Consider the following 106,672-nt stretch of genomic DNA (forward strand, 5'->3'; position numbering starts at 1 on the left):
AAAAATTTGCTGACTCAGCGATTTATGTTGCTGTGTTCTTTGGTTCATATCTCGGTGATGCTTTGCAGCAGAGCGATTTGGTGAATAGATTTGGAATCTGTGTGGAATTGTCTTGCTTTTTGCTATTTGTCTTTTTCTGATAGCACCAAGCTACGGGCTGCTAGTTCCGGAAACATGCAGAGTGGGCAGTTGTGTTTGAGTTGTGTTGAAATGGCTGACTAATTATTGTAGCCCAGGTTCTCTTGTTTAATTTGATGTGTAGCATCAATATATTTGTTCATGATTATTGTGAGAAAAATGAGACTCTACCTTGGTATGAAAGGGTCGGATGAGCTAAATGCCTGGAAATATGAAAATAAAAGTGTCGTTATGTGGGTTTTGTGTGGGTAAAAGCCAAAGAAAGGCAGGAAAATTTACACAGAAAACATATTGAAACACTTGCATCTCCAAACTATCTTTTACACATACAGCCTGGTGTTTAGCTTGACAACCGTGTTTCTGATAAAATCCTGTTGATTTTAAAAGTGATGCATGAGTGAAATTAAGTTATTCTGACTGCAAGGGATTTTTAACGAACAGCTCAAAAATGCACAGACACAGGATTTTTTCTCCTGGAGGATTGTGATGCACCGTCATGAACATACCTATAGAGAGCAGTGGAGTGCTGTGTTCTGTGTGTGTGTGTGTGTGTGTGTGTGTGTGTGTGTGTGTGTGTGTGTGTGTGTGTGTGTGTGTGTGTGTGTGTGTGTGTGTGTGTGTGTGTGTGTGTGTGTGTGTGTGTGTGTGAGAGAGCGTGTGCGTCAGTGCAGCCTCTTCTGCAGCTCAATGTAAGGATGAAAACCTGAAGAAGGCGGTGGGATGGAGTGGTAACAAGTCACATTACAACAAGAGAGAGAGTGAAAAAAAAGAACAAGACTTAATTGATTCTGTTATTATTACAGTTTTATGGTACATGAAATTGAATACAATTATGCATAAATGTGCTTGGAGGAACCAGCATGATTCCCACAGAGGGAATGCCAGGTTGTTTGGCACATGTGAAGGATTGCGAGGAAAACTCTGCTTCTCTTTGCACCAAGCGAGAGATGAGTAAAAGATTTGGCAGCTGATGAGCGTTCCCATATCATAGATGGTGTGGCATTATTGTAAATGAGAGAAGAAACAGCTTGCAATTGATGGCAGGCTGGAGGATAAAATAAGAAGAGATATTTAACACTTCCTGCCTGACTGCAATGTAGGAGGGAAATAGAGAAAGCGAGAGAAGATAAAACAGCTGAAGGCCCGATACATCCCTCCAGCCCTCATTAGAAAAAGAGAGAAGCAGCAGGGTTTTGTTGTTAATGGAGGGCTAAGCCTGAGAGCCAACTTGGGCCAAACTCAACGCCTCTGGAGGTTGACACACACACACACACACACACACACACACACACACACACACACACACACACACACACACACACGCATGCACGCACACACACACACACACGCACACACACACACACACACACACACACACACACACACACACACACAAAGCAAGAGCTCGATATTCTGGGAAACACACGTATGCGCTCTCTTGCTGAGTTAGATTAGAGGGTTGATGCCACTCATGTTTGTCCATTGAATATGAAGCTACAGCCAGTTAGCTTAACTTAGCTTAGCACTAACACTGGAAACAGATAGCATGGCTCTGGCCGAAGACAAGAAAGTGCACCTACCAGCATTTAGCTCACTAATTAACATTTGTATCGAATGACCTGTGGTTTTATGTGTGGTTAGGTGACAGACTATACTCAACTATGAGCTAGATAGTCAGTATATATACATCTGGCATGTAACTCTCTGTGAAACCATACCATGAAGTTAATACTCCTCAGTTTTTGTATGGATTAAATACATATAGGACAATACTGTTTAATACTGCTGTTACTTTGAGCTTAAGAGGTGCAGGCCTGTGGGTTTATTGTCCTTTGGCTAGCTGCATCCTCCTTCTATAACCAGCTAACTGGCCGCTGGCAGTAGCTTCATATTTACTATACAGGCATCACAGTTATAGTAATCTTCTCAATAACAGCAAGAAAGTGATGAGGGTATTTTCCAAAATATCAAATCCTAGATCCTGCTCCTGCGGCTTGGAATTTGCTGCAGACTGATTTGGGTCTACGGGAGCCGGTCTCTTTAGGTGTTTTTAAAAATAGATTGAAAGAGTTGGAGGAAGGTTCATCTGGTTGTAGATGTTTTTGACTGAGGTATGTGCATCTGTGTGAACTAGGATATGATTACTTGAATCTTAGTTTTGGTTTTTACTCATGCTGTGAATCTAAAAATGTTCTAAAAATGTTCTGTCACTGTTTTATGTTGTATGTCTGAAACTTTGTTTATGCTACTGCTGTCTTGGGACACTTGTGTAAAGGAGGCGCGGCCGGGATTACATTTCACCCAGATACAACAGATACGTTTTTCTGATTGGCTATTCGTGTAGCCCATTTCTTTTTATTGATTGGCTGACGAGTGGCACCTCACGGCAGAACTCCAGGGGATTCGGGGAGACGTGTTTGATTCCTCCATGGGGAGGGCAGTGCGACCAGGTCATGTTTGCGCGCTGCGGCACATTAAATAGCCTAGAGTTTTTTTTCAGCGTGAGAAATACGATGTGTGGCGGGAGGGCGTGACTTAAGACCGAAATGCGTGACAGTCACGCTCAATGCGTGACACTTGAGAGCCCTGCACATTCATGCACCGTATACGCACAGCTATGGGAGCAATTTTGGGGTTAAGTGTCTTGCCCAAGGACACATTAACATGGACTAGAGGAGGGATTGAACCGCCGATCCCCTAAATGAAGGACGACCCTGCTCACCACTGAGCCACAGTCGTCACTTTTGCAGATACATGGATCAATTACTGCCGGCGGTTGCTCCCTTGGATGGATTAATTAATGCAAAAAAGACATATTTATATTCTTGGTTTGTGTCAACAAAACGTATACTATATTATGATTATAAATCAACTTGCATTGCATGATTTTTTGCTTGTAATAATTTGAAATACACTACAACAAGGAAACCTGCCCAGATAGCAAGAGGTCAGCGGCTCATCACGGGGAGACACCGTCATAGAGGGTCCTGTTCAGCCCGGTATCAGCATGCTGCTTGAAAAGCAAACATGAGGACTTAATGTAGATGAATTTAATTAATTTCATGTTACAGAGACTCGGGGGTTTGATTTGGGGTTTTGCAGGGGAATGTAGTCTATTCAAAATGTACTTATTTTTTCAAATGTATTTCCATGACCATATTTTCAATATGTACAAATGTCAGAATTTTTAGCCAAAGTTTGAAAATGTCAACCATTACAGTGTTACAGATTTACCAGTGTGATGCCACCAAAGTAATAGCGGCATGTTTACTTCTGCCCTCAACCCAGATTCCTTATTCCTTTTAGGCTGATTCCAATCCTGAAACCACAGGTCGGCCTTGCTCCAAAAAAGCAATACGCAAAGGAAAAAGTAATCGGTTTGAATCAATTATTTTTCTTTCTGGTGAAAGGCTTTTGGAAAGATTTTTAAAGGAATGTGAAACAAATAACCTCCATTCAAAGCTGCATGGACTACTTCTTCAAATCATATCAGATGTGTGTTAAGTGCAAGGGTCCAAACTAACTCTGAGACATCTCCTCAGGTTGAATTCACCAACTCAAGGTCAGATTCTGAAAAGCATGACTCACTGAAAGCCTTTTAGTGATAAAAGCACAAATCACAATTTTAGAAAACGAGCGGAGCCAAGTTTCAGTGGAAATAAAAGTACTCCAGTGGCACAGAAGATGGCTGCTGCAGGCTTGACATGCGTAGCATTTCAGGTAGTCATGACCCTTGTTACTCCAACACCTCAGCGAGATGTGACTACAGAGTGGTGCCTCCAATGTTCACAAATTGGTATTATTACGGAAAACACCCTCAGTGCACTGAAATATAGATGAGAGAGAGGAGCATTTGGGCTCTCAGAGCCGGGTCAAGCAGCACCAGCCAAGCAGCCTCTGTAATGTTCAACCACAAAGACACACAAGGTATTTATTTGTTTACGTAACGGTTGGAGCTGATTACTACAAGCAAAGAGACCTTTTTTCAGGGCTGCAATTTGCATATATTATAAGTGACAAAAAAGGGATAAACATTAAATCAGTGAAGAAAAAACACTCTCATGGTCAAACGCAGCATGCAAAAGAAGCAGAAGGAATACAAAGGGAGAAAAAATATCTATTAAAGCAAATGTATGGCTTTAGTAAAATGCATGAACCAGGCTCGCTGCTGTCACATCCACTTCAGCAAATCACTGTGACAGCAGATGCCAATAAACGGGAGGGGAATGTGGCATTTGTGAGAAAAGATGAGAAGGAGGAACAGAGGAAAAAACAATAACAGGAAGTGCAGGAGTGAGACGCGTAGAGACAGAAAAACAAATTCTTCTTGCCTGTAATGTTTGGCGAACCAGCACAACGGCTGGCTTTGTCAAATAGGCATATTAGATGAATAATTCAAGTCGGCTGGCAGACTGGAGGTTTCGAGGATGGTGTGGGGAGGTGACAGGGGAGACACGTTACAGGCTGGACTGGATGTCAGTGACGCATTAGAGGGGATGGCTGCTACGTGTGTTTGTGTGACAATGTTTGGTGGGAATATGAGAAACGGAGACAGAGCGCAGAAAGGATCGTGTGTTTGTGAGAAAGCAGGCACTAACAGAGAAATATCCACACTGCCGAGGGACTCACACACAGAGTTTTCAGGAACCATTAGCATATCTCACTCAGTCCCTCTGATGAGCGATCATGGGAAAGCTGCAAACTGTTCTCATGCTATTTCTCCTCAGCACAGACCAAAGCTCTCTGTTTGATGTTACGGACACGCAGTTCCTCTGTCTATAAACCAATAAACCAATAAACCACAAATCCGGACAGGATCCGAGGCCCGTTATCGACCGGCGGACCTCAAATCTACAATGCTGCACTTCCTGGACCAGAGATAGCGAAGCAAGGAAGAACAAGAGGGAACCAAAGGAGAAAAGCAGAGATCAAGGCAGCTCAAAGGCTGATTTGATCTCTACTAGCGATGTCCCGGTGAGGAGAACCTCTACGCTATCTGTGGCGGTAGAAAAGGAAGTGTGAGGCTGAGAGTGCGCTCATATTGAATTTGAAACCTTTGTATCGCCGTTTTCTCACATTAACAGCATCTTAACATTGAGGGCTACAATATTGAACTTCTTGCCTTGAAGCAGGTGACTGTATCACCCTCCTCCACCTCAGTTGAAAACTCTGATATTGCTGTCTCGAGAGGATTGAAACGTTTCAAAACTGCAATACAATTTCTGAAGAATTGTGACCAAGATATGTATAGAGTGTTACATTTTATGGTCAAGGCTAACTCATGCAACTAATTACACTTCTGCAATGACATGTCAAAATGTCTGCTGGGAAAAAGTCGAGGAGTCTGGTGATTTCACACAATTCACACAGTATATATGAATAGTGAGAACCATCAGGAGTCAGCAATGAAAAACAAAACATTTTGTTTCATACCTAGTCTTTGTCTTTCAATGTTGACCACGTAACTACCTCAGAAGTTGCTAATTGACATATGAGCTAATACATTAGCGTATATGCCTGCAGTATATGGCTTATGTTTTATGTGATTAAGACCCAAGGGAGATGAAAGACAGAGTCAAAGTTTACATAGAAAATATCTTAAGGATCCTTTGCTCTCATTTTCATCTCAGCTAAGGAGTACGAAAAGAAGGGTAGCCTTGCGATATGCGAGGTCTGGATGACGCCAGTGCACCCAGTGAAGGCGCTAGCTAGCACGTAGTGGAGGTTTAGCTTGCATGTCTGTGCGGCGTAAACACTCATTCAGATGCACGCACACACAAAGCAACACACACACCTGTCCTTATAAAAGCCAGATAGCTCTCAAGCGTCTGATGCAGTAAGTCAAAGGCAAAGGAGGATTTCAAACATTAGCATTCCTCCATAATTCCTCTTAATCCAAACACTAACATAACAGTAGGAAGTTCAGTCTAATTGAGGAGGGGATGAAAGCCAAGGATATCCTGTGTGGGAAAAGATATCTGGATTAATTAGTATTGTTGTGGCTGGCTGTGCGTGTGTGTGTTCGGTTGTACAGCCATTTTGTAAGTGTGTGCCAGAATCTCTGTGAATGTGCGTGGACGTGTGTTTGTGCATTTGACAGTACGTGATAGGGTAATTGTTGCTGTATTATATCTTATATGTGGAGCCGCCACCTCATCAGTGAATGTTCACTGACATAAGAAGCATGTGTGATTGGATTTCATGTTTTAATCACTCTGCCTCTATTTTTGCTTATGTTGTTGGGGCCTGTCTAATTACAAGGACGGATTAAATTTCAATGTCAACATGGTAAAGGCATGCAATCACGGCGGTAAACACAAGGAGGGGAGTCTGGAAGCATCATTCTAAACCAATCAACCACGTGTGAGTGCTTGAGTGTGTATTGTATCCTTGTGAGGACCTTGTTCATATGAGTGCATGCATATCAACATGTGCTTCTGAAGGACCCAAAACAAAACTTTGAGGAAAGCCTCATTGAACTGGACTCAAATGTTCCGTTTGTACAAGTTCCTGCTGAGTAATGTCCCGCCCCACAAAAGGGGAGGAGTCTGATTGACCGAGGTGTATATGTACATTAAGCCAGGGATTTTCTCCCCCTCTTTTCCTCCTTCTCTGGGAAACTAAAGGCGATTAATATTAAGAACCATTGTTGCATTGCCTCGGCCCGGAGGCGCTTTCAGCGATGCGCAGCACGTCGGCACCCGTCACTTTAGTGCGTTGTTAGGCTGCATCTTGGATGCTAATGTTCCCCTACAGTTTATTGCTCGGTAAAATGGCTCCATTAGCGTCGAAAGCTCACAGTAATGGCATGCAATGGACTGCCATGCGCTAAAAAGCAACTTAAGAGTTGTGTGAGGGAATGTCGACTGACACGCAGGGAGGCAAAATGTCTACCTGCCTTTACACCTTGTGTTGTGTGTTGTGTGTCTGTGTGTTTATGGAGAAAATGTACCACCATTGCCAGCCTCTGTATGTGCAAGTATGTATGTGCAGCCATCACACAGGTCTCACAGGTGAGTATGTGTGTGCACATGCATTAGAGCAGTGGTTATCAAATGGGGGTACGTGAAGGCACTGTAGGGGTACGTGAGTTAAAAAAAATATATTTATGATGAGCGTCCATGAAAAAGTCCTTTAAAAATTAATTTTCTCCTCCATGATGTTTAGAGAACTTGCCTCGTGTTGGGAAATTACCGACGTAATTATCTCTCACTAGAAATTATCACGATTTTGTGATCAAACCCTTCTAATTCCTCATCTTAGTTTCCGGTTTTATGCACTCGCTCCCCGCTAACTAGTTATCTGCTCTGCTCTCCTGATTGTGAGCCGTATCAACGTTTGACTGTACAGCGGGAAGAGGGACTACAAATACATTATTCACCGCTGACATTCTCATCATATTTTGGGGGGGATGTCATTCCCCCTGGAATATCAAAGTTTACACAAAACATGTTTGGTAACTGTCAAGCTTGAAATGACAACTAACGGTAAGGCAATTTAAATCGACCTGTTATTTTAAGTGCGCACTGATATGGAACGCTCTAAATGTAAACAGGCTGTACAGTACCTTATGGCTGAATAAAGTACTCAACCAATCAGAATGCTTGATTTGATCTACCTGTATTATAAACTATATTAAATCAGACACTGATGGCAGAGTGCTGTGTATTACATTTTTTTTTTTCACCAAAAATTCTTTGCGCTGGTCAGGGGGTACTACTTACGGTAACATTTCACATGGGGTACATTACTGAAAAAAGGTTGAGAAGCACTGCACTAGAGAGAGAATAAGTGTGTGTTTATGTGTGTCCTGTCTCCTCTCACGGGATAGCAGGTGCCTAAGAGACTTCTTCACTTCTATTCAGCTGCTACACTCTGCTGCTCCTCGGGGGTCTTATAGAAGCAACGCAACAGTGAGGGGAGAGTGTTGTGATGACAGTGGGAAATGGCCGCTATGCCACACTACAAATACTGCTCTGCTGGCTAAAAGCAACTTCTGAGTTGGATCGCGTTGGCCTGCAGGAACTCCGAACTTTCAAACTCAGTGGGCATTTTCCAACGACCACGATGTGAAAGATGACCGCTGTGGCTGCATTGCTGATAAAAGGAGACAGAAAGAAAACACTCACAAGTTTCTGGCTAATGATGCCACACCTGTAGGGACACATCTGGATATGGTTTTATAAGAGAGCATAGCATGAACTGATTGGAGAATATTGCAATGTCTGTCCCATGGATGTTTAAATGTGTCGATAATCACAGATCCTTGTTGTAGATATGTGATTGTAAAGATTACTATTTTTACTACTTCAATTCACATTACTCTAAATAAGTAATTTGGGATGACTTCAATTGTGTCTTACATCCATATTTACAAAAAACAAATACATTTTCATACTTTAGATAAAGATTTGGACAGAATCCAAAAATGACTTACAAATCAAATGTGCTTAGAGCCAATAGGCATAAGTGAAAACTGCTGGACGACTCCAAATTGAGAAATATAATAATTGTTGCATATTACGGGCTGTACTGAACTATCTTTTTTTCTTCTTCTTTCAATTTGAACACCAGAAATCAACACCTTTTCTGAAAGTCTGGAGGCTTTTTTTCTTTTTTTTACTCAGTGAACGTTATGTTGCGCCAGTATACAACCGTTTTGCGTAATTTGCATTCATCTGATGTGTAAAGTTGACATCGCCTCCTGCGATTCCTGTGATCACAACACCACCGTTATATGTTAAAGTTAGATCATTTGTCAGGAAGGCCACCTACTTAAGAGCTATCGGAGGCATGTTAAAGATGTCAGTATTTTCACACAAAACCGTGTTTGATATAACATGAACCAAGGAAGCTTTCTGTGGGTTATTTCTGCAAACAGCAACTGCAGGTGGGCGCAGGTGCTCCTTGTTGTCCTGATGAACCACTCCTCTCTCTCTCTCCGTCTCTCAGCCACTACATTCATATCCTGTGTGCGGATAAATAATTCGGCCATTTTTAGTCCAGCAGGTGGCTGGTTGATGGGGAGGTTGTGTTCTACGTCCAAACAAACTGTTGAAACAATCTTCCATCTTCACTTTGAGAGAGTGGGAGTCCAGTTGGTGGTGGTGTGAAGAACAGTATTGTGGGTAAATGTCACAGAGAGCCTTCTGTTCCATATTTGACTAAGTGAACAAGGGACAAAAAAAAGAATCCATAGGCAGATCCACCACTTTGTCTGCTCTAACAACACACAGTAAGAACAAGACTAAAGAACAGTAGGATCCATGTCATCTGATTTCAGTAATGACTGTCTCTGACATCCTTTTAGTACAAAGACACATTATGCAACTGCTGTGCAACTATTACAATTATTATTCATGGTAAAAAAAATAAAAATAGACACATTTATCAGAAAAATGACTTTGGCTTCTTACCCAGATTTTGGGTTATTATACACTGTACAGTATATCGCTCTATTTAAACGACACATAGGCACATTAAAGATCTTCCTCACCCCCTGTTTCTACATACAGTATATTGCGTCATATGGGATCTTTCTTAGAAATGGAAACATTCCCATGTCTAAATTTACAAGCGTTCACTTTAGATGCTTGATAATTAAAGGTTAGTAGTTTAACCTTTGAAATACCAATTAAGCGATATGTTAATTACATCTGGGTTTGATCCCATTTAAAGCGGACTTTGCCGAGTAAATTGGAGCTTCACTAAAGCAAAGTATAAGTTGGAAACAGGTGATTACAGTAATTCTGATGACACAAATTAGAATCAGAACCATTTATTGCCACGTATGTTTTCACGTACAAGGAATTTGTCTTGGCAGGTGGTGCATAAAATTAAACAATAAACACCTTGCAAAAAGAAATAGGAGCATGACATTTACAATTTAAATTTACAATAGAATATAATGTAAAATTAAAATAAAGTGTACAGACACAGATAACAGTACTTTAGACAAGTGAAATGTAAGTGTAATGTGAAAGTGGCAAGTGTATTTAAATATATGTATTTAAATGAGTCAGTTACTGAGCAACATGTGACAATGTTTGATAAAACTCATAAACGTGGTTGAGGAAAATAATACATACTACATATAGTCAGAACGGTGCTTTGAGGTAAATGCTCCAAGTAGCACTAAAAACTAAATGGGTCCGAAGCTGAGTGTCAGCAGGCTGTTCTCCTGCAGGTCAGGTGTTGGCCACAGAAACGGCACCCTTGGATGTCTCCAACAGAGGGGCAGCATGATGTCGTAAATGTTTAAACACCGTTCCTCTTTGGGGTTGCTCTGCTCTCAGCTTTAAGTGGGACATTTGAGCTCAAAACTTTTCTCTGCGATTGAGATGAGAAAAAGAAAAGAAAAGAAGAAGCTTCTACTTGAAGCAGAAAGACAATGATCATTAACATTTCCTCATTACACCCGGTCTCCACCTCTCGATTATTATCCAGTGAACTCACTAAGTTATGTGCTGGTACTTTTGTCAACCATGATTAACCTAACAGCCGAAGGGGCAGTTGAACTCTCTGTCGTGTCTCATCGCTATCGTTGCTGCCTCCAACAAATCATGACTATTTCATATCATCTGGTAGGCGGTGAACAAAAAGAGTTACATATTGATATGAAAATATGACGGATTATTTACGGCCTTATTGCAACAGTTGGGACACATCTGTTGTGACCAGTCAGACTACGAGGCTGAAACCAATCCGTCACATTAAATAAAATTACTCATGCACAATTTTGACCCCGCTGAATGGCAGAATCATCAAAACATGCTCCATCTTGGCAAGCGAGCGCCGATCCCCGCCAGCTCTTCCAGTCTGTCTTGCTGGCTGCAGGCCGAGAGGGCGGGTAGGGCGCAGCGATGGATGGGCCTGTCGCCGGCTCTCTGTTGCCCAGATGGCTCGTTCTGTCAGCGGGCTCACCACCAGGAGGGGTGGCACCGTGACGTCAGACCACGATGGGATATGCCAACTTTCGTTCGTCCCAACCACCCACCTGTGGACTGCATGGGGAAATGAAGGGGTGGTGGTACTGGAGCCTGGCTGAGTGTGTGTGCATGTTCTTGTACTTCTATCTTTTTGTGAGCCGATTTAAGTTTAATCAAAAAATTCATTGCATACCGATTTTTGACCTTGAGAACAGAAGTTGACAAAACAATATCACCAAAAAGTCCATTTAGTAGCATTTCTTGAGATTATCATATCACATCCGTTTGCTCAGTTGTCATCCAGTTTGTTTTAGCGTCTTTCCACTCAGGGTTTTGGTTTGACACCAACAACTGTTGTGGAGAGCGGATGAAGAGAACTGGTTGCCTCATGCAGCATTTTAGGGGGAAAAGCTAAAAAAAACTATAAACCATAGCTGCAGCACCAAATGGCAAACCGACAAAGTTAGGGAGGAAGAAAGAAAGAAAGAAATTATCCTTTATTAATCCCTTTGGGGAAATTCTTCTCTGCATTTGACCCATCCTTGGTTGGGGGGCAGTGGGCTGCCCTGTGGGGCGCCCAGGGAGCAGTTGGGGATTCAGTGTCTTGCTCAGGGACACTTTGTCATGTGAGTTATGGGGGGACTGGGGATCGAACTGGCTACCTTTAGGTCACTGGACGACCACTCATCCCCCTGAGCTACAGCCAATGGTGGACACCTGCCTCGTTTGATTCGAACATAAATGACAGGTATGAAACCTCCTGAGATCATGGGACCAACGGCAAAAAAAGGTGTTCTCAGTCAGGATCAAACCGAAGCCCGGTTCGTTTTGAGTGTGTTCTAGTGTTAGGACTTTTGGACCAATTACGAACAGAGCTTCAGCAATGTCATCGAAATTGCACTGTATTTAGGCGGCCTATAGATGTTTAGACACTAGGTCGACAAGAGCAAATCAACAGAAACAGGCTTGCAGTAAATGAGAGATTTGTGCTGTAAAGAGTGAGAACTTAATCAAAATGTATACCCGAACATAGAATTGCTTTCAAAACAGATTTGTGCATTTATGGCATAATTTCCTGATAATTCTGCAATATGATTATCAGCTTATGTAGAGGGGTTTAGTTGAATTGAATGTCTGCTCTGGTTACAAACAGGGAAAGAGCTATTTGTTAGACCCTATATATATATATATATATATATATATATATATATATATATATATATATATATATATATATATACATACATACATACATACATACATACATACATATATATATATATATATATATATACATACATACATACATACATACATACATACATATATATATATATATATATATATATATATATATATATATATATATATATATACACTGTATATAGCAATATTTGCTTTTAAAACCTATCGTGTGTCTTGTAAGTTTCCACAGACACCTGCTCACACGCCGAACAGCATGTAGCCAAAGATATCAGACGGCCTTTGGATTCCATTAGGAACCAAAACACTCAGACGATGATGAAACAAGCTCCGTTTTGGGTCTCCGGTGGAAACATTCCCTCAAGCTATCATTCTAAGCCTCTGAAGTACGTTCAAAAGCAGGTGACCTTTGACCGAGTCCCCTACATGTACTGATGAAAAAACACTGTATTATGGACTCTAGACCCTGGCAGCTGATGAAAAGTGTTGAGAGATGCATGTGTCTTTTACATGTGCGTATAGTGTGTCCATGTGTATGTCTGAATTTCTTTTTGTATGGGTGCGAGCACTGGTGAACAGCGCTTCAGATCAATAAACAGGGACTAGCTTTTATCTGTCACAGTGGAATAAATCTCCTGCAGGAGCAGGACTGAGAGCCAAGGCCACTCCGCTGACCTCGCGTCTGTCCAGAAAGCTGCAGTCTTATGAGGACCTTTTTTTCGACTTCATTTCTTGCAGTATCAACCATTTGCCCAAAATGTTCTGTCGAAGAAATGACAGAGGTATGGGTTTTTAAAGGAGGAAAGTAACAGACTAAACCTCGATTTCAGAGCATAACAGCTCTAAATATGTATGTATACCGTGCTGTGTTTGAATTAATTACTGTCCTGTAAGCAGCCGGTTGCACATTCAATCTCTTCTGTAGTGTCCAATAACAGTCATTTGTTCGACTGTAGAGTCCTCTAGCAAACAATCCCCACCTGCGCTGGAGTTAGCTAATCTCTGCTTTAACGCAGATGGAGTGGAAAAATATGAATACAATATACAGCGGGCGAGTTGAATTCAGTTGAAGATGAAGGTGTTGATACTCTTATGTTAAACTGCCGCATCTTATCAGCGGCCTCGGTGTATTTTGCACCTCCTGATTTGGCTGTTTGATTCACAAAGCTGGCTGTATGTCTCTTACAGATTTGAAATGACGGATGCATGTAAGAACCATCATCATACATGAAGGACGCAGAATCGAGGCCATGCGTGTTTCTGCTTTCTGAGGAGGAAACACAGACTTTCTCACATGAATAATAAAATGGAGAGAAAGACACACACTCCTTTTGAAATATAGTAAGGGTACATTTGATCCCCAAAGAACACGGATTGATTGCGGATCATCCTGAGGGGTGTTTCATAAAGGTAGCAGGGCTTGGGCTGTGCAATAAAGGCAAAAATGCCAGAAATAATCCAGCAAATAAAAGAAAAGCAGGGCCTATCATGACAACCCTGGGTTGAATGAGACCAAGGAGGCTTTTTATTGTGTCCAGCATATGAAACACTCCATATTTAGTTATCTCAAAGATATGAGCCCATTGATTTCACTTAAGCGTCAAAACGTGAGGAGTTTGACATACTGCAGATTTACTGTTCACTGTGCAGAAACACTCGTTTCCGTCTGGTCGACTGATTGGAACATTGATAAAGTCTGAAGTTACTGTGGAACATAGGTCTGACTCATTCAAACCTCCTTTATGAAACAGAACTTCTTGAAAATAAGCCGGATATACTGAAGAAATGTAATATAATAGTAATATGTATGTTTTCTATAGTTTATGATCACCTGAAAATAAGAAATGTTTTGGTGAGCTTAGATTGAGCCGTTTATCTACATATTGAGCTGGTCCTCTTCAGGGAGCCGGCTGCCATGTTTCTATGGTGGCCCAGAACGGATAAACCAAACACTCTCGATATAGCCCTTCGCGTTCATAACGTCGGCCACCATAGTCCTCCTACGCGCTCAGCACATGGTAGAAGTTTCAGATGGATGCAAACTGCAGCCTCACCACTGGATGCCGCCAAGTCCTACACAATGTACCTTTAAGTTAAAAAAAGACATGACAGAGCAACAAGTTGTCAAACATAAGCATTTCCAGTGCGCACTAAATGTTGTAATTTCTGAGTTGTGAAGTTCAGCGCGTATCCAGACAATAGGGGTTATGTCTCACACGTGCCTCAAAAGTCCAGCTTTTAAAGAACTGATATTGGCTAACACAACAAACACGTTAACACTCTGCAATCATTAGATAAAATCATTTATTTATCATAAAAAAATACAACCAATCATGTCACAGTCATGGTATCCAGTAGGGTCATTCATTAGAATTCAACAAGGGAACAAGTCAAAGCGTGTGATGTTCCCCGATTCACAGAGCAAATGTGCTCAAAACAAAATTCACACACAAAAACAGATAAAGAACAATGTGATTGAGCTCGGCTACCATGAAGATATGAAAATAGATAAGGACATAAGGTTCCTTCTCATACAGGAAATGAAGGAGATGGACTGAGTCGTCTTTCACACTTCATACTCATTATTCATTCCTTTCAGACGCCCTCCCTTCCTCCCTCCTGCGCATTGTGACTTTTTGGAGGAGATACAGAATCTGTCGGTGTAAAATGAGGTCAGCGATGGCGTCGCCGACGGTAAATCACCGACAGTGACCTCCAGACCACGGACGGACTGAAGCACGCACACACAGCCGGGGAGTAGATCCTCTTTCTCTCCTGCACGCTCACACACAGATGTGTTGCTCAAGGGTTGCCATGACAACTCTTAAATTCTGAGTCGGTCAGAGCAAGCGTGCGCGTCTGTGTGTGTGTGTGTGTGTGTGTGTGTATGTGTGTGTATGTATGTGTATGTATGTGTGTGTGTGTGTGTGTAGGGTAATTGAGTAGAGTAATTGAGGGCTCACAGACAAAGTCATTTGGTTGCAGAAATTTCCATTTTAAAGACAATTTCAAAACGGTGAGCTTCTGAATCAGCCTGCGGCGAGCAGGCCGCACCACTGTGAGGTTGTCTCAGCCACGACTCAACAGTCAGGAAGTACTGTGCTCTTCCTCCCACTAACCACTCACTATCGCTACGTATAGCATCAGCCTGACACCAGTCCTTCGGCTAGCCATTTAACGACACAATCGCACCGTATTCATTGTATTTACGGAGTTCACCGCAGCTCTTCCAAACAGATTAAAGTGGTGAGGTGCGACGTAAACGTTACATCATAGATATGGTTTGGGGCACAAATAAAGTCTGCTGTCCAACAAAGGATCAGACATGCAAGAGAGAGGTTCTCCGTACATACAATTCCATTTTCTTCTTCTTATTTTTTTCATTATATAATGTTTTTTTCCTCGTTAGTGTCGGGGTCCGCTTCTAACAAGTGCTGGCTTTGATTTCCCTTCACCCGCACAGGGGATTTACATGAAATCAAGTTATGTAATCCGGCCTCACTGTTTTATCTGATTGATGTCAGCCCCGCTGTTTACTGCCCTCACTTTGTATTTGTAATGTGGCAAAAGATGGGGCGGATTGTATTTTAAAATAGTCAGGAAAGGCAAGACTGAATTCAAATTTAAAAATCTCAGACATTTCTGTTATATTTGATATGGATTAAGAATAACCTCAACATGGATTAAGAATAATCTCAACATCTATTATAAAAAACAAATAACCCCAAAAAACCTTCTCAGTTACTATCCGTTACCTGCAAAGGCAGTGTAAAACAGCTCAATCTGATCAGAGGTCAGTTCCATATGTTTAACACCGTACCACATTAAAACGTTTCCACACATATTGCATAGGATAGCCAAAGCGGCATTAAACTACAACAACAGCAAACAAACAGTAGAAATGGCTACAACAGCTGGATATTTTAGGATCATTAAAAGGGAAACTCTACCCTTTAATACTCACACTGTTAGATATGAACCTGTAGCATATAGTTTTGACCAGTGGTCATTGATATACCTTAGTGATTTCCTACATTTCCCATTGGACCATTGGTCAACTTCAACACTATTGATGAGACTGGCGTGGTTGATCATATATAGCTTATCATATACTAGGAATGGAGGATGGTTTTAATATCTCAATCCTACCTGCGGACATGACCACTGCTATAGTCTACAAAGACCTTCTTGTGCGTCTCTAAGAACGGGGAATCAGAAAAACAAAAAAAACTATTTACATAAAAACAACTTTTCTTTCTGATGTTCCCTCCTTCGGCCTTCAGACCTGCAGCAGCTTCCTGAGGTCCGCGTCCATGCCCTCCGCACTCAGCTGCTCGAGGCTGTGGTAGCGGTGGATGATGTTGTCGGCGGTCACTACCACCACCCTGAGGCCGTGGGTGTCCTCGCCGAGCTGGCACCCAATGGCCGAGCTCACGACCATGTCCAGGCCGTCGTGGCAACCGCCGGCGTTCCGGTGGTAATGGCCGGAGAACACCGCTTTCACCCCTGTGGCAACGAGACGAGTTTCATCAATGAAGAAAACCAAGCATTAAATGGTGGAACACAAAAAGGTTTTTTTTTCTTTTCTTTTTTTTAACTTTGTCTCAGTGTTGACGTCACCGCACTAAACTGGGAGGTTACTATGAATAGGCATCATGCTCTTTAGAGTGCCGTGTAATTCACACCACGTCTGACCCTCATGTAGCCCACATAAGAGGTGCAGTACCGGCAATTATTATCACCTTGAACATGATCAACGTTTGCTCCACCAGGAGATTTCTGGCTCTCAATGAACTCACTTCACAGCCCGAACAACAACCTGCTGCTGAATATCTTGATTTATGACAGATGAATGTCAATTTTAGTTACACAGTCGCATAACATCATCATACAAGTGTGCAGTGTAATCAAGAAGAATTCCCTCTCCATTAACAGAAAACCATACCCAAAGAATTGGAGTAGAACGGACATCGAACTGTTCGCCGTGGTCAAACAGACTTGACTCGGTCAAAAGAAAATGGAGATTGCTGCGAGTTGTTATGGCGAAAACAGGCACCAGTGAGTTCGTAAAGAGCTTCACATTCAGTAGTTTGAGAACTCGGTTTTGGTCTACTGTCCACGTCAAGCCAGCGTTTGTCTTTTTATCTGTCTCTTGTTGATGCTCAACATATGTATCAGCCCTCAAGTCCTCTCTAGCAGCGAGGCCACAGATAGGGTACGACCCTCTCCATGCTGCACACTACTCCACTGCTTCAAAGCCTCCCCTCAGTTGGATTACACGGAGGTTAAGCCGCTGCAAAGGAAACGTTGCATGCAAAGAAAGGCTGCTGCTCTGACCACCCTCTGAAAAACTGAGAAAATATAAATAAAAGAGATGAGGGGAAGGAAAGCAAGGAAGAGAGAGAGAGAGAAAGAAAGAAAGAAGGGGGGGGACATGAACAAATTAATTAGTAAGGAGAAAAATGGCAGGAAAAAAAGAGAAGGAAGAAAGGAAGGGGGGAAGACCTATAGAAAGAAAGAAGTGGGAGGGAGACGAACAAATTGGAAATGAGGAAGGAAGGAAGGAAGGAAGGAAGGAAGGAAGGAAGGAAGGAAGGAAGGAAGAAAGGACGGACGGATGGACGGATGTGAAGGACATAAAGTGAGGGAGATACTCCGGAGCCCTCCACTTGTAGCATACTTTGAAAACCTTTGGGAACTTTCATTAAGGGAGCCACGATTTTCAATTTATTTTCAATTACACACAGCATCATTAATAGAATGGGTCTACCTCAGCCCTGCGGCAGCGATGCCGAGTCACTACAGTGGAAATGACTGCACACTTAACGCATCACTGTGATGGAGGGGCAGGAAATGAGTTATTTTGCTGCGTGTGAAGGTAGTTCCTATCCGACGGTTGGAGAACACCAATTTGACTTTCTGGCAAGTTGGTAAATTTTAGCCAATTTTCACTTGACCGAGGGGTAAACATGTTGGGATTAGAGAAAAAGATCGAGTCGGGGGTTTTATGCTTTCGGATTAGAATAGATGAATGTTAGAAGGACATGATAAAGGTCACAGTTAATTGTGTAATGTCCCCTGAAGTATTATGATACGATACATGGATGTATTCTAACTACGTGGGAGCACGCATGCTCACATGTGCATGCATGTGTAGGTGATGGGTCTGCAGATGGCTTTGAGCAGAGAAAATGAGCTGCTCTATTTAACAGCAAGTGTTTCCACGAAGGGGAGTCATGCTGCTCGCTGCCTCTTCTCCAGAAAGACACTCAGCCCAAAAAAAAGTCATGGAAAACTGGTGACAAAAGAGGATTAATTGCAGTTTGTCCATGAGAAAGTCATCGGTCTGAGGAGGATCCCCCTCAAAAGAATCTATGTCCCCACTGCTGATACTACTTTAATGTCAGCGTCGTGAAATTGCCCTGAATCATCAAGTCTGCCACGCTGCAAAATCAAACAGCACTGGAATACAAATGTGACCTAAATTTGTATTCATATTCGGAGCTATGTGAGGACAACGGATGCACACGCCGTACCATTAAATAATTAATCCGCCAATGATGGAAATTGATGGTTTAGGCCTGTATGTGTGTACGTCTGAACTAAATTAATTTAAAATCAAAACCTGGGGCGGCACACTGTGTGAAGCGCACACACACCCTCCTGTCATGTGTGGATGGGCCTGCAGCTGTATCATTACGGACACATTTCACGAGTCGGTTTTGTGTATAGTGCGTGTGTGTGGCCAGGAATGCTAGCCTTTCATGTAACCTTGCCACTGCTCTTGGTGACTGAATAACTTGCCTGGCTTAACACTGTCTGGTCACAAATGCGTGTCCTTGATGTTATTTCTAGATGAGGGCCACAATTGCCCTCTAGGACAAAACATGTACTCATTATTCTGTATGACTGCCTGTGTGTGTGTGTGTGTGTGTGTGTGTGCGCTTCTCTTAGTCCCCCTATGATGATCCACACTTGAGTGTTTGCATCTCTCCTAGGAGGGATCACACAGCTCATCTGCACTTATTCAAACCCTGTGAACGTTGGATGGGATCACCTGATGACTCAGATAGCGGCGCCGAATGTTGGATTTTCTGCGCGTGAGGGTTGTGACTTTTTTCCCACCTTCGGAGAGATGAGGTGGCGGGATGAAGACTGTAAAACAGCAATAGTAAAGAAGCGATAGACAGGAATTAATATGAATTAATCCTGTAATAATGATGACTAAAGCGGCAAAAGAAAAACCTTTTTGAAGCAGGAAATGTGTGTGTGTTTTTTTTTACCTCCTCTAAAACTCCAAAAGATGCCCATGATTAATCATGCCGCCGAATAAAGTGTGTGGGAGCATGTAAGTGTGCATATGTATACATGTGTCGGTGCGTCTGAGTTCTGTCGCCACGTCTGTGATGATCCACGTCCCACGCAAACACTGCATGACACCACCACGCAGCAGCAGTGAGCTTCCCTTATATGTATGTGACACGTTTGTGAGGCATCCATGGGGCTGTATGTTTGTTGCTTGTAGCCTTCAAAAAAGAAAAAAAAGAAAAAAGGAGAAATAAGTCAGAAGAGGTCCCACTGTGCAGCACATTTAGAACCGTCACAGATGGAGGCGCTGTTCGAAATTAAAGGAATCGTTCAACTTTTTGGGGAAAACGGGGTTGAGATGAGAAGATCGATGGCTCTCTGAACCATGAATTAAAATGAATTGGTAAAATCTGCTCTTCTGCTCGGTGGACTTCGTTAGCTTTTGGACAGTTCTCCAGTCATGTTTAATGTTAACGATATCTTCTCATCTATCTCTCCACAAGCAAAGTTTTGTACTATTCCATCAATAAAACTGCTGCAGAAACATGATTTAAATTAATCTGCATTTACTTCACTTGCACTTACTGCAAAATAAGTATAGTATAACATTAAGTGTAAGTGGTTCATTCAGATTTTGAAAAGTCCCTGAACATCGCTTAGCCCCCTTTTTCCCCTTCCAAAACTACTATTTGCATAAACAATAACAGATTCCCCTCTTGGTTTTCTCCTCCGATGCACAAAGGTCCTTGGAGAGTTGGCTAACCGGTCTAATGTCCATCAGACAGAACAGGACCCCGTTAGGTCGTCACAGCGCACTGCAAGCTTTCCTCCAAGTCCTTCAGAATAGCTGACAACTGAAGTGGACTGAACCAATAGACAATTTGTATGTTGTGGGAATGAATCGGCTCCCTCCGCTGGCTCTTACTGAGCAAAACCGTTTTCATAGAAACAATTTAGCAGAAGCCCAGAGATAACACCCTGACCTGAATTCATTAGAGCGCGTCCCTTTTCAGAGCGCCGTCATTACGCAGGCTTCGGAAGTCAAGCTACTCCACCTGGGCTCTTGTGTGCTTTAAAAAACAAACAAAAATACAGAGAAAAGATGGCCTGTCGGAGAAAGAAAAACGTTTTCAATCTCCAAAAGATTTTCGATATGAATAAAAGATAAACAATTGAAAAAAAAGAAAGAAAATTGAATGAAGAAGTTGAAAAAGCGGCCCCCCTTTTGCAATGCAGTCAGAAGATGAAGCTGACCTCTGAAATTGTCTGCCAGAAAATAAATGTGGGGAAAGCACTCTTTCAAAGTGAAAAGTAGAGGCTGAGATTGCCTGCATGGAACAGAAAAATACACAAAATAAAAAGCCCCCAAAAAACATTTAAAACCCCCAACAATACCTCAGCATTGTTGCAAAGACTTGACAAAGCATATCACTGTTGATTGGCAGCGATCCCTTTCAGAACACAGCGGTTAAGGGACGAAGCCACATTGGAAACCCTGCTTGCTGCAGTAGGAGCAAGCTCAAATCGCGGCACCTGCCACGGCAGCTCGGGAGTAGGGTTGGGTACCGAGAACCGGTGTCAATAAAGCAATGCAGATTTCGGTGCTTCCTTCCGGTGCCTGAGCCGATTTAAACATATTTTTTTTTACACTACTATGTAAAGTTGCACGGTATATAGATACTAAAAAGGTAGCGCGGTGCCTGCACGCTAAAAACGATTATTAAAATAGCGGATCAGAGCACACTCGCTGCTCTGCTCTCTGTCTGCCTGCTTGCAGAGCGGGGCTCGAGGGGGCGGGGCTTCCAGCGCTCACACACACACACACAGCGCGCGCACACACAGAGATCGCTGGAGACACGAGCTTTTGAACGTCCGTCCTCAGCTTGCTGGAACAAATCTCTCCAGTTGATATTAATGATGACGTGTAGTCCAGTAAAGCAGCAGTTTGTAGAATCCAACAGTCTCTGAGTTCTGTTGCACACGGTCCCATCAGGCCACCTGACTGTTCTTTTTTTAAATATATATTTTTATAGTTTGAAGTTAAAAGGTTTGAAGCTGCAGTTTGAAGTCAAGTGTTTTGTATGTACTTATTTATTTATATATATAGCATACTTTAAACAGTTCATAATAGTGTTTAATTTGAAAAAAAAAAAAATAGCGTGGAATTAAGAAAACCAGAAAAAATAAAATCCTCAGATAACTTTCAAATCTCCAAGGCGATTCTTGTTCAATGGCAGTTTGCGGTCCTTTTCATTTAAAAAGGTGCATAGTACCTTCACTGCCGGAAGGACAACTTGAGAGCTTGTGGACTTCCCGCACACGACCATGATAATCACGACTAGCAATGACGAAATACGGAAAACAACTCATTTCCCTTTGCTTCGATCCAATCAAAGTAGCACTCTTCACATCTGTACATTTATTATCCAAAGTGCAATCAGCGTGGGTGGCCCTTGGTGCCGTGGCTATCCCAAAAAAAAAAAACCTGGTCCTTCTTCTGACAATATTATACTGAACCCATTCAGCCCAATAGAGAAGGGTACATATAACCATGCCGAGTGTGAGTGTCTCGTCTCGGTCTCTGCGGGAATTCCATTTACTCGTCAGCCTTGGAACAGCGCTGTCTCTTTTGTGCTTTTCTTTGTGATAAAGATTCCCGTCTGGGGACTGGCCTTTGCTGTGACAGACAGGGATGGGGAGGAGCGGGGTAAGCAATTAGAGTGATGAAAACATATTGAACGCTTACGGAGGAAAATTACCCCGAGTCAAATTGAATTCTGGTCAGAGTTGCAGGAAAATGCACAGAAAGGAGACGGAAGTCCCCTCCAATATGCCAACGCGTTTTGTTATTACTGTGATTTTCATACGCTGCGGCAATTCGAGCCATGTTCGTCTTTATTGCCGGATGCGTTTGAATATTCTAAAAAAAAACGCCTTCGCCATTTAAATGCTAATCACGGCCGCTGATGCAGGGCCACGAAATAAAGGAATAATTAAGAAACGTCTGTCCCCATCTAAATGGTGTTTGATGTTAGTGCTCCTTTCTTCAATCTCCTCTCCTTTCCACTTTCCATCATCTACCTTTCATCTCGTGGTCACTGATTCTGCAGGCCACGAGATTCCCTCCAGACCTCTCCTCCCATTCCTTCCAGGACACAAACGCCTAATGCAGATCAGAACAAGGCTGTCACCTGCACATCTGTGTGAGCTGACTGTGTGTATGAGTCGACATGTGACGCGTGCACTCGCGTCGAAGGGAGCGATTGTCATTAAAGTGCAGGTCTGGGAAATAATTCATCATGAAATGGTGGCTGTTGATAATTTGCATGACAGAAGGATACAGAATGATGTAGCGCGGTGAGGCATCTTGCAGCCACGGCTCCCCATAAATCACTCTCAGCTATCAGTCACCGTGCAGCATCTCCTTCCTGTGTCCTCCAGTTACACACGCACACACGTGTATATGTAAATAGCACGCACACAATTACAAAGCGAGCTGGGAAATGAAAGTAGTCAGCATGTAATATATCCCTCTGAGACAGTACATGCCTTTTGGCCATTTGGTAGCCAACATGGTTCCTAATCATCTTGACTTCTGCAAGCTACAAGCCATATGTTTCTCAAAGGACAACAGGGGCCTAAAAGTGAGGAGAACAGTGGAACTAAACACCCAGGGGCCCAACATGGCGAGGGCCCTCAAAAAGCTTGAAGTTTAAAGCTTATTTTTATCTGCAAATTGGACAGCATTAGCATAACAAGTAAACTATTAAAGCGCTCCTGCAGTGCATGCTCATGTCCCTTACTTAATGACAGTATCGTGGACCCGCTCTACTCTAGAGCGTTGAACGCTGGAGGTGGCGCAGGAGCATCGTGTCAGCCGAGCAGCAGCTTCGCTCCTCAGACAGCGTCTACAAAGGAGGCGTTCAGGAACAGTGGTGAGCGTAGGTCAACCACGTTTTGGCACCGCTCATAACATAATTGCTGTAGATATGCGAGTAAAAGACCTTGGGGGGGCCACGGCTTAAACCGCAGCATGTGCCAGGCATGGTGGAGACCTTTTGAGGGATTCTGGGAAGTTGCATCAGCTCAGAAATAAAACTAAAACTTACAGGCAAAATTTAATAAATGGCACTATTCAACCTTTTAAACAGTAAGCCAGTGAATACCTCATACTTAAGTACTAAGGTACTTGTAGTGCTGACACTTTAAATGGTAAATGGATTCGTACTTGTTAAGCGCTTTAACACTACATGATTATTCCCTCATTCATACACTGATGGCAGGGGCTGCATGCAAGGTGCCACCTGCCCATCACGACCATCTACCCATTCATACCCACGGCAAATCAGGGTTAAGTGTCTTGCCCAAAGAGACAACAACATGGACTAGCGGAACTGGGAATCGAACCACCGATCCTTTGACTGAAGGACGACTCTGTAACACTGAGCCACAGTCGCCTCTTTAGATCAGGGGTCACTAATAGGCGGACTGTGGTACGGTTCCAGACGCAAGTGTCGATGTATACGGACCTGGATTTATAATCAGATAATAATTAATTGATAATTATTACATTTTCACGTAGCGCTTCTATTTGAAACGCCGCAGCTTCTCCAGCCTTTACAGCACTCGTCCAGCGGTTCAGGAAACACACCGACAAACTACGTGTTGTAAACTGCGTTGTAAACCTCACGTGATGCTAATCATGCCAATCAAATACATATATTCTGATAAGCGTTGCAACTCCACACTCACTCACTTCTGAGAAGTATGTGAGTCAGATAAGTTATTTCCGATGGCGTTCTCCAAGAAATGTGGACGAGACCAGAGCCTTTAATTAAACAAGAATGGACTCGTATACCTTCATTCTTCCCGCGGGCATTTCAAAGCCAGTGTGTCTCGTGCTCAGAGACCGTGACGATTATTGAAAGCGGCAGTGTGAAGCACCACTACGAGTCTTTTGAGCAAACGCACCCTCTCGAATCAGAAATGAAGCCACAAAAAATAAACAATCTCAGGGACCAATATGATCAGAATCCTAATAGAGTAATTCACTGCCCAACAATGATGGAAACAGAGAGGGGCATAGAGATGAAACAAGTGGTTTCCATAACCACTGATATGGTCCCTGCTCACAAATTTCTCTCTTTAGAAGATGAGAATAATATGGATATCGTGCCTTTTTTTGATTGACCACTTCACACCTGGATGAACTAAATTTAAAGCTGCAGGGCAATTCAGTTAAATGTGTTTTTCAAAAATTAAGTACTTTCTTTTTTAAGTGCCACATTTTTCAAAAGCTTTCTGTGATGTACTCTATTTTTTAAATCCAGCCAATATTTTACTTGAAATAAGAGAAGAATTTATTTATTATTATTATTCATAATTCACCCAGTTTATGGCATTAAATCATAGCGCAAATTGGACATTTTTTGATTTTCCAGATATTCACATGAGGAAATTCTCTCAAACTGGACCTCGCTGAATTTGATTTTGCATTGAATACCCTGCTTAAGATTAACCTCTTGATTTATAACATTATATGCAGTTATACATTTGGCTAGCCAACAAACATATATTATAGAGCAGTTAAAATTAGCTCCCTTTTCCAACAGCCTCCCAGTTACATGTTATAGTTACAACTACGACGACAGGGGAGAACGACATCTTTAGTTTACATGGCATAACATTTGCAGTCTTCTACGTTGTTGTATTCCGATAAATAAATTAAGCTACGGTAGACGCCTTCCAAGTTTGCTCACTTTGCATAAGTCTTAAGTGATAACTTGCGTGCCATTTTTTGGTCATATGTATGTGTGTCTAACTTTAATCATTTAGGAATGGCATCGTTGGGCCAGGTTGAGATGCCACAGGATTTCCTAAATGCTTTGACGGAGTCGTCAACACTTGTCATATAGGAGAACCCTGATCTAACTCCTCGTCAGGTGCCAGTGTAAAAAAAAGAGAGAAATGGGACGGCCAAAATAAGTTGTGTCTCCTCAGGACCTATATAGCCTAATCTACAGTCTCCTCACTGATGAACAACTAGACAATTTGGTGAGGTCAGTGAAAGCCAGGACACCACACGTAGGATACAGAATGATGAAAGGAATCCTGCAGGCCATAGGCCACCGTGTCCAATGGAACAGAGTGTCTTAATCCGGGCATTGCATAGGTTTACTCTCAGGAATGACACGGACGAGGTGTGTTGCACGAAGGACATATACCATTCAGGGTTCCCTGCACTTGCTACATATCGACACAAATCCAAGTCCTCAGGTAGGCCATACATGTTATGTTTACATGCTATTTAGATGTACAGTACTTTGGCTAAATACAGAATGATGCACTAAAAATGAAGAAAAAAAACAATCCGAAAGGGGAAAAAAATTATCTGAAACTGAACAAAGAATTGAAAGTCAGAAAACATCAAATCTGCGACTAAATTTATTGGATAGTGAAAAGTAAAAAATGAAATGTTTATTTTATTTGTTTATGTTGACCCACCCCCCCAAAAAAATGTTTTTCCACCACTTATTTTTAGTTCCAAGAACAAAGTAAAAAATTTTTTTTTTCTAATTATCAAAACTAATGCCTTGGATTTAGCTCAAAAATGGTATCTCTTATCCGCTCTTTTGTTTGTTCAGTACAATTTTTTTTATTTGCATTGAACTTGATCTGTAAACACAATAATAATAAAAAAATCTTTCCCGCTGAAGAGCTTCAAAATTATATTGTAACTTTAATTTGAACAGATGAGAGATAATAATTCAATAACAAAAACGCTGATAAGGGTCTTTCTGCAGCATAGTAAGAAGTGAAACAAGAGCAATGTAATCACATGCATCTATGGTCCCCCATTACATCTTAATGACTTTCAACTTGTTGCGGAGGAGAAAAGTGCCACAATCAAGCAGAAACCAGGCAAAACTTTCGTCAACAGTTCAATCGAATAACAGCAAATTAACATAAACTGTTGAGGATTGCTCCACGGATGTCGTGCACTCCAACAGTCCTGCTTGTTTCAAGCGTGGAGGCGTGATGGATGGGTACACAAAGGCTGTGCTTAGAGACTTTAAACGTGTGGAAGAGAATGAGATAAAGACAAGCGCATAGTAAGAGAAAGCATTATTCATCCTCATCATTAAAACAATGGGGTTAAAGGCTTAACCGTGGCCTCTTATCAAATCCCCAGTCGGTGATAAATGTGTCCTCGCTTTTGAGCGGAGTAGGACCCTTGCTGATAAAGACAATCAGCGGCAAGAGAGAGAGAAAGAGTGAGAGACGAAGAGGCTTATCTTCGCCGCTAATTAGCTACTGTATGTACAACTCTACAGCCGCTAGCCATTTTGGGAATCCCAAAGAGTTTCTCAGCTGCACTCTTGTTTTGTTTTTCTCTGTACATACACAGGGTTTGGAGGCAGAGTGGAAGTGTGTATCTTTCATGTAGATCTGCGTGCGCGTTCATTCGGCCATGTTTGTGTGTGCTGAAGGTATCCTGAATGTAGAAAATGAACATCAGAGTAGGAGGAGGAGGAACTAAATCTAATTACAGTACTCCATCTATGAGGAGAGGAGAGGCTGAGAGCACTGCTGGGATTTCTGGTACTCTACTCGCCTCTCGGAAAGGAGACACTAGTCTCCAGCGATGGGAATTCAATCTTCTCCGAGGAGATTCTGGGTGTGCGTAAAACATTCCCTCTCTGAATTCAACATCCATAACGAGCAGGCGACCTGCATGTCTTTCTTCCTCTGCTTTCAGTAACTAACTGCCGGCTGCAGTGAAAGATTGGCGTAGGTAGTAGGGGCAAGGAGAGCGTTATTTACTATGATTACGAGTATGACAGTGATGAGGTAGCGCAGATTTATCCATAATAAGAGCAAAGAACATCCTCCAGGCTGTTTAGGGCTTTGTGTGATCGTTACCAACAAACTGTGTTGTACTGACTGAAAGGTCTTCTACCAAATAAGAAAATAGTAGAAATAAAGCCAGGAACAAGTTGCCTCGTTATTCTGTTGTACTGGGTGTCATAACAGCTCAAAGACTTACGCTATTTGAGCGTTAGAAACGAGTCCTTCCCTAATCAGGTGCATGGTTTCAACTTAAAAAGATAGTAAACCCTTATTTAATATCAAGCGCATCACTGTCAGATTAGAAACCGTAGTAATTGCTTGTGCAATAAAAAAAATTAAAAAGGGAAAGCACAATACTTTAGTTGCCCGAGAGGGCTGTGATCACGCGGAGACAGTGTGCTATTTATACGAGCTAGAAGGCAGTCAACGGTTCCCTGGGTGGAACCGCTCGCTCTGATGAGCCACAAGAAGAGTAATTGGTGTCGCACCTTTCCCATCTGCGGCTGTGCTGCTGAGATAACATATAGATACTTACTGCGGAATATATTACGCATAAAAAAAATATAAAAAATGCACCAATGCGCAGTGATTTATATGCAAAATGCATACGCACACAAAAAACATGTACAAAATAAACACATTTACTCAAACATCTCTCGACACATTTCCTATGAGAAGAAAGAGTAGGGAGAGGAATGGAAATATACCTTAGTGAGGAAAATAAATCAATTAACTATATTTCTTTGTCTGCAGGGGACTATATACTCTATTTTCATTATACTGTCTGTCCCTGGAGTAGTAGTGGGGGGGAAGCAGCCATAACAACCTCGCAAACGCTGAGCCAAATCCCCGCTGCTGCAAGTCAACTACACCACAAGAAGACACCTTTGGAGTGGTCGGAGCACGCACGCACGCACGCACGCACGCACGAGGGATTGATTTAATGCCAGAGACACCCAGCGATTCCATTTCAAGGCCGCTTTCTGTTGAATTTTGGAAAAGCAGACAAAGAATGAGGAAAGCTGTCCAATTTCACATCTTTGTCCTTGCCAGTCTGCCGTTTTGCTTTTGCTCGAATAAGAACCGTAAGAACTTTGAGGCAGCCAACTAAAAAGAATATCCTTGAAGAGTTTTTTTTTTAAACAGTGTCCATGTGTTGGGAGAAAGACAAACACTGTTAAAGTATCATAAAGAGCTTCCCAGCGTTCCTTTAAAGGGATGTTTAAACAATTTTTTTTTTAATTTCTTTTTTTACACACTAAAACACATAATCCTTCATATGTTGATTTAACTGCATTTGTCTTCCAAGGGAAGCTGGCAGCACAAACATAGCTAGAGACTTATCCCTGTCAACGGCCTAATGAAAATCTCAGCAGAAAAATGACATTCAGGCTTTATCTGTGCCAATGCTGAACTGTTCCGGTGTAAACTTTAATCTTTTTGAGAGCAAGACTGGAAACAAGAGTGTGTGTGTGTGTGTGTGTGTGTGTGTGTGTGTGTGTGTGTGTGTGTGTGTGTGTGTGTGTGCGTGTGTGTGTGTGTGTGGGGTTAATTATGCTGCTCTTTGCTGTAATGACAGTAGTGATCACTAGAGCACATCTGGAGGCCTTGAATCACACGGTACAGCGGTGCGGACAGACCAACGATGGAGGGAGATGATGCATTAATAACGCAATGCAAAGAGGGGGACATTTTTTTTCCCCCATAGTATGTCCAGAAGAGACAGGATTTACCACGGATGACAGGAAACTCAGCCCCTCAATGCACAGACAGAAAGACAAACAATACACTTGACCTAGTGCTTATTTTTTTCTTCAATACGCAGTAAATTACATGTTTCTCTTCAATTTCCTCCTCGTTTCAATTGCTTTCTCCTGAAAAAAAAAACACTCTACAGCCTCTCTGTTGGCGTCTGTTTACCCTGAAGGGAGAGAGAGACACAGACAGACAGACAGCCTGTGTCTTGCTTTCCACCTGCTGATAGCGTGAAAGGGGGGAGCCCAAACATTCAGCTAAGGTCCAGCGTGGCTAAAAATCCCTGATTGTTTCCTGACCAATATCTGGTCCGAATGTACAGTAGCAGCTCTATCATAAACTGACAAAGAGCACACTAATGATTACAGTGGAGCGTGCCTCCAGGACTACTGAAGTAGATTCAGAGTACAGACGTTACAGCATCAGACACTTCAAGGGAGAGGAAGGAGAGAGCAGAAGGGGCATGAAAGGGAAACCGCGGGATCAGTGCAGAGCAGAAAGAACAAAGAGACAAAGGCTATATAATTCAACAATTACTGGTTTGATTCTTATTGTCAAGTCATCACTTTTTAGTTTTTTTTACATTTAGCTACTTACATGACAAAGGCGCGCTCCTTTTCATTCGTTGTTATTCTCATACGGAACCTTGAATTTCCTAGAATTTTAAATCGCTACAAATCGTTATAAAACGCGCCAAAGTGGAGGATAACTTTACGGTGGCATTGACATTCTCCATCCGAGCAGGAGACATTTCCAGATAAATTCAAGAGACGGAGCCTGACATTTCCCTCAGCACATTGTTACGTATGGGGCAGGAGCTGGACATAGGGGGGCGCAGGGATTCTAATGAGCAAAACATGACACGACGAGACAAATCGCAGGCCGCACCGAATCACAGACCTTCTCACACAGAAGTAGCACAATTTGTTCATATGAACATGTGAAAGTTATGCAGTGAGCACAGTTTTACAGCGAGCAGCCGCATGTCCGTCACCAATTATTAACAACCAAGTACATATGTACTTCATACAGTACATGCCTGGTATGTAGTCTGAATGTATAATTACCAGCTGGACATGTGAGAACACAAGTGTGTGGATGAGAAAGGACACTTGTTCGCATGTTCTGCACATATATATGCACCTCCGTTCCCGCATGTACAGGCTGCCCTTTAAATCTTCAACCGGTGCTCCCTGAGAGGAGGAATCAATTATAAAGGCTTGAGGGGTCCTCAAACTAGCATGGTTAAATACATGCTGGAATAATGGTGGTATTAATAAATTAATACCACTCCAAGACAGTCACCTTGATGCATGACCGAGTAGTATGACACGTATCCGTAAGAGTGGTCCTGTCAATCAGTGGTGCAGAAGTGGCCGGATGGTGTAATGTGAGTGTGTTCTTACAGACGTATTGTCCTTGTGAGAGTGTCCCAACCAGATAACCTTGTATCAGACGCTTATAAGCCGATGACAATGGATTTGATTATGGAATTATTATTCTTAAAAGGGAGGGAATGCATTAATTAATTCAATTACGCCCGTTGCGTGTGTGCGCGCCAGGAGCTCCTCCTGTGATTCCGGCTAATGGCCTATAAATCCTCTGGGCTGGGATCTTAACTGTGCTTCAGTTAGATATGCTCGAAAGGAACAGGTTTAACGGGAATATCAGCTCCAAGGTATTAAGAAAAGAAATTTAAGACCACTTCAGAGTGACTCAAATCCACCATTATGGAAAACACTGCTGATATACAAGCGTTTCGGAAGCTGCTTGACTTTCTGAACAATACGGCTATGCTTGATCTCTTTTGTCACTGCCAACTCAAAAAGTTGAGGGATAAATGATGTACACAAATCTGGACAGACAAGGCTGAGTATTTAGAAGAGCCAGGCATGCTGTCTGTTATGTCAAAGTGCCCTTGAGCAAAATGCTGGACATGAACTTGAGTCGGTCTGCATAAAAGCCAAGTAACTGGAGGAAATAAGGGGAAAACGAGCCCTGCTGTCTTACCTGCCTTCTTGAACCTGTCCAGCAGGTTTTGCCGGACGACCCTCTGCAGGTTGAAGTAGTCGTCCTCCTCATCGGGGCTCTTTAGGTACAGAGGAATGTGCTGGAACACCAGTACGTGTTTGGGTCTGGGTTCCTGAACAGAGACACGTGAGGGGATGGGTTCATCACCGGTCTCCAGAGACTAAATTCAATTGTTGTGTCAAATGGCTGCAGACGGCGGCAATTATCCAAACGCCCAGAAGCGGCAAAGGAGGACATTATCTAGCTAAACGTCTCTGTGAATCGGACCGGAATAGAATAATGTCAGTGATGCCGTTCTACCTTTGAGGAGGAGGCTCTGCTCAGCTGCTCCTCCAGCCATGTCTCCTGGGCCTCCTTCAGCTGAGGGCAAGCCGAGGCGTCATAGAACAACTGGGAGTTCAGCACCAGGCAGAGGACTCCACCCACCTGAGATAACAGGAGAAAGACGAGAGGTTACCGACAGCTCAATCATTTTTATAACAATAACAACAAGTTCTTTACAAAGGTCTACTTTTGGACTGCATTTTCTACTACCTATACCAATATGTCTATTCCTGCAGTCGCTTTGTTCCCTGTACTCATTTGTAACAGATCAATGACAAATCATCTTATTTGAAAATACTAAGGTTTCTACACAAAGGACAACATCGACAAAATGAGCATGTGAGCAGGGCCCTTCAGTCAAGGATGACCTAAAAGATGTGTTCACATGGTTAGAAATATGTAAAAAGACTCTTGTTCGAACATAAATCATGCCAGTCAAGTGTCAACCGTGATTTCAACATGAAACTAGAATTAACGCATCGCGTGGTATCCCTCCAGCATGTTGCAGTTAAATCCATGTCTGTCCAAAACAAAGTCACTTCCTGATTTCATCCTATTCAACATTTGTGTGAAATTGTGATTATAACCAAATTCATTCTTGAGTTCGGGCCAAAAATGTAATTTGCGAGGTCACGGTGACCTTTGGCCACAAATTCTAAATCAGTACAAGCGGATTTAAAGAAATTCGCTCAAGGCCTCCCCGAGATATCTCGTTCATGAGAATGCGACAGACACATGTTCGGAGTGACTTTGACCTTTGACCACCAAAATCGAATCAGTTCATCCGCGAGTCCGGGTGGACGTTTGTGCCAAATTTGAAGAAATTCCTCACCAGTCCCCCAAGCTTTAAGAAAGTGCATTAATAAGTAGCTAAAGTGCCCCTTTAGATATCAATTACATATTGCATGCTGTCAAGGCAAAACATGTATGCATGTGTAGCTTAATCCCTGAATATGTATCTGTGCCCAGGGCCCTAATGAGCCACTCAAGCCCCTCCTACTGGCTATACTAACACCACTACTACTGCTACTAACTAAACATATTTAGGTCTCAGCTTACCCAGAAGCTGAAATAGTCGTTCCCCCAAGCACTACAATACTGCTCCAGTGTCCTGGGGGTGGGGGTGTTGCCCAGGTCGTGGTTCCCACTGACAAACACCAGCGGGATTGAGGGATCCATCCCCTTCAAGGCTGCCTTCAGGTCTCGCTCCTGGCCTTCTCTGAATGGGGTGTCTGAGGGGGAACGAAGAACGCATTGTCACAAGGTGAAAGACGGCTCGATGTCAACAAAAACAAAAACAGCTTCGACTTGGATCGAAAAAAATCGATGCTTGATTATTAATATTGTTAACAACATATGACCTAGACAAGATCACATGAGTCAGAGGGAGAGAAATTTATATGGATGTCGAGGCAAACTGTCAGATGGGAGTTTGAAGGGTGAGACGGGTGAGAGTAGCCTCGGGGAAGGGGGATTATTTGGATGATAACGATGACAGCTCCGAGAATGATCCAATAGTCTTGTGAGATTCACTGGTTCAAGATACGTGAGGCGATTGGTTTCACAAGATCTTTACAATGCGTTTGTTTGTTTGTTTGTTTGTTTGGGTAAAAGGAGGCTAAAAGAGGGGCGTACAAACCTCAGTCCCAGCGTAGGTAGAGAACTGTGGGTGGGTGAGAATCAAGCTCATTTATAATTTATAAAGAATATCAAACAAACCTATCAGCCATTTATCTTAAGTATTCCTTCGTCTCTCTCTTCTCCTCTCTTATTCCTTTCTATTCATCCGAGTAATTATTGTACTGGCCTACTTTTTTGGAGTTTCCTTGGATGTTTGAATAGGACGCTTGTGCATGACAGAGCAAGAGAATGCAGAGTTTAAAACACATCAATATAAAAAGGTAAAAAGTTGTTTCTAACCCGCCTCTTTTTTATAATTAAGCCGGCCTGTCAGACTTCAAATTGTCAATACGACACACACACGTGTAACGCAAAAGACAAAAGGAGACATGAAGGCCTTTTTTGTTTTGTAAAAATGACTGTGTCACACCTTGTGCAGGTTTGGAGAGCAACGGCTTCTGTGTAATCTTATACAGTAAGTGAATTTCCTTCCTCACATGTAATAGGCTGTTTTTCAAGATGAACAACATTTTTTGTGATTTAAAAAAAAAAATTCTATTTCATCCTTACTGACCGCCAGAGGCAGTGTTTCACACTGGATATATTCAGTATCGTGTTTGCGCAGTTCGAGTATTTATAACAACAAAGTCACGTGTGACCTCGGGTGACTCCCAGCCGGGTATAACTTCCGGCGTCATCCCGAGATCGGTTCTTATTCATCTTCTCACTGCACAGGCTAACTAGTGTGTTAGCATCAGCTTTGGCTGAACTTGTGTAGAAGAAAGCTCGTCGCCTGTAGCCATGTGACCTCTGGTCGGAGCTGCAGGTCTCTCGTCCTCCAAAGGCTGCGACAGCTAGAACCTCCTAGGAGGAGACGGTGCGCTTCTATGTCCAGAGCATCGAGCCGGACGGCGTACCGGGTGAGATCGATTAATATTGTTTCTGCAACAGCAGATTCCACGGGCGCTAAGTGGAGCGCTGACGGAAGCTCGCCACTCGGCATGGCTACATCGCTACTGTAGCGGCCGGCTTTCCGTGAGCAGCGTCCCGTTCAGGCTGACTGAGGCGACGCTAACGAGAGCGACGTCGGTAAACATTTCGGCTGTTATAGGTAGCGTAGTGTTGCCACTCAGGCTAACTGAGACCATGCTAATTCCCACCAGGCTGTGAGGGCCCGTCCATCGCCCCAGTGTGTGGACGACACCTCTGCATCCTTCCCTTCTTCCAAGTGGACGGGCAGTTGCCCTATATCCTCTTTCTTTGCCTATTGGGAAAATTGACAAAAGGCCTTAGCTGTCGTTCCTTTGGGCTTGCTGTCGCTGCGCCCCTTTGCAGAAGTGGCTGAACAGCCTCGGCCTGTGCCACAGCCATAGGTCAGTAGAGGCTAGTGATGTGTCCTTTCGTGTCGAGGCTTCGATGCGCGTGTCGAGTAATCCAGGTAGATTTTGGTGAAGCGCGTATCGAGGCTTGTGTCGATGACGTATGTGGTGACGTTCGAAGCCTCGCGAGCCGGCCGTACCACGTGATTGATTCAGAAAATGGTTTGTGGGTTTGCTGTGCGATTTGAAATATAAGGGGCAGCGAAACTCAATGAATTCCCCCCTTCCTCTCTGTACCCAGCTTCATGTGTGTCTGTGAAAGGGTATTTTATAAAGCAGGCGAAATAGTCTCAAAAAGCCCAGCACTGTGGAAAAGTTCTTATTTTTACTTTAAAACAATTGGACACATCAACATGGACTAACGGAGCTGAGGCTCGAAACACCGATCCTCTGACTGAAAGACGGATACTCTAACCACTGACCCACAGTCACATCACAACCCTCTCCCAATTGGTTTCGAGTTTTGATTTTGACCCCGCCATTAAAACATAAAGATAGACACAATATTAATAAGTTAATAATTGATGCATTGGCGTCACAAACATAATTTATTCAATTTAAAGCTTCACACACCAAAGCCATGGTGTCCTTATGATCACTCTGCTTGTTTTACATGTATTGTCCACTTGGTGGCGCAGTAGAGCAAACGAAGCTCCGTGAAGCGTCGGGACATGAGCGAACCAATTGGATGGAAAGCTTCAATGCTTCAGGAAGCTTCATCTCGCCATCACTAGTAGAGGCATCACAGCATTTGCCTTATCGCTCTATCCCCGTGAGCGGGGAGAGAGCATACCTGTCAAGGTCACAACAGACGCCTGCCCTTCGGGGCAGTGTGGCAGAACAGGGTCCATTCAGGACCTCATTGAGCAGGTCAATGTCACCTAGCCCTCAAACATTGCCTGCCATACTTGAGAGGAAAACATGTACTTCGGTCGGACAACACCTCGACCGTGTTCCACTGGTTCTCCTTAAGGGAGAGGACCAGTCCTCTGGGTCAAGCTGCCCTTGGCTCACATGTGGACAGAGGGCCTTCTTTATGCTTCCCTCCCCCCCATTTCCTCTGATCTGCTAAAGCTCCTCAGTGTTATTCAACGGGGCCACAGCCTGGTGCTTGTTGCCCCCATAGGCCCAGCCAAGACTTTGTTTCCCCTGTTGCACAGACTCTGCTGCGGGACGCCATAGTGCCTTCCTCATAGGAGAAATCTCCTATGAGGAAGGTGGTCGGATCTAGCATTCCGATCCCAGCCGCCGTCAACTAGGGGCCCGAGCGGCCACCGAGCGGCTGCCCAGAGCCTGTCAGGAGGACTGTTCTGAAGGCCAGAGCGCCATCTACCGGTCTACAGAACGAGGACTCAGTACAGTGCCCTGTGCCTACTGTACTAGAGTTTCTGCAGTCCCTCCTAGAGGAGGGCCATTCTCCCTCTACCCTGAGGAGGTATATAGCTGCTATTTCAGGGCAGCATGCTAAGGTCGACAATGACAGGGTATTGAGCCACAGGCTGGTGTCCCTCTCCTTAGACGGGGCTCAACTTGTCCGTGGTAATGGATGCCCTATCTTCGCCTCTTGAAACCTTGGCAGAGGCTGAGATGTCTGTCGGCAAGGACTGTTTTTCTCTCTCCTCCTTGCCATCACTTCGGCAGGCGAGTAAGCGAGCTACACGCCCTGTTGGTGAGTGAATCCTGTCTGAGGTGGAACTCAGCCTAATGTGGCCTAGATGTGGCGTAATGCAGCGTTTTCCCCCAGGGGTGTGGGAACGCTTGTATCATAACCAGCCTATCCAGCTAGCACAGTCAGAGCTTCTGTGCCCGGTGCGGGTCCTCAAAACCTAGGTTAAGGACACTGCATGTATACGGCAGTCGGGCCAGTTTTGTTGTCTCAGGACGGACCAAAGAAGGGCTGTGCCCTTTCTAAACAGCGCCCGTCCCACTGGATAGTGGAGACCGGGGCCTGTGCATACAGAGCGAACGGCCGTGCTCTGACATCCGGGGTAGGGTGCCATTCTACCAGGATTGTCTCCATATCAGCGGCAACCTTGAGAGGTGTCCCCGTGCAGGATACATGTGCTGCAGCCTCAGGGGCATTACCCAGCACTTTCAACAGAGACTACAGAGTGAACGTTGCCACCCCTCACCCACTGGGAGTGGTTCTTGGCCCAAATTCCTCTGCTTGAGCCATATGAGGTAGTTCCGGTGGGATTCCTCGTGACTTTGTTGGTACAAGTCATCCAGTGTGAAACACTGTCTCTGGCGGTCAGTAAGGATGAAATAGAACGAAAGTTACAAAGGCAACTACGGTTCTATGAATCCTGGATGACCGGCAGAGTTCTTGGTCACTCGGAATCTCGTGATTTCGCGAGAAGATTCCGCAGAACCGATCTCGGGATGACGCCGGAAGTTATACCCGGCTGGGAGTCACCCGAGGTCACACATAACTTTGTTGTTATAAATACTCAAACTGCGGAAGCGCGATACTGAACATATCCAGTGTGAAACACTGCCTCTGGCGGTCATCCAGGATTCATAGAACCGTAGTTACCTTTACAAGTAGGGAAATAAATATGTAAAGAGAGTAGGACTGCAATATATTGAAAAAAAACTGACATTGCAATATATTTGGTTTTCTGTAATATATATATATATATATATATATATATATATATATATAGCATCCAGTCCTGTGCCATGAAAAGTAAAACTGTCACACTATACACATCTTCTATGTTGTTTATACATTAGGAAGACCCCTTATCAATTCAAACAGATACGTGATCAGAGCAATGGTTTCCAGCGGGTGATGTGCAGTGCAGCTTGAGAACAACTAAACATGTAGTTTAGTCTCTGGGGAGTAGATGAAAACGATGGCAGCTGAGGCCACAACAATGTGGAGTCATTATTCCACAAACACGATATCTAACCCCTGCCACAATGATATACAGTACAAACAAAGGCAGCCGCACTAATGAAGCTGGAATGGATAGTCGGGGCCGCAAAAGGTTGTCATTTGAAATGCTTAGGCACTGCAGCTGCCAGCTCTCAACTAACCCAGCTGTTCGACTGGACCGCAACAAATTTTCTTCATTTATTCACAAGAGGAGACTTTGTCTTGTTTTTATATTAGTTTCTCCGAGTACTCAACAAGCTTGGATGACTCCAGAAGGGACCTTGTCACCTGCTCCAGTGGAGCTGGTTGGTAGCGAGACACAGAAAAAAAACAGAAATATGTTACACGCTCGACACCATCCAAGTGTGAATGTGTGTAATCGAGTGAGTGGGAAGCGGGGTGGGGCTCAACGAGCCCGTGTGGCCATATTTTACTTTCTTTGGATACATAAATGAGAAGGAAAAAAAAAAAAACAGCACTGGCGGACGCAGAGAGCGACAAGGACGCTGCTCTGCCTTCTGCTCCCTCACACCTCCGACTGCCTGCCCTTAACGGCGAAGTCCATGAGCATCTTTTTTTTTAAGTTTCGGATTAATTGATCAGGATTGTCTTGTGTGAATATTTTGACTTTTTTGACTTTTTGGCTTGGTTCACTCAGCCAATACCGAAACAGCGGTTGGACAGTTCTCAAGGACCCCCCCACCTCAGCTTGCATCCCACCACTACATTCTCAAATGACCAAGATACATCCACCGTGGCTCTGGACGGAACTTTCAATACACTCAACACAACAGCAACACAAACATCCGCTCCTTCTGGTCCACAGGGCCCCCCCCCCCGCCCCCCACACACACTGCCAGTCCTGTTAATCACAGTGTACTGTTCCCCCTGCTCAAAGCAACCACCTACTCGCCACTCACCTGTCTGAAACTTTGTCTGTTGAATAGCAGATCCCTCAGTAACAAAGCTCTGCTGATTGCTGACTTTATTGTTGACTATAAGATAGACATTCTATGCCTCACTGAGACCTGGCAACAGCCAAATGACTTCTCCCAGCTTAATGAGGCTGTCCCACCGGGTTTTTCTTTTATTAGTAAATCCCGTGCTACTGGGAGGGGGGGTGGTCTCGCTCTCCTTCACCGTGATAACATCAAAGTCACTGCTGTCACAACCCCCCATCACTCCTCTTTTGAATGTTTAGCTGTAAAACTCACAGGCCCCAAACCCGCTATCATTGTAACCATCTACAGACCACCAAAACCCTCTGCTGTTTTCCTCAATGAATTCTCATCACTACTAACATCTGTATGTGCAATGTCCCCCACGGTTATCCTCCTCGGCGATTTCAACATCCACATTGATAACCCATCTAGTATATTTGCTAAAGACTTCACATCACTCCTGGACTGTCTCGGTATTATACAATATGTCAACCTCCTAACCCATAACAAAGGTCATATACTCGACTGTTGTACTGACATCACTCCCACTAACATTGATGTCACTGATTTCCCCATTTCAGACCACAAAGCTGTACTTTTTGACATTCATACCCAACTACACAAAGCCAAAGAACAACGGACCATCTCCTTCAGAAACATCAAACATATCGACACCACAGATCTCTCCACCCTTATCAGCTCAACACCATCTCGGAACTCATCCATAAAGCCAAAACCACCACCTGTCAGCTCGATCCTCTTCCCACCTCCCTTGTCAAAGCCTGTCTGCCATCCATTTCCCCCATGATCACCAACATTATTAACTCCTCTCTCACCACTGGTACTGTACCCCCCCACTCTCAAACTGGCTGCCATCACACCTATCCTGAAAAAACCCGGTGCTGACCCAGCTGTCCTCAACAATTACCGGCCCATCTCCAACCTCTCCTTCATCTCTAAAACACTTGAAAGGGTGGTTGCCGCACAATTACAGTCCCACCTTGACATAAACAACCTCCATGAACCATTCCAATCTGGCATCCGTCCAAAACATAGCACTGAAACAGCCCATGTCAAAATCACCAACGACCTCCTCCATGCAGCAGACTCCAGACTCCTTACAATTCTCATCCTCCTCGACCTCAGCGCAGCATTTGACACCATCTCGCACCCTCTGCTTCTGGACCGCCTGGCTGGCATTGGAATCACTGGCGCTGCACTTTCTTGGTTCAAATCATACCTCACTGACCGCTAACAATTCGTGCAACTAAGAAACCACAAGTCTGGGTGTTTGGGTGTTTCACTGGGAGTGCCCCAGGGGTCAGTCTTGGGTCCCCTTCTTTTCACCATTTACCTCCTCCCTCTGGGCACACTCCTCTGTTACCATGGGATCCATTTTCACTGCTACGCCAATGACACACAGGTCTACATCTCCTCTAAACCGACAGCTGCCATCCCTCCTACCTCCCTCATCACCTGCCTTGATGACATCCAGAGCTGGATGAGCAGGAACTTCCTAAAGATAAACGGCAATAAAACTGAGGCCCTGCTCATCGGCTCCAAATCCATCATCACCAAATCCCTACACACCACAGCTAAACCCATCATCATCGACGGATTCCCTGTACCCTTCTCCCCCCCAAGTCAAGAGCCTCGGCGTCATTCTGGACAGCACCCTTTCATTTGCACCCCATATTCAAAACATCACCCGGACTGCATTTTTCCACCTCCGCAACATCTCCAGACTCCGCCCATCGCTGACCCAGTCCAGCACCGAAATCCTGGTCTACTCATTTGTCACATCCCGCATCGACTACTGCAATGCCCTCCTCACCAGACTCCCCATCAAACTCATCAACAGACTGCAAATCATTCAGAACTCAGCCGCCCGGATCATCACCTGTACCAAATCATCGGACCACATCACTCCTGTACTCATCCAACTTCACTGGCTCCCTGTACAATACCGCATCGACTACAAAAACCTTCTCCTCACCTATAAAGCTCTCCACAGTCTAGCCCCCACTTACCTTTACGACCTCCTTCAGGAATACACTCCCTCCCGCACTCTCCGCTCATCTTCTTCTGGACTGCTATCCATCCCCACGCCACGCCTCAGTACCATGGGTGCCCGAGCCTTCAGCTGCTCAGCACCCAGGCTCTGGAACTCCCTCTCCCCACACATAAGACAATCAGACTCCATCACATTATTCAAATCTCAACTCAAAACTCATCTGTTCAAACTGGCATACACACTATAACTGGTCCCTGTGCACCTCACTTGTTTTTATGTTGATGCTCTGTTTTACTGTTGTTTATATCTTTTATGCTTATCTTTTACCCTGTATTATTTTATTATAATTGTAAGGTGACCTTGGGTGCCTTGAAAGGCGCCTCCAAATTTAATGTATTATTATCATTATTATTATTAGCATCCCTTCAGCGCTACACAGCATCGACCAATCCTCAAACATCGCCAGCCCATCAATCTGAATTTAAGACACCTTGTTTAGATTAATGGTGAATGGCATCATGTCAGTTTAATACTTGTCGGTTGTTTTGATAATTATATGTCCTGCTACAGTTGAACAGTCCAATTCAGTTTATTTTGTATAGCCCTAAATCACAATATTGCCTCGGAGGGCTTTACAATCTGTACACATAAGACATCCCTGTCCTGGGACCTCACATTGGATCAGGAAAAACTCCCCCCCCCCAAAAAAAATACCCGTTCACAGGGAAAAGAAGGAAGAAACCTTCGGGAGCGAAACAGAGAAGGATCCCTCTCCCAGGATGGACAGAAGCAATAGACGTCATGTGTACAGAATGAACAATGTAACAGAGTTACAGCACATTCAATGAATAGGACAGAAATTATTCATATAATGAGAAGTAGGCATGGACCACGATCCAGACTGCCTATTCTATACAACTTATTCGGTTACATTTGTCAGTTGGCATGTTCTCCTTCACTTCCCCTTCATAATAGTTGCCATACAACATTGTGCAAATTAACACTTGTTTGGCAAGGGGTACAATGCAAAGCCCCCCCCCCCCCCCCGCATTGTATGGATTTATAATGAGAACCCATTTCCTGAAGTGTGCCCAGGGAATAATGAAGGTTCATGAAGTATTTTCTGGAAGAGTTATTTTTAGCGCACACGTTTTCTTGCCCTGCTTTAACCTTTTGGAATAAGCAATACATGTACCGAGCCAGGTGTACGGAAATATAAACATCTCTCTCTCTGAAGCTCTGACTGAAAGGCCTTGTTCAGTTAATTTGATTGCAACACTGCGAGTGTCAAACCTTGACAGAAGCCTTTGCCAAGTCCTCGTTGAGCCCGTCCAACACTGTAAGCACTTGAGATTGCCTCGGTGTGTGTGTGTGTGTGTGTGTGTGTGTGTGTGTGTGTGTGTGTGTGTGTGTGTGTGTGTGTGTGTGTGTGTGTGTGTGCGGTCTTGCTGTCACATACATTTTCTTCACTGAAACAACTGTGTTTTCAAGGTGTGTATTTGTGACTAACTCAAGTGTGTATCAACGCTGACAGGTTGTACTGATGTGGCACTGGCCTGCAGCTTATGACGAGGTGGTAGGTAGCAAGGAAGGGAGCGTATTAAATGTATCCCACGACCTTTCAATCTTGTGAATGATCAAATTCACCACAAGCACTGTAAACCCTGATGTCCTAAGGAGAACTGTCACCATAGAACTAGAGATGTTGCCACCTGATCCTAGGGATCGGTACCTGAACCTGATTTTATGGACATTTTATATTTCCTTTCCACCTTAAACTGTCTAAAGCCTCTACAGCACAACATTTTGCAGCCAGTGAAAAATACAATGTGTGAATCTGAATGCATCTGAACAGGGCCGGAGTGGGGCCACTTTTCAGCCCGGGAATTTCAGGCTCAAGACCGGCCCACTTTTTCCATGGTAATGGAAATTGGATAAATGAAGCAACAGTTCAGCTCTTACTATCCTGTAGTTTTGTTTTATTAATGCCATGGTCCATCCAATAATGTAAAGGTTAAATACAACAATAATAATCCATTTAAGATGAGAAGTTAATAAAAAATATTCCACTATTCCACAAGGATAGGTTGATAAATTAACAAAAGCAGAAATAAATAAATAAAACATTTGAAACGTATCCCACTCTTCAACAAAGAGAGGCATATTGAACTAATGTTTACAGTTCAACTCACAGTACAGTATACAGTTACATTGTGAATAGCACCAACAGCATCTACAGCATCAGTAACCGCCTAAGCAGTGCACTGGTTTCAGCCACTGTATCTATAACTGTGTCGTTGCTTATAGACATGAGGATTTCCTTCTCTGTGCACATTAACATGAATTAGGCAGTAGGCCAGATTTGTTGGAGTGAGACCTCATGGGGGCCGTCATTGTCATGGTCATTATCATTTTTCTGCATGAGTATTATATAGTGGTGATTTACTCCTTTACTACCCCCACTTCTGAGCAAATAATGCATATTGGTTCATCAAGTACTGTCATATACTACTCTTTCTTACAATATATAACTTTAATTCATATTGTTTCCTCTGTTATCCTCTCTACCTGTCCCTGTAGTCATGGCCTCCTCATTGCAAATGTCGGGCTCATCATTTTCAGCAGGAGACTTATCTGCTGCTCCGAAGCTACAAAGAAAAATTAAGAGTCATATTACTGCATACTTCAATATGAATATTATATATCAATATTTGCAAAGTCTATGGATCGCCATATTTTGGGTGATATAAAAAGGCTAATATTTAATAATTCAATTTAATATTTTGCTTGGGAATAAGTTGACAACGTTACAACGATATTAATCAAGGCTACAACGTTAGCCGAATAGCTACTTTGCTAATCATTAGGCCTTTGTCTCTCTTTTCCAGTTGCCACTTGTGTTTGTCCTCTTGAAAATAAATCGGTAAGCTTGGCACATTTGGCAGCATCCTCCTCTAACGCCTTTCTTTTTTTCAACCTGGCTTGTTCAGCCCCTGCTGCCCTCTTCCTCCCGTCCATCCTCCCTGACGCGTATCGTTGCGGTCGGGCCGGCCCAGCTATCGGTAGCCTATCTGAGAAAACTTTTTGGAAAAGACGAGCTATGGACCGAACCAACTCAATTTGGGAGGGGAGAACTTCCTCGCATGGTACAACCCATGCAGAGGCTGCGGTGTCAGAATGCGGAATGTGTGTAGCCCACTTTAAGAGAGGATGGACTAACGTGACAAATGTCAACAAATAAAATTCTCGACCAGCCCAGAAGTTAAGCAGCCCACCGGGAACTCTCCCGATTCTCCCGATTACCCACCCCGCCTGCATCTGAAGTAGCTTGTGAAAAATATAGTTTGGTATTTTAAAGGTGTCTGATAAATATTTCATTAAAATGTAGATACATATAAGTATCAAATCAGACCCAGAATTGGCAGAAACCAAATGTTACAGGACTTGGATTGGGTAAAAATAAATGAAAAATCCCTACGTAAAAACCTCATAAAAATCAGCCATGCTCCTACTCTTTTTCACCGTGAAGATTCCGGCATGAACAAGCATGTGTTCATGCCGTGTTTAGATTTGCTGTGGACGTAGTTGTGTAAAGAATGAAGAAAAAAAGAAAAGAAAAGAGGATTTAAGGGAGAAGTTTAAACCCTGTCAGGTTTCTCACCTCCATGGACCCATTCAGTGAAGTGGACGTTAATGTCGTCTGTTTTCGGAACATTACAGACATTGTCATTCGAAAGGTGTGGGGAGAGGGTGTGTCTGTCTTGGAGGACGTGTCTGTGGAGGCGGGTGTCTGGGCTACCTTATTTAGCTTGTTGCCAGTGTGACTCAGATACGCCGTCACAAACGGATGGGTGGAGGACAACCCTGATATTTACCACAGTGGTCTTAGAGGATCTTAGACTACGTAAATGGCAAAAGTGAGACATTTCTAAACTTCTACACCCCTTGGCAATCCCAAACTCCATTAAAAAAGCTATTACTGCCCAAGCCTCTGGACGATCCTATTAGATAAACACACAGAACATCCCTGATCACATCACACACCCCTCCAAAAAAAATGAAAAGATTCCAAAAGGCTTGACCCTAAAGCAAATTCAAACCCTTCCCTGCTTTAGAATATTTCCACAGTTACAGGGAGGGGACAGGGAAGTCCCAAGGTGACCTCTACTTCACCTTTATGAGTTTGACTCACATGCAGATGCACACACATATTGGAGCACTTTCCCCCGCTGTATCATGCGCAATATCCCTCACAAAACCCCAGAGACAAAGCTGGGATCCTTTGTAGTGCTCATTAGGAGGGTGTTAAGTCCAGCATGTTTCTCTAATCTAATCAGCCCTCTATCTCACCCACCCTCCCTCTGCCGCCGCTGCTGCCCGGCCCCCCGCTCTTTATGCTCTTCATTTGTCAGCTTTGAAAATAAGTGAGGAAAGACATGGGAGAGGGAAAGTGAGTGAGGGAAAGGCAAGATTGAAGGAAGTCCTTGAGATGAGAAAGCATCTCTTAGTGGGGTTCGCTTAGATAGGAGAGGAGACGGGGAAAAATTTGATTAGTTAAGGTCACAAAGGACGAAATGCAGTGGGAGCAAATGCTGGCCAACATTTCTTCCGGAACCATGACCCAGATGCTCACAAGTCTTATTTTATTTTTTTGGAAAGTCCAGTCGAGTCTCAAATCTTTCAGTGGCAAATCCGAGTCAACTCTGTTATGTGTTATGTTTGTAATGAACGCTCTATGATCTGGTGCGTGACCTCCGGTCTGCTTAGATCACGATGCAGCTTTATCTAAAGAATTCAAAGCATGTTCTGTCTCATTCCTCCTTCATCTATTCACATACACAATTAGCATTGATTAGTTGTGTGGTGCAAGATCCCTTGAAACAGGCTGTTGCAATAAATTATGAAGAAACAAAAAAATTCATGAAACAAATCCTTGAAAGTAAATTGGTAACTTGGAAGTAATTGTATTTTGGCCCTAAAACTTGATATAGATTAACGTTATTCACAGTAACAGGAAAATATTGCTGGTTTCATTAGGAATGCAATAATAATAGTTGTACCCTGTTTTTCAACAACAGTTCGGAGTACTACATTACTTTATAATTGCACTGGGTCTCAAACTAATGACATCTTATAATCGACTGTAATTTAACACATCCCTCTAGCCTCTTAAACCCAGATATTCACTGTGTGTGCGATTTAAGTGTGACTTGGGGTCCAGGTCCTAGTCCCCATCTCTGCCATGGCCTAAGATTGTTTAGTTCTGAGGGACTGGCATTGCACCTCATGGACCGCTTACATGAGATGCGAATGAAAGCCTCCAATTCCACCGGGGTTCGATTCAGAGCAATTACAACGGAAAACAGAACTTTTTGATTCCGCCACATTAGATTAATTCACATGGAGGTTCCGAATAGATTCATCAGAGGCGAGAATAAATGTGTTTGTGTGCGGTGTCAGACTTGCAAATGAAGGATGTCAAAAATAAGGTATGAGGCATGAGACCACAGCTGTTTGCTAAGGAGAACAGACAGACGGCGAAGAAAGACGGATAGGAGAGCGACGGAGAGGAGAGATAGAGAGTGAAATCCGTGGGAACAGAAATACAGTTGCCAATTTCCTGTCGCCGACAGGCAGCAGTGTTGATATTGCCGGTTGACAGCCAGCTTCCCCTGGCCGCCACCCATTCATTCTGTATTGTAAATAAACAGTTTAAGGGGAAATGTCAGCCGGGAGACAGAAGTAGCAGCTCCGGCTAGAATATCTCTTCCCTCCTCCCTACTGGCGCCACAGCCCAGTTGCCATGCAAGTGACGGACGTGGCGAGTAATGAGGATGGCACACACAACCTGTTGGGTTGGGGTTGACAGTAACGAGGGCTGACGCTGCAGCGTTTAAAGGTCCCCAAGGCCTCGCGGTTTAAACCCCCGTGCTTACACTATATATTCACTGTCCCACTGTCCATGGGAAACAGATCTCGCCGCGACCTATAAACGGGCCTTGATTAGAGGGAGACGGGGATGGTGGCCGTGCTGTGGTCCAAATGGTGCAGTCATGGAGACGATTAGAGCACTTACACACCTACAGCAAGGCTCCTGGATGATAGGGGGCGACAAGCTCCAGGAGTGCTCATGGCTGTCGCTGTGCAGTAAAAATTGGCGGTCGTTATGACCCAAAAACAGAGAAGAGGGGAGGCGAGAGTTGCCCCGTGACTAAGCCAAGCTAAATCTGTAGTTTGCCTTGAGTCACATTTTTAGAAACAGGGGCCAAGGACAATTTACAGATGACATAGTGCACCACATATTCTAAAATATGATTTGTCCATAAACAGACGCACAAAGAGACACTGACATGCAGAGATGGAGAGGGAGATGCAGGTTCGCCCGCTGTCTCCTTTTCTCTCCTCTTGGCCAGGCCGCCAGGCAGGCGCCTCACGGTACTCCCTAATTGTCATGCAAAGGTAGTTTGCATCAATTGGCAGCTTCTGGCCCTTTTTTCGCGGATCGTTAGCTCTGCTGTCGGTCCCTTCAGCCCAATCCCTTTCATCCGGTTATCAAATCAGGCCACGCCACGCTGTAGTCACTTTGTTACAGTTACTACAATGAAAAGCTTTTTTTTCCGCTTGCCCCTATTGCCTGCCAAGCTGCACAGTAAATGCCTTCTCCTGACAAATACACAGGTATTGTCAACAGCTTAACAAAAGGCTTTGACTTTACAGGTAGAATTAGTTGGCTTATGTTGACAGGTTAGCATTAATCATCATATCTCCGTCTCCGCCTGAAATAGAGACACAGTCAGACAGAAGGGAGCACAATTGAACACAGCAGGAGTTCCCACCTTGTCAGTTCCTAACAAGGTGGGAAATGAGCAGCAACGTTATTATTTGCTTTACTCGACCAGCCATTTCTGGAGGTAACCAACTATTTCCAAACCCCTGTTTTACTGTGAGAATCTGTTTGTTTGGCTAGATGGCGAAAGCATCTGGTGAATTGGGGGAAACCAGCTGCCGACCATGGCACAATACTTGGGCTCGCTGTCCCGGTTCCAAGACATCTAGCATGTCTAACTCCCCGCATTAGATTGATGGAGGGAAACCAACGTTGCACTTGCTGTTCAAAATGATTCACAATTGATTGAATAGAAACTGGGCCTTGTATTCTCCACCTGCCTGCAGACAAACGGCAACCAGGTGCGGTCTGCAAATAGATATTGCGTGCTGTCACAAGAGGTCTGACATTTACTAAGTCGACTTCACAAACACAGCAGTTTTTTTTTTTTACCTCCCAGCCACAGCACTCAAAAACACAACAGTTGTTATCTTGCATAGATTTTTAGAATTGGAAAAGGAATTCAAAGTGTGTCTGGTTAAATCAATTGTCGAAATCCTCATCAGCAGATTAACGAAGGTTGTGTGAGAATAGCCCGAAGGCCTGTGCTTTTTCACAGATAATCAGCTGCTGTCATTGGGGAGTTCAGTGTTTGGCTGGTTGGGAAAAGGCTAATATTCAAACCTACCTCAATGAGTAATATTCTGTAGCAGAACCATCCCAAAGCTAATGTTCTTCACAGAGTGCATTAATTAGAATAGGATTGTCTCAGGATTGTTTTCTGCCAATAACATATCTGAGAATCTGCAGCAATATCACAAAGGTTTAACATACTTTCTGTATATTCCAAAGCCATATCCGTAAATATGAACTCAGCATAACAAAACACCACGTCCAGCGTACGCATCCTTTCTGTTAAGTGTTTCGGTCAAATGCCATCCACTATTTCCAGAGGTGCATACGTGCATTCGTTTTTTGCCGGTCATCACAAAAGCCTCTGCGACCAGCTGCACCGGGGTCACAAATAAACAATTCTGCCCGAGGCTCCAAAAAAAAATAAAAAATGACAGCTGCATCACACGATGAGAGTCAGATTACACCACTTGCCTATGTGACAGAGAAAAAGCGTGACATCAGAAAACATTGCGGTCACAATCTGCAGTTATGACAAATGTATTTGACATTGGTATAATCGCTCCTTTCAGAGCAGCTTTCCTGTCTAATCGGAAGGTCATCTCATGCTGGGCTGGTGAAACACTCCAACCCACAGTGGAAATCGAGGGAGCGGGGGCAGGTTTAACACCGCTGATCAATTTGACCTCCGAACATCAGGATATAACCCAAGGTTGCGGCATCAGTTCAGATGCCTGATGTAGCACAGATCTGTGGTAAGTTTATAGAATAAATTACCAATCAGTTCAAACTGAATAACATCTCAGCCTGCAAAATCCGGGCAGCAAGTGTAAGCATCCAGCAACAGCGATAGTTGACATGGTTGGTCGGTTGTGCATTATGAGCGTGCAGTGGGCATTGGCTGCGGAGGATTTTTTAGGTCTCTGTTACGGCTTAGCGACGGCGCTGACACTCGTAGCTGGTGTGCACAGCCTAAAAAAGAGACAGAGGTACCGCACAGAGGAGGCAGGAGCTGCGATTGGTCAGCTCGGGTCGGATTGTGTGTAATTTGCATTAGAGACGCCGCTGACTAACCCGAACAATTTGGCCACAAATCAAGCAAGCTTGGTGTTTTCTTTAGCTTAGAATGAGCCGTTCGTATCTATCATGCAGTAACGTGGGCTGCAGAGTGCAAAACCGTCGGACCGCCACCAGCCGTTAACATAGTAGGGTTGACCTCAGGCGACACAGCTTGACCACTGTTTTGCGACTCCCGTTACCGCATTCTTTGAAAAGAATAAGGGGTATTCAGTACACCACTTTGCCATCAAATCCTACCCAGTGGCCCTTTAATGTTCTTGCCTTGATCAACACAAGAAATACAATTTCTCCAGATTAAGTTTCAGATCACTTTATGTTCATAACAGAAGTACTGCTCAAAGCTGTCAGTCTTATTAAAAAGCTGTATTGTGTGTATGATGGCCGGACGCAGCCTCAGTCGTAAAACTCTTATGTTCACTGGCCACACACACCTCAAAAAGGTCAGCAGGTGTTAGAGAGAGAATAAAAGATAGGACTTGGTTTGATGGCGGATAATATATCATTTGAAAGTGGTTGGCTGGTGGTTGTTGATAATTTCCAACGTTGCTCAGAACCATCCTCGGATCTCTCTGATGAAAAACAAGCTATCCGCTTCGGGACGCTGAATCTGTCAGCACGCAGCTTTTTGGGAGTGCCGAACACAAACGAGGCATAAAACAAGTTGATTGGTGAAACGCTGCGTCGCGCGTGACATCACAGCTTTTGTTCCTAAATAGTTTGCTGTTATCTGTAATTTGGGAGCGCCATTTTGCACACTTTGAGATAAGTGCGGAGTTCGCACGGGCCTGCGTGATGTACCAGATGCCATGAGATGACGCTTGTGGGACCACTGCGGTGTCATTTGGTCGCACTAAAAGAGGATGAGCAGAGTTTAAACTCGCGCCACCGGCATCTGTGAGTTCACATGATGTCCTCCAACATTATGGGGATAATTGGCAGCTCCACTGGTTGCTGCCAGTAGCTTGTTTGTCCGTGGGAACCTCTCTCCCCGTCTGGGGCTTGTGCTGCTGTAGTTTCTTTATAGCCCTCAGAACTCGGCATGCATTTATTGAGAATTGTAATGTTAAGCTTTCTGTGCGTTATGGGCTATACCTGGCATGGCATGGACCAGGTCTCCACAAAGCACCATGAACCTCGGCCTAGGTCTGAGCTGGTTGACGGCCTCCACGGCCTGCTTGGTGAGCTCGATCTCCTCGCCCCATTCGTCCCCTCCACCGTCGCAGTCGCCGTCCCTCCAGGCTTTCATCAGCCCGAGCTGGGGGTCCGCGGCCTGGATGAAGCAAAACGGTCCGTTCCACTCACACTCCGCATCTGAAGAAGAGACAAGAATGGACAGCCACGGGTTACTACCGAGACAATAATGAAATAAAACGTAATTTAAAGCTACATCAGGCAAAATAACCACATATGGTTGAGCTATCTTGATTATCTAATCGTCGTTACAGTGATTTTTAGTGCAAAAATGACATTCTCAGCCTCTCGAATACGGAGATATACTGTTTTTCTTATTACATCATATTGAACCGAATATCTTTGGGTTTCCGAACGACAAAAACAAGACATTCAAAAGGCATCCCCTCGGACTTTGAGACACTGGGATGAACATAATGTACGGCCTTTTGTTAAACATGCACATGCTCGCTCCATGAGACACCCATGCTAAATAATTCACAAACAGCTACATGTTAGAGCATTGAATGCCAAAGAGCCAAATGTTTTACATAATCCTGATATTGCGTAACAGAATGGCCCTGTTCATTAAAAATAAACTGTTCCTGGCCTTCCATGTATAGAAACGGAAGCAGACCCTTCAACTGGCTGATGGTAATGACACGGTTCAACATGAGGGACACAAGAGAAAGCACAGCCAAGTGATATGGAAATGGAGTCTCTTTGTTGCCCGGCACATGAATAGATGCAAAGTGCAGGTGTAAACAGTTTCTGCTCCACTTGTTTCATTTCCGGAGGATGTGGAAAGCCATGCGCGCCGCCGTGGAGAGTCTGCATCTGCACTCCGCTCAAATCCCATCCCGCACACTCAGCAGGGACGAGTAGCTGTTCAGCATCCTCGTGTTTAACATGCTCTCCATGCGTCTCTCTCTCCCAAATGAGTAAATGAATTCGGTCGTCCAGAGAAACTTGAACGAGCGCCTTGCCTCCGGGGGAATCAAGCGAGTAAAACAATGATCCCCCTCCACAATGATCCCCAATTTAGCAATTTACTTCCTTTTTTTTAAACCCGCGAGGGGAAGCGCATTCTGCTTTTATGATTATCATCATTATCTCTTCAATTCAAACTCGCCTGGCCTTGATCTTCACCGATACCCTACGCAGTGAGGGTTGAGGGTGAATGAAGTATAAAGTTAAGTACGCTGCTTAGTCTCAGAAGTCTATGACAGTCCATCAGCGTTTACTTCTTCAGAGAATGCAGACCAGATGTGTCTTTAAGTAGATCAAAATCTCTTGTCAGCACATCTTGAACTCTTGCCGCTGAGCATAGAGTCGAAACTCGGCCCCAGCTCGCCTTGTGTGTACACGTCGTAGCCTGTGTGTTTTCAAATCTCACAAATACACATAATATGCATTGTGCACATACACCGTACGTGCATGTTGGTCCCAGGCCTGATCTATTAACCATCTTCTTCATGAGGGTCCTAAACAACAGACACCATCCATAAAGGTTTTTACGAAGCTGCAAGTCCCACTCACACACAAATCCTGCAAGCTTTTTGTTGTTGTTACTGAGCTTACTTCACAGCACAATGTCTCTCTCTGGAGTCAGACGTGTGAACTATTTCAAAGACAAACGAAAAAGAAATTAAAAAAACAACAACACCAGAAAGCTGAAAAAGGGCTCTCGAGACAGGAGATAAGAGGCAAGCGGCCATGTGTGGCTGCGCTGGTTGAGCACAACTTTAAACATAAATCACACAGATTTCTCAGGTGGCAGATTGTGCATTCCAAACACAAATTAATCATCATCCAAGATGAGAGCACATGGGGCCAGCATTTGCAAGCAAATAAGCAAAATTGTGAACATTTTAAAATGTCCTTCCCCTCGAGTTCCCTGCTTAAACTAACTGGGTGCCACCTGTAGGTGCTGAAGAAATAAACAGACAGAGAGGGTTGAAATAACGTAGGTGAGCACGTTAATGTGATTACTGGTTGGGTTTGACTGCAGGGACGAACCACTTTAGTAATTAAACATTTCAGACTAATGCAATCAACTTAAATGAGGTCGGCCACTTTGACAGTGACAACAACAAGTTGTGCTCTCACTCTTCCTCAAATAAATAAATAAATAATAATAATAATGCAGAAATGTGGTTAAACGTTGCTGCAAAATGAGAAGTGATTCAAAGTAGTAGTGGACACGTTATATCTCTCCAAAGTTTAAAACATTAGCCCACTCGGAGTAAATCACCACCAGCTCTGACATATGGCCTTTGATAGTAAGCTACAACACTTCTCAACAACAACAACAACAACAACAACAACAACACTTCTAAACAACAGCGCTGCTAAAACGGAGCACAACTCTAAAGTTAGCTACTCATCCGCTTTATTTTGTAAACACAAGCTAGCCCCACGAAGCTACACGAAGCCGTCCAACGATTCCCCGACAGCCAGCGACAACAACTTGTGTAACAGCCGGTTAGAGCGCGCGCGCTAGCTAGCTGACGCATTAACGAGCCCGGCGGATAACCGGCGGGGCTCAACGGGCTGACAACAGTCGCTACCTTCGGTCAGTCCGCTGAAAGTCTGGTGTTTCGCTCGGAGAAAGAGGTCCTCGCGCTCAGCCATCAGATGCGAACGTCAGAGAGTGGTCCGAGCAAACTAGTTGTGCGACTTGTGAGCCTGCCAGCGAGCCTCCGTCCCGGTTGGTTGGTTGTGTAAGAGTCGGGTCGTCCCAGTTGTCTGCACGGCGTCGCTGCTCTGGGTGCCTCTCGGTGATCGACTACTTTTGCCTGTTGGCGAGTCTGTGTGTGAATTTTTAGCTGCGGCGGCCCCCAGTGTGGCTCCTCAGAGCGCCTTTATGGGGCCACTCTGACAGTTTGCAATCACTTGTCATAAATGTATATACTGAGTTTTCCTAATTCTCTTCAGGTGACGTGGCACAAGCCTTTATAAACTAAACATTTGAAGTCCTAATCATTTTGCATTTCATAAAAGCCTCTTCATACCTCATATGTAAATACACATGTCACTTTCACATTACACTTGTACTGTCATCTGTTTGTCTGTGCACTTTATGTTATATTATATTATTAATGTAATTGTAAATGTAATATGCTCCTATTTCTTGCACTGTGTTTATTGTTTAAATGGTATGCACCACCTGTCAACACAAATTCGTTTTATGTAAAAACATACATGGCAATAAATGGTTCTGATTCTGAGTTAACACAGAGGAGGACCTTGAACAGAGGAAGGGGCCTTTCAGCACCATGGTTACAGGTGGTTCCACATTCCGCAGGATCCTTTTTGTGTGTGTGACAGCATGCTTTTCTGGTTGCTTTAATATATTCAGCATTTAAATGAGAGTTACTTGTCTTTCCAATACACCGAGACAGTTCAAATAACATTGGCGGCCCCTTAGAGGTCTGCTTTTCAGCGGCAAAATGAACCGAGGTAGATCACGTTACAGGTTAATACAAATATGTGTTCGCAGGAAGGACAGGATGCTCTTCAGCTCAACTCAGAAAGCCAAACATTATTTTTTTTCTGTCTTTCGCAGGACTTGTTTGACAAACAAACTACTTAAGTCCTCGAGACATCCCCTTAGAAACGTACTTATGCAAAGTGTTTTGCTTAAAAGGTTTCTAAGGTTTATTGTGTTTGCTAAAAAGCCAAACATGTTCTAATCTGACACCATTTGGGATTGGGAATTATGTTTTTCACCTTTCCATCAGAAATAAAACAATATCTAACAAGCATGATGGTCGTCGTTTTGAGGATTTACCATTAGATCACTGCCTAAAACCCACTTACCTTTTTCCCAAAAAAAGTCGGCATGGACCTACTGGAAATTACATTGGGCCACATCTTTGCTGAAGGCTCTTTTTCTATGCCCTGCTTTAGAAGATATGCCAGCACTGCCTATTGCAGCACATTAAGCTACTTGTGAAAACAATGGCAACCATACTGAAAATGAATAAAGTGGGGGAAAGGGAGGGAATGCTCGACATCAAAACCGAATAGTGAAGTGCGTATTCCGGGGCTTTTATCATAATAATATTGAACAATAAAGTATCTCTCTCTCTCTCTCTCTCTTCCTCTCTCTCTCTCTCTCTCTCTCTCTCTCTCTCTCTCTCTCTCTCTCTCTCTCTCTCTCTCTCTGTGTGTTTCTCCCTGTGCTCAGCCCTCGCAGTCTCACTCCCTCCCCATGTGTTCCTCCTCCTCTCCTTTTGCGCACCAGACTCTCCCACCCTCGCCTCTTCCATTCGCTCACTGCGCTCCCATCCTCTGCGCGGCTTGTGTCTCTGCCTACTCCTGCGCGTAAGAGCGCACCCGATGGATATGCAAAGAGATGCACTCATCCTGAGAACGCCTGCAAATGCCTTTGTGAAAGACGTACAGACGCGCAGCGGAGAGCGAGCGTCGGAGCGCTGTTAGTCAGATCAAGTCAAGTTCATTCCACGGAGACTGTCTTTTTATTCTGGGCGGTTTTTTTTTCTTCTTCTCTCTTCTGGATGATTATATGTTCTTTAAGATGCTCGTCGGCGCGGATGACGGTGCGTTGCTAATTGGATGTGTGTTTCTGGACTTTTCCGCATATCATGACCGCGCGCCCTTTCCCTTCTCTGCAAGTCTGTTCGTGTCTGCGTGAAGTTGAACGGCGGAGGAAGCACGATGAGAGGAAAATACTTTCTCCTCGGCTTCTTGTTGCTCAAACTTATGGCTCTCGTGTGCAAGGCGGACGGGGAGCCGGGGCTGCTCGGGGGATTCGTCATGATCGCCACCTCCAACGGCTCCAGGGAGGAGGAGAGCGTGTCCGAGGAGACCCCGCACACAGAGGACAGGTGCCGGGGTTACTACGACGTGATGGGCCAGTGGGACCCGCCGTTCATCTGCAAGACGGGCAATTACCTGTACTGCTGCGGCACCTGTGGCTTCCGCTTCTGCTGCTCCTACAAGCACTCACGGCTGGACCAGAGCACCTGTAAAAATTATGACACTCCGATGTGGATGAAGACCGGACAGACGCCCTACAAAAAAATTAACAAGATACACGACAGCACCAAAGACAAGACGAACTTAATTGTTTACATCATATGTGGAGTAGTGGCCATCATGGCCCTTGTGGGGATTTTCACCAAATTGGGTCTGGAGAAGGCGCACCGGCCTCAGAGAGAGAACATGTCCAGGTAAGTCTCTCTCCCTCTCTCTCTCTCTCTCTCTCTCTCTCTCTCTCTCTCTCTCTCTCTCTCTCTCTCGCGCTGTCTGCCTACCTGCCTCTCAGTGCGCTTGTTTACAAAGAGACTTGCAGTAGTAGCCTACGCATGCAGAGATCGCGCAACGTCTCGTTAATTCTCTCTGCATCTGCATTCTCTCAGAAATATACATAATATGGAATCAGTAAGAAAATAATGCATCGGCCATATCCATATAATGTCTTTGGGCTTTCATGCCAACCAGTGCATCTTATGACATATTCTGTGAGGGGGAATAGAAGTGGATGCTCTCTCCACTCCAGTCTATCATCCGCTGTGGTGTAGAATAACATTACGTGAGCTAATCTTCTCTCATCAGGCGGGGGCGGCTTTCTCTCTCTAGTGTAAAGGCGGCATCGCGCTCCTTTGTGTGTGATTGTAGATAAGTGAAAACACTTTTCGACACTTTCACTGCGTGCTTTAATAGGCAGGAGTGCATGTGTTGCAGAAGCTGCACGCTTGAAACAAAATATGTGTGTGTGTGTGTGTGTGTGTGTGTGTGTGTGTGTGTGTGTGTGTGTGTGTGTGTGTGTGTGTGTGTGTGTGCAAATTACAGTGCCATAAAACATAAATAAAGATTCGCCATGTTATGCACAGTCCCCCTTGTCTGCATCCCTCACTGCCTCTCTGTCTCTCTCTTGTCTGACAGGGCCGTCGCCAACGTGCTGCAGGGCGGGTGTCCAGGTGAGCAGTATCACGGGGAGGAGGCCCTTGGGATGCATTCGCAGCATTTTGTTTCCAGGGCCACAAACCTCCGTGAGTCATTTTTTTGTTTTGTTTTTTTGGTTGGACAGCTCTTTTTGTGAACTGTGTGTAGAACATATAGCGGTGTGGGCGGGGAGTGTGTGTGTGTGTGTGTGTGTGTGTGTGTGTGTGTGTGTGTGTGTGTGTTAGCAAAAAGAAAGCTGCGTCCTGGTTGGTGTCAGAGGCCCTCATGAAGTCATCTGGAGTGATGTAAGGATGCAAGAGTCACTCAACCCAGCTGGGCTCAATTGTTTCACAACCACGCTCATATCTCATACTGGTGGTGAGCTTTGAGCACTCAGAAAATCCTCAAATATACAGTATACACACATCCCCGCCGGCGTGTTCCTTTTTTGTTTGAAATGACAGCGTTTGGTTTTGCTTTATTTCACCAGATACCCATCCATTTCACAGCGGCGCTAGAAAGAGAATATCTGCCTTTTCTGCAGCTTTTTAAAATCCAACCCCTTATTCATTGTTTTATTTTGGTTCATGCCCACATGATATAATGAGAGAGAGAGAAAAAGGGAAGTGGGAGTGTGCGTGAGTCGGTGAGGAAGTAAGTGGTGGTGATGGAAGTGTGTTTGCGTGTGGGGAGATGGGGGGGCTGGGAGTTTAAAGGGTGGTGTTGGTAGAATACAGAGCTGCATGAATGCCATCTATTTCTGTTGCGTCCCGTGGGCTGCTACAGTAGCAAGCTTCTTTGTGTTTTAACACCGAAGATCAAATAGATGAATCTCAACACACATACGCACGCTCAAATATGTGCAGACCCGAGCTTACAGTACATATGCATCATAAACACATGGTATGAAGTCAGTACACAGGATTAAAATCTTCTAAAAGTTGCATCATATTTCTTGTGCCAAAACAAAAAGCAGATCTGAGATGAATTGTTTGCGACTGTTAGAGGGATGTCTTTCTGTGCAATCCAACTGCTGTGGAAATCTCAGCCAAAATCACACATCCAAAAAGACATGTCATCTTTGTTGACGCCATTTCAACCCTTTGGTGCGCAGCAAATAAAATAAAAATCCTTTTCACTCAATCAATCAATATGGTGTCGAGTTTCAAAGTCATAGATTTAGCTAAAATGAAAAGATGTGCCAGTCGGATAAGATCATTTGTGTAAGTTTCCAATGCAAATAAAGTGGCATCAAAATGTTTTGTCATATTTGGCACCTGGGTTGGGAGTATAACTATTTCTTTCTCTAAATGCAAGACTAAAATAATCTTTCTTGTATATGTTTGGCAACTTTTCAGTTGAGTTTAATAAGCAAGTCCGCAAGAAATTCTAGGATTTCTGTTGAGTGCTATAATGGACAGGGAGACAGGAAATGGTGTGTGTGTGTGTGTGTGTGTGTGTGTGTGTGTGTGTGTGTGTGTGGGGGGGGGGGGGGGGGGGGGGAGGGGGGGGGGGTAAATATGTAATCCCAGTACAGCAACTCCCCGGTCTAACGACAAGCTGACATAACCCTACTCAGCATGAAGCACTACGCCCACAGACACCATCAACATCATGATGAGAGCACATCTCATGGAAAAGGTTGCATTCATTAAAATAGTTGGTTTTGTAGGGGTGGGGGGAGGGGGGGGTCTCACAATAATACTACCATGAAAAGAGATGAATAACCCTTTCAGTATGTGTTTGGGTGCACTGTTTTTTTTTATTCTTTTTTCTTCCTCCTCACTGTGGGAGAGATGAGATAGCGTGGCCTTTCAGCTGAGTGGCCGGGACGAGCCACTCGCTGTGAAATAGCGATTATTATTTGCAACGTGGAACCTGCTCCCCTGCACCTTCTAATCCTCTGGGGTTGTGTGTAATCATGTGGAATGTTATTAACCTCCGTGATCTGGCGGGATCCTTCCCTCCGGCCACCTGATCGGTTTACGGGGGCCTCTGCCGGGCCGAGGAGGACGATGCATCACATGGGGGCAGGTTGAGGGGAGAGGATTTGCTGGATATGACCGTGTTATTCTTGTTTTAAGTGATTAACGGAAGATAAATAGACTGAAAAGGGCAAGACGATTTTTCATTGAGAGAGCTGCTGTGAATGCGACGGGGATGGAGGAGAAGAAGAGGGAGGAGAGAGGTGAATGTAAACACGAGTGCTTGGGTTCAAAAGGAGTTTGTCCAGATATAGAGCAGGATTGTGCTGGAAATACATTTTTTAATACTAAATACATATCGATCACAGCTAGATGCTTACAGATTCTCCTATTACTGACGTCAATGAATCGGTGAGGCAGGTCCCGGCTGCTTATTGGAGGAGAGAATAATTCCTTCTGGCTGTCAGTCACAGAATGCTGTTTGTCTGTAAAGGAATCGCTGATGACCACGGCTGCTGTATCATTTATGTGGTTTGCCCCCTCAAGCACTTAATTAAATCAATACATTTGTCAACAGAGGTAGAGAAAAACAAGCAGACCCCTTTTCCCAATACGCCCTTTGCTGCGTCTCGAACTTTTGTAATCATAATCACACGTACACCACATGTAAAAAAAGTATCCATTAGTAATACAAAAGCCCGGGGCTTGTGTTTGTTATGTTGTGGGCCCCTATGCATATCCAGGACGGGCCCCCTGCAAACGATTGCATATCAGGAACGGACACTCTGGTTGCTATGCGAAACCAGAACCAGCCAGAACCACCAACCCCCAGGTGGGGCCGGCTGGCAGCACTTTCATGTCTTCTCCAAACCCAGAGACTTTGTTTGAATCTTTAAAAGGCTCTTCACTTGCAGCATCAAAGAGCTGAGGAGACAGAGAAGGGAGGGTTAAGGAATGGAAGAGGCAAGAACAGTTTAAGGAGAGGGAACACCGCAGTGTGAGGAGTCAAGAGATCTTCGAGGCTACGCCCAGACTGACGGTTGCCCTTTCTGAAACTCTGAAGGACGGGGGCTCTGTCTCTGTCTGTCTGCAGAGCTGCGCTCCTGTTTGGAAAAAGTCTGACACCATCTTGAGCCCAGCACTGAGCTCAGGGTGACTTTCGCTGAGGTTTAAGGCACCAGAGAGTCTCTTCAGCGTAATTGACAAGCAGCAGAAGCTAATCTCTTTGTTACGACACTCACTGTATAATCTAATAAAGAAGTTAGTGGTGAAATGTAATTGTAAAACAGTATTTATCCTCGTGAATTATTACACTGAACAATTGCTCCAGACCAATATTGTACTTCTTAGTCCTGTAATTGTCATTTTGGGCACCACGCTAAAGAGCTTTAGGTGGGCCCAACACACACACACACACACACACACACACACACACACACACACACACACACACACACACACACAGAGAGAGAGAGAGTACTCTGTATTCACAACTCAATTCACCATTTGAAGGCTTAATTACCTCGCCAGCAGTTATAATCTTTCCCTAAACATTCTGAGATGGAAAGGATGAAATTGTAATTCGTAATTGCTTCTGAGATTGCACAGGCACGAAGAAAAGCCCTGTCTGCAAAATACTCCAGATCCACCTTGTGACTGTGTACAAGTGTGTGTGTGTGTGTGTGTGTGTGTGTGTGTGTGTGTGTGTGTGTGTGTGTGTGTGTGTGTGTGTGTGTGTGTGTGTGTGTGCAGGCCTGTCAAAAGGAGCAGTGCATGTCCTTCGTTAAAAGTAGGTGACTGTGTGACCTTGTCTTCCCAGCTGTCATCTGGGCCCTCAGTGTGTCACATCTGATTGCTGAGAGTCAGAGCGGAAAGAGGAGCTCCGGCTAGTGAACCCACACACCGCTTTGCAGGCCGTAGAAACAAGCAAAGGGAGGCTGCGAGAGAGAAAATGACAGGGCTGCAGGTGGTTATCTGGGAGGCGTCACTCCGGCAACAGCTACGCTTGAAGTTCAGTTTCTGTCCTTGTGTTCAAAAAGGCGAGAAAGCAGGTGAACTCGAGGCTCCACATTCCCGCATTCGTCCGCAACTGTTTCTGCCGCGACTGTCTACAGCTAGTTTTATTTCATCTCGATCATTCAGTGAAATTTAGGAGTTTTTTATTGTTCTTTTTTCTTACTGATTTACAAAATGAAGTCTTATCGCACATACAAAACATACTCAGAATATACTGGTCATTTACATACACACACTTAAAGGCATAGTGTCATTCACTTTCTGGTCCAGAGTGACCCAAGGAGATTGATACCATTCATTACTCTCATTACTGTATGCTAAATGTGGACCAGGCAGATGGTTAGCATTACTTAGCATGAAGACTGGAAGCAGGGGCTTGCGTTGCGTGAAAACAAAAAGTTGTGGTTTAACGGGGGGTTATGTGCTGAACTTCTATGCTGGACTTCTACGCTGGATGCAACCCACACAAGGCTTATATGCTCCTATAGAACCACAGCTTGTTATGTATACAGTTCTCATTAACTTTTCTTTGAAGTGCGTGTATGAAAAAGGCCAAAACGTTTGTTATTGGAATCTTTGTGTGTCTTTTGTCAGACGGAGATCGACTGTCTGTGACATCACCAATAAATAGTTGGGGAATACAGCTTGCTGCCATCTTGACAGTTAATACCCAAAAAATAGCTATTTGGTCAAAAGAAAGCCATAACCACCCAGAGTTTTCATCTGAGATACCTGAGATATGGATTATAACTATTAAAGTTGCCACCAAATACATTAGAAAAGTGAAGTTAGCTCTGGCAAATGTCCATTAGAGACATGTATGCTAGACTAAAAGACAAGATGTCAGTTCACATATTGTAACTTTTGGCCCACATAGTGTACTTGCCTGCACTCTTTGGCACAATTCACCATTTAGTTTGTTTGAATAGCGTGTCACTTGCTGCAGTTATACAGCTGTTGTTCCTACCATGAAATACACTGAAGGTGCAAATCAGGATAGAATAAGCAACAAGGGAAAAAAAGTCATTAAGTCACGGCATCAGATCCTCAGAAAGTGCAGAAGTGTCTCCTCCTCCTCTCCAGGGCCTCGTCCCTGCACCCTCTCTCTGCCTAATTATTTTAATATGAGGCCATCTCAGCCGCCCAGGGACCCCATTAGATTCCTGTTTATTACGGCTCTGGGGCCGCACTGCCAGCAGGCATCGACCAGCCACAGAAATCCACTCAGTTTAGGCACAGAGAGCAGCCGGCCAGGGAGGTGTCGACGCAGCCTGGGGAGGAAGGCCTGGAGGACTGCAATGGAGAAAAAAACGATTTCTAGAAAATATAAATACTCGCCGACCCCTTAGCTGCGTCACGCTCCCGCTACTGAGGAATCGCTGTGGAAGGTAATGTAAATTGGAACAAGCACTCATTTTGTGGACATTTAAATACATCAAAAGAGTTATCTTTTTTTGACGGGCAGAGAGAGCGTCCTTTTACTGTCCTTAGTGTTTCGCATCACCCGGCGTGTAATTTACCATCTTGTCATTGTGGTGCTGTAATAAAAGAAGCAATAGGGACTGGCAATATCTTAACATCTAATCAGCCAAACCCCAACTCCCTCCCACCCTCCTCACGAATATTAATCACTTCATTTACTCCCAGGAAGTCACATCTTGCATTTGACAGGTAATTACGTCTGTGACTGTGTGTGCACGCGCAAGTCCATGTTCACTGACGTGCTCATCATACATGCCTGCGTATGCACATAACCTGTGGTGTGCTTTTGGTAAAACCCTGAGTGGGATGAGCAGCGTTCCATCCATCTATTGTCATCTGTTTCAGATTCATTTACATTTGGCTATCTGTAATGATAGAGCACTCGCAGGCAGTCATGGGATAAGCAGACAGACATCCCATCTGTATGTTTGAACAGGTGGTTATCACCACTGGTTTCTAATTAACTGCTACACTAGCTCTCATTAATCGACTATTCAAATGAGCGAGTCAAGCCTTTTGCAAATATTAGGATTATTTTCTGTATGAATATGAATTCACACAAAGAATAATAATTATGAAGGAAGATAAGTCGAAACACAGTTTTTAAGTCAAGGGTTTTGTTTGTGTTTAAATGTTTAGATTTCAAGAGGCATGCATGACAAAGCATGCATTCTTTGTCATTGCAGGAGGGGAGTTATTGAGGAAGCACTTATGTCCCTTTTTGCACAAACAAGCTCTGTGTCTGTCAGACATACATTGAAGCAAGCTGAGTCTTAGCATTGTAAATCTATTAAGGCCCCCTAACGTGGAGCTGTGTTACACTGTGTGGAATCCTCTGTAATCTGCTGCTGTTATAACACACTTTTCCTCTTGTACGGTTTCTAATAGGGAAATAGAGCTCTAATCTTCTGTAGTGCTGACAGTAATAGTATATACATTCCTGCCACTTCCCCACAGTGTTCTGATGGTATTCACAGTGGAAGCTCTGCTCTCGTGGGGTTTATAGTGATTCAAATCCCAACTAGGGGTGCTTGCCCCCCAGGGGGTACCTCAGTTCCCGGGAAGAACGTGGAACGATTGTGTAGTAGCTCAACAAATAACGGAAAAGTCATGATTTGATTTAAAACCATACTGTATATATCAGTGGCAGGCCGTGGGTTTTGTACTTCCGCTTCAGTGGTACTTGGGTTCATCCGACAGGGCTGATCCGGTTGGGGGAACACTGGAGTATAGTGCATGTCATCACACCTAAAGTATTATAGGAGCTCTATGTCGGCCAGTCACATCTCCATGGGTGTGCATTTTGAAAGTCTTGGCTTCGTAAGAGAACAGTCTGTTTTGGATGAATTGGCCAAAGCAACAGACCATTTCCCATGTCCCCAAGGTGCTGAGGCCTCTTTATCCTCCGTATGCACACACGTGCATTCACACACACACACACACACACACACATGTATGGACAACAAAAGGCACCCACACGTGTACACTATCCATATACACACACTTTATTCTCCAGGCCTGTGTTTCACACGGCCCCGGGGCAGGCAGCAGATTTGCTTGGCAAGCTGACTGATGCCACCAGCGATGTTAAGTTGCAGGCAGGGAAAACTCATGCTGGGGCCACATTTGTGAAACCCATCCCCCCGCGCACCCCGTCCCCATGTGCCATCCATGCCACCTCTCCTCACACACCCCACCAACTCCACCTCTTTCTCTCTCTTTTGGCCCGCGGGCTTCAGTATGGCCTGGCTCGCTCACCACCCTGCCCCGAGGAGGTAGGGACACATTGGCCGCTCGCCCTCCCATCCCTGCACATACATATGGACACACACAAACACTGGAACACACACGCTCATGGACAGGCTTACAGCCCCCCGCCCACACCACCCCCCATCCTGCTAGGCACTGGCCCATGGATAGGGGACATGTGGCTGGGCGAAATGCGTCACGATGCTGGGCTCTCGCTCTGACAGATCTTGTGCCTGTCTGCCTGCCTGCAAATTACCAGCCTGGAACGACTCACAAAAAACAGAGGAGTTTTGTTTTCCACCCTTCAGAGTGCAGCAATCGCCCTGCTCTCAGCTCCCCCTCGGCTTCTGGCCACTGGTGCCTTTGCTCTTGGCCCCTTATGGCGGTAGTTGGTTACAGAATGTGTTCTTCTTTCAACTCCTGGTGCTGTTTTTGTTGCAGATTCTACATTCTCCCCATCTTCCCTAGAGAGAAGCAGAGGTGTGATTCTTTCTGTAGCCATTTACAGTATGAGTATGCAACAGGTTTAGAAGGCACCGATGTTCAGATTGTTACATGGCATATACTTTATGCTGTAACATTGGGAGTGAGTCTACAATTGAACAACACATCTCCTTCATTGGAGGATTTAAACCAGGAGATCAACTGGGGTTGTTTTTTTCTTTTTGGTTTCAGGAGCTTTTCCTTCAAGAAAGGTCATCTGTTTGTATTTATTTTGCACACATATAATCTGACACTGATAGTGGTGGAAGCTTCACACAGCAAGAACCACCTCATTGTACAAGGAGGGAGTCAAGGAGAACACACTCATTGAATACATCAGTGTGACGTTCAATTCTGACTTTGAAATATCTGGACCGTGGTCCATGCCTACTACTCATTATATGAATAATTTCTGTAATGTTCATTGAAATGTGCTGTAACTCTGTTACGTTGTTCATTCTGTACACATGACATATATTGCTTCTGTCCATACGGGGAGAGGCATCCCCCTCTGTTGTTCTACTTTTTGGGGGAGTTTTTCCTGATCCAATGTGAGGTCCCGGGACAGGGATGTATGTGTACAGATTGTAAAGCCCTCCTAGGCCAATTTGTGATTTTGGGCTTTACAAAATAAACTGAATTGAATTTAATTGAAATCTTTTAAAAGACTGATCCACCAAAAATAAATGAAAGGTGGCTTTGAAAGCTTGTAGCTTGCTCCTATGGAAGGCAGGAAGATAGCTGGAGTCATCTTGCAATTGGTGACCCCTTTTCATAACATTAAGGAATATCTATGCTCATTTGCTTTCTTGCTGAAAGTTTAATGACAGTCCAACGTTAAATATGACACCAGAGCAGAGAGGTGGTTTGCTAAGGCAGGAATAAAGGGGAACTAGCTAGTGGTCGCCTGGCTGTCACGCCGGAGCACTAATGAAAGAACCCAAATGCACGACCCGAGGCAGAGAGTAAAGTTCACAAGAATTCCTTTATTGATGAAGGTAATATTGCAACAGGATAGAGTCTCTGGAGAAGGACCGCCGAAGGTTCTCCCGATGTAACTGGGGAGGGACTGAGGCCGGTCGGCAAGGCTCTGACCCGCTGTGGTGAGAGCAGCTGTCTCACTCAGGGGAGAGTAGAATCGCCAACGTAAACAGTCCAGGGTCATTCACAGGAAGGCAGTCAAACTCAGCAGAGGTACAGGCAGGGATCGGGCTTACTCGGAAACGAAGGGACGTCGGAATCAGAACAGGATATCAGGCAGGAAAAATGCTGGTAAGTTGACTCACAGGTGAAGAAAAACGAACTGGCAACGAGACAAGTGAAGCACAGAGTATATATACACACTGGGAGGGGAGTTAACGAGACACAGGTGAAACACATCAGGGCAGGGAGAGGTAATCACACATGAGGAAGTAAAGACAACAGACATGACACAGGAGGATGATTTCAAAGTAAAACAGGAAGTGACAAGACAACAAAATAAAAGCACTACCGTCTAGTGACGGTTGTGACACTGGCGAAGACAAAGATAGTCAACAGTTCTCAGCAAAGAGCTCCAAAAGGGTTCTTCCCAAAGGGGAGGTTCTAGAATAATTTCCTTCAGACAAACCTATCATAGCCCATCATAAAATCATATTACACAATCATATGTTTTTTTTTCAAACATGCTTGGTCATTTTGTTGCTTTTGTCGCTCCGAATGTGAACATAGCGTTCAGTAAGGCAGCTTGACATGATCACCATGGCCATGGCCATGATTCTCAGTAGAACCCCAAGGAAAGGTTATTTCTCGCACCCTTAGAAGGTAGAAAGGTTCTGTATTTAACCTCCAGAGTTTCCTGGGTGGAACCATTACAGCCTAGAAAGGTTCTCTGTCACCTCTCATATGAGGTAATTGGTGGAACCCTTCACAGATTGTTCCAGGTGTAACACTTTATGTTAGGTTCTAGGTAGAAGCCTCTGAAAGAGTTCCAAGTGAGAACCAAAATAGGGTCTGCTATGAGGACAATCTGGAGAGGTGTATATGTTTCTAGTTAGCACCTTTATTTTAAACAATGTAAAGGCACTAGTGTGCAATCTATTTGCTTATCTAGCTCTTGGCAAGAAAGCAAATAATATTTATTTGGATGTTTTAATGATTTGGAAATATCTTCTTAAACTCCTGCAGTACATTCTACCTGTCCTCTTTATGGTTAGTATGCTCCAAATACTTAAAAGTCCAAACCCTTTCCTGCCAAAATCACACTCTTGTTGGTTTGGTGAACCTGTTGACTCAATATGATAATTTGAAATGCATTCCTGCCCTTTCATTGGCCACTGTGTTCAGCATCATGCGTATATGCAAATGATCCATTTCAGTTTATTATCATCAGATCACAGGAAACAGCATGCCACTGTGTCTGTACTTCAGATTCCCAATGGGCTTTACCTTATTAGAAAATCAGAGAGTACATTAATACAGGTGACTGCCCAGTAATATGTAATAAATACACAGTACTCTGCCTGTGATAATGCAGCTTTTATGCAGATATTTTATTGTGTGTAGAGAACCTGCATGCAGATTCAATACTTTCTTTAAGTGTCAAGCTACATCCTATAATCATACAACTCTGCACGACAATGCACATATGATAAACATCTACAATCACACAAGAAAGGGACTTTTTTTTCCCTTTAGAGAGATGGCAAATGCAGGGATTGCTGCAGCGAGTAGAGGAATAGTAATTCTGTAGGAGCATAAGAGACAGACAGCCAGTTGGAGAAGTACCTTTAGATGTCACTGTCAACCTCACCAGCAAAGCAGCGATTGAATCAGCCCCCCCGCCCCCCTCAGGAATCCTGGGAAATGAAAGAGGGGGGGGGGGGGGGTCTGAAAGCGCCTTTTTCCCCTACTATTCTGATATACGGAGCCTGCCAGAGAGTAGTCGTACATGCCAAGTCTGAAAGATAGGGACTGAGTAGAGAAAGTAGGGGAACAGAAAAACGAGACGGGTAGAGTGCAAGCAAGGGACCAGAGATGAGAGGAGAGAGATTGTGGAAAAAGTAAAGCAGAGCCCACGGAGAGGAGGCTGAGAGTGTTTGGCAAAAGATTGAGTGAGGAGATCTATACTGAGACCATCCGTCCTTCAGGCCTCTCCTGATATATAAGTTGGGAGGACACGGAGCAGATAGGATTCGGACATAGCTTCCCGTTGCGTTTATCCTTCAAGCTCACAATGGCAGCATTCCACTGTTGTGGCGTTGTGGGCTTCGGTGCTTTGACAATAATTCATTCCTGAATTGGTCAGTATTGATATGAACGTGGCAGGTCTATTAGTCTTGCATAGTTTGCGGGTAGAAAATAAAAGACATTGATTTTTTGTTTTTGCCGGGAGATAATGAGAAGGCAGTAGATGGGAGGACTTGAATGGGGGTTGGAGCTTGTACAAAACATTGTATGTTCACACAAATGTGACTAAATTGTGCGTAGGTAGAAGTAATTGGTACAAACATGCTTGTAAGAAATCTGAAAATGGTAAATAGGGTTGCATTTATGGCGCACCTTTCTAGTCTTCAGACCACTCAAAGCTTTGTACACTATTTGCCAACATTCACCCATTCATACATGGTGGCCGAGGCTGCCATACAAAGTTCCACCTGTTTAGCGGGATCCTCATTCACACCCCAATGCCACAGTCTGTGGGAGACAGTTCCCTCTCACATTTTCTGTTTCTGACGGCTTGTTTATAGGGTATTTCTGCTCTATTACTGCCGAGGTCTTATTCGCATGGCTTTGGCTTTTGATTTTTCATGGTAATAATAACATTATACTCATCAAGATAACTGACCTGTTAATATGGCAACAGAATCACAGATCAGGATTCGAACAAACTGGTTGACTTGACTTATTTAGAAGAAAAAAACAAAAGTTGTCTCAGATCCACACAACCTTCTCAGCAGGTTTTGACTATGTAGTTTATAAGTGACAAAATAAATGTATTGTGCATTCTTAAAACATGTGCTGCTAACATATAGTACATTTTTCTTCAACACTGCACAAAGGAAATGGAGGAGCTGCTCGAAGCTGTAAAATAAACTATTGTGTACAAATAATAAGTAGTATTTCGGGTGTTCCTCCAAATGAGGTGAATCCTAAGTTTTTTTAACCTGAGTTTCAACTTAAATCCAAGTTTTCAGTTCTACAACTTCGGTTTCTGCTCATCCCATTATGTATGTTCATGTGCATGCTTGCGTTCAAGATTGTGTTATTCGGTGTGCTTTTGTACAGTAGGTATGCCTAAATGTGGCATTCTGCGTGCATGGCCATGAGTCCAAGCATTTCACTTGGCTGCTCCTCACATGGTTTTAACTCCATATTCCATCTACCTGAGTCATTTAGTCCAGCCGTATGTTTGTACTGATTTTAATCTGCAACCTGAATACATCCCAACCGCTGGCCACTTTGCCCATCCCATACTTCTTTCTCATCGCCTCCTCCTCCTCTCTGATTGTGTACATTGTCCCTCCAGGCTCTGCTCTGTTAGTTGCTATACATGTTGTATAATTCGTTCCATGCAGCCATGCCTGCACAACACATTGGATTAATGTGTTACTGTCCCCCCTGACCCACAATGTATATCTCCAGGTTCCTTGCTAAATTATAATGCATGCCACACAGTTATTTTGTGAATGTGAAAACAAGATACTTTTCTCTTTGTTGGTAAAACAAATTCAATGAGTTTAAGTCTCTGTGCAGCCCTGTCTAGTTTAGGAATTGAAAGTGTGTGCTACCTCTTAGCGTTCCTGTAAAATTTGCCAAAAAACGCCTATCCAGGTATACCCAAAGTAAATTGCAAGCTGTACTTGAACTATTTGGAGTAAATGCATGGTCTTGGTCTCTTTTGAAAGGTAACACTCTGAAGCTTTTTTCCCTCAGTAGTCAGAATCACTTTAAGTGCTGCTGACACTGAGTTATATAAGTTTGAACACACTAAGTATAAGGTTTTTATTTCCGCCTGAACATTTCTTTGCAAATAGATGCCTGTAGATGACTATAAATGGGACTTATGGACTGGAAAACACAATGGGACAATAGTCTGAAGCCTTATCTAGTCTAAGTAAAAAGCAGATGACAATATCAAAATTAATATTTTGACACATGTTTTTCTAATGAAATGTGTAGGCGTTTTTCCATTTTGAGACTGAAAATATTCATGATATATATACTATATACCTATTAAAAAGGCTTATAGTCTTGCAAACTTATAGAGGTACTATTCATATTTACAACCAGTATTGCTGACACAGAGACAGTTAAGTATAAATGCATTTTCGTGCTAATTCAATGCCAAACTGAGGCTCTGTCAACAGCTGTCTGTTCTCATCAAACTGAAGCCTGTTGGGATTATCTCCACTCCCTCTTGTTTGTATTAGTTTTTTAGTCAATTTCATTGGCTGTACGAAACGCCTGTCATCTGAGCCGTATGACGTGACAGGCTTGATCCACGTAAGGAAAGAGAGACTGAGCCTGTACTTCAACGTAGCTACTGGTTAGGTAATGTAGCCTGTCAGTCAGGACATGAAGCTCCTGGTGGTTCAAGTGGGGATCCAATAGAAAGGTTAGATTTCGGCGCACATTTTGGTGCCCCGTTTTCCTCTCTGCTCTCATGCAAACTTGCTTAGCGAGTGAAAACACAGAGATATTGTTTCATATTTTCCAGCTGAAATGAAATGACACCAGTTTGTGGATATTTATGGATTTAATCACGTAAATTAAATTAAATGTGATACTTTCATATAACTATTGTAAAACACTGACCCCTCCCCCTCAAAAAGTGATTGTTAAGAAGTCAAGCTTAAGATTTCTCCCCACGTTGGCAGTGTGCACTGAAACAGTTTGGAAGGTGGCCTGCAACAGCTGATCAAATCTGCCAGCGACAGCTGTCATTTCAGCCGGAAAGAATTGATGGTTGCAGACCAGAAATTGACATGCTGTTTTTGTCAAAATCAAGGAACCATTGTTAAAAAAATATATGAAAAATCAGAATTTTTAGTTTTAAATCTGCATCTGGTGAAGCCAATGTCATGTCAATAACACTGTTTCCTCAAAATACTATCATGTTTCCAATCAGTTTGAATGCTTTTTTAAAAACTTCGAAATAATGAACTCTCTGTCTTCCACTCCTACAATTTAGCAATGCTATAAAAGCTCATGCGTTGTAATGTGTCATAGACGGAGGCCGCCGAAGTGATCATCTGTTTGTTTATGACGCGTTTGCGTTAATGGTTTATTGATGGTAAAGTGCAACACATCTATTTGCCAATAATAGCACAGTTTGCGGCTTTCATACATGCCATTGTTTGTAAAGAAGATTATCATAATTATCTTCAGATACACATGTTTACAGTTTACATCTGCAACCTGCCAGACATGTAGCAATATCTGTTCTGAGAAGAAAATCAAACACATGCTGAAGTATCCTTCACTGGCTCCCACACTACAGCTGCAGCAACCCTGGAGTGAAGGTTTTCATATCAAGTGGTTGACTTCTGATTAAATTTGCAACACGTCTTAACATTTTATAGAATACTATTGGTTTGAATATCAAAATACAGTCATGCAGCTGCAGCACACACTCTGCTTTGCCAACCACCACTCTGGCCAGAACCACCATTACCATCCCCGGCATTAGCCTGTCTCTAAATTTTTTTTTCTTTTTCTGATTGCTAACTGACATTTCAGGTTTCTCCATCGCCACGTCCACACACTGTCTGCCAATCTGTGGTTGATGGTACTCCAAGACCACTTTATCCACAAGCACGGCCAGCGCCGCAGCATTTGTTTATAGTGGTGCTTATTTATTTTCCGGGATGATTTGCTAACAGCAGGCACAGGGCACACAGGTTGTTGGAGGTAATGAGCATGGAAGAGAGAAAGGAAGGAGGAAACGAGAGAGGAGAGGGAGAAACAGAGAGGGATGCTAGCTAAACAGTGTTTTTATGGAGGATAATTTTCCTCCCCAGAAGGCAGTGATTGGCATTAATTACCTAACAGGTGCTAACAGCGATGAATCTCATAATTAACCAGTTTAGATTTAGTTCATTTGGGAAGACATGAGTATGAGGCGGTGGGTGCAGAAGTGTGCGTGAGCATGTGTTTGGTGTGAGTGTGCATGCAAAGGAGAAAACAGAAGAGAGGGAGAAACATAATTTCACACAGACACCATGTATGTACAGTAATTATGCCTGCAAATGTGTGTGTTTCTGTTTCTCTATTGGATCCATGAGCCATTTTATTTAGCTGTGATTCTCCAGACTAAGTCCTTTTTTTTTTTGTCACAATGACCTCTCTTGTGGTCTGGACAACACATTTTCAGCTATTGGAGCTCAGAGTTTGTACTTGACGGAGATATGTGTATGAGGCAGTCATTTTTGCTATACCCTTCTCCCTAATGTGGGGTTTCAGAGATTCATTTGTGAGGGAAAACCTTTGTTGGCCTGCAAACATGTGTGTCAGTGGAAGCCTGATGTGAAAACAAGAGCATTGCATCTCATTTGGCCTTTAGAGGATGAAATCAGGTGAAATCCTCATCGGAGCATTTGGTTAATGGGTTACAAGTCATATGTTGGTTATACAATTTAGAAATGGACGTTGCCACATGATTCAAAAGACCCTGTAATCGGTTGATATCTGACTGCATACCACTGAAGCTACAGAAGGAGCTTGCTTCTGGAGCCCCTCGGTGACATGACAACTGTTGCTCCATGGTGGGTTATCGTGCTGAAAGGATCCATCCAAGTGTGACTAAACTAGAACGAAGAAGACTAAACTTGGTGAGCAACAATAATGTAGTGTTGACACCAAAGAACACAGCAACATGATGCGTATGCCACATTGTTCTCATTTTTTGCAAACAACATCGGCTACAGCATTGTTATAGTGCACTGACCTGAGATGAGTTTAGATGTAATTCACCTGGTTTTGGCCTGACTGTCTGATTGTAGGCAATCTTCTTTCACCCCTTTGATTCACACACAAGCTGACCTGCGATCTGTAGTTTTTGCTCACAACATTCTATGTAAATTATTGACACATCCCAAAAACAACAATCAATTTGGGTGATGGTAGAATCAGCAGACCAATCAACAACAATCTTGCCTTACCTAAAACTATTCCACAATTCTGTTACACCAACTGATTTAATTGCTATAGCTAACTCTAACTGATGCAAAAAATGCTGGTCATGTGACATTTTACTTGTTAGAATGTACAATCTGTGTCAAAGCAGAGATTTCTCCTTATAAACTGACACCTCGCTGGTAGTAGCGTTTGTCCCCTGCAAGCTTCTCGCTCTGGGCTCTGGGTTAGTTTATGGTGGGTTACTGGCAGTGCAGGCAGCGCCCAGTGGGGTAGGTGTGGGGGGTCGTCCATATGGGGATTTCCTCATGTTATGACCCACTTCTTACCTCCCATGCTGCGCTAAGAATCCATATCTCGCTGGCCTACGCGTTCTGCAGCATTCGTTAAGCAGAAGAGGGGAGTGGCTTTGCCCGCTTGCCCTGGTTCCCTCACATTAAATGTTGCCAAGACATAAAGGCGCATGAGAAAAAGAGTCGACAGTTACACTGGCACTCTGCAGGAGACCGTAGAGACACAGCGCCTCAGTCCCGTCCCGCAACAGAGTGGAAAACAATTCATCGCTCTCCGTTGACTTTGTATTGCGTTAGAAGGGGCCTCCTCGTCACTTTGGTTGTTGTGCGACGCCTACAAACACGGTAAAGGATGTTGGCAAAAATATGTGGAAGAATGGGAAAACTCTGGTCATAACAAATGCCAGTTTTAAGCAACTTATGCTATCGTAGAATATGGATACACAGAGCTGCCAACTTTTCAAAAAACCTTGGAGTGAGATTTTGTCGGGGGTGACCAAAATATAGCCGCGCACGCAGCCACACACGTTGGTGGCTCAAATATCAGGAAATTTGAATTAATTTGGCGTTGTACCCATGTTGTACCCTGCATTTTGGTGGTTTGTGGGGCCTAAAGTCGTTGATAGGGGCGGCCTACTGGAGATGGACAACATTGGTTACATTCTGTGAAGCAAAGACATAGCTGATGGTCCACCACCAGGACATTTTGGTTTAAATAGATGTTATTTCATGCATTCTAGTGGATTTTTGGGTGGTATGCTAAAGATGTAGCCTGGTACCAGCCAAACATAGCCCCGCCCACAACATTTGAGGTCTGGAAGTTCGGTCTGGGACTGCTCCGTTGGGGAGAAATGATCCAAAATCAAAAATTGTTCGGACCAATCAAATTGTCAGGGCGGGCTTTATACGATGATGGACAGATGACAGTAACGTAATTAACCATGTCACCAAAGAGCGCTTGGGAACCACATGTCATTAACATACCTTATTCCAGGGGTGGGCAATTCATTTTCTAAGGGGCCGCATGAGAAATTTGGACCGTTGTGGAGGGCCGAACCAATTGTCTGAATTTAATTCAATTAACTCAATATGAATGTTATTACTTTATTAAAAAACTGTAAATTATATTGTTTTGAGCTGCTACTGATAAGAATACATGTTACAATAAGGCTATGAAAATAAGTTAACAAAAATGTAAACCGTACATTAAATATGTATGTTAAAGACCAGCAATTTATTCACTTCAAACAAAAGCAATAAGTGCTTTTGATGTTTTCCAGTTCAGTTGTTCTTACTCAGTGAGAAAAGTCCAGTCTGTGTTGGCTTGAACAAGAGCATGAAGTCTGGTTGAATGAGGTGGAGATGTGAAGGACAGCTGACAAGTATCAGTGAGAGAGGATCTGATCTGTTGAACTTCATCACTAGAATGTTTGTTCTCATGTAGGTAGATCCAAAGAGAACCAACATCTTCTGAGCATCTTTCCTCATGTGAGGAACGTTCTCCTCTTTGAGAGAAGAGTGAAGATCCTGACTTAAAGTGCTCTGCCATAGTGGATCAGACCGCAGGTCAGATCCGCGGCGGCTTTGCACGATTAATTTTCAATCTGGAGGCGGAGACTGCAGCGCGAGGCTCCTTGGGAGGCGGGGGTCTCACGACAGAAACTGCATAACAATACGCTTTCACTTCAGTCTCCAAGTCGGCAACACTGCCCGTAGTGAGGCTGCATAAGCGCGCACGCACACATAAATAAATCACCTTCAAAGTAAAAGCAGTGCCGTTTGTATTGCATTCATGGCGTGCACCTTATTTATTTATTTTTCATTTTTGATTGACCTCACGCGGGCCAGACTGGGAGAGCCGCGGGCCGTAAGATGCCCAGGTCTGCCTTAGTCTCTGCTCCTCCTGAGTTTCTCCCGCGGTTGTGTCTGTTTGAAAATCTTCTTCTGTTGCTAACTTCGGGACTCTTTGGGGTAAATAGGATGTCTATGCAGCGAATAGGTTTACAGATGCTCTCCTTAGCGCCATCTATCGTCGGGGAGTTTGAAAAGGAACGAACGCGCCCCGGCCCAAAATCTGAATTTTTTTTTTGACGTGAGAAATTGGTTGTGTGGCGTGAGTGCGTGTGAAAACATGCAAAAGCGTGTGTCACACGGCAAAACCATGAGAGTTGGTAGCTCTGATCCATCAGAAAGCTATGCAGTTAGCTATAATGTTAACAAGTGCCTTATCTTACTACAATAACCTGCTAACACATAGCTAGCATCTACTGTACCATCCCATAATCCCTTTACTTATCAATAGCACCCCTGGTAGACATAGGGTGTTAAAATAATCTTTTGATGTGCTGGGGGAAAACGTTTTTACCTAGCTACAGGCATTTTGTTTGCGTTCCAGCCCTTGGTTACATAGTGTGGAGCCAGTTGTTTTCCCTTCTGGTGTGCCTGGTTTTCAAAGTATGCCAGGCGTCACATAAATGCTACCACATACCAACAAGGGCACATGGACAAAACCAATGCATTCACAGGGAAAGCACCTGTAATCTGCACAGATGAACAATGGGTGCAAACATGTGCACCCACACATGTGCAGTCGTACAGTTCGTATTCTCCCATGCATCAATATATTCTTCCGTTTCTGTTGTTCTTTGTGAAATTATATTAGCCACTGTCACGGACACACAGGCACTACACACACAAAACACTATACACTTTGCACCCTGCCAGTGCTCGTGTTCTCCTGTTTACAAATGGAGCGAGGCAGACAGTCTTTCTTCAGTAACCTACTTTTTCCTCTCCCCTCTGCCTTTTTCTCTCCCCCCACTGGCATCCCTAACACTTCAAGGGAGTATGGATGTCTCGCTTGAGTCGATTCCTGCAACGCGGGCCATCAGCAAGCGCCACGTTTAGTTTATATTGCTAATAATAGAAAGTCACAGAGGCATCTTTTGTGGACGAATAGACAGGTCCTGCGGTGGTGTGTAGGATTCACTTGCGAGGATAATCTGCCGCTCTTAGTGCGGAGATCCCTCGGGGCTACTCCGAGGTTCCTGAAAGATTATTTGTCTCCAATCAAAACAAAAAAGGCAGTTAATTGCAGTCTGTGATTGATTAGATTGTTCTGATGCTGTGTGAATGGCACGCAGCTTGGGCTGTTACTGCTTCCGTTTAACTCCCAAATTTGACTGAATGCGACAATTATTGTCATACATTTCTCCTCCCGCTGCCGGCTGGCTGGCAGGTGAGGGATGAGCATAAGAAATCTGCCTACTGCCCTGTCTTGTCTTAGCAGGCCAAGAAAAGCCCCTCACCGATGTGCTCCAACACTTAAACCTGCCAGGGATTCAGCCCAGGGGCCAGGTGCAGCAGACTAAACCTTTTAAACATTAAGCTTCTCGTCAGTGGAGCCAAAGAAGCAGACTGTCGGTCACAGACTGCAGGGGAATGAATTCTGAGGTTACGTTTAATTAAACCCTATCAGCTATCATAATCCTGCCTTCAGCACATCTGCTTTGTTATAATAGAGGCTGCTGGATTATATCAGTTTGACCTCTATTAAAAATCACACACTGTCATTGCCTATTGCTGGTGTTGTATAGAAAAATGATAAGTCAATAAAAATGTAACATCAGCATGGTCTAATTCCCACAATGACAGTGTCAACATGCTGATGTTTAGCAGGTACAATGTTAGGCATAAAAGCACCATTCACAATCTTAGTTCATCTACATTTCGTAATAAGCAATGAGCACAAAGTACAACTGAGGGAACGGAATTGGCTTTGCAGGTATTTGGTCATAAACCAAAGTATTGAGTGATGCAGCCATGATGTACTTTTGCATGACAACCTGTAAGTAAGCATTGCACTGGTGCCTTTGACAAAAACAATAATTGATTTTTACTTTGGATTTTTGATTATTGCAGAAAATTGTCTCTGTTGAAAATTGCTCATGAGTAGCAAGGTACCACATTTCATTTCAAGCCGTTCAAAGGTTGGTAAAAGTTAGGGGATTGCCATAGTCATCTGGGAACCATGACTTATTGATAAGATTTTTTAGTGTGGCCCAACTGAGGCCCAACTGAAGTACATTTATTTTATGCACAATACTGTTTCATGGCCTTTTACAAAAACAAATGATAGCTGCCACTTAATATTGTATGCCCTCAGTTTAAATCACATATGTTCTGCTTTACTTTTGTCATTATACATACCATTACCACCTGACAGGCTCTAAGAAGCAACCCTTGGAAAGCAGTGTCCTGCCTGTCTCTCTGCGTTGGTATCTGGGTCGGTCCTGCTAACATGTTGTCAGAGGTGTCAGCCCCCCGTGGAGACACAATCATTATCGTCACAATCTCCCACTGCCTCCCTCCCTCCCACTATATGTCTGTCTTGCTTTGTCTGTAGCAGCATGTTGCTCCCAGCTGATGGAACGGCAGCCCCGCTGCTGACTCATAACACTGAGTGATGAGGGGAGACGGTATAGTCTAGTAAGTCAAGGTGGAACTGCTTTGGTAGAATCCTGACAATCAGAAACACTCAAAACAGCTCTTAAAAACAGACTCATGGAAGAAGAAAAAAAGTTATAGAAACATAAAGGACAAACATTAAGGACGCTTTGTCCCCTTTTTCTGGGAAACATTCGTAATCGGCCCATGACTAAAAAATGTAACATATTTCTGCGAGAAAGACAGAAGATCATTGAGAAAAACAATAGACGCAGATGTTATTGCGGATGCTCTGTTGCTTTGAGTGGTGCTTCATTATCATGATGAATAAGGAGCTCCTCTTTGTCAATCATGTGCTTTAGTTTATTTCTCAGTTTTCACTGTCTGCCTGTCTCTCCCTCGCTGTGGCCTGGTGACTGATGAGCCCCGTCAGGGGGAGGAACCCCCAGTCTGCAGCCACAGGAGGTAACTACCCAAAGCACTTACGAGATAAAATCACGCAACACAAACCTGACTGAGGATATTTTGAAATACCAAAGCAAGGAAATTCTTTGACACCTTATTGGGGTCAGGTGAATGCATGGAGAACCACATGGCCGTAATGAAAATAATGTGGTGAAGGGAGATTAAATGTTTGCTTTCAGAGTGGTTATCTTATCCAACTTCAACATCTGCATGCCTCACTCCATGGAAGTCAAAGCGATCAACATGTGGGAACGGAATGCTTTGCATCAAAACTAATATAATAACTCAAATAAATGTAACGGATAATGAGCACACTTTGTTTTATATTGGCATAGACAGAGAAAAAAATCCTCCAACCAATCGGGTACATACATTATATCACAGTTTTCACAGTAACTTGACATAAATTAAGTTCCCCTGAGTGCAGTACACAGTTTTTTAATTTAGGAAAAAGCGAGCAGTATTGGATCGGGAATTGGTATCAGCAAAAACCCAATATTTCTTGCAACAATAAAGTCATCAATTATTCCCCAGATGATGATTATCACTGTGTGGGGCGGAAGCTGCACAGACTACAACAGGAAAGCCCTGCAGCGCATAGTGAATGCAGCTGGAAGGATCATCGGTGCCTCACTCCCCCCTCTCCCCTCCCTGCAGGACATATACGACACCCGCCTCACCCGCAAGGTGACCTTGATTGTGAGCGACCCCTGCTACCCCTCACACGGTCTCTTCAGCCTTCTGCCCTCTGGTAGGAGATACTGGAGCCTCCGAGCTCGCACCACCAGGCTGTCCAACAGCTTCATCCACCAGGCTGTCAGGAAGCTGAACTCTCTCCCCACCATCCCACTCCGTCCTCTTCTCTAGACTCGCATGTCTGGATGCTGCTAAGGAGTCACAGTCATTTATTTATAGCCCTTCAGTCTTAATAGTTCCTAATTTATGTTGTCTATATGTTATATGTTGTTGTTTTTTTTTTACTTTTAAACAGTTTTTTGCACTTTATTATTATTATTATTATTATTATTATTATTATTATTATTATTATTATCACTATTGCACAATTCTCTATATGTTGGACAGAAGAGAAACATACTTTCGATTTTTTCTGCATATTTGCACATTGCACAAAGTTGACAATAAAACTGACTTTGACTTTGACTTTGACTTTGATTACTTTCTGAGCATTGCTCTTAAATGGTCATAACAGCATAACAGTTATAGTAATAATATATATTACTATTGGTTGTTTGTCATGCTTCTAATCTATTAATTAAAGCTTATTCAACAGTCATACTAGAAACAAGGCCAATATCGTGGGATTTTGTTGTTGATATTTAATTGCAGTTATTAGACAGAATTCAGCAGCTTTTCTTTCCAAGCAACCTTTTGCACATTCTGTTTTCTACCTGGTCTTCTCCCACACATCTGTCAGCACTCCGCAGAGCAGATAACTTATGGTTTTAAGCATCTGATAAACAGCTCTTGTTATCCGGAGGTGTTATTTGGCATTTTGTTTGCTCGAACGCCCTTCACGTGTGAGTTGTTTCCATCCACTCGTACAGTCTGGATGCCACAAGGTAGATTCATTTTCCGTTTAAATTTGAGTGTGAAGTCAGCTGCAATGACACATCATGATGCCGTTACAAATCGATGACCCCATCTGCTATGCTTTAGGGGTCGGATACAGATAATAATCAAAGGTAACTGCATACAGTATGTGTCAGGGAAATGAAAATGATTAAATATGTTCAAAGGAAGGAGCTCAAGGGACAGTAATGATCATTATCAGCATTGTTTTGACACTGATAATGTATTTTATTTTTGTTCCCCCACAGCTTACTTTTAAAACCCAATATCCTTGATCTTTGCTATTTCTAGTTTCAACAGGTCTTTATAGATATCAGAGTGATATTGTACTATTGATTCAGTCACCAGCTTTAACAATGTCCTGTGAGACACTAGTCAACGCATTGTCCTGTGACAAGACAACACAAGAAGGAAATGGTTGTTGAATCCTGTTGGAAAGGCTCTGTGAATAGGAGAGAGAAAAAAAGAGGAGCAATAGAAATCGATAGCACTTCAAAATGAGGAAGGTATGACGGAAGGCTCTAATCATGAAAGGGTGCAACGGAAGTCATTGTGTTTTCAACTCAGAGAGGAACAATTAAGGGAAGATAAGCTATTCTCTCTCCTATCATTACCCGCCGCCATTTTCCACAACAGACTTTTCAATAATACGTTTTTTCTGAATCACACTTCTATCTGTTTAATGGTCTGCTCTCATAAGAATTGCTCAGAGATATGTGATCGCTTTTGGAATAAAGTTGGCTGCACATATTTCCCTTTGGCCCATTTCTCTGCATCTCTCAGGCATTTCACGACCCCCACCCTTCTAAGCTCCCTCTCACTATCTCTTCCTAAATGGGAGTGTGCTGATGCGCTAATGAGCGAAGACAAAGCTCGCAGCATATGGTGATGATAATGAGATGAACAATGTTTGGAAAACAGGGCCATATATAAGGCTTAGGATCTGACACATTGCTTTGGAGAAGACAGACAGTGGTGTGCACTGAATGCCATACAGCAGCCTTGAGGCTACATGATATATGTTAATGGTTGTAAATGGTTGTGTGAACTGGATGATGTTTAACACTATTATACAAGTGGATATTGATACAGTATTTCTTTCATAGGGATGAACTGTCTGTTTTTGACTTAGACACATTTGATTTCATGTGACAGAAGCAAGATGTTTTAAACATTCAACCTATTTATAACTTTCAGCAACTATTTCAACCAATTATAGCCTACATTACATTTAGCTAAAAAATTCAACCAATTATCCATATTTTCAAACTAACCATGTATCCATTTTAGCTATTTCAACTCCTTATCTGTTACTTATTAGCTAAGAATTTTCACAAAATTTACCATTTAACCCAAAGTTACCCTTTCCCGCTGTTTATTCATTCCTTTTAGCGTATGATTTAGACTTCTCTGCTTGCTGAACGACTAGTTTTCCCAAATATGTTGTGTTGCAACTTAACGCTGTAATATCTAAACTAATCTTTCCACCCACTGGCAACTGCAGAACTACCCTCTGGGGTGCAAGTACCCATCATTGGGAAACCTTAATGCTAAAGTAGTCCACTCGGTGACTTTTGAAGCACCTGCTGTATGCAGTTTGTCTCTCCTAAAGTTGGCTTTCTTTCAGGCATTAAGCATCACTGTCAAATAGTTACTATCTGTGTGCTCTTTGGCCCTTACACTTCAAACTTGCCCCCCACTGCTGACAGTGCCAGCAGGTAGTAAGACCCATAGAACCACAAGCATCTGTTCTGTTCTCGCTGTCTGTCTCTCTCTCAAACTTCTCTCTCTCTCTCTCTCTCTCTCTCTCTCTCTCTCTCTCTCTCTCTCTCTCTATATATATATATATATATATATATATATATATATATATATATATATATATATATATATATATATATATATATATACATCTATATATATATATCTATATATATATAGATATAGATATATAAATATAAATAAAGGATTGGATGAACTTTCTCTGCCATGCCCATCAATCATGTAGGTGTGACCTCAGAGCCCAAACACGTCTAGTCGGCTCAAGCCTTCACATGAACTCCCTCAACTCGCCCACCATACAAAGGCGATTTTACACCCGAAATTCACGCGAGCTCAGCGGTCACACAGCGAGGCCTCTGCTCGCTCTGTGATCCACGCTGTCCTCCGTGCTGCAGGAGAGAGATATGGTCCGAAGGGATGAGGTCAAGACAGATGCCGTACTTATGCGCCCTAAACAGACAGGAGGGAGGGAGGGGAGTGGGGGGGCAAAATCTCTCGACTCACACTTATCTGTGAGTCGAGAGACACAGTCTCACACATAACCTGCTTACCATTTTCAGTGTGACTAAATATGCATATGCAGAGAAACAGAGAGGACCCCACACACTCCTACTCATGGGATGTGTGCACACTGTCACATAAGGTGAGTGATTTGGACGAGTCAAGCGCTCTCAAAGCTACATTATAAATACAGACAGCTTTACACATTAGAGAATGCCTGTTTGTGGTCACATGATTCATTTCTTGGGCACCAGCTAATATGACAAAGATGTTTACTGTTGCTCCCAGTTCCACAAAACAGTACAGACAGCAGCAGCTTTGGACAACTTCACACGTGTCATCTTTCATTTCGAGGCTGTATTTACACAGTTTTTCATTGTCGGTGCAGACTTTTTGTGTCAACATCTTTTCAACGTCAAAATGCTTCGCTCGGTTATATGACTCATAAAAATGCCCTTTTTTTTTTTCTTCACCAAACTAGAGCAAGTCTTTCAATAAAACATGCATGCTTTTTTGACAATGCCTGACAATGCCGTTGTAGATGTGACTTAGAACGAGCTCAGAGGAGGCAAGCAGACACGTGCAGAATAAGTGGAGGGAGATGAACAGACAGACCGACGGAGCAGCAGGCAGCATAACATAGGTTGCATAACAATGACTTTTTCAGTACAGTACAGCCGGCCTGCCTGTTGATATGTGGGCGCGGGTGACTGTGGGACAATGCGAACTCGCCGTGTGCTGCAGAGCAAATACTACACGAGAGAATACTGTTGCCATGACAAGAGGGAGCGATGGAGAGGGTTGAGTAATGACAGAGAGGCAGTTTTGCAGCTAAAGAAAAGAAGAGGGTTTATCCATTCGCAGAGTGAGGAGAAAGAGGGAATAATAGATGAGTCAGCTGCTTACAATTTTCAACGGTGAATCAAACAAGCAGGGAAATTACACTGTACAGTCAGTAGCAATGAAGTCAGGCTAAGCCTGAGATAGAAGCACTCCTACATACATGTGCTCTGGCTTTCTTTTGATGTCCCTCTTGTGCTTTTTCTTCTTCGTTTTCCCTTGCACACACAACTACACAGCACACATCAAGGGACACAGATAAATATGTTGTCGACCCTATTTCCACCCCTTCAGTGTGTGAAGCAGAACAGAATATATTCTTGTCTGGGACATGAGAAAAGCACTGATATCACATGTCTGCCACGGGAGGATTGCCTCACCGCTCCACGCTGGATGTCTGGCTTCCCACGAGAAAGACAGCGCGGCTTTGAAACCGCTCTGTGTTTTGGTGTATGACTCGGCCTCTGCAGTGCTATCTAGTGCACACTCATGTCGTGCGTTGCTGACTGCACTGTCTGTTACCTGGCGGTCATAAGCTCATCATCCACACGCTGTCTCATCAGTGCGGTCACACTTACAGTAATCCTGACATTTCCACGCCTTCGCCCTGCAGGGTGAATTCATGCAAATGTCTTTTTATTTAACGAAAAAAAAAAAGGTTTGAACGTTGGCACGTATGTGAAATGAAATGCATGATTACTTTTCCCATAAATTCCCTGTTCTTTGCACCGACTTCATCTAAATAAATTTCCAGATATCTCCCGTCCGTGATTGATATAACATAGCAATGATTCAGACAATTTACAGCCACTTTTACAATGTACTTTTACCAGTTGCCAGTGTGGTGATCATGGCTTACCAAGATATAAATCTATATCACTGGGCAAAAGTCAGACTTCCATCTTGTCGAACTCATAGAGGTCTGAGGTAAATCATAGTAACTGTCTTCTAGCAGCAATTCTTGCAGCTGTGAGATGGAAAAAAACACATGTCTATGGAAACTTGGTTTATCCGGATGGATGGACTTAATTTTAAGGCAGTGGATTCCAGTAGGAAAATATATAACTGTTCTTTAATGGGCGTTTCTGCTTATTTTCTCAAAACTGACATGGCATAGGGGCGGTGCGTCGTTACAGCCTTGATATCTTATCATCGCTCCCAAAGTCTAAATTGAACTTAACATACATTGACAAAATGTTTACTTTACCTCACACATATTACACTACAAGGTACCCACTAAAATGTTCTCCAATGTAATTGCATTTTTTTGCAGCCTCATTGATATGAATGGTGAATGTGTATTTTATTTTGAAGGCACTGAGAGAGACCCAAGAGCAGTTTATCCTTAGCAATATGAAATTTGCTGAGTGCATTAAGGGTTTCAGTAAAATAAATCCTATTGTGATTTCTATTGATGGATTAATAACTTGTCTCTTCAGATTCCGCATTCTCAGATTTCTTTCTTTCTTAATACATTGGCTTTTTCGGTGAGCTCTGACTTCGGCATTTTGACTGCTACACATTTACTGTCATTCTTGCCAGGAATGTTTGGTGGTGTCAGTTATAGTTTGTAGTTTGCTGCAGCCCTAATCTTGGGGAAATATTCCAGTAGCAAGAATAAAATCTGGCAGTCACTGGAGATAGTTAAAAGACGGCAGTGAGAATCAGTGTGTTTTGGTGCAGCTTAGTGACGCACTGTGACCACACCAGCAAACTCCCACTGCTTCCCTTTCATCATCCTGAAGGGCGTCCTGCTGACAGCTGTCAGTCATCCTGCTGAATAGGTTCATAATGCGATGATGTCATCATGGTTCTGTATTTGTTTTCCCTCTGTGTGTGATCATTTTCACTAAGATCAAAACGCAGGGGTGATTGGAAGACACATCCTGGGGGAATATAGCGGAATAGTTGGATGTATTGTTTTGTTTGTTTATCTCTCAAGATTGCACGAGAGCGAGGTCAGCAATGATATGTATTTGAGCTCAAGTTTCCATCATATTTGACCACCTTGTCAACTTCAGAGCTAACACAGTGTTTCTATCAACTTCAAATAATTATAGCACTCTGCAAGCAAAGAGAACTGGAGGGGGAAAAAGTGTCATTCACACCATAATGACAAAGTTGGAGCAACAGATGATAACAATTTTTATGGGAGCATAATGAAGAGTGGAAATATTTAACTTTTGCCATTGAAAGTGGTTTACGTTGCTCTAGTTCCCGCTTGCATTTAAAGTAATAGTTTAACATTTTCTGGTAGTGAGTTACACACAAAAATGGAGCTACGGTCTACACAAAGAGATAGTTAGCTTAGCTTAGCTTAGCACAGAGACTGGAAAGTCTTGTTGTATTCCCTTGTTTCCAGTCTTTGTGCTAAGCTAAGCTAACCTGTGTCTGGCTCCAGCTACATACTTGCAAGTGGTTGACTCATTGGTCCTTTTGGTCCAATTTTCAGTCATTATTTTATGCATTTTTCATGTCAAGTGACTTATTTCCATTAAACATATGAACACATCTCTGGTACTTATTGATTTGTCGACACAATTGTATGGCTGTTAGTTTTTCTCGTCTTAAGTGGTTAAAATAGCTCCGCAGGTCGGTCCACACCCCGTGTGACCTCCCTACGTGCCCGTAATAGTGCAAAAAAATCGTCCGTATAGCAGAGTGAGCGTATGACAGTCTGCATGAACGCGCCGGGCAGCGCGCCGTGTTCAACACACGCGCGAGTCGGTCTGACATTAACTACCGGGACACTTTTTTTTTTTTTCAGTCCGCACCTGATGCGGACTACACGTCACTGAAGGCCTTGGTCGATAACGCACGGCCCGCAACTGACATATAGCATTAATAGGTGGTGTTCATGGCTTTCCTTATCTAATATAAAACTAAATTATCCATCTTTTCCATTTGTTTAACGGCAGGAAATTGCTCGCATATCGCAGGTTAGATCTATACGCCGGATATCATACATTAATAATAAATCATATTCAACAAACTTCGTATGCTAACATTTTAAGCTATAGCTTTGTGCAAAAAAAGTAGTTCCAATTAATCTTCGATGGATTTAGCTTCCTCATTATTATATCCAGACACGACATCCCTCATGTTGCATTTTTGGCTTTGGGAAGGTGGAAGGATACATCGCTCTCCTTTTAACTTTGAGGATATCTACTGTTGCTCCATATAAACCGCTGAAAGCAGGCCTCTTGCGCCCAGTTGCCGTTGCTAATGAAGGATTGGACAGTAGCTTCTCTCGAGGGGGTCATAGAGAAGGGTCAATTGTGCTCTGCAGCTGGGCAAAATGCATTAGGAAAGGAAAACACTGGTGACCTCATGCCAGAGAACTGTCTTTCATTGCGACTGGATGACTGCTGTTTGTTTTTTGAGGGATTCTATGAGATGCCTGAATGCCTTCAGCTGGTTCCATTTACTTACATTCACAAAGCCTTTAGTAAACCAGATGTCCAAATGAAATCATGTCACTCATGTCGTTTCCTATTCACTAAGCACCATGGGACATTTCATCACACTGGGGTATCTTGTCTCTTGTTCTTTCTTCCACACAACCTCACGCTGTCTTGCACTCCGATGCTCTTTTTAATTGTCTCTACTCTCTCTCTACCTTGTCACTCAGCATATGTGTGTGTATGTGTGAGTCGAGGCAGTTCCAGGTCAAAGTGATTAATTAGTAACAGCACAACTTGCTTTGCTTGACAGTTGGACTGTGAAGGTTTAAGGCCTTTGAGCGCACCTCGTACACCACTGACTGAATGGAGGAGGAAATCAATATTATCGGGTTTTAGCCACATGACTTCCCTTTCTGTTTGCTGTGGAGAAACAAAGGTTCCATCTGTGGGAGCAGCTAAGTGGGCTGAGAGCAGGAGTAGGGGAAGGAGAATTTGTATGTATATAAAGGACTGTGTTGAGATTGTCCGTCTTTTACTGTCCGTCTTTATTCTTGTGCTTTCTGCCTGAATGATTTTGTCCAGCTCCCTCTGAGCTACACACAACGCCTTTGTCTCTCTGACAGACATTTTTTATAACTTTTTTTCCTTGCTCTCTTCATTCCTTATGCATCCTCATCCCTCTCCCTTTTTCTCCCATTTCACTTTTCTCCCTTTCGTTCCTTCCTCTCGCTCTCCGTCTCCTAACTTGTTCTCCCTTCTCAAATTATCAAGTGGCCTTATTTGGGGCTTTTAACAAAATGTATTCACTTAGCAAAGGTACCTCCGTCTTCAGGAACAGGAATTTGCAATTATCCAGACTCAGCACAGCGAGAGAACAATGCTGGAGAGTGTCCTCTGAATTCCCACACATATTTTAACATTCGGCTGTGCTTTAAAGTCAGCCTGTGCAGTTCTGCTACACTTCCCCACCGCTCTCGTGTAACTCTGTCGAACTGCCGGCGCCGCCCTTCATTACCATCTGTAGCCTACATACCATGCCATCTGGTTTCTGAGTCTTCAAGAGCAGCTTTGGGTTCACTTCAATTCTTGAGGATGGCTGATCCATTCACTAATCAAATATGGCCATGGCTAAGAGGGCTACTTTAAAAATGTGTTGGGGCATGGAGGACTGATTGCCTGCTAATCACAATTAGAATATGAAGCCTTCTGGATTTCTTGTAAGGCATCAACACAAGATTTACTGTGATTTAGAGGCACCAATGTGAAGCCGCTGGACTATTTCTAGCTGTCTGTGCTGCACATTTGCTGGAGAGTGGAGTCTTCGCGTTGAACAAACCTTTTGAAATTGAATTATCACTTGTGGAATACAGAAGCACATTTTGCAACCATGATACTGTATTTATTCCACAACATCTGTTACTCCCTACACCATGAGCAGGTGGCAAAAAGAGAATAGAAAGTAATAGTGGAAAGAAATGTGGAAACGTAGAAAGATTGTTGATTGATTGAACTGATTTGATAAGAAATAAGAACAATTCATTGATTCAAAAACAAATATCCACATATTGAGTGAGCTGTAACACACCATGTAAAACGTAAAGTCAACGTTTTTTTGTCCCGTAACATCAGTGGGTATTTTAACCCAAACAACAATCTTTTCCTAAACCTAATCATGTTGTGTTGTGTTGCAAAAACCTGACTGAGTTGTTTCCTGTGAAGACGGAAGTTTATTTTAAAAAGATCGGTAGCACTTTATAATAAATACACACTATTTAGCATTAGTAAAGCATGAATAAACTCATGAACACTCATTAGTAACTCATTAGTATGCAATTCATAAACAGAGTTATAAATGTTTGATTCTTGATTGATAGGCTTGGGTTTTCATACTTTATAAATTATGGATTCCCCATTTGTAAATTAAGTATTAAGGACTTATAGATGATTAATAAGATCATTTGTAAAGTGTTAGTAAATGATAAATGATTCATGATTAATTCAGTAGTTACTACTTATTAATTAAGTATTAGTCAAGAGGATATTCAAGAGGAAATTCTGAAAAACTAATCAAAATGATTCCGTCTAGTTGTCATTTAAAAAAGTGTTTACTCTACGGGAAAACACATACGCATTACAAACGGGGGAAATTCGAATCAGAAAATTACAACAAATTCAAACTTTAGGACCAATTTGATATGGTTCTGTTTTTAAAGTCAAACTTCCTTTATGATGAGAAATGCTGGGCATACTGACACCAGGATTTAGGATGTGTCTATGAAGCACTTCAAACAAAGAGCACTCAAGCTCTTTGCTGAAGTTCAACTTCCATATTGAGGCTGACGAGTCAAATGTACATAAAAAAATAACAGCTCAGCAATATACTTGGATCTGTATTCTGATACATGAGTATTTCAGCAAAGATACGGACATAAATGCATTGGCACGCATGGTCAAATTGCTTGGTAAAACATCATGTAAGAGACTGCAGCTGAAGAATGATGGCAAGAGTCCATCCGCTGATGATACGCTCATGAAGGGATGTTAATGTTTCCTCATGCTGCGTTCACACCAAACGCGGCGCGAATTGTACGTGCGGGTAGATTACATGCAAAGTCAATGCACAGACGCGATAGGTTGCGAAAAAGCGTGTGGCGGCACGAATAGGGCGTTTGACGCGTGGCGAATTCGCGCAAATTGACTCGGGTGAAAAAAAATCGTGTGACTCAAAGTTGTGTCAGCCAATCAGCGTTGAGAAACTCTGCCCATCATCACCGCCGTCTTGCTGTTGCTGAATCAAACTGCTGCTGGTCCGCCTGAAGTAGCGCTGGTAGCGGCCGTCATTCAGACGCTGTTGTGGGACTACGGATAATATTATGTACTCAGACACGATGGAGTTTGATGTTTCCAACGTATGTGGAATTTACACAACAAGTATAAAGCAGAATTAGTGGTTATTTCCATGGTGGATGGAGGAAACTGTAACATTTTTTTCTGGAGATAAGCCACGCCCCGTTTCAGGCGCGAGTAACATTCGCAACGCGTTTGGTGTGAACACAGCATTATTGTCAAGCGAGTAAACTGACGCGGTAAACGCAGAGTGAATATTCGCAATGCTTTTGTTGTGAACGTAGCATTAGAAGCAGATCATAGAGTATTAAACAAAAGAGGTTGTGCTTTGCAAGTGGATGCTTTAAACTGTCAACGCTCCCACACACCCGGTCTGAACCTGATTCTAACCTTGTCCCGTCATGTGACCTTGCCCACAGAGGGGGGCCAGATCAACAACAACCTGGGACCGGGCTCGAACATGGGCCAGCAGCAACCTTACCCGGCCCTCAGCCAGCTGGCTCACGTCTACGAGCAGCAGCACCACCAGCAGCAGCAGCAGCAGCAGCAACAGCAGCAGCAGCAGCAACAGCAACAGCAGCATCATCATCAGCAGCAGCAGCAGCGGCAGCAGCAACAGCAGCAGCAGCAGCAGCAGCAGCAAAACAAGGATCTTAACAAGTACGCCTCCCTGAAGGCAGTGGGTGAGTGACTGTCAAGTTCTCTTATTATCTGTCAATTTGAAGACGGACCGAGGAACTGTTGCCGTTTGAGATAGGCAGCGTACTTGATGTCGTGCTATTGGTTTTTAGAAAACGGGCTGGTTTCATCAGTCCTTGCTGCTGGCGCCGACTACAGCAGGGTTTGAAGAGGGTGCATCATCGTCACAGTGAATCTCGGGGGCTTCCCTCATTCTTGTCAGCGGAGTTGCCATCTGATGCATCTCGTGTTGGCAGTGAATCTCAAGACTTTTTATCAATTACTTGCTTTCTTTCTTTTTTACGAACGTTTTGGTGATATTTCTAGAGGTCTCTGAATGATAACAGTCCTGCAGGCACATCCAGCAGGTGTTATTGACTGCGCGGCCAAACTGGACCCGCTGTAAAACATAAACAGGGTGCTCGTCAAGCTGTTTGACAGCCTAATGCAGGCCAGCGTAGCACAGCCGAGCGGCAGCGGCATCACTATTTCATAACCTGAATTCATTTTAAATTGACTTGTGAATATTTCAGCATGTGTCTGTCATTTTGTTGATGCTAGACAGGTACCCTTCCGGCCCCCACTCCAATTCAGCCCACTCAGACCAGATATCCACAAACACATTTCGATATCCGTATAAACAGCTGCAATATTACTATTTGTCTGCAGTTATTAGAAAGCAATCAGCTTGTCTTTGAGAAGCCGTTTTCTGCATGCTAAGCAGCAGAAAGTACAATATTTGATTCAGATGACAAATGTAGGTGTGAAGTTTCTCTGTATTGTAAATCAAAATGATATTCCCTACGCCACACTGCATGCAGAGGGAGGTGACTCATCCCCAGACATGTTACAGTAATAGATCATTATGCTTGTTTATGGAGCTCTGCTTTGTGCCCTGAAAGCGAGACGGTGTTGTGGAAAGTATCAGTTTATGGGGCTTTGCCAAATGATCACACACACACACACTCCCACCAATTACCTTCAGAAGTGACATAATTAGTTAAATTAAGTCCACATGTGTGCAATCTAAGTGTCAAATGGTCTGATGGAGTTCCATTAGATCCATTCATTAAAACATGTTAAGAATATGGCACCACAACAACAACCTGCCAGGAGAGGAGGACATTAATCATAGAGGCAACAAAGAGACCAAAGATCACCCTGAAGGAGAGGGAAAGCTCCACAGCCGAGATCGGAGTATCTGTCCACCATTTACACTCCACTGGGTTGGGTGGCCACAAAAACAAAAGTGTTTTCTTATTTTCAGGTTTCTTGTGGTGCCATATTCTTTCCATTTGGTAATGATGGATTGAATGATGCTGCGTTAGATCTGTGACAGTTAGATTACCTTTAAATATATCATTATGTTTCTCATTATTTTTTTTAAACACGTTTTTTATTTATTTATTATTTCACTTCCCCAATTCGACTATTTGGAGTAGGTTCATTTCGTAAAATCCAAATAAATGTATTTATTTTTATTAAAAAAGGAAAATCACCAAGGCGGGTGAATACCTTTGCGAGGCACTATAAATAACTGGCAGCATTATTTAAAACAGAGGAACAGATGAATAGTAAGTGATAAGTAAACAACTTCATGTTTGAGTTTAAAGGAAAGCCACACTGCACGAACATCAGTAAAAATGCTGATTAACACTGTCATTCTCAGTCTTTGACCCTGGCGTCGGCTGTCATATTATTTGTTGGTGTATTTCTGTTCATTGCCAGATAACAAGCCAAATATAGACATCACACAATAGATATTTTCAGCTACAGCTGTGTTTGATTGCAGAAAATTGTTCAGTTATCTGAAATGCCAACAGAAGGCGCCTTGGTGTCGGTCCCCAAGGATCAGAGAACAAAGGGATATTTTTCTCAACTCAATATTATTGCACCAATATTCAATCAGGAGAGAATGAATCCATCATATGAGAGATGCCAATGTATCCACTGACAGGGGTTTCAATAGACCAGAATGCAGCACAGCCACAATTTGAGGAAGGGACACAACCCTGCTGTTTCCCGACTGGAAAACCTTCCTCTCTGATGTTAGGCTACAGCTTTCCTTTCATCTCAACCACACATAAAAGCAACAGATGGAGGCAGCACACGCTCTGGGGATAGAGGGATTGCATTTTGGGAAATCTCTAACTGTATGGGGAAACCGATGAGGCAGCCTGATGGAAAAGAAGGTGCAAGGAAACGGCCAATTCCAGCAGAAATACTGGAATTGGTTAAATATTACAAATTGAGAATATACTCTATTCAATAACCGTTTTCAAATAACCAGTTCCACTATAACTTGCTGCTCAAAAGAGTTATTTCAAAACATATAGTTTCTGGGAATCAAACCTGAAGTTACAAACATGAAGCAGGCATGTTCTGAAAAGTCAAATGTTAGTTTTTGTTTCATTGTTTCATAATCCCTTCCAGACATGTTTCAAGCTATATATAAAAAGCTACCATTGTTTCTACTACTTCTCCCTTATTCAAAAATGCAGAATGTGTGAATATGTAAATATATAGATATGTAAATATTCTACTTGAAGAATGTAGCTAATGGAAACTGAAAATGCCATCTACAGTGCATATTTTGCTGGAGGCTTCAAGTTTCCACATCACACTAATGTAAGTCACATGTAAGTCACACAACTGTCTCCAGGCTAGTTCTCCTGCTTGTACGTCCACGTCTTAAACTCAGATGTAGGGTGATCGCAGAGAGATGAACGTGAAAGTGAGATGTTGAACTTACATACTGATCTTTGGTTTGGGCCATTTAGGATAGCTTAATAATTAATTAAGTATTTTAATGTTAGAACCCCGACCGACCAACACACACTGCAACTCTTGACAAAACCTCCAGGCAGCTCTGGTCCAAAGAAAATAACTCGGCAAACAGTTTGTTTCTGTGCAAACACACGCCGCTTTTCTTCACTTCTTTATTTAATTTTAGAATCTTTTACAAAGGACATTTAGCTATAAGCAACATTTCATGATGGTCAATATATTACACTTAATTATTTTAATGCAGGCAGAAGACGGTGACATTCTTCCAAAGTAGTGCTATAACTATATGTGTGTGGACTCTGCTTCTTTCTGTGTCGCAGTGATCTTCGTCAAGACCATTTAACTTAATAACTGCCACGTCTTATATTGCATTTCAGCAGTCTACAAACACAAGTGAATGTTTTGGTACACGGTGCTCTGAAGTAAAAGCCTGAAAATAGGTACTCCCGTTTGAATCAAGAATTTAATCTCAATTAAATTTAAGAATCTGAAATTTCCAGATATACCCACCACTAGTGACAATCATCTGACCTGAGGTGTATTTTAATGGCAGCTGTTTAAAACATCAAAGACAAATGTTGACATGAACATGAACACAGAAACCATTACTCCGAAAAATGATTTGGCAAGACTGAATGTTGACCATGATTAATTACTACTCGGAGGCCGTGTTAACTCTGCAAGTTAACTTTTATAACGCACTGACATCTTCTGAGAGCAGTGACTTATCAATCTAACAAGCTGTGGTAGATTTCTGAAAAGGGTTGGAAGTCGTATAAAGTGTACAGTATTACAAATGTGCAAAATCACCAGTGTGGTTCAAATTTGTCCATGTGGGATTACACAAGGCCCTCTTTGTGAATACTACATTAGGAACCAATGTAGAAATGACAGTTAAACCTTTTTACTGCGTCTTGACAATCATCTTCTCCTCCTCCTCTTCAACTCCTTTCCAGTCCACTTCTTCTCTCTCTGCTTCTTTATATCTAAAATGGCCCTCATCTTCCTGTCACCGCTTCTCCTGGACCATTTTCCTCTTGTTTGCTCTTCTAACCTTTAATGTCTCGGCTTGTTTTTCCTTTCTCTCACTTTCCCCCTCCACCTCCACCTCTCTCCCTCCTTGTCCCCTTCATTTCCTCTCTCCTATTCTTTTCTGCTCCCTCCCTCCCACCTTTCTCCATTTCCCACTGGCCCCTTTATCATCCGCCTCCTGCCCTCATCTCTGCATTTTCCTTCACCTTTTTGTTTCTTTTGTCTCTCTCTCCCACCCACCTCTCTCTCTCTCTCTCTCAATCCATCAGGCTCAATATCACTCCTTAAAGAATCACTGGGGCGCTTATGTCGATCCTCCCTTATAGCAGCTCATATCTGATTCCATTTCTGTAATTGAAGGGAGGCCTCCCTCCCCACTTCGAGCTCACACTTGACTGACAGTTTTCCATTCCACACGTGGTATTCAAAAAGGCTCCTATGATGATTGGAAACCTGTCCAGAGATATGCAGCACAGGAGCCTGGGATTCCACGAGGCAAGCTGCCAGGCCAATGATGGGAACGTCACACACAAGCTGTGTGGAGTAAGAGAGGGAGAGGACAGCAAACACAACCAAAATTCCAGCGGTGGCTCTTTCAGAAGTCACCTTTGTGTGTGCGCCGCTAATCTTGAGCAACATAAATGGACTTTTCTTTTCTTTTATTCTCCTTTGCTACACAGTCTAGTGCTCTCGCCTCCACCTGTTGACCCCATGAGAAATGGAACCAAATCTAAATCTAACATCAACACCATTTCCCCAACTCCCTCCAACCACCTTTTTTCCTCAACTTTTCTTTAATTGCCTATGCCGCTTTCCCAATAGTCTACCATCCAGCTGATAAGCCACACTTCTGCCAATCAATAGCCATCTCCACTGCCCCCCCTGTGCATCTATATAAGGTCACTTTATCGAACTCCAACTGCAGCCAAGGCAAAAACCAACTAATAAAGGTCCCTGGATGCAGAGCAGTAACTTAGCCCAGAGGAGGACGCAGTCATCTACAAGTACAAACGACCAATCACAGCCCACATCTAATGCACAGGCTAAGTCTACCAACTGCCAAAACCCATTAAGAGATGACACATTCCTACATGCCTGTTACTACGTTTTTCACGGGTAGTCTGCAAATTAAATTGAAACTATCACACAACAAGCCGCAAGCGTTCTTTTATGGACTTAACCCCACCTGCCGCTATAGTATCTATTGCAGCGCTTTATATGCAAGACTCAAACAGTAAAAGATCATTATCGGTGGGAAATTACTAAAAAAAAATCTTTGAGAACATGTAAATTATAATGACATATCATCTCACCTCAACTTTAATTGAATCTTCTCAAATCTCTTTATATGCAAATGAATTTCAAAAATGAAACACGGTGGGAGAAGGTTTCTGCCTTTTTGATTTGGTGCAACAAGGAGAAGGGATATCATAACAACAGTTAACGCTAATGCCAGCATGGCAACAGGCTCACAATGACAACATGCTGATGTTTGGCAGGTGTAATGTTTTCCATGTTCACCATTTTAGCTTGGAATGTTTCATGCGTAGCACGGACCTCTGCTAATTGCCACTGGACACACAATAAATATAGCTCAGGATAATGGAACAAAAGTACAATTTTGACAAACTGGTGGCTAGAAAAAAAGTCAGGGGATCACCAAAGTCAGTAGGATTCGAAAACGAAATGTTAAGGGATCGCAAAAGTCAGTAGGATTAATCCTTTAGGCAACAATAACGTCTGAACAAAGTTCCACGGCAAACCATTGATGAGATATTTCAGGTCAGACCAAGACGGAAACAGAGACACTGTTATTGTTAGAGCCTCGCCGCCAACAAGGGCTAAAATGTTAATGACCATAAGATGTCACATTCTCTAGAATGTTATAACAAAGCACAGGCAGTTTGCTCTTGTCTCTATAACAGCCCCATTGAATGTCCTATGATTCCCCATAGCTCACCTTCTTGGCTTGACATTACTGTATTTCCACTGCCGGGATAGCAGCTGATCTTCTACAGATTGCCCCTTCTGGTTATATCGCACATCCTGTGACAATATTAAACATAATTAGCAAAAAATTAGCAAAAAAATACGGTAAAACATACAAAGAGGTTTTTAAGACTTAAAAGTATTAAAACAATCCATCACCATGGCAGTAGACAATCCAATTGGTAGATAATAAAAAGCAGGTTGACACACTGGTCTTACGCTAATAAGGTCCTTATGTTACTGGCACTTAGGGACTTCAGAGAAACAGTGCTTGATTCTCTGATACACAATGCCTGTTGGTCTTTGTGGGGTGCTGGCCTTTCCCCATGCAGTGGTATCGGAGCTCACACTGTGTAACAGCTGTGTTTTCCATTTCCACTCACGTACGCCGCTGGATGTGAGCCGACTGCCGGCGGATTGATTCACCTGTCGCCTGAGCAGGTTTGATCCCCAAGGGCGGTCTAGCGGCAACCTCAGCGGATGAAACGCCGCTCCCTCCCAACCCCCACCCCACCTCACAAACACCTCTGCTATCCCTCTGCTATGTTTCTCTCCCCGTTCACAGAGCGATAAAGTAGATTTATAGTTACAGCGGCAAAGCAAACTCGTTGAGTGTGTTAACTTTATCTTCAAGGACGTGGAGGCAACATGGGCTAAAGAGTAGTGACTCGATTGTGAACGTGTATTCGACAGGGAGAAAAAAAAGGTCACACTTCGCAGTGATAAGAAAGACTGTAGCTCGGTGACAGTGACTGACAGAGGGAGGAAAAATGTGAGACAATAACTGCTTCAAGGCTAAAGAGACACAAGCACACACATACACACTGAAGATATGTAAAGATGCTTACACAAAGAGGACAGTGAGGCTTGGTAGATACATGTAAATGTCTGTTGGTTCAGACTATGTATGCATGCACATGTGTTTATCCTGTATATATTTATGTGTTTCCTTGTGATTTTTACCCCTTAAATATATAATTGTTCACAATAATTTGCTTTTTTTTCTGCTACTTTATGTGCTGTGAGTGCAAGTCAAGCCACTCCTTAAGTCTGTGTTGTGTTGTGTTGGGTGGAGGAACGATGGACAGGAGGCTGGTGTCTATTTCTGTGCTGCCATTGACTGTCTGCATTGGAACAGATTATATGTGCTGATCAGTCACACAACCAAACTCATCATAAAGAATACTTTAGGTAGCAAGTGGCTAGTTCACTTGTTTGCTAAATGCATGTTATATGATCAATCTAGCACTTTAAATGCATCACACACACTTGTTACACTTTGTGGTGGCATTCCAATAAGTGACAAAGCTAGCATGTTCATACACTGTACAAACCCATCGACACATTCACATAAAAATACAATCCGTAATTTAAACGGTCCAGAAGGTCTTGAAGTGTGGACAGGTAGATTATTTAAGATACAGGTAGTTACATGTGCACCACTATAGTATGTTGGCGATTACATTTATAAAATAGGGGGAACAGAATTTTACCAGCAATTAGCGAACCGCCAACACACCCAATAACAATTCTGTCTGCTACTTCAGCACCATGGACAGCGTCATGGATTCATCAATACACATCACAGGCGACTGATATTTCAGAGCCACGGTCAAGCCATAGACTCTAACTTGTACAAACCTCAGTCAGATAAAGGATCAATAAGTCAGGCATGTATGACATATTTAAGAAGGATGCACCAATTAGGACATTTTGGGCCAGTAGCGAAAATAACAAGTTGTTGTGGTTTTGTTATTGCTGTGATTTATGTCCCTTTTGTGCCAAAGAAGAAGTCATTATAGAAAATAACTGGGCTGTTTTAAAGTAATTCAGCTTGTCATTACATTGTCTTTCAATGAGCACAAGTGCAATCACACAAATGTATGAAACAACCTTTAATATAGCCTTGCCTTCATTCACATGATAAAGATTAATTTTCGAAAAATAACTGCTCCAAAAGCCACTCGTCTGCGTACTCAACGAGAAGAATGGTTCAATAAAGTACATACGTAGCCCAATGAAAACATTATTTTCGAGAAACATTAATTAAATGTAAATGCGATTTGAAACATAAGCAGTAGACTTTAGTCTACATTAATGTCCTCCCCTATATATGGTGACAGATTTGAGCCTTTATTATTTATCCGTTCAAGAGAACAACGCCCTCCGCGATCAATTAATTAATTGCACTACCCTTCATTTCCTCCCCAGAAAGGCCAGTCTACATGATGTTCTTGAAATCTTTTCTAGTTATTTTAGGCAAATGTCTAAAGAGGAAAAATAACATTCACCAAGCTACTTTTTTTTTATCATAGTGAACACCTTCCCACCACACAGAAATGAGATGTTTTCTTGGCTTAATAAGGAGGAAGAGGCGAGATGGTGGAGACATTCTGGGCTTTTTCTTTTGATTTCACTCCCCCGGTGGCACGACGGGCCTCTTTATGCAGGCGTTTACAGTAGCCGTGACACCCTGCTTGGTCAGTTGCAGTAGATGAGGGTAGGCTGACTAACAAAGGTAAAGTACATGGGGTTTGTTATACGACCTTTTCAGATTGTGGGAGTAAAAAGGATGGGATGTTTTCTATCCAACCTTCTGCCTGTGTGTGTGTATGTGCTCACATGTGCATGTCTTAGTTTGCAGCTAATCTGCAAACTGCTGAAAGTATTTTATGAGTCACTCTATATAACAGTTGTATTGTCTTTCTCTTCCGCAGTAGCAAAACAGACAACCTGGGATATTGTTTTGTTGTCTAAAAAGAGCAAGCAAATGAAAGGAAGCAAATTCATTTCGATATACGAAAATTTCAGCTGCTCTACCTAACATTTTAACTAGCCCTCTGTTTCTCTCTCTCTCTCTCTCTCTCTCTCTCTCTCTCTCTCAGCTGCCAAGTACAACGGTGAAGTCTACAACAAGCGTCGGGTGATGGTGGAGCTGCCATCGAAGGGCGGGCTTCCTCTCCAGCCGATGGGCAACTCCAGACCCTCCATGGGCAACATGTCCTCCATGGGTAACATGTCCTCCATGGGTAACATGTCCTCCATGGGCAACATGTCTTCCATGGGCAACATGTCACCAATGACTCCTCCAATGACTACCAACCCCATGGCCTCGAACCACATGACCTCCAATCCCATGAACCCCACCATCACCCAGATGACCTCCATGACCCCAATGTCATCTATGATGCCCATGACCTCTATGACACCCATGACGTCTCTCGCCCAGATGACCTCCATGACCCCTATGACCTCCATTACCCCAATGACCTCCCTGGGTCCACTGACTCCGGAACCAGTGGCCACCTATGTCACTGAGATGCCGAGCATCTCTTCCTCAACCCTCCCGACAGAACGGCACATGGCCGGTGTCGTCGGAGGAGGGGGATTAAAGTTGAATGGCCATAAACTCAAAGGCAGCCATGGTCACGTGGGCCACAGCTCTCACAGCTCTCATAGCTCTCACACTCACAGTCATGGTCACAGCCACAGTAGCAAGCCGCCAGGACTCGGGGCTACCTCCCTGGCACACATGGCAGGGACCATGCCAGGTGGCACGTCCCTGGGTATCTCCAGAGCCACAGAGACAGCCATTGGCTCCAGCTCAGCTACAATGGGCCGCCCAATGGCGTACAGTTCCAACACAATCGCGGCTGGGCATTCGATGGGGCTGGGGCTGAAGGCCTGGGACGGGACTGAGACGGTGGGCCGGAGGAAGACCTACGGGCACAAGAGGCCTCAGTGTACCGTGCTTGAGCCCAACCAGCTTCACAGCACCAGAGGCCACAGCCACAGCCAACATTTCCTCCCCACACAGCCCTATTTTGTGACCAACAGCAAGACAGAGGTGACTGTGTGAGAGAGGAAGAACGGGAGGAAGAGAGGGGTAAAGGATGCATGTGGAACGATGGCACAAGTAATCTCTGAGTGGAGACACCAACCCCCGCGTTGGTCAACAGTGCAGATCTATGTGTGTGTTTGTGTGGCTCATTGGTATACTGGTGAATGTGGTGGGACAGTGTTTCAGAGTGGTCCTCGTTTCACAAACGGAGTTCACCGATCAAATCACTAAACAGACGTTTGTTTCCAAAAGGATGGCGTCCCAGTTGGTGGCATCTGTAACCATAACTTCAAAGAGCCTACAGAGCAGGGCTGTGTGTACACTTGTGGTGATATTAGTAATGATAACAACAATCTGAGCATTACAGTACAACACGCAGAAGTGAGAAACTGCTGTTAAAAAGAAAAAGAAAAAAGGATTGGCTTCACGAACCAAAGCTGAAAAGCAATATAAGGGATTAAAGCACCGGAGTTGGAAAGAAGAACACAGCAAGTTTACCCACAAACCTTGCAACAACAAAGCAGCATCTGCCCAACAAAGCGTTAACTGGCTTGAAAGAAATAACATTCTCTTATGATTCACCTCCCCCCAAATCTCCTGAGGGCTCTGAAACAAGCACACGTGATGAGTGCTGGGCTTTGGACTGCATACACGAAGGGCTTTGTACTGTGGCTATTCAGAAGCGCCTTCATAAGATCTGCAGCTGAAGGTCGGCCTTTTTCCACAAGGCTCCAGCACAGAGAATGGAGGCTGTCACACTGGCATTGTTCTGTTCTGATCTCGTCTGTGTGGTGACAGGCAGCTCAGAGGAGGGATAAGGAGGCAGCGAGGCGACATCAGGAGGATGCTGCAGCTAGTGGAGGCTCCACGGAGCATGATTCTCGTGCATGCACATACATTCACGCACATGCAGAAACATACTTTTACTCAAACAGATAAATAAACATATTCTGTAGAAATACCGCACAATGTCCAACATGGCTTCTCAAAGAATGACAACAATAATTGTATTGGATTACGGATGGCTGACATTTAGTTCAATTTGTGCATATTTGTCGACATTACATTTGGTTGTTTGCTTTTCAAAAACTCAGTTCAGTGTTTCTCCAAACTGCTATTCTTTGAAGTGAATCTGGACCACCACACTAGTCTAAAACTCTTTAACGAAACTCAAGAAAAATCGCAATGACTCCATATCCATTCAAGGACAGGGTACAGTTTTGGATATATAAATACTTTTTGAATCAGAAAACCATTGAAAACAAGGTTGTACAATTGAAGGAATCATTTTGAGAAAGACAGCTATTTGCTTTCTTGTTCGGAGTTAGATGAGAAGATTGATACCACTTATGTCTGCATGTTCAATATGAACCCACAGCCAGGAGTAACGGGGGAAACAGCATTCCTGGTTCTGTCCAATAGTATAATAACTAAATCTGCATATAAGCAGCTCAAAAGCTCACTAATTTATATGTTGTGTCTAGTTGTTGTAAAAGGTTGTCAGGCAACAAAAAAAAAGTATGGATTGATCACTTACCATCCTCGAGTTCTAGCTGAAAAAAGAAACACCATCACAACCAGCAGAACAAAATAACTATCTGGGTTACACGACTTGAATCCTAAAGTCTGACAAATAGGCCAAATCTTCTAAAGGCTTCTCCGAGCCTGTAAAATAGAATAAAAGACAGCGAGGACAAAATACTCATCTAAATCATCCACGAAGCTGGTCCAAGACCCATTTGGCTTAACACTGAATGCAGTTTTGTTATAAATGTGTGTGCAGATCCAACCAATGCACAAGCAAAAAAATAAAAATGGTTAAAATAGTCCATTTTAAATCATGTAAATGCACAGGACGATCTGTTGATGAAAAAACACTGGATTTCAGTGTGACACATTTGATTGAGAGCTCCAGCAGCGCTACATTCAGTTTAACACTGTGTATCCAGAAATGTAGATATCAGATACAAAGGGGGGGATGAAACAGCTAAAGCAGTTGAGCGTAAGAGGAGGGGGGTCTACAGGATGGGAATGTGTTTTCTCCTCGCACTGTGGAACCCCCTGCTGCCTCGAGGGTCACATGACTGGTAACTGGGGACCAAATTGAAAGCATGAAGCAGGATTTAAGAAGTCATCAGAGCATTAAAATGTGTCACCTTTACACCACCAACTAAAACACACACACACACACACACACACACACACACACACACGCACGCGCAGAATACATTACAGGGTGGACTCTGCTTTTCCTCTGCTCCCACAGTGCCGAGCGGCAGGCCTCGTCACAGCTGGGAGACAAAAGAGTCGGTACTGTTACTGCTCCTGTTGTATATGAAAGACTGTGAAACTCCAGACCATGGCCCTTTGTAGCGATACCTTATTATGCTTTATACATAGCCTCCCCCTCAATCTCTTGCTTTTTATCTTTTCTTCTTCACTTCTTTTACCCCCTTTTTCTTCTTTGCTTCCTCAATGTCTGACTTGAGAAATATCTGCGAGAAACAAAAACAGGGCTGTGTCGAATCTTTTCTGTGATGGTTGAGTAAACGTCCTGATGAGACGGTGAATAAAAATAATTCACCCCGCACCTTGAAAGGCTTGATTGGTTTCCACCCATGTGCATTGTTCGAGCAGGAAATGTAAGTGATTGATCCTGTGTGCCAAAAGAAAAATTCAATTCGCTGTTTTGTACCATTGTGTGTCCTCTTGAACACTACGCACATTTCACTCTTTATAACTTTTTTTCTATGTGTGTGTGTGTGGGGGGGTGGGGGGGATCCAACTGTGGCATATGATTATTATCTCTAAAGAAGTCAAAACTCAAACAAACAAGCCAAACAAAATTAATCGTATATAATTGGAGTTCACAACCTCTTTGCTTCCGATGAGAATCCTTTGCAAATGTGTTTTTTCTCCACCTTGTATTAATTTCCGCCTTTTCCTGCCAGCTGGTGGTTTTGTTTGCGACAGAGTTGAGAAGCAGCTCAATGTTTGCTGAGGATGTGCATTATCAGACCCAATTGAAATATGATCCCTCCTTGCCATCACGTACCGCTCCATCCTTAAAACCCATTCAGCTCTGCAAGAGCAGCCACTGGAACAATTGGTAAGTAGGCAGGGCAGTTGGTAAACAAAACAACAACAACAACAACAAAAACACCTCATCCCTCATGGTAACATCCAAAATAAACCCAGATAGAAAGTGGGGAATTGGTTGCGCTTGCTGGGTTGCGGTTGATAGGGTCGGGGCCACAGATGAGTGGGTTCAGGAGGCAGTCATGTCTGAGACAAAAAATGCCACAGCAGAGACTAAAGGACATCGGTAGTCTGCAGGCTCCAAACAGCCTGCTAGCCAACAAAGCCAGTGGGAGCTCTGGAGCGGCGAGTGTTCATCATTCATTGTGAGATTTGTTTTACCAGTTTGACAACACAATTTGGAGATAAAATATACTCTTTGTACTTATTATCTGTACTGGTTCAATATACTTTAATAATAAGTACATTCAGTGGCTAATAACTGTGAAACCTGCCAAGTCTAAAAAAACAGGGACAAATGTGCTGGTTTGGGTGAACACTTCTAATTGGCTGCAGAGTGTCCATTAATTCCTGATAACGGACAGATGCAGAGACAGTGTGTGAGACAGTGTGTGAGTCCAGAGAGTACTAAGTAGTTCTGGCTCCAAAAAAATCTGAATATCTTATTTACAACACTGATTGAAATGTGAATTTGCGCTGTTGCAAGCCCTTTAAACTCAGGACAAAAAAAAATGTGGAGAGCTACGGTGACTGACTAGCGCTAGCATGCTCGAGGCTGGAAAAGCCATGGTAGTTAGCCCTGCGAGGAACCATTACGTCATCAAACATCCGGTCACCATGTGGATGATTTTTGCTCTGGCACATTCTGGTTTGACCAGGACTTTTAGTTAAACTACTCAATGGAACAATTCCCTCCACCCAGCTGGCCACCCTATAGGAACTGACATCATGCAACATAGTGTCAGTGATCACCTTCACCTCTTAGTGTCTTACTTACCGCGACACTGCCGAACAAGCTCCAAAATTAGGGATGACCTGTCAGTGTGAACTCATTGCTCCAAACCATTTAGGCCCCTGATTGCCCTGTGGGTGCGCTGGCTGCCACAGCGCCACGGCCATTATCTTTCTTCATGGCTGAATGGTAGTCAAATGAAGAGCGGTGGTGCCGTTGGCCTAATTATAGGAATCAGACCTGAGTTCACCGGCACATTGATCAGCAAGACTGGGGCCAGTCGTACATGCGGCCTGAAGTTATGTGGAGTTAGCGCCTCTGACGGGTTTGCTTTGGCCTTGTGACCTGGAGTTAATGACTAATTGCATATTGTGTTTTTCATGGATGCAATATTTTGACGGAATTTTGACACACCCTCGTGGTCATTACTAATCAGAGTTAATCAAGTGAGACCTATCTATCTGGTAAATTCTAACGACACTTTGCTTTCCAAAGTGAGTGACAAATTGAAACACAAACTGCAGTGAGCGCCTTGGATCTTTTGTCCCCTTGATTTACTTTGCTATGAAGCGTCACAGACCAGCTACCTTTGTGACTCAAGCTAGCAAGCTACGTGCAGTTTGTTGATTTCAATGACTTTTACTGTATATTTTTTCTTTGGCATAGTCCACACTGCTACACTGTGTTCCTTGTTACTGCTGACCCCTACTGTTGTCCTCTGGATAGTCACTTTTTACCCAACAGTAAAGAGCTTTACCGAAAATACTCTGGTTGTTGACCCCCAGATCTTTGCACAGGTGCCCCAACCATAAAGTATGAGTCTCTAATGCAACGACAATGATCCCCGGCTGGCTTCCCAACAATGCCAGTCGGGCTCTGTTTGGGTCGAACCCGGTTCTCTGCCACAGACCGCTTTAGCCCCGCATTGCCCATGAGCTCCCTGCCTCTCATAGCCATAAAGCCACCACTGTGCGCATTTTTTTTTTAAAGCAAACAGCAAGGTTGGCAGATGAGGGAGAGAGCTTTTGACTTCAATGAAATGTCTCGGAACAAGACAGGAGGGCAAATGCCGAACAAACTCACCCACCTACCTACAAAATACACTTTAACAAGAACTAGCAACGACAGGACTGAGAATTACAAAAGTGTATACTCCCACTAGCACGCACAGGCTTCATTGAGAGGTAGAGAGTGGTAGGTGAGATGTGAATGGGATTAGAAAACTTCTCCCTTGCTTTAGCAGAGAGAGAGACCTATTCATAAAAAAAGAGCAACCCCATTAGACTGGTTGTACTGAAATCAAGCCTCTCTTGTTCAGCAGAGCAGACAGTTGAATATCTACAAGGAATATTCAATACGAGACAGAAAAGGAGCTGTACTGGGACCAGTGGCCAAGGGGGCTTTTTCGAGTTTTCACTGTGGTCTTTAATCACCGAAACCCAGAGCTTTGGTGCCGCGATGGGGACTCAGTCCACAGTGGCACACAAAGACAGAAAAGGGACTTAATGTCAACACTTAACAGGGGCGAGAAGCTTTCAATTATTGATATCGCAAAATGTTGGTGGTGCACGGCACGTGAGCCCTAACAGCTCCATTTGCAAAGCTGTGAATCAGAGATGACTGTTGAATCACACACACACACACACACACACACACACACACACACACACACACACACACACACACACACACACTATGTTGTGACAGTATTGTTACAGACTCTCCAGACTTGTTTTGATTATTAATGCTGCGCCTCTATAGATTCCCTAAATCAATCACGGACAAGATTGACCATTAGTAACATACACTGGAACATTTATTTGTCAGCTCCTTTTGGGCTGTTTTGTTTACACCATGTATCCCATTCGCTAACGATGTGAAGCATAGATTTTTCTTGATGTCAGACTGAATCAGGACAATGCCGTTGTCTGTAAATATTAATTTATTGGTGGGGAAGTGGTGAAGAAAGTCTTTTCTCCCCTTAATCACAACAGATCAAATGCAAATACTCGTAAGTATACTTTTCATTAAAGAAAAGAAGGAGCAGCGTTCTAATGATCAGAAAGTGGGATATGTACAGTACATCTGGGACGACACTCAAGGGCTCAAACACAAGTTACATTTTTACCAGGTTTTCCTCCACTCTTTTCTTTTCTATCCTTTCACCGCCGCTGTTTGCTGGACTATAGCATCGTAAACATTTACAGCCTACGAAGAGCAGCATCTATACGATCAAAAATAAACATCAATATATCAGTATATTATCAAAGGGGTTCTCGTCAGCTATGTTTACGACTTTGTATAGCATCGGTCTTTATGCGCAATGTTTTCCACAATCCGGAGCTTCTGCACACGGAGACGGAGGAGATGCAGTGTTTGTTGTCCAGTAACGCTCAACATCTGTTTCAAAAAGGGTTTTGCTCCAATGGTGTGCTTTACATGTATGATTACTTTTATTTATTTATTTATTATTAAACCTTTATTCAATATACTCGCTGTTAGAATTAACGGAAGGATATCAATCACAGCGGATGTGAAGAAAACTCTGGTTATTGACCTCTGCTAGGGATTTTCCATTACCTTTGAAGAATCAATAAGCTATTTGCGATATGAATACTATCCATTAGCAAGCCTATCCTTTTATAGAATAACTCATTGATTAACTCATTTTGGTGTTAATCACCCATTACATACAAAGTTATATGAGATCCAATTTTCTATTTTTGATGTTCAGACCAGTTTGTGGTATTTATGCCTATGTTGTATATGGATACATATGGCCCCAACAATGCATTTATGCGTAACTAGTAAGGCATATTTTCTATGGTAGAGCCCATCTCCCACTATTGTTTGCACAGTAGCTTATAATATGCACCGTGATGACCCATTGTCCTTTTACTGTTTACTGACTTTATAATTTGTGACATTAAGTTATGAAAAATATGTATTTTGGTACTATTCAGATATTGTTAGAAAAAGAGATATAGAAGACGTTTTGTCCCAGAAATATATCACCATAGTGTTTCTATGAAGTTGTCTGTTTTATTTATTTTGGGAAGGGATGACGGGGATATTTTTGTTTTTCTTTTGTTGATGATTTGCCATCTGATAGTATATCACCATTGTTCTATATACGACTTTCTTACGTGGCAATAAAAGATGATTCTGTAAAAAAAAAACTCAAAAACAACGCACCTCTCTTTGCCGTCCTTTTGTGTCTCTTTTATTCTCTGTTGTTTCTTTGTCCTTTTGTCCTCAGGAAAAGACGAGAGAGAGAGAGATAAAAAGAGAGAGAGAGAGAAAAATGTGTACAGTCCTTCAGATCTTCTTTATTCCCCCTCCTTTTTCTCTACATATCGTCCCTCCCACTTCTATCCTGTAAGCCATTTAAAATCTCGATAACGATACATATCACGCTATAGCATGTTTTGTTCTGGTAATTCCAAAAATCAATGAAATACTAATTAAATGAAGAACTTTAGAGCAAAATGATCAGACTGAGAAAACTAGAGTTTGTGTGTGTTCATATCAATTCAGGTAAATCTGTATCTCAATATTTCGATGATTTCATCATGATGTAATTCAATAAAAAAGACGATAAATTATCATATTGAATTATCACAAGCCCTATTTGCATTCAGTAATTACCCTGCTATGCAGTAGTTTTCTTCGTTAGTGGACATTCCTGCACAGTATAAATTGACATGGAAGTTTGTAAATTCATCATATTCATATCAGCTTCACTGTAACTTCCACTTGCCTGATGCCGGTATCACAGCTGAATTCTATCTGCACTATCCGGGGTTCGCCTGGTTAAGAGGGTATTCCAGACATCCCTCTCTCCGGCAACGCTTTCCAGCTCTTCCCGGGTAAAACCACATTATTGCACTAGCCTGTAGTTATATCAACATCACCTCTTAGAGTTTTAGAGATTATTTTTGGCAGGATGCCTTAATTAAAAAGAACTTCAGAGATAAAAGGTCCCAGGGAATTAAATGTGCATACTACAAAGTCGCTATATTCAAATCGACATCTATTCACCATAAAATGTTTCCTGGGTCCTCTCCTCTCAAACCTCTTTCCCTTGCTGCTTTTCGTCATGCATGCAGAGCTGCAGCCAGAGAGTTAATGTGTCCTTGAGCTTCAAACGTGAGATCACTGCCAGACAAAACCCAACCTACTGATTCTGTATTTTCTTTTTTTCTTTTTTACCTTCAAATGAACTGTGCATGGCAAGGAAAAAAAATCTAAAAGACTTCACACAAATGTTGCCTTCACACCCGTCCCAAAACACATACCACAGCAGACACACACATTCACACAATGTGAGTTTATACTAATTACTCAGGCTGCCAGTGCTATTGGCAGCGAGGAAACAGTCCAGGGAATTTAACTCAAAACAAAGCAAACCTGCTTTTCCT

General features: G+C 43.3%; 2 protein-coding genes across 2 annotated transcripts; one reads left to right on the top strand and one right to left on the bottom strand.

The window, feature by feature from the left end:
• Nucleotides 1-14,565: 14,565 nt before the first annotated feature.
• cpped1 (calcineurin-like phosphoesterase domain containing 1) lies at nt 14,566-52,716 on the bottom strand (the record flags this gene model as incomplete). The annotated part of the gene is made up of 6 exons (XM_079214227.1): nt 14,566-16,775; nt 31,194-31,326; nt 31,515-31,640; nt 32,598-32,770; nt 50,005-50,223; nt 52,653-52,716. 6 exons carry the CDS (start codon nt 52,714-52,716, stop codon nt 16,549-16,551), a joined length of 942 nt encoding a protein of 313 aa, XP_079070353.1. The 3' UTR covers nt 14,566-16,548.
• Nucleotides 52,717-54,765: 2,049 nt separating this feature from the next.
• shisa9a (shisa family member 9a) lies at nt 54,766-98,278 on the top strand (the record flags this gene model as incomplete). The annotated part of the gene is made up of 4 exons (XM_079237762.1): nt 54,766-55,280; nt 55,996-56,102; nt 88,353-88,616; nt 97,305-98,278. The coding sequence occupies 4 exons, from the start codon at nt 54,766-54,768 to the stop codon at nt 98,276-98,278; spliced, it is 1,860 nt and encodes a 619-aa protein (XP_079093888.1).
• Between the last annotated feature and the right edge of the window lie 8,394 nt (nt 98,279-106,672).

The sequence above is a fragment of the Taurulus bubalis genome, assembly GCF_910589615.1.
Source record: "Taurulus bubalis genome assembly, chromosome: 2".
In the NCBI taxonomy this organism is placed as follows: Eukaryota; Metazoa; Chordata; class Actinopteri; order Perciformes; family Cottidae; genus Taurulus; species Taurulus bubalis.